Source organism: Scyliorhinus torazame, chromosome 10 (genome assembly GCF_047496885.1).
Source record: "Scyliorhinus torazame isolate Kashiwa2021f chromosome 10, sScyTor2.1, whole genome shotgun sequence".
Lineage (NCBI taxonomy): Eukaryota > Metazoa > Chordata > Chondrichthyes > Carcharhiniformes > Scyliorhinidae > Scyliorhinus > Scyliorhinus torazame.
In genome coordinates, this window is record NC_092716.1 from 40217622 (window position 1) to 40349384 (window position 131763).

Consider the following 131763-nt stretch of genomic DNA (forward strand, 5'->3'; position numbering starts at 1 on the left):
GTTGCCTGGTATGGAGGGAAAATCTTATGAGGAAAGGCTGATGGACTTGAGGTTGTTTTCGTTGGAGAGAAGAAGGTTAAGAGGAGACTTAATAGAGGCATACAAAATGATCAGGGGGTTGGATAGGGTGGACAGTGAGAGCCTTCTCCCGCGGATGGAAATGGCTGGCACGAGGGGACATAGCTTTAAACTGAGGGGTAATAGGTATAGGACAGAGGTCAGAGGTAGGTTCTTTACGCAAAGAGTAGTGAGGCCGTGGAATGCCCTACCTGCTACAGTAGTGAACTCGCCAACATTGAGGGCATTTAAAAGTTTATTGGATAAGCATATGGATGATAATGGCATAGTGTAGGTTAGATGGTTTTTGTTTCGGTGCAACATCGTGGGCCGAAGGGCCTGTACTGCGCTGTATCGTTCTATGTTCTATGTTCTATCTGCTCAGCAAAGGCATCGCCTCGAGCAGAACGACCAGTTATAACCCACGGGGAAACGGGCAGGTGGAGAGGGAGAACACGACCGTGCGGAAGGCTGTCCTTCTGGCCCTGCGGTCGAGAAATCTCCCAACCACCCGCTGGCAGGAGGTCCTACCCGATGCCCTACACTCCATTAGGTCACTCCTCTGCACGGCCACGAATGAGACCCTCCACGACCGATTGTTTCTCTTCCCCAGGAAGTCTACCTCCGGGGTCTCGCTTCCACCTTGGCTGATGGCTCCGGGACCTGTTCTTCTCCGGAGGCACGTGAGGAGCCATAAAACGGACCCCCTAGTTGAAAAGGTCCGACTGCTCCACGCCAACCCCAGTTACGCCTACGTGGAGTACTCCAGTTACGCCTACGTGGAGTACGCCTACGTGGAGTACTCATTGAGGCACGTTGCCTGGTTCTTCTTTGGCACCGGTATGATGGTAGTCTTTTTGAAGTAGGTGGGGACCTCGGAGCACAGTAGGGACAGGTTAAAGATGTCCGCGAACGATAATGCTGACTCACCACCTACCTTCCCTGCCAGTTCAAGCTCGAACTCCATCTGTCGCCTCTACCTTTTTGCTAACAACTCCACCGTCGGGGCCGTGGAGTATTGCCAGTCCACCTCCAGAATGGAGTCAACTAACCTCTGCCTTTTCGCCATTCTAACTTATCCCTGTGGGCCTTATAAGAAATGATCTCCCCCCTGACCACTGCTTTCAACACCTCCAAGAATGTGGAGGGTGAGGTCTCCCCATTCCTGTTAAAAGCCACTTAGTTCCCGATGACCAAAGCCACCTTCTCACAAAACTTCTTATCTGCGAGGAGTATTGTGTCCATCCTCCATGGTGGGGGCGCTGGGCTCGATCAGTCTGCATAACCACATAATGTGGGGTGTGATCTGATATTACAATCGCCGAGTACCCAGCCGCCACCACCTCTGGGAGTAATGATTTCCCCACAACAAAGAAATTTGTTCAGGAGTAAACCCAGTGCACATGCGAGAAGGTGAAAAACTCCCTCTTTCTTGGGTATTTAAACCTCCACGGATCCACCCCCTGCATCTGCTCCATGAACACTGCCAGTTGCTTCGCCATCCCCAAAGTTACAAAGCACTTGGGACTCGACCTATCCATCCTTGGGTCCAATACACAATTGAAAACTCCCTCCATAATCGATTGGTGCAAATCTAGCTCTGGAATATCTACCAACACCTTCTTGATAAAGTCTGCGTTGTCCCAATTCAGTGCATATATGTTCACTAAATCCACCAGAGCACCCACTAACATCTAACTCACTATCACGTATTGCCCCCCAGGTCCATCAAAATACTGGCTGCTGTAAAGGCCATCCTCCTTTTAATCAACAGCACCACCACCCCCTTCCTCACATTAAAATTCGAGTGGATCACCCACCCTACACATCCCTTCCTTAGCCTTGCCTGATCCCTAATCCTCAATTGCGTCTCCTGCAAAAAGGCTACATCCGCCTTCAAACTCTTCAAATGGGCAAACACCCTGGACATTTTAACCAGATTGTTTAACCTTCTCATGTTTCACATAACTATCCTAACTGGGGGGTTTTGCCCCCCCCCCTTCTGCTAGAATCAGCCATACCCCACCCATGAGGAAACCCTACCAGGCCCAAATCTACCCCGATTCCATGCCCGCCCGAAATGGCCACCATCACCAACTCATACAAACCCATAAACAAAGAAACCTTCATCAATAGACTGTACCACGCCCCCCCCCCCCCCCACCCACCCCCCCCCCCTCCCCAACCTCCTATCCTACCATCCTCCCCATCCCCACCCATCCCCCTTCTATCTTCAACTAACCAACCAACACAGCTCAAAAAAGCTAAAAAGCAAAAAAAAAGGGGGGGGGGAACCCCTTCCCACCCCGTCCCCATCCCATACAAAGAAAACCCAACCATCTAGGCGTGTTACCTTACCCCACAAACAAAACAGAAAACACAGCCCCCCCATACCAGGTAACCAGCCGCTGCCCTCTCTCCCACATCACTCCCGTTAACAACATACCTGATTGCAGGGTGATCCCCACTTGGGGAACAAGAACAGAACCAAACAAGAAAAAATTAAACACCCCCATTTCCCAATCCCTCATCCAAAAATCATTGTGCCCTGTGATTCCAACCGCTGCTCCACCCTGTTCCAAAGTCACGCAAATGGGTGCCACTGCCACCTCAATTGCTTTGGACAAGTTCCAACATCGCCTGTCTTTGTTTCTGGAATTCCCTTGGAAAGAACTCCACTAACTTCTCCATTGTTCATTGGGAGGGCATCAACGACACGGAGTGCTCCACCATTTTCTCTTCCACCCCGCCACAAGGGCCCTCTGAGTCTGATGCGGGGTCTTCTTCTGTCTCATGTAGTATCCTGTACACATCCCACACCGGAGGATAAACCAACAAACTTCAATTACTCCACCTCTCTTCCCAAAACTGCACCCGTAAACCGGGCAAAAAGGGCCAAAAACAAATCTCCAAGTGGGAGCCACCTTGTGTGCAACTGTTCACCTCATATCCGCCACCAAAGGTCAGTTGGTAGCATTTGTGAGAATAATATATCATCTCTTTTCCCATTTACTCTACATTTCATAATTGCAAGTAAAACTAAGAATTTAGTTGCACTTTCATAGACTGTTTGCACTCTACTACAAATCAATTATTAATTTGGCTCAGTTGGCTTACATTTCCATTCATTTAAAGGATAAGAAATTAAATGCCTTCCTGATAAGGAATTAAATGGAGACCTCTCTGGACATGAATACAATTTCCTTCTTGTCGGATACTTTAATGGGTCATTAAGGTACGGGAATGTGATTTCACTGTATTTGCTGCTCTGTCCAATGGCTGTTCCTCACGTATAGGTTTATGAGAACATAATGGTTGAGCATAGTCCTGCCCACACTTTCTACCAAAAGTACTATAGATAACAATCAAGAGCAGTAAGTGCCTTGTGATATGTGGGCAGGGTTCTCAATCTTGCAGGATTGCCCTGGAGTCATCAGTAATTAAAGATTAATATTCTACTCACTGCTGGGAGAAAAGTCATTGCATTACAAAAATGTATCTTACTCATTCTACTTCAAATACGTCTGTTTATTAGTTATAAAAATATTAAAGATGGGGTGAAAAAGGCTGTTGATTGGGTGTGGTTGTAGTCATATGATAAAACCTCCAGGAATATGTCCAACCAGAGTTGGTAACTATGGTTAAAGTGCTGAGAGACAGAAAGTAATATCAACAACTGGAGCAAAAAGAAAGGAAACGAGGAGAGGTTGACTTTTGTCTCTCCTATTCCAGTTAATTTAGTAAACTGGGAATGTGTTGGTCTATATTGCAGGTAACACATTTATTTTTGTATAATATGTAAACTATGAAGCAACATATTATCCACAGAGTATGTTTTGGACCTGCTTTCAGCACGAGTCGGTTTATGAATGTGTTTATATAATAATGATGGGCAAAAAGGCCTGACCATTGTTTACATGGGAGAATGCACAGTTGCTTAGAAAATTGGATATCATATACTAATCATACCAGTGTTTCACCGATTACTTGGGTATTTATTGAAGTGATCATCATTGGACATTTACAAGAATAAAAACAGGACATTCTGGAAAATCTTGGGTTAAGTAACTTTTGCGGAGAGATTAGGAAGTTATATTTCAGCTCTGGGCCTTTCAAATGCTGCATTGTCTGTCCAGTGCCAAGATAAAGCTCTCTCCTTGCGACTGGAGATGAACTTTAGAGTTCATGTAGTAATCTCCAACATAGCTAGAACTAGGAAAGATGTTCTGAGAGAGTTTGAGGAATTAGGGTCCAAATTAAAATGCAGAATCTTAAAACTAATAATCTCTGGATTGTTTCCCAAACCACGGTGTCATTGACATAGAGTCAACCAGATTAGAGAGTTAAACACATGGCTCAAAGAATGGCGTGATGTCGGAAGAAGGGCATTGATTCCATTGGCAGTGATCCCATTACTCATGAAGGAGGGAGCTGTTCCATTGAGATGATCTTGGGTATGGAAGGATTGTCTCATTAGGAGAGGTTGAATAGTTGAGCCTGTACTCATTGAAGTTTGGAAGAATGAGAGAGAGGTGACTTTATTGAGACATAGGATTCTCGTGGGGGTTGACAGGGTAGATGCTGCGAGGTTGTTTCCCACATGGGAGAGTCTAGGACCTGAGGGCATAATCTCAGAGTAATTTACGACAGAGATGAAGAAACACTTCTTCTCTTAGGGTAGTGAATATGTGGAATTCTTTACCACAAAGGGTTGAAGACGCTGGGTCATTAAGTATGTTAAAGGCTGAGATTGACAAATTTTGATCAGTAAGGGAATCAAGATTTATGGGGATAAAATGGGAACGTGTAGCTGCAGATTATCACATCAGATCAATCATGATCTCAATGAATGGCAGAGCAGACCCAATGGACCGAATGGCCTACTTCTGCTCCTACGTCTTATGGTCTCGTGATCGTCATTTAAATCAGGCTGGGACCAGTGTCCTGGGAAATTATATAACTGGGTCTGTGGATAGAGCTTTAAACCAAAAATGTCTGAGGAGCAGAGAAGAGGAGGGAGTTAGGCGAAGGCCGACTTCGAAATCTGCGGGAAAGGTCAAAGCAATAAATAAGTTTAGCAATTTGAATAAAGGCAAGCTGAGTGGGAGAAGAAGGCAAAGAGAGTTTAACAGTCATAGCACATTAGCAAATCAGAGCCATGCAAAGAACATTGGTTAAAAAAATAAAATTATAGGCCCTTTATATATTTTTTAAAATATAAATTTAGAGTACCCAATTCATTTTTTCCAATTAACGGGCAATTTAGCGTGTTCAATCCACCTACCTTGCACATCTTTGGGTTGTGGGGGCGAAACCCATGCAAACACGGGGAGAATGTGCAAACTCCACATGGACAGTGACCCAGAGTTGGGATCGAACCTGGAACCTCGGCGCCGTGAGGCTGCAGGGCTAACCCACTACACCACCCTGCTGCCCCTTGTGATTTTGAACATGTTTATCAACTCTCCTCTTAACCTTCTTCTCTCTTAGGAGAACAGTACCAACCTCCCCAATTTATCCTCATACCTGAAGTTTCTTATCTCTGGAACCTATACCTATCTTGTAAGCCATAACAGGGTTATTTAAAAAATAATTTAGAGAGGACGTGCTTTGTCAATTCTATAAAATATTTACATGTCGTGGACAGTGCCACACATTTGTCTGGGCACACACACACAAGTGCAGATGTCAGGATAGGCTTTAAGCATTTAAAATTTTAAAAATAAATTTAGAGTACCCAATTCTGTTTTTCCAATTAAGGGGCAATTTAGTGTGGCAAATTCACCTACCCTGTGTGGTGATATGCATCACTGTAAATATACAAGGGGTTAATGTAACTACACTGCGACTAAGTAAACTACAACTAGAGGGAGCACCAGAGACATCATGACATACAGACATACAGCTAATGAACACATAGAATAGGACACAACCAATTGGCAGTCAAGACACCCAGAGGTGACACTACCACAAGGGGGCAACCCTTATAAAAGGACAGGGCACACATGCTCTTTCTCTTTCCACAGGCGACACTCAGAGAGAAGGACAGGGGCAGATCAGAAGCATCACACCCACCGCATGGCTTAGAGCAGACTGGTTAGTTAGACTGAGTTACTATAGCAAGATTAGTAGGAGAGTCAAACTCAAGTAGGAGGATTGTTAACTGTTCAATAAATGTGTTAAACCTATCTCCAAGTCTGAACCTTCCTTTGTCAGAGCATACATCAAGGAAGCAGCTTATGCTACATGAAGAAGCATAACACAACATGGTACCAGTGAGTGCCTGTTGAATCTATATAATTCAACTCAGCAAGATCCGTGACTACCAGCAACAGCACCCAGGCAAGATGTTCGAGATTCCGGTTCCTCAGCAGCTCAGGTACCACGGCAAACTCAGTGCCAACTGGCGTGCATTCAATCAGAGATTTGAGATCTACATGATAGCATCTGACCTAGATGGCGGGGCCGATGCTGAGAAGATAAAGCTTCTACTCACCATTGTGGGTGAAAGTGCAACAGAAATCTTCAACTCCTTCAGGTACTCCAAAGGGCAAGACAAGAGAGACTTCCAGACAGTTCTGGACAAGTTTGAAAACTACAAGGCAAAGGTAGGCTTGCAGCAGAGGAAAACGGCAGTTTTGATTGGCAGCTACCTTGAGAAAGGAGCCGCACATGCGCAGTTCCCCAGAAGACGCGAACTGGCAAAACAGTGTTTTGCGCATGCGCGAGAAGCCACGCATGCGCAGTTGCGCAAAGAGCGCACAGTGACGGAAACGTGATCTGCGCATGCGTGATCCATTCCTACGCTCTACGTCAAAAGAGCCATGATGTCAGAGGCCCCGGACCACGCCCACTTAAAGGGGAAATGCCCGAAATAGTGAAAAAAAACATTTAAAGCCAGAAAACACAATTCTTTCACCTGGAACGACAGCACAATGCCTGAACTTCGACCAGTAGCTGAAAGTAACCTCCGCAGAACCCTGCAACAATCAGTTAGCACCGCCCTAAGAGATGATTTAGTCCTTGAAGACTACGACTCAGACATTGATTTCTTCCTTGGACACAGAGAGCACAATGACAGCTCCGACATAAAAAGTGATGATCTGGTCCTTGAGGACTACGACTCGGAAGATGATTTCATCATTGGACGTGGCGACCTCAGTACCAAATCCGAACCGCAATGAGATGTGTTGTACATTGAAGGAGCATAACACAACACCCTGATCATCTTTTTGGGTTGTGGTGGTGAAACCCACACAGACACCGAGAGAATGTGGAAACTCCAGTGACCCGGGCTTTACTGAACCCGTGATAAGCATTTTACAATCGATGAAAAAAAATGTAATACAGGGAGAGCAGACCTGAGACGATAAAAGAGTGCAAGAAAGAGGGGAGAAATGTTAAGCTCCAATGATACCTCCGGAATAAGAGCTAGACAGCAAGTCTTGACTTCTTCAACTCCAATTTTATTGTGTTCTACAATCACTTGTCCTCCAACTCCACAGTACCACCTGTATCCCCTTTTTATATATATATATATATATATATATATATATATATGCAGTCTATCAAACAGTAAATGTGATTGCTCAAACAATTAAAGCTCCAATCCCAAGCTAAGCAACATTAACTCTTTCCTAAAAGATAAAAGAGCACGAGACAGAGTGAGACTGAGAGTGGAGCCGGGAGGACAAAAGAGCATAAGAAAAAGCAAGCATGAGAGCGGAGCCGGTGAGACACAAGAGCGCAATAAAGTGAGACTGAGGGCAGAGTTAGGAGATAAAGGAATGTGAGAAAAAGCGAGACTGAGACCGTAGCCAGGAGGGTAAAAGAGCGCGAGAAAGAGCGAGACTGAGAGCAGAGCCAGGAGATAAAAGGGCACGATAAGGGGGTGAGACCGAGAGCGTAGACGATAAAAGAGTGCAAGAGCGAGAGTGAGAGCGGTGCCAGGAGATAAGAGTATGAGAAAGAGCGAGGCTGAGCGTAGATTGCTAGCTTGCAGTTTGAAGCTCCTAAAGTGACGTCAGGATTCAAATGCGACACGGGGCAAGCGGAAGCATCTGATTGGGTGAGTACAGTCTGGTAAGTATTTACAACTTTTATTGCTTATAGATGGCAAGGTCTATATTTTGTGTTCTATAGTGTGTAAGGGCTAAATTCTGTAGCAACAAGGATTAAGGAAGAACGGCCCTCGAGTAATTGATATTATATGATTGTAATTATCTTCCAAAAGGTTTAATTTAAAGGGATAGGTCATGGAGGGAGAGCTCAAAGCCATTGTGTGCTCCTCGTGCTCTATGTGGGAAGCAGGGAACATTTACAGTCTCCATGGCCAGCATGTATGCAGGAAGTGTCTCTAATTGCAGCTCCTGGAGGCCCGGGTTTCAGAGCTGGAGGGGTGGATGGGGATACTGTGGAGCATCCGTGAGGCAGAAGGTACCGTAGAGAGCACAAATAGAGAGGTGGTCACACCACAGGCTAAGACTGCACAGGCAGGAAGAGCATGGGTGACCACGAGGAACAGCAAAAGGACTCGGCAGACATTGCAGGAACCTCCTGTGGCCATTCCTCTGCAAAACAAATATACCACTTTGGATACTGTTGAGGGAAGAGAATGGCCTCTCAGGGGAATGCAACAACAACCAAATTTGTTGCACCACAGTTGGCTTTGCTGCACAGGGGAGGAGTAAAAAGTGTGGGATTGCAATAGTTGTAGGGGATTCAATTGTAAGGGGAATAGATAATCATTCCTGTGGCCACAAACCAGTCTCCAAGATAGTATGTTGCCCCCCTGGTTCTAGGGTCAGGGGTGTCTCAGAGTGCCTACAGGACATTCTGGAGAGCGATGGTGAACAGCCAGAGCTCGTGGTACACATTGGTACAAACGACATAGGCAAAAAGAGGGATGAGGCCCTAAAACCAGAATTTAGGTAGCGTAATTCTCCATCGGTGCAATCATGCCTGAGGATTTCCCGACGGTGTGGGGTGGCCACAATGGGAAACCGCATTAGCCAGCTGGTGGGGGGGGGGGGGGGGGGGGGGGGGAGGACCTGGACTGATGTCCTTGGGGAATATTTTCTAGTGTGGTTGGGGAGGGTTCAAACTAAAACGGCAAGGGGGGGGGGGCACCTATGCAAAGAGTCAGAGGAGGGAAAAACACGGAGAAGAACAAGACAAAAAGGAGAATAAGAAAATTGATAGATAGAGAAATCAAGGGCCAGAATCAAACAGGGCTTCAGTGAAAAATAATGGGAATGAGACAAAGAATGTAAAAAGACAAGCCTTATGGCTTTGTGCCTTAATGCGCAGAGCATTCGCAAAAAGTAGATGAATTAATTGAGCAAATAGATGTAAATGGGTATGATATAGTCAGGATTAAGGAGACATGGTTGCAGAGTGACCAGGGAAGGGAATTGAACATCCAAGGGTATTCCGTATTTAGGAAGGACAGACAAAAAGGAAGGGTGCATTGCTGGCTAAAGAGGAAATTAACCCAATAGTGAGGAAGGATATTAGCTCCGATGATGTGGAATCTGTATGGGTAAAGCTGAGAAACACCAAGGGGCAAACGTTAGTGTGGGGTTGTATATAGGCCTCCGAACTAGCATCATTTTCATCTGATATACCCTGCTATTTCTGCTCTGACTAGCATGTGGCGTCCTGCATTAAACAGGAAATTAGAGACACATGCAATAAAGGAACATCTGTAATTATGAGTGACTTTAATCTGAATATACTTTGGGCAAATAAAATTAGTAACAATACCGTAGAGGAGGAATTCCTGGAGTGTATACAGGATGGTTTTCTGCACTAATTTTTGAGGAACCAATTAGAGAACAGGACATCCTATACTGCTTAATAAGAAAGGAATAATTTAGTTCTGTGAGGCCCTTGGGGATGAGCGACCATGATATCACAGAATTCTTCAAGATGGAGAGTGACATAGTTGATTCTGAGAGTAGGGTCCTGAATCTAAATAAAGGAAACTACGATGGTGTGAGGCGTGGGTTAGCCACGATGCATTGGGGAATGTTACTTAAAGGGATGACGGTGGATAGGCAATGGAAAACATTGAAATGGTGACCTCGGGCAGCACGGTGGTGCAGTGGTTAGCACTGCAGTCTCATGGCTGTCTCAGTCCCAGGTTCAATGCCGGCTCTGGGTCACTGTCCGTGTGGAGTTTGCACATTCTCCCCGTGTTTACATGGGTTTTGCCCCCACAACACAAAGATGTGCAAGGTAGGTGGATCGGACATGCTAAATTGCCCCTTCATTGGAAAAAATGAATTGGGTACTCTAAATTTATTTTTTTTAATTAAAAAAAGGGTGAACTATAACAATTGTTCATTCTTGCCTGACACAAAAATAAAATGGGAAAGGTGACCAAACCATGGCTTACAAGGAAAATTAGAGATGCTATTAGATCCAAGGAAGAGGCATAAAAGTTTAGGGCGGGGGAGGGAGTCTTGAAAAGGACCTTTCAAAATGGCTCCCCAATCTGTGAGGAGATGGTCCTGCTGGTAAGTTCAGCTCCCCAGTGCTAGAAAAATGTAAAAATGTGGCCTCAACTGAGGAGAAATGCCCCAAGACCCCAAAAAATGGCTAAGTTCTGTTCAATAGTGGTCTCAATGTCGGCACTTTGGGGGGAGGGGTGACATAGCCCCCACGGTGAAACGTTCATTGATCTCCCTGTGGGACTTGTGGAATACGAGCTCCCCAGGTAGGGGACGGAAGCCTGCTACCTGGGGTTCATTATGAGCAAAGGTTAAAAGCAGGCCCAGATCAGGGCCTGGTGAGATAAGTCCTCTCAGCTAGGATTGCACTGGGAGTGAGACGCTGCATTGTGCAGAACATTGTAAATACTTGTAAATAAATCTATCTATGTTACCATCAGCCTACCAAGCTTCATTATAACTATCAATTTTTTTCAAAATTAATTATAAGAATAATTGCTTTGCCATCAATTGCAGTATAGAACAGCTTTCTGACCTCTTTATGCTCTTCGGGCTCCACATGGAGAGCGTGTTGGCTGTCCTTGGATGGTGCTGATCATGCAAGCATGTCCAACACTCTTTGCTTGTATGGTGCTGGGGGTGTTTCGCCGTGTCTGTCATGTCCGACATTCTTGCTGCACGATGATGAAAAATAATTGGCATTATTCATCAGAGTTAGAAGGCCATTTATACGACTTTTATTTTTAAAACATTCGTTCATGGGATGTGGGCATCGCTGGCTGGGCCAGCATTTATTGCCCATCCCAGAGGACAGTTAAGAGTCATCTACTTTGCCATGGATCTGGAATCACATGTAAGCCAGACCAGGTAAGGACAGCAGATTTTCTTCCCTACAGGACATTAGTGAACCAGATGGGTTTTTACAACAATCGACAATGGTTTTGTGGTCATCATTGGACCTCTTTCTGAGACTAGTGCAGCTATGTCTGATCAGAAATAGGTAATGGATTAAAACTGAGAGGGAGGCGGTAATGTGGTGGTATTGTTACTGGACTCGTGGTCCAGAGACCCAGTGTACTGCACTGGGGGCCCAAGTTCGAATTCCTCGTTCGAAATTAGGCCGGTGAATAGCGGGAGAGGATGAAAATGAGAACCGCGCCAGGTGCCAGTTTGCGATGCAACCAACCCCCGCTCCCCTCGGTGAAATTGGGATCTCGCTGTATCATGGCGAGAAACCAACTATCACCACTTAAGCCCTATTTCCATACAATTAATGGGAGCAACCCCATATCCAACGGCCTCCCGTCATTCATCTGCCTCCCCAGCAAGTGGTCACGCTGGCGCCGATTAGTACACCTTTTCAAAAACATGAACTTGGCAGAAGGGCTTCTGAGGGGAGCCGAGGAGATGAGTAGCCATCTTTGCTCACAGGCAAAGACCCTGGGGGCTCTGGGTTTGCCAGCCCAGTGCTCGGTAGGGGTTTGGGGACCCTCAGCTTGGGAAGGGGGACCCTTCGCAGGGATGGGCCACCATGGGAGGGTGGGGGAGAAGGCTCTGGGGGGCAACCATGCATGGCACCACCTGGATTGTGTGTACCCATTCCGGGGGCAACCCTTGTCGCTGCCCACCTGCCCCACCAACCACTCATAACCGCCACTGACTGCCGAAGCCTCTGGCTGTGCGGCTGAAGGCTATTGCTAATAGGGAATTGGCAATTGTAGTTAAGTGAGCACTTCACACAACCCAAGTGCATTTTCGAGGATAGGCTGGCCATGTAGCATGAGGGAGTCATCGCCCAGGGGATGGGACACAGCTCCGGTGAATATCCATGGCCGGAGAGTGGGTGAGTGCTATGGAGAGGGGGAAATGCCTGAAGAGATATGCCAAGGGTTTAGAGGTCGGCCCGCATGGCGTATGAAAGTGACAGAGGCATCATACTGGTCGTGCACAAGAATGTTTATTGTGTTTTATAATTCCTCGGTCTCCCGATGGTGCCCCCCCCCCCCTCCCCTCCCCACTCCCCCACCTCCACCCTCACCCCACTCCCTGTGCCCTCAGTGATCCTCAATGTGCTTTGCCTTGCTATCTGTACTGCTACGTCTAGGTGTGACCCCAGGATGCACACTAAAGGTGGAGGTAGCCAGCTGCTTACCTCATCCCTTGGCCTTTGATACCACAGACTGGCGTCGTCTGAGGGCTCAGGGGCCAGAGGACCCCGGCACACTTGCCGGAGGAAGCACATGCACAGCCGTTCTGCCCTGTTCCGGGTGTTGACTGGAGACGTGGCCTCATCAGAGAGATGGAACACGGGAAGCTAATGGTCACCGCCGCCACCCCATGGGATGGGTCCGGGTTGCCACCCAGGGCCCCCCCCCCCAGAGCCTTCCCCCCACCCTCCCATGGTGGCCCACCCTGCTGAGGGTCGGTGCCCATCGCACCCTGGCGTTCATCTTGGCACTGAGTGGCAACTGGTTCGAACCCCGGCTGCACCTGCATCATCTGGCACTGCCAGCCCTGGCGGCTCCCCATGGTCTGCACCAACACTCTCGGCGATGCTCCTCAGTGACTGGGACATGCTCTGCAGCACCTCGACAATGCCCACCTGTGACTGGGGCAAGGTTCGCAGCGCCTTGGCCATTCCCATCTGGGAGCAGGACATGTCCTGCAGCACCTCATCAAGGTCAGCCTGGCCTGCTGAGACCCTCAGCCATGGCCAACGCCGACTGCGCAACGCCTTGGGACACCTTCACTAATGGTGCCGATGTCGTGCACCATGCTTTCCACTGTGGTCGCCACCCTAGCAGTGTTGGCCTTGGTACCACGCATTGCCAGCGACATCTCCTGCGCCCGTAGCCTCTGGGATTCCTCCAATCGGCCATGGGCCTGCTGGTGTGTCACCGATGTCTCCCTCTGAATGTCCTGACCGCTCCCTATCGTCTGCATCAGCTCCGTGAATACCTCTTCCACAGGCTCAGCATCAGGCTGGGACCCAGCTGGGTCCTGGGATTCAGCAGACCTCCGACTGCTGTCTCGCCTGGGGTTCCTGCCTCCACTGTGTGGTACTCACCACATTGTGCTCCAGAAGCCTGACCACTATCATTTCCGACCGAGGGGCAGCGCGGTGGCGCAGTGGGTTAGCCTTGTTGCCTCACAGCGCCAGGTCCCAGGTTCGATCCCGGCTCTGGGTCACTGTCCGTGTGGAGTTTAAACATTCTCCCCGTGTTTGCGTGGGTATCGCCCCCACAACCCAAAGATGTGCAGGCTAGGTGGATTGGCCACATTAAATTGCCTCTTAATTGGAAAAAATTAATTGAGCACTCTAAATTTATATTAAAAAATAAAAAAATATTTCCTACTGAGGTGCATGTATCTGCTCGTGGCGGGTGCAGATGGCAGTTGTGACGCCTTGATCGTGTCCTCCTTGGAGCTCCCCTCCGAGGTGGTCTCATGGAGGCTAGAGAGGGTGCCACCCGGGATGGGCCAGTGCCACCGACTGGAGCATCTGCGGGAGAATGGTTATGTGGTCAGTGAAGGGATGGGTGAGTCAGTAAGGGAATAACAACTCCCGTTTGACAGGTCCTCCGGGTGGAGCCCGGTGGTTCCTCACCTCTGCGGCATCCACCAACCTCCCTGTCCACGGCCACCCCAATCACCTCCAGGGCCCGTTCCTCATGGGAGGTGAGGATTCTTAAGTCCGGCAATACACCGCCAGTCAGTACATCTCCCAGCGATTGTGGGAGGGCTTTTCATGAGGAGACACAAAGAGGGCATCGTTAACACACAGGTCGTTCACAGTGGTGGGAAGGGGGTTGTGAAGGAAGTGTTGGGGAGGTTGAAGGGAGAGAGGAGTGGAGGGGGGAGTTGGGGTCGCATGCAGGTTTGGGGGGGGGGGGAATGCTCGCCAGGGGGAGGAAAGGTCTTGCGGGTGGGGGTGGGGGTCGTTGTTGGTGTCTACTCAATTGTGCTGCCCGGTATAGGTCGATGACCTTTTTCTGGCACGGGAGGCCAGTCCTCCTGGTCACATACCCGGCACTGGCTGCCCTGTGACTGACCCTCCGGGACCCTTGGGGGAACAGGACATCTCTCCTGGCCTCCACTGTGTCTGGGAGCCTCCCCAGATATGTATCCCCAAATCTTGGGGCTGGTCTCCTGGGCGCCATTGTTGCGAGCTGGCTGGGGTTGGCTGAGCAAGTGCTGCTCGACCTAGTTAACGGGGGAGCTGGCGAGCGTGGTGCCGGCGAATTGGTTGGCGAGCCTTCATTTGCAGGCTCGTTAAGCGGACCAATTAACGTTGAAGAGCATTGCCGGCCTCACTCGGCTGAGCGCTGGGAAGCTTGCGGCAGTTTCCGCTCGCTACCACACTTAGAAATCCTTCAGGAGAATCGCGCCCAGTGACTTATTATCTACCTAATGCGATCCTGGACCAGACCCCAACAGTTGCTAGGATACCGGACAGAAACCCCAATGTCTTATTTAATTTGTAAGACAGTGAGCAAATGATACTTCGCGCCAGGAGTGATTTCACGCACAGTTAGGGATATCGTATATTAAAATAAACTTTACTACTAACACAGTATTACTAACTTTATCATAAGTACAACAGCTTTCCGTTCCCAGTTAAACAATGCTCAACAATACAATGAAACAATCCTAACTGCTACCTTTATCTCCACTCAAACAAAACCCATCTCAGGTCACCATCCACTTTTAAATACATTTAGCAGACTCAGGAATACTTGCTGTGAAGAGATAGCTTGGATACTCCACTTTGAGAAAGAGACCACCCCCTCCCCCAGGAAATAGCTGGCAGATTCTTGCCTGTTTGAAACTACTGTTTAATCTGACCGCCTTTTCAGAAACTGTTGTTCTAGATACAGACGGATCTTTAACTGAACTGTATTGCGACCACAGGTTCATGTCTGTTCACATCCCAATCTAAAGACTAAACTGGAAAAAACTAACACCTGCCTGCTTCAGCTCCTGGCTCCTCCCATTAACCACATCATCTCACTAAAACTAAATACAATGGGTGGGAAGCTGGTCCAGCAGCCACATGTTTCTTGGCCTTGCAGCGGAATTCTATTTTCCTGTGGACTGTCAATAGGATTTCCCATTCTAACCAACCCATGCTGCTGTGAAACCCACTGGCGGGGATGCGTTGCCGGCGAGAAAATTGAATCACAATGACCGGAGAATTCCGGCTAATGTCTCTAATTATTTACTCCCCAGGGAACTCTCTTAATATAAAGAAGTCTATTCACCCGTCTTCAGCAAACAATATCCATGAATTATGATCCAACTTTTACAATGCTTTAATTGCACCTGTCTCCAAAACGTCCAGCAACCCTTCAAACCAGGACTTGTAAAAATATGACTGCCCCAGGCCTTTAATCCTTAGTGCACCAATTACATATGATACAATATATCTGACATTTTTACATTCATGAAAACCAGCCAGGGTGCCGAACTCTGTGGGGGAAAAAATAAAGGTGCTGGTGTGGCTATCAACCAGGCTCGGGGTGCTGGCAAGACCATTGACCGGGGTCAGTGGGGGGGTCCTGACAAATCAGGGTGTAGTGGTGGCGCTGGCAAGACTATTGACCAGAAGTTCAGGGATTAAAGTGCATATTGTCGGTATGGTCAAGGAGATCCAAGAGTTACCCTAAAAACAAACCATGCCATTGCAACATTGTATGTATAAAATATTTCACTTACACTCTGCCTCTTCTTGGTGACCCTGTCAACGCAGTGCATGTTTCTCTATTGAAGTTCTGCACTGCTCCCAGATGCATCACACTGCTCCCTAATGCACAAGCATTTTTGTCAAATTCTCTTCCCTTGGCTTGGAAGCCCTTCTCACAAACCTCTTCACCCATACTCATTGTTCCAAACATTTTCCCACACTAAATCAGTGGACCCTCTCACTCCCACCAGGCTTGCCTGACACAACCCCTGGGCTTGCCAGGATCCTGTACTCCAAATCATCCCCCCCCCCCCCCCCCCCCTCTCTTAGGCGTGCCATGAGGACTCAGCTGGACCCTAGCCCTGCCACTGCCACCAACTCGGGTTTGCCACCAGAACCTTGGATCCACCCCCCACCCCCACCAAGTGCCGCCAACTCAGGCCTGCTACTGGACGTGACCCTCACTGGGCATGATCCAGATCAGCATATTTAAATAAACCGTAAATATCCGTTCACTGGATTCACCCGTGTGAAGTGCGGAAGGTAAAACACGTTGTTTGGAGCAAGTGGGTGGTCACGATGTGATTATCCAGATCAAGGGATACCCTGCGAGAAAGGCAATATTTTAAACACACCATTTAAAAATTAGCTTTTTTCTCACAGCAGTGGGTTTTCTGAATACAGATCCCCATGCACGTTCTCCCCGTGTCTGTGTGGGTTTCCTCCGGGTGCTCCGGTTTCCTCCCACAAGACGTACTGTTAGGTGAATTGGACATTCTGAATTCTCCCTGTGTGTACCCGAACAGGCACCAGTGTGGCGACTCGGGCTTCTCACAGTAACTTCATTGCAGTGTTAATGTAAGCCTACTTGTGACACTAAAGATTATTATTAACAGTAAAATGTGAAAATGAGTGAAGTCAGACCCGACACGTTAACTCTGTTTCTCTTTTCACAGATGTTGCCAGACCTGCTGAGTTTTTCCAGCATTTATTGACTGTAGGCAGAGTTTGTCAGCATCTGCAGTATTTCACATTGATGGACTGGGTGTTTTGGTCTGAGGTGCAGCACCAGGCCTGCTTCAGACCAGCACACGGACATTTCAAATTCTTACTGGCTTTCCGCTCAGTTTGTGGGTCTTTCCCGGCTTTAGTTGGAGTAAACAGCCGGTTAATGATGGAACAAAGAGGTCCCGCCCCCCGCCATGCAGCAGTGAATGGGCCAAGGCTCACACTCACTTGGTGCGGGGGAGTTATTTAGGTCCAAACGACGCGATAGTTTTTCCGAAGCTGCCTCCACACATGACCAACCGTCCGGGAATGTCCGGCCCGCGGTGGGTGGCGCAGACCAGGGTGTGTGCGCATGTGCCATGGAGACGCTCCAGAGCGCTTGCGCGCAGACTCGGGCGCAGCACGAGACCAGGTGCGGGGTGCGGGGATGGGCGGAGAGCCGGGGGGGTTGGGGTTGGGGTTGAGCGGGGGGGGGGGGGGGTTGGGGTTGGGGTTGAGCGGGGGGGGGGGGGGTTGGGGTTGAGCGGGGGGGGGGGGGTTGGGGTTGAGGGGGGGGGGTTGGGGTTGAGCGGGGGGGGGGGGGGGTTGGGGTTGAGGGGGGGGGGGTTGGGGTTGAGGGGGGGGGGTTGGGGTTGAGCGGGGGGGGGGGGGTTGGGGTTGAGGGGGGGGGGTTGGGGTTGAGGGGGGGGGTTGGGGTTGAGGGGGGGGGTTGGGGTTGAGGGGGGGGGTTGGGGTTGAGGGGGGGGGTTGGGGTTGAGGGGGGGGGTTGGGGTTGAGGGGGGGGGTTGGGGTTGAGGGGGGGGGTTGGGGTTGAGGGGGGGGGTTGGGGTTGAGGGGGGGGGGTTGGGGTTGAGGGGGGGGGTTGGGGTTGAGGGGGGGGGTTGGGGTTGAGCGGGGGGGTTGGGGTTGAGCGGGGGGGTTGGGGTTGAGCGGGGGGGGGGGGGGTTGGGGTTGAGCGGGGGGGGGGGTTGGGGTTGAGCGGGGGGGGTTGGGGTTGAGCGGGGGGGGGGTTGGGGTTGAGCGGGGGGGGGGGGTTGGGGTTGAGCGGGGGGGGGGGTTGGGGTTGAGCGGGGGGGGGGGTTGGGGTTGAGCGGGGGGGGGGTTGGGGTTGAGCGGGGGGGGGGTTGGGGTTGGGCGGGGGTTGGGGTTGAGCGGGGGGGGGGGGTTGGGGTTGGGCGGTTGGGGTTGGGCGGGGGGGGGGGGTTGGGGTTGAGCGGGGGGGGGGGTTGGGGTTGGGCGGGGGGGGGGGGTTGGGGTTGAGCGGGGGGGGTTGGGGTTGAGCGGGGGGGGGGGGTTGGGGTTGAGCGGGGGGGGGGGGTTGGGGTTGAGCGGGGGGGGGGGGTTGGGGTTGAGCGGGGAGGGGGGTTGGGGTTGAGCGGGGGGGGGTTGGGGTTGGGCGGGGGGGGGGGGTTGGGGTTGAGCGGGGGGGGGTTGGGGTTGAGCGGGGGGGGGGGTTGGGGTTGAGCGGGGGGGGGGGTTGGGGTTGAGCGGGGGGGGGGGGGTTGGGGTTGAGCGGGGGGGGGGGTTGGGGTTGAGCGGGGGGGGGTTGGGGTTGAGCGGGGGGGGGTTGGGGTTGAGCGGGGGGGGGTTGGGGTTGAGCGGGGGGGGGTTGGGGTTGAGCGGGGGGGGGGTTGGGGTTGAGCGGGGGGGGGGTTGGGGTTGAGCGGGGGGGGGGTTGGGGTTGAGCGGGGGGGGGGTTGGGGTTGAGCGGGGGGGGGGTTGGGGTTGAGCGGGGGGGGGTTGGGGTTGAGCGGGGGGGGTTGAGCGGGGGGGGGTTGGGGTTGAGCCCGGGGGGGTTGGGGTTGAGCCCGGGGGGGGGCGGGGTTGAGCGGGGGGGGGGGGGGGCGGGGTTGAGCGGGGGGGGCGGGGTTGGGGTTGAGCGGCGGGGGGCGGGGTTGGGGTTGAGCGGGGGGGGCGGGGTTGGGGTTGAGCGGGGGGGGGTGGGGTTGGGGTTGAGCGGGGGGGGTTGGGGTTGGGGGGGTTGGGGTTGGGGGGGTTGGGGTTGAGCGGGGGGGGTTGGGGTTGAGCGGGGGGGCGGGGTTGAGCGGGGGGGCGGGGTTGGGGTTGAGCGGGGGGGGGCGGGGGGTTGGGGGGCGGGGGGTTGGGGGGGGCAGGGGGTTGGGGTTGAGCGGGGGGGGGGCGGGGGGTTGGGGTTGAGCGGGGGGGGGCGGGGTTGGGGTTGAGCGGGGGGGCGGGGTTGGGGTTGAGCGGGGGGGGCGGGGTTGGGGTTGAGCGGGGGGGGGGGGGGGTTGGGGTTGAGCGGGGGGGGGGGGGGTTGGGGTTGAGCGGGGGGGGGGGGTTGGGGTTGAGCGGGGGGGGGGGTTGGGGTTGAGCGGGGGGGGGGTTGGGGTTGAGCGGGGGGGGGGGGTTGGGGTTGAGGGGGGGTTGGGGTTGGGCGGGGGTTGGGGTTGAGCGGGGGGGGGGGGTTGGGGTTGAGCGGGGGAGGGGGTTGGGGTTGAGCGGGGGGGGGGGTTGGGGTTGGGCGGGGGGGGTTGGGATTGGGCGGGGGGGGGGGTTGGGGTTGAGCGGGGGGGGGGGGTTGGGGTTGGGCGGGGGGGGGGTTGGGGTTGAGCGGGGGGGGGGGTTGGGGTTGAGCGGGGGGGGTTGGGGTTGAGCGGGGGGGGGGGGGGTTGGGGTTGAGCGGGGGGGGGGTTGGGGTTGAGCGGGGGGGGGGTTGGGGTTGAGCGGGGGGGGGGGTTGGGGTTGGGCGGGGGGGGGGGTTGGGGTTGAGCGGGGGGGGGTTGGGGTTGAGCGGGGGGGGGTTGGGGTTGAGCGGGGGGGGGGGGGGTTGGGGTTGAGCGGGGGGGGGGGTTGGGGTTGAGCGGGGGGGGGGGGTTGGGGTTGAGCGGGGGGGGGGGGTTGGGGTTGAGCGGGGGGGGGGGGGGGTTGGGGTTGAGCGGGGGGGGGTTGGGGTTGAGCGGGGGGGGGTTGGGGTTGAGCGGGGGGGGGGTTGGGGTTGAGCGGGGGGGGTTGAGCGGGGGGGGGTTGGGGTTGAGCCCGGGGGGGTTGGGGTTGAGCCGGGGGGGGGCGGGGTTGAGCGGGGGGGGGGCGGGGTTGAGCGGGGGGGGCGGGGTTGGGGTTGAGCGGCGGGGGGCGGGGTTGGGGTTGAGCGGGGGGGGCGGGGTTGGGGTTGAGCGGGGGGGTGGGGTTGGGGTTGAGCGGGGGGGGTTGGGGTTGGGGGGGTTGGGGTTGAGCGGGGGGGCGGGGTTGAGCGGGGGGGCGGGGTTGGGGTTGAGCGGGGGGGGGCGGGGGGTTGGGGGGCGGGGGGTTGGGGGGGGGCGATGGGTTGGGGGGCGGGGGGTTGGGGGGGGGCAGGGGGTTGGGGTTGAGCGGGGGGGGGCGGGGGGTTGGGGTTGAGCGGGGGGGGCGGGGTTGGGGTTGAGCGGGGGGGCGGGGTTGGGGTTGAGCGGGGGGGGCGGGGTTGGGGTTGAGCGGGGGGGGCGGGGTTGGGGTTGAGCGGGGGGGGGCGGGGTTGGGGTTGAGCGGGGGGGCGGGGTTGGGGTTGAGCCGGGGGGGCGGGGTTGGGGTTGAGCGGGGGGGGGGCGGGGTTGGGGTTGAGCGGGGGGCGGGGTTGGGGTTGAGCGGGGGGGGCGGGGTTGGGGTTGAGCGGGGGGGCGGGGTTGGGGTTGAGCGGGGGGGGCGGGGTTGGGGTTGAGCGGGGGGGCGGGGTTGAGCGGGGGGGCGGGGTTGGGGTTGAGCGGGGGGCGGGGTTGGGGTTGAGCGGGGGGGGCGGGGTTGAGCGGGGGGGCGGGGTTGAGCGGGGGGGCGGGGTTGAGCGGGGGGGCGGGGTTGGGGTTGAGCGGGGGGGCGGGGTTGGGGTTGAGCGGGGGGGGCGGGGTAGGGGTTGAGCGGGGGGGCGGGGTTGGGGTTGAGCGGGGGGGGCGGGGTTGGGGTTGAGCGGGGGGCGGGGTTGGGGTTGAGCGGGGGGGAGCGGGGTTGGGGTTGAGCGGGGGGGCGGGGTTGGGCGGAGGGGGGGCGGGGTTGGGCGGAGAGGGGGGGCGGGGTTGGGCGGAGAGGGGGGGTTGGGCGGAGAGGGGGGCGGGGTTGGGCGGAGAGGGGGGGCGGGGTTGGGCGGAGAGGGGGGCGGGGTTGGGCGGAGAGGGGGGCGGGGTTGGGCGGAGGGGGGGGGTTGGGCGGAGAGAGGGGGGGTTGGGCGGAGAGGGGGGCGGGGTTGGGCGGAGAGGGGGCGGGGTTGGGCGGAGAGGGGGGCGGGGTTGGGCGGAGAGGGGGCGGGGTTGGGCGGAGAGGGGGGCGGGGTTGGGCGGAGAGGGGGGGCGGGGTTGGGCGGAGAGGGGGGGCGTGGTTGGGCGGAGAGGGGGGCGGGGTTGGGCGGAGAGGGGGGCGGGGTTGGGCGGAGAGGGGGGCGGGGTTGGGCGGAGAGGGGGGCGGGGTTGGGCGGAGAGGGGGGCGGGGTTGGGCGGAGAGGGGGGCGGGGTTGGGCGGAGAGGGGGGGCGGGGTTGGGCGGAGAGGGGGGCGGGGTTGGGCGGAGAGGGGGGCGGGGTTGGGCGGAGAGGGGGGGCGGGGTTGGGCGGAGAGGGGGGCGGGGTTGGGCGGAGAGGGGGGCGGGGTTGGGCGGAGAGGGGGGGCGGGGTTGGGCGGAGAGGGGGGGGCGGGGTTGGGCGGAGAGGGGGGGCGGGGTTGGGCGGAGAGGGGGGGCGGGGTTGGGCGGAGAGGGGGGGGGCGGGGTTGGGCGGAGGGGCGGGGTTGGGTGGAGGGGGGGCGGGGTTGGGCGGAGAGGGGGGCGGGGTTGGGCGGAGGGGGGGCGGGGTTGGGCGGAGAGGGGGGGCGGGGTTGGGCGGAGAGGGGGGCGGGGTTGGGCGGAGAGGGGGGGCGGGGTTGGGCGGAGAGGGGGGCGGGGTTGGGCGGGGGGGCGGGGTTGGGTGGAGGGGGGGCGGGGTTGGGCGGAGAGGGGGGCGGGGTTGGGCGGAGAGGGGGGGCGGGGTTGGGCGGAGAGGGAGGGGCGGAGGGGGGGCGGGGTTGGGCGGAGAGGGGAGGGGCGGGGTTGGGCGGAGGGGGGGGCGGGGTTGGGCGGAGGGGGGGGCGGGGTTGGGCGGAGAGGGGGGGCGGGGGTTGGGCGGAGAGGGGGGGCGGGGTTGGGCGGAGAGTGGGGGGGGCGGGGTTGGGCGGAGAGTGGGGGGGGCGGGGTTGGGCGGAGAGTGGGGGGGGCGGGGTTGGGCGGAGGGTGGGGCAGAGGGGGGCGGGGTGGGGCAGAGAGGGGGGCGGGGTGGGGCAGAGAGGGGGGCGGGGTGGGGCAGAGAGGGGGGCGGGGTGGGGCAGAGAGGGGGCGGGGTGGGGCGGAGAGGGGGCCGGGGTTGGGCGGAGAGCGGGGGCGGGGTTGGGCGGGGGGCGGGGTTGGGCGGAGAGGGGGGCGGGGTTGGGCGGAGAGGGGGGCGGGGTAGAGCGGGGGGGCGGAGAGGGGGGCAGGGTTGGGCGGAGAGGGGGCGGGGTTGGGCGGAGAGGGGGCGGGGTTGGGCGGAGAGGGGGCGGGGTTGGGCGGAGAGCGGGGGCGGGGTTGGGCGGAGAGCGGGGGGGGCGGGGTTGGGCGGAGAGGGGGGTGGGGTTCGGCGGAGAGGGGGGGTTGGGCTGGGCGGGGGCGGGGTTGAGAGGAGAGCGGGGGTGGGGTTGGACGGAGAGCAGGGGGTTGGGCGGGGGGCGGGGTTGGGCGGAGAGCGGGGGACGGGGTTGGGCGGAGAGGGGGGGGCAGAGAGCGGCGGGGGGGTTGGGCGGAGAGCAGGGGGGCGGGGTTGGGCGGAGAGGGTGGCGGGGTTGGGCGGAGAGAGGGGGCGGGGTTGGGCGGAGAGAGGGGGCGGGGTTGGGCGGAGAGAGGTGCGGGGTTGGGCAGAAAGCGGGGGGCGGGGTTGGGCGGAGAGCGGGGGCGGGGATTGGTGGGGGCTGGGATGGGTGTGGGGCGGGGGGAAGGGTGTTGGGCTGGGGAAGGGGGGTGGGGGAAGGGGGGTGGGGGGAAGGGGGTGGGGTTGGGGTGGGGGGAAGGGGTTGGGGTGGGGGGAAGGGGGTGGGGTTGGGGTGGGGGGAAGGGGGTGGGGTTGGGGTGGGGGGAAGGGGGTGGGGTTGGGGTGGGGGGAAGGGGGTGGGGTTGGGGTGGGGGGAAGGGGGTGGGGTTGGGGTGGGGGGAAGGGGGTGGGGTTGGGGTGGGGGGAAGGGGTTGGGGTGGGGGGAAGGGGGTTGGGGTGGGGGGAAGGGGGTGGGGGGGAGGGTGGGGTGGGGGGAAGGTGGTGGGGTGGGGGGAAGGGGGTGGGGTTGGGGTGGAGGGAAGGGGGTGGGTTGGGGTGGAGGGAAGGGGGTGGGGTTGGGGTGGAGGGAAGGGGGTGGGGTTGGGGTGGAGGGAAGGGGGTGGGGTTGGGGTGGATGGAAGGGGGTGGGGTGAAGGGGGTTGGGGTGGGGGGAAGAATGTGGGGCTGGGGAAGGGGGTAGGGACGGGTGGAAGGGGGTTGGGTTGGAGGGAACGGGGTGGGGCTGGGGGTGGTGTGGGGGGTGGGGTGGGTGGAAGGGGGTGGGGTTGGGGTGGAGGGAACGGGCTGGGGAAGGGGGTGGGGGAAGGGGCTGGGGTGGGGGGAAGGGGGTTGGGGAAGGGGGTGGGGCTGGGGTGGGGGGAAGGGGCTGGGGTTGGGGTGGAGGGAACGGGCTGGGGCTGGGGTGGGGAGAAGGGGGTGGGGCTGGGGTGGGGGGAAGGGGGTGGGGGGAAGGGGGTGGGGAGTGGGGGAAGGGTGTGGGGCTGGGGTGGGGGGAAGGGGGTGGGGCGGAGGCAGGGGTGGGGGGAATGGTGTGGGGGGGGAAGGGTGTGGGGCGGGGTGGGGGTGGAAGGGTGTGGGGCAGGGGTGGGGGGAAGGGTGTGGGGCGGGGGTGGGGTGGGTCGGGGGGAAGGGTGTGGGGCGGGTGGGGATGGATGGGTTTGGGTGGGGGGGATGTGTTTGGGGTTGGGGGGTGGGGTGGGGCGGGGGGATGTGTGTGGGGCGGGGGGATGGGGGCGGGGAGGGTGAGGGGCGGGGATGGGTGCGGAAGGCAGGTGGGGGATGGGGGCATGTCAGGGGGATAGGATGGGGGCATGTAGGGGGTGGGGGATGGTTAGGTGGATGGGATGGGGGTGTGGGGAATGGGATGGGGGTGTGGGGGATGGGTGTGGGTGAGTGTGGTGGGGGGTTGGGTGGGGGGGAGGGAGTGTGGTGGGGGCAATGTGGTATGGGATAGGGGGTGGGGGATGGGTTAGGTGGATGGGATGGGGGTGTGGGGGATGGGTGTGGGTGGAGTGGGTGAGTGTGGTGGGGGGTTGGGTGGGGGGGGGAGTGTGGTGGGGGTTGGGTGGGGGCAATGTGGTATGGGATGGGGCGGTGGGGGATGGGAGGGCGGGGTGGGGGATAGGCTGGGTGGGTGGGGGAGTGGGGTGGGGTAGATGGGAGTGGATGGGGGAATGGGTGGGGGGGCGGGATGGGACGGTGGGGGATGGGACGGAGGGGGGTGGGGGATGAGACGGAGGGGGGTGGGACGGAGGGGGGTGGGGGATGAGACGGAGGGGGGTGGAGGGTGGGGGATGGGACGGAGGGGGGTGGGGGATGGGACGGAGGGGGGTGGGGGATGGGACCGAGGGGGGTGGGGGATGGGACCGAGGGGGGTGGGGGATGAGACCGAGGGGGGTGGGGGATGAGACCGAGGGGGGTGGGGGATGAGACGGAGGGGGGTGGGGGATGAGACGGAGGGGGGTGGGGGATGAGACGGAGGGGGGTGGGGGATGAGACGGAGGGGGATGGGACGGAGGGGGGTGGGGTTGGGGCGGGTGGGATTGGGACGTAGGGGGGTGGGGTTGGGACAGAGGGGTGTGGGGTTGGGACGGAGGGGGGTGGGGGATGAGACGGAGGGGGGTGGGATTGGGATGGAGGGGGATGGGGTTTGGACGGAGCGGGTTGGGACGGAGGGGGTGGGGTTGGGACGGAGCGGGGTGGGGGGTGGGACGGAGCGGGGTGGCGGTGGGATGGAACTGGGTGGGGGATGGGACTGAGTGGTGGGGGGTAGGGGTTGGGATGGTGAAGGATAGGGGTTGGGACGGTGGGGGACGGGGAGTCTGGCGGTCACACGCTGTGACGGGTCGAGGGGAGCAATATTAATGAACTTTAACCTAAATTCGGAATAGCATCTCCTCTGGGGTGAACAGGTCCCTGTGCATTGTTGGACTGGTAACTGGGTGGTGGGTTGTGATCCGGGGCAATGAGGCAGAGGAGTGTGTGGGATGGAGGAGAGGGAGATGGAGGGGTGTGTGGGCTTGTCCAGCTGCGGCCTCCACTTTAGATGTTGCTGTTCAATTAAGAATTGATTGCGTGGCATAATAAAAGAATTAACGAAAATTGACTTTTATTTTACTTCACTAGCGTAAATCTCAAAAATAAATGTTCCAGTTGTGGTAGTGTTCTAACAGGATAATTATTTTGAGTCTTCACACTGACTACTCCTGTTATTTGGGGATAAGTTATGCAGATCATATTCTGGCTTCATGCCATACCCATAGTGTTTGCACTGAACATACGCTCATGAGATGAAGGAATGAATCTGGGGAGCAAACCCACAATGTTATTCTGAGGCTGCGCCAAATGGCCTTGCTTGAATAAACCACTGTCTAGATAAGAAAACGCTTTTTATTTTGAATAAAATTTGACCTGAAGTAAACTTGCACAATGGTTCAGACCGATTGCTGTATGACTGACTTCATGTAAAAGTTCCGTACTGAAGAATTCTAATAGTCAAGACTGCAGTGTCTCCTCGCCATCAATTCCGCCCCTCTCTGGCAGCTGCCTGAGGCTAAAGCAGACAGTCTGGTGTTACATTGGATCCAAAGATGAGATTCCGACTACATATATGCGTACTCAAGACCATCTACTTCCACCTCAGCGACATCTAATGACTGCACCTGCCTCATCTCATCCCCTGCTGGGACCCTCGCCCATGGCTTTGCTATTTTTAGATTTAACTATTTCACCATTCTCTTGGCCAGAATTCCAACCTTGACTCCATAAATTCAAACTCATCCAAAACTGCTGCATGTATCCTACCACGCACCAAGTCCCATTCACTGATCAGCCCTATGTTGGGTCACCTACATTGGCTCCCAACCTGGCAATGTCTTAATTTTAAAGTCCCAACTTTGTTTCCAAATCCTTCCACAACCTCCCTATCTCTGTAACCCCTGCCCGCCTTGCAACCCTCCCAAGATCTCAGCATTCTTCTTGAACATCCACAATGTTATTCTTTCCACCATTGAGCTGCTTAGATCCTAAAGTTCTCCCCTGAGCCTTGTTGCATCTCTACCTTTCTCTTTAAGATGTACTGATAAAAATTGTGGAAATGTACAGAAGTGCAAGCAGGATATACAGTCTTGAGACTTTGGTGTTCTTCTGATCAGAAATTGAGTTTCAATCTCCACATCCACAATCAAGAACATACATTTCTATTCTCTACCTCAGCCCTGCTACCTTTGAAATACTTATCTGTCCTTTTGTTAACTTGGTTTGATTATTTTGGTGCTCTCATTCTCAGCTGCCCATTCTTTAATTCATAATTACATTCTGTCTTGTACTTTATTCCACTCACCCGCCATCCCTATCCTTGCTCACCTGTATTAGTTCCTTAAATTTTTAAAGTCCTCAACTTTATTCATGACCTTCTCCCACCCTGCCTTGGCCTTGTATCCCTTCTTCACCCAAAGTTTACTGACTGGCTCTTCGCCCACCATTGGTGCCAGCAACCTTGATCTTGCTCTCAAGTTCCCTCGCTACACCTTTCTACCTCTATTGGGGTATACATAAAAATTATAGCATGTAAACAGGCCTTTTGGCCCAATCAGCCTGTCTATTTACCTTGATTGTAAACAAATTGCTTTAATCGTATTTACAGCCCTCTTCCCATGTCGCTTAATTGCTTTTCCTTCATCCACCTATCTAACCTGATCTTGAATTTTCAGGGTTTTATTAATACCAGTACAATTCCACACACTCTCAATTTGTGTAAAGAAGAATCTCTTCCCTCCGTTCTAAATCTTTTCTATTTAATCATGCATATTTGGGTCTTCAGTCAAAGCCCCTCTACTACTGAATGAAGTTGACTTCTATCTGGAACCTTAATAAACTGACTGAAACCCTATCTTTTGGACTAGGTTTTCAGTTATCCCTTCTGATACTTCCTTTCTATAGAAGTATTGCAGTTCAGAGAGGTAGATTGGTTTATTACATGAATAACCCATGCACCCATACAGGAAAGAGAAAAGCTTCTTCACTTTACAAAGTATTATTTAGTCTAATCTATAGTGTACCTGTTTCCACGTGTAACACTATTTTTTTCCTGTTTCCCTTAAGGATTCCCACAATGTGGACAGCGGATGAAATTGCCAGTCTTTGCTATAAACATTATTCTACCAAGCTATCAAAGACAGGTCTGCTAGATCTTAGAAGAGAATGGACACTACTTGCAGCTGTGGTAAAAGTTGAGGAAAAGTCCTGCACAAAACCATGTTATAGTAGTGTGAGAAATGATGGTAAGAAAGCAGGAGATTTATTGTTGCCTATCATAGCATATGCGATTCTGACAAGCACATTTTAAACTTATGGTATTTTTGACTGGTCCAATAGACAAGCTGATAAACTAATAGAATAAGCTAATAATCTTTGAACTTTTGACAGAAAGTTGCTGATTTTAATGATGTCCCACTGCCATGCTCCACTTTCTTGACATTTACTAGGAAGACTGAAAAGGGGGAACAAAGCCACGATTTCCTAAATGCTCTGAATTCCAATCATCTCTTCCTTCACTGCAGGAAGAAGTCAATAATGTAACAGACTCAAGTTCAGCATCAGAATAAAGCTATTGTATTTGGAATCCCTACAACCTCTTCAGTTTCCCCGAATGCACTTAATACACTTGGCTAGAGGTTCAAATCAATTATCTTGCATTTGTTTCAAACAACATTGACGATTTGGGTCATAGAGCATGGAATACATTTTTACATTCGGAGAAAGTATAGAAAAGGAAATCCCATTTTATACCAACAGTCATTTTTTGATAAAATTCAGTAGTAGAGGCGGCAAAGTAGTTAGCTTTGCCGCCTCATAGCTCCAGGGACCCAGGTTCAAATCCGTCCTTGGGTGACTGTCGAGTTTGCCCGTTCTCCACGTGTCTGCATGGGTTTCCTCCGGGTGCTCCGGTTTCCTCCTACAGTCCAAAGATGTGCAGGTTAGGTGGCTGGCCATGCAAATTTGCCCCAAAGTGTCCAAAAGTGTAGGTGGGGTTACTGGGTTACAGGGATAGGGTGAAGGTGAGTAGGGTGCTCTTTCCAAGGTCCGGTGCAGATGTGAAGGGCCGAATGGCCTCCTTCTGCACTGTAGGGATTCTATGATAGAGTTAACAATGGGAGGAGTTTCAGCCTGATTATGTTGAGTGTTGGGGGCAGCAGGGTAGCACAATCGTTAGCACAGTTGCTTCACAGCTCCAGGGTCCCAGGTTCGATTCCCGGCTTGGGTCACTGTCTGTGTCGTGTCTACACGTTCTCCCCGTGTCCGTGTGCTCCCGTTTCCTCCCACAGTCCAAAGATGTGCAGGTTAGGTGGATTGGCCATGCTAAATTACCCTTTGTGTCCAAAAAGGTTGGGTGGGGTTACTGGGTTACGGGGAGGTGTGGGCTTGGGTAGGGTGCTCTTTCCAAGGGCTGGTGCAGACTCGATGGGCCGAATGGCCTCCTTCTGCACTGTCAATTCTATAAAAAACGAGTGTTAAGATTAAGATTAGAGGCATAAAAATGCTTTCCACGCTTTTCTTATGTGCCTTAACCACAACCTTCGCACCCTGACTGTGCTAGGAAGACATGATTTAGTTTCTTGTAGTAGGCTGATTGACACAGCCACCTTATTTATCATTTTTGTGCTTCGGAACTGCAGCCATTCTTTTTTTAATTTAGAGTACCCAATTATTCTTTTCCAATTAAGGGGCAATTTAGCATGGCCAATCTACCTACACTGCACATCTTTGGGTTGTAAGGGTGAGACCCACACAGACACGGGGGGGGGGTAATGTGCAAACTCCACATGTACAGTGACCCAGGGCTGGGATCGAACCCAGGTCCTCGGCGCCTTGAGCAGCTGTGCTAACCACTGTGCCACCGTGCCGCTCGAGAACTGCAGCTACTCTAAACTAGGCTGGAATTGTCTGAATTAATTCCACTGGCAATAGTTTATTTAGATATTGCATGCCGCTGCTCCTTGCAGCCTGTCTGACAATTATCGAAAACCAATAGATAATGTTGATAATTTTGAGTAACTTAATAACTTGTTTGGTGTGAAGCGCATGAATTTCAGTACTGATACCCATAGCACTTCTAGTATGGTGAATTTCTTTAAAAGTACAGTTCTCTAAATGTACCACCTCATGCAGTACTGAACTATACCAACTAACAAAGATCAGCTTTCTTTACAAGTGTGTGGTGAGTTTGTTAATTCCAGCTGGATTGATCATAATATACCTCTGGGTTTGGGTGGGCTTAAACAGACAGGGTTCCTTGTTTCTCTTTGTTGTTTCTTATAAGTGTCCATGGTTGGGACATCAAGTGCGGACATTAGTGCCCCCATGACAAAAATAGAACATGGCGAGAGTTACTGTCTTCGATTTGTGCATGGAGAGTGACACTTTCATGAGCCTAAGTGAGGAAAGAATGTTTTGCAGGTGAGAGGGAAGAATACTAATGCCATGTTTAATTGCCTTGCAGCATTGACATTAGCATGTGTCATTCACAAAGTTAGCATAACATCACTTTGCATTGTATGATTGACATTATTGCTAATCTTTTTTGTTGAACACACATTTGAATGTTTGGAATATTGTCATAGGAGGTGTTATAAGATGGACCTGTGTTTCTTGCAGTAGCCCTGGAAGTTGTTGCAATGGGAACTGGATCAAAATGCATTGGACAGACAAAAATGAGCAAAGATGGTATGTATTAATGTTGGTGAATTGACAATATAATGGTACTCTCTGATTTTCAAGGAAATGGTTAGGAACAAAAGAAGATCGGGAGAAGAGAAGGCTACTTAGCCCGTTGAGCCTGCTCTGCCAATCAGTTAGATCAGGATTGACCTGTACCTCATCTCGGCCTTAGCTCCATATATGCCATGATACGATTTCCTAACAAAGGATATTTTTTAAAGCTCCAATGTCCCTGCATCTAGCGTTTTTCCAGAGATAGTTTCAGATTTCTGGTTGCTAATAAATGGGCTTTCTTTCAAATCTTTTTCTTGTGTAAAAGGCTTGACCACTCTTCCAAAAAGCAGACCAGATCTCTTAAGGACTGAAATTTGTGTTTCTGTCTGGAATACTTTGGTTAGCATAACCCAGGTCTAAACAATTAATTTTGGTAATGGTAAATTGCCAAGTGGATGCCCACCACATTTTTGTGCCTCCTCAGATAGCAAGAAACTATAGATGACTAAATAATTTTATGTGGGCTCTGTAGTGTTCTGAATTTTGTTTACAAATAGACTGAAGCTAGATACTCAAAACAATGAAAAAAGAGCAGCTCCCATTTTAAGTTTTAACCAGAAATCAAAAATAAGGGCGCGATTTAACTGCCGCGTCGCGCTTGAGTGAGAGTGTGACATGGCCATCAGATCGCGAGTTGCCAAAATCGTGAAATGCACCAGGTGCTGATTGGTTTGCGATCTAACCAGCCCGTCCCTGTAAGTGAGAAGCGAACCTCGCCACGTCATGCCAAGAAACCAATAATCACCAATTAAAGCCAACCTCCTTACCATTAACAAAGAACAAAGAAAAGTACAGCACAGGAACAGGCCCTTCGGCCCTCCAAGCCTGCGCTGACCATGCTGCCCGTCTAAACTAAAACCTTCTACACTTCCGGCGTCCGTACCCCTCTATTCCCATCCTATTCATGTATTTCTCAAGATGCCCCTTAAACGTCACTATCGTCCCTGCTTCCACCACCACCTCCGGCAGCGAGTTCCAGGCACCCACTACCCTCTGTGTAAAAAAGTACCTTGTATATCTCCTCTAAACCTTGCCCCTCGCACCTTAAATCTATGCCCCCTAGTAATTGACCCTTCTACCCTGGGAAAAAGCCTCTGACTATCCACTCTGTCTATGCCCCTCATAATTTTGTAAACCTCTGTCAGGTCGCCCCTCAGCCTCCTTCGTTCCAGTGAGAACAAACCAAGTTTATTCAACCGCTCCTCATAGCTAATGCCCTCCATACCAGGCAACATCCCGGTAAATCTCTTTTGCACCCTCTCTAAAGCCTCCACATCCTTCTGGTAGTGTGGCGACCAGAATTGAACACTATACTCCAAGTGTGGCCTAACTAAGGTTCTATACAGCTGCAACATGACTTGCCAATTTTTATACTCAATGCCCCGGCCAATGAAGGCAAGCATGCCGTATGCCTTCTTGACTACCTTCTCCACCTGTGTTGCCCCTTTAAGTGACCTGTGGACCTGTACACCAAGATCTCTCTGACTGTCAATACTCTTGAGGGTTCTACCATTCACTGTATATTCCCTACCTGCATTAGACCTTGCAAAATGCATTAATGGAAACAGACCCCTATCTAACGGCCTCCCCAGCAAGCAGTCACGTGGGCGCCGATGTGAAGCTGGCGGAATGGCTGCTGCGGGGATCCGAGGAGGTGAGTTGCCATCTTCGATGGGGTTGCTGCCCCGGTGCTTGGGAGTGGGTTGCCTCTGGGCTGGGGGAGGGGGGGATGTCTCATAATGGAGGCAACTCCAGCTCCTACCTAACTGCCCCAACGACCACCCATAACTCCCACTGACCGTGGCGGCCTCTGGGCACACAGCTGAAGGCTATTGCTAAAAGGAAATGGGCAATTGTAGAAAATTGAGCACTTCACAGCTGTGGATTCCAATGGAAAGGCGTGCCATGTCGTGGTTGGGCGTTATTGCCTCGCATTCCAATCAGACCGTGAGGCCTGGACACTTTACCTGAACACTGGAGGCCTCAACACCACAGACGCAGCAGCCAAAATCCAAACACCCAGCGACGGGGCCTCAGCCCTGGGGACATTCCTGCGACCAGAGGTTGGCCACGTGAGGATCATGCACTTGTGTGCATGCTTCTCTGGGGGTGTGCATGAAAGCTACATCCTGAGGCGGTCAGAAATCCCAGACTCTTTGAGGTCCACCCCAGGATGGCCACTTGGCTCTTGAGTGATTAGGACCTGGCTACTGACACTAGTATGGAGGCCGGTGACCAATGCGGAGACCTGGGGCGGGATTCTCCGATATCGGCGCGATGTCCGCCGACCGGCGCCAAAAACGGCACGAATCAGTCCGGCATTGCGCCGCCCCAAAGATGCGGAAGTCTCCGCATCTTGAGCGGCCGAGCCCTCACCTTGAGGGGCTAGGCCCGTGCCGGACTGATTTCCGCCCCGCCAGCTGGCGCGAAACTGACTTTACCGGGCGGCGCATGCGCCGGAGCGTCAGCGGGCGCTGACGGCATCCCCGCGCATGCGCTGTGGAGGCGGTCTCTTCCGCCTCCGCCATGGTGCAGCCCATGGCGAAGGCGGAAGGAAAAGAGTGCCCCCACGGCACAGGCCCGCCCGCGGATTGGTGGGCCCCGATCGCGGGCCAGGCCACCTTGGGGGCACCCCCCCGGTGCCAGATCGCCCCGCGCCCCCCCCCCCCCAGGACCCCGGAGCCCACCCGCGCTGCCGTGTCCCGCCGTCCCAAAGGTGGTTCTATCCACGTCGGCTGGCGTGGGTTGACAGCAGCGGGACTTCGGCCCATCGCGGACCAGAGGATCGCCGGGGGATTCCTGCCGACCGGCGCGGCGCGATTCCGGCCCCCGGCGATTCTCCGACCCGGTGGGGGATCGGAGAATCGCGCCCCTGATATAACAAAGCCCATGTGGGCACCCGGGCTGTTATTGAGCGTTGCACCAGACTGCTCAAAATGCGGTTCCGATGCCTCAACAGTTCTGGTGGTGCCCTGCAATACATCCCCCAGAGGGTTGCCCATTTTGTGGTGGTCTGCTGTGCCCTCACAAATCTGGCCCAGCAGCAGGGCGACGTGGTGGAGGGGGAGGAACACGCGGCCATCTCCGAGGAGGCGCCGGACCAGGAGGGGTTGGAGGATGAGCCCAGGAAGGACCCGCAGGACAAGCCGGAGGTTGGAGGTAGTGGCTGGGCCCAGAATGCCCAGAGGGCCAAGGAGGCCCTCATCCTCGCTCGCTTTTTATAGGCTGCGTCTTTGTCTGTCTTCTCACCCCCTCCCCTTCTAACCAACGCACCCATTCATAGGTGCCCATCACAGGTGGAGGCAGCCTGCTGCTTTCAGCGTTCCGTGGCCTTTGATGCCCCTGGTGGGCGACGTTTGGGGGCCCTGGGACTGAAGGGCCCCCGCCCAACTTGCCAGCGGTACGTGCTTCGCTGTGCCACCCTGTCCTGGAGGCTGACTCTGAAACGCGCCATTGTTAGGAGAGGGAAGAACTGGGAGCTGGTGCCCTCTGTTGCCACCCATAGGGTGGCTCCAGGTTGGTACCCAGTTCCTCCTCCTGGTCTGTACCCGTAGGGCTCTTGAAGACACCTCAGGACAGAGGGGCTGCTGGATTGAGCTCCGGATGCCCCTGCGTCATCTGGCTCTGCCAACCCTGGCCGATCTCCGCTGTTTACACCATGATGCTGATGGCCTCGCCGATGCTCCTCAGACATGCTCTGAAGCACCTGGCAAGGCCCACTTGAGACCAGGACATGTCCCCCAGTGACTGGGACATGCTCTGGAGCTCCTTGGCAATGCCCACCTGAGGCTTGGACATGTCCGCAGCCCCTCAGGTCACCTGGGACTGGGACACGTCCCCCAGTAACCGGGACACGTCCCCCAGTAACCGGGACATGCTCTGGAATGCCATGGCAATGCTCACCTGAGACTGGAACATGCTCCGCAGCTCCTCAGGTCCACCTGGGACTGGGACATGTCCCCCAGTGACCGGGACATGCTCTGGAGTGCCATGGCAATGCTTACGTGAGACTGGAACATGCTCTGTAGCTCCTTAGGTCCACCTGGGACTGGGACACATTCCCCAGTGACTGGGATATGCTGCTGAGACCCTCAGCCGTGGCTGTCACTGACTGAGCCACGCCTTGGATACCTCCACTCATGCTGCCGTCATCGTGCACCAGGCTCTCCACTGCAGTCGCCAGCCTAGCAGTGTTGGCCTCGTTGCCATGCATTGCCAACGCCATCTGCTGCGCCCGTGGCCTTTGGGATTCCTCCAGTTGGCAATGGACCTTCTGGAATGTCGCTGACAGCCCCTGTGAATCTCACGTCCGCACCCTATCGTCTGCAGCAGCTCCGGGTAAACCTGGTCCAGAGGTTCAGCATCTAACTGGGACCCAGCTGGGCCCTGCGATCCAGTAGACCCCCATTTACTGTCTTCCCCCGGACATTCCTGTCTCCACCTGATGTGCATCAGCAACTGTGCCCATCATATTGTGCCCCAGAAGTCCACTACGTTCGCCCAGCAAGGTGTGTGTCTCTGCTCTGGTAGAAGGTGGGGATAATAGCTATGATGCGAATATGCTGGTCTCCTCGGAGATCCCCTCTAGGGTGTTCTCTTCATAGAAGTGCAGAAGGAGGCCATTCGGCCCACCGAGTCTGCACCGGCTCTTGGAAAGAGCACCCTACCCAAGGTCAACACCTCCATCCTATCCCCATAACCCAGTAACCCCACCCAACACTAAGGGCAATTTTGGACACTAAGGGCAATTTATCATGGCCAATCCACCTAACCTGCACATCTTTGGACTATGGGAGGAAACCCACGCACACACGGGGAGGATGTGCAGACTCCGCACAGACAGTGACCCAAGCCGGAATCGAACCTGGGACCCTGGAGCTGTGAAGCAATTGTGCTATCCACAATGCTACCGTGCTGCCCTCTTGGGAGGCAGAGGGGAGTGGGGGGACTATCCCAGATGGGCCGGTATCATCGGATGGAGATCCTGCTGGAGAACAATCATGTGGTCAGTGAGAGGGCCGGATCATTCAGCCTGGCATTAACAACTCGCGTGTGACAGGTCAACTGGGTGGGGGCCTGGTGGATCCTCACCTCTGCGCCCTACTCCAACCTCTACGTTGGTGACCGATCTGTTCTCGGACACCCCCGCGACCACCAGGGCCCATTCCTTGTAGGGGCTGAGGACTCCCCAATGTTTGTTGTGGGCCAATGGCAACTTCTCCTGTGGGGACTCAGAGGGTATTGTGAGCCACAGATTTCTTTAATTGCGCGGAAGGTGGGGGTGGGGGGGAGGGGGGGGGTGGTGTTGCGGTGCAGCGCAGGCGTAGACAGATGCCTGGGGTCAGTGGCCAACATAACTGTGGTAATACCAGGTATTGCAGTACCTGAGAGGTGAATGACCATTGGCTAGACCGCAGGGTCTACCATTGGATAATGTACATAGCCCCGCCCTGAGAGGCGGGGTATAAGAACCGATGCCGTCCCAGCAGCCTTCACTTCTGTAACATCGCTGCTGGGTACAGTTCTATCTGATTAAAGCTGAATCGATACGACTCCTCGTCGTCTCAAGAGTATTGATTGTGCATCAATTTAATCAGATAAGTACTTTTGAAGGATGCACCTCCGCATCAAGCCGGCGTGCCTTCAGCTCAGCCCTCACGCAGAAAACTCCGCCGCGATTTTTAAGCATTGGCTGGCGTGTTTTCAGAGCTACCTCGATACGGCTGCCGACACCCCCACGGTAAGGCAGAAGATACACCTCCTAAGCTCGCGGGTCAGCCCAGCGATCCACCCCCTGATCGAAGGGGCGGTGAGCTATGATAAAGCCATGGAACTGCTGGAAGGACATTACATTCGTCCACTGAACCAGGTCGACGCCCGTCACCTGCTGGCAAAGAGACGGCAGAGCCCAGATGAGACACTCAAAGACATCTACCGGGCACTGATAGTGCTGGGCCAAAACTGCGGCTGCCCAGCGGTGACGGGGAACAAGCACACTGAACTTTTAATTCGAGACGCTTTCGTGGCAGGTCTGGTTTCCCCCGACATCCGCCGAAGGCTCCTCGAAATGGACACACTGGGCCTCACCGAGGCCCGGGCCCTGGCAGGGTCCATGGATGTGGTGTACAAGAACGCCCTTGCATACGCTCCCACGCGCACCGCGCCCCCGTGGGCTGCGTGGCACCCGCCGCGGCAGGCCCCCCAGACATACCCGCTTAACCCGCAGACTTACCCGCTAACTCCGCAGGCCTGCGCGGCAAGGCGCCCCGCTACCGCCGCCGGCCAACGCCGCTTCTTCTGCGGCCAGGCGAATCACCCGCGCGCACGCTGCCTGGCCCGCACCGTCACCTGCAAAGGGTGCGGTAAGAAAGGCCACTATGCCGCGGTCTGCCTAGCCCGCGCGGTGGCAGCAGTATCCAGCGAGTACCCACAGCCGTTTTTCCAGGCCCCTGCTGTTCAACCACAGCCGGTTTTCCGAGTCCCGACTGTCCGAGGCCCACCGCACTACTTCTTCCCAGCCCCGCTGGCCCAACGCGCACCGCAGCCCTGGTCCCTCCAGGCAGCGTCGCAGCCGCGGCCATTTTGCCCGCCGGCAACCACGCTGGAGGAGTGCGGCGAGGGATTTTGTCCCTCGCCGGTCCAATCTTCGGAGTCCCCGACCCCGGACTCCATGTGCGATCCATGGCCGGTGCCATCTTGGATGGGGCCTCAAGCCCCCAGCACGGCTGGCTACGCGCTGCCCGACCAAAACTCCTTGCTGCAGCTGGCCTGCGCCACGCTGGAGCAGTGCGCGCCGCCATTTTGTTCCTCACCGCCGCCATTTTGTTCCTCACCGCCACCATTTTGTTCCTCACCGCCGCCATCTTCGGAGTCCCCGTCCCCGGACTCCATGTGCGATCCATGGCCGGCGCCATCTTGGATGGGGCCTCAAGCCCACAGCACGGCTGACTACGCGCTGCCCGACCTAAACTCATGGCTGCAGCTGGCCTCCGTTACTCTGGACCAGAGTCGGCCCCGAACGCTAGCGAAGGCCACCACTACGATCGCCATCAATGGCCACGTGACATCGTGCCTCATCGACTCCGGGAGCACGGAGAGCTTCGTCCACCCCGACACTGTAAGGCGCTGTTCTCTGGTCACCTATCCCATCCAACAAAGGATCTCCCTGGCCTCCGGGTCACACGCGGTGCAGATAAAAGGGTTCTGCCTCGCGAACCTCACCGTCCAAGGCAGGGAATTCCGCAATTTCCGCCTATACGTGGTGCCGCATCTCTGCGCAGCCACCCTTCTGGGACTGCATTTCCAGTGCCACCTACAAAGCCTGACCTTTAAATTTGGCTGCCCTATACCCCCCCTTACTGTTTGCGGCCTCGCGTCCCTTAAGGTCGACCCGCCTTCCCTGTTTGCGAACCTCACCCTGGATTGCAAACTCGTCGCCACCAGGAGCAGACGGTATAGCGCCCAGGACCGGACCTTCTTCAAGTCCGAGGTCCAAAGGCTGCTGAAGGAAGGGTTCATCGAAGCAAGCAACAGCCCCTGGAGGGCTCAAGTCGTGGTGGTAAAGACCGGGGAGAAACATAGGATGGTCATCGACTATAGCCAGACCATCAACCGGTTTACGCAACTGGACACGTACCCTCTCCCCCGTATTGCTGACCTGGTAAACAGGATTGCGCAATACAAGGTCTTCTCCACGGTGGATCTCAAGTCTGCCTACCACCAGCTACCCCTCCGTAATAGTGACCGCCAGTACACTGCCTTCAAAGCAGATGGGCGGCTCTACCACTTTTTAAGGGTTCCCTTCGGTATCACAAACGGGGTCTCGGTCTTCCAGCATGAGATGGACCGAATAGTTGACCGGTACAGCTTACACGCAACGTTCCCGTATCTTGACAACGTCACCATCTGCGGCCATGACCAGCAGGACCACGACACCAACCTCCGTAAATTTCTCCAGACCGCGCACCTCCTAAATCTGACCTACAATAAGGAGAAGTGCGTGTTTAGCACCGACCGTCTAGCCATCCTAGGCTACGTAGTGCGAAATGGAGTCATAGGCCCCGACCCTGAACGCATGCGCCCCCTCATGGAGTTCCCCCTCCCTCACTGCCCCAAGGCCCTAAAGTGCTGCCTAGGCTTCTTTAGCTACTATGCACAATGGGTCCCTAATTACGCCGACAAGGCTCGACCCCTGATCCAATCCACAACCTTCCCCCTGTCGACGGAGGCCCGCCAGGTCTTCTGCCGCATCAAAGCGGACATCGCAAAAGCCACGATGCGCGCCATCGACGAGTCCCTCCCCTTCCAGGTCGAGAGCGATGCGTCCGACGTAGCTCTGGCCGCCACCCTCAACCAAGCGGGCAGGCCCGTGGCTTTCTTCTCCCGGACCCTACACGCTTCAGAAATTCGCCATTCCTCGGCCGAAAAGGAGGCCCAGGCCATAGTAGAAGCTGTGCGGCACTGGAGGCATTACCTGGCCGGCAGGAGATTCACTCTCCTCACGGACCAATGGTCGGTTGCTTTCATGTTCGATAATGCGCAGCGGGGCAAGATAAAAAACGACAAGACCTTGCGGTGGAGGATCGAACTCTCCACCTTCAATTAAGAGATCTTGTACCGTCCCGGGAAGCTGAACGAGCCTCCTGATGCCCTGTCCCGCGGCACTTGTGCCACTGCACAAGTAGACCGCTTCCGAGCCCTTCACGAGGACCTCTGCCACCCGGGAGTCACCCGGTTCTTCCATTTCGTTAAGTCCTTACTCCTGCCTTACTCCATCGAGGTGGTCAGGACAGTCACCAGGGACTGCCGAATCTGCGCGGAGTGCAAACCGCACTTCTACCGACCAGAGAGGGCGCATCTGATAAAGGCTTCCCGTCCCTTTGAACGCCTCAGCATGGACTTCAAAGGCCCCTCCACCGACTGCAACACTTACTTCCTGAACGTGATTGACGAGTACTCCCGGTTCCCATTCGCCATCCCCTGCCCAGACATGACCACAACCGCCGTCATCAAGGCCCTCCAAAGTATTTTTACACTGTTCAGTTTCCCCGCATACATTCACAGTGATAGGGGGTCCTCCTTTATGAGCGACGAGCTGCGCCAGTTCCTGCTTAGCAAAGGCATCGCCTCGAGCAGGACGACCAGCTACAACCCCCGGGGTAACGGGCAGGTAGAAAGGGTGAATGGAACGGTCTGGAAGACCGTCCTGCTGGCCCTTCGGTCCAGGAATCTCCCAGTCTCCTGCTGGCAAGAAGTCCTCCCAGTGGCCCTTCACTCCATTTGGTCCCTGCTATGTACTACCACGAACCAGACACCTCACGAACGTCTCCTTGTTTTCCCCAGGAAGTCCTCCTCTGGGACCTCGCTCCCAACCTGGCTAGCGACACCCAGACCGTCCTGCTGCGGAAACATGCGAGGGCGCACATAAGTCTGACCCGTTGGTCGAGAGGGTCCACCTACTTACTGCATGCCTACCCCCAGTACGCCTACGTAGCGTTCCCCGACGGACGCCAAGATAAGGTCTCCCTTCGGGACCTGCTGCCCGCCGGAGCCCCACGCGCGCCCGTGCCGCTGCCCCCCCCCCTCCGCAGCACCTGACCGGAGGGTCAGTACTGCCGCCGGAACCCCGACCCAGCGCCGAACAGGCACCGACGCCCCCTACAGGCGCCCCCGCCCATTTTTCGCCCCTACAGCGCCACCTAGGGGTGACAAAACTGCCTGGGAGGAAGACACCACGTTTCCGGAGTCACAACCGCCGGGGCCCTCACCAGGATCGCCGCCGAAACTTTAGACGCTCCAGTAGGATGACCAGGCCACCCGATCGTCTGATTGCAGCACCATGAAAAAATAAACAACACAAGAACTTTCTCCGTTACCCTCGACTGCATGGTACCTGCAATACCTGGTCCTACCATGCAAAGGCGACAGTACCACTGGCCATCACCCCGCTGGCTCCTTTTTTAACAGGGGGTGAATGTGGTAATACCAGGTATTGCAGTACCTGAGAGGTGAATGACCATTGGCTAGACCGCAGGGTCTACCATTGGGTAATGTACATAGCCCCGCCCTGAGAGGCGGGGTATAAGAACCAATGCCGTCCCAGCAGCCTTCACTTCTGTAACATCGCTGCTGGGTACAGTTCTATCTGATTTAAGCTGAATCGATATGACTCCTCGTCGTCTCAAGAGTATTGATTGTGCATCAATAACCTTGCGGCCCGGTGGAGGGCGTTGATCTTCTTACAGTTCTGGGTGATGGTCCTCCTGGTGGCGCTCCGAGCTGACTGCCGTTGCCACTTTCTCCCAGGCGATACTGGTTGCATTGTGGCTGACCTTCTGAGCCCCTGGGGGGGGGGATCTTACATTCATATAATGCCTTTAATGTAATGGAAGATCTAAATCTACTTCACAGGAGCATTATAAATCAAAATAGGACATCAAGCCACATAAGGAGAATTAGGTCAGATGGTCGAAAGCTTGGTTAATGAGGTAGGTATTAAAGAGTTTCTTACAGAAGAAAAGCAAAGTGCAGAGGTATAGGGAAAGTATTCCAGAGGTAGGGGGCTGGGCAACTGAAGGCACGGCCATCAATGGTGAAAACAAGGATGAGAATTTTAAAATCAAAACGTTACTTGACTGGGAGCCAATGTGGACCAGCGAGCACAGGGGTAATAGAGGAATCCCAGGACTCATTTATCTTTACTATCGTTGGGCCATAAAACTACAGTATTCTTTTGCAAAGTTCATCTCAACTACACCAATGGAAGGAAGCGTTGAACAACACCCAAACATTGAGAAGACATTCCAAAGTGTTTTAATGTAAGAGAGAATGGACCATACAGTAGTGGGTGAATTAGATGTGCTCAGATACATCGTCAAAATTGTAAATTTTGGTATCCTTTTAAAGGTGGGGAGAAAAGGAACGAGAATATAGAGCTTTACATCAGGGATTCTTGAAGATTTACCACCAAGTGAGAAATGCTAGTAGTAGGAAGATTAGGGGACATTGTAAAATTAGGATGGAGTTATTGGAGAAAAAGTGAATTTGATGCAACAAGTGGAGAACCATGGCACATAGTGGAAATTGGACATCGCAAAGGAGTGGGAGATTTCACATTGAGTTTGTCCACCATTGTGAAACGCAAGACGAACATCTTGAACAGTTTGACAATCAGGCATTTTCTCCACCCTCATTTAACAGATGAATACAACAAATATTTAGATTTATTAAGAAGATTTTGAATTCAACTCTCTGGGGTACAGGAAGTCAGTGGAAGTTTGCCAGCAAAGGAGTGATGGATGAAGTGAAACTTAGTGCAATACAGAATTTGGGCTTGGACGTTTGAGCAAAGTCCTTGGGGAAAAGCTACTTTTCTACATTTTTATGGGATTTCAGGATGCCAAACAAATACTGGCAGAGCATGTTAATCAATCTATCTGCAAGCCAAGACCTAAAAATGTACACACTGGAATCAAAACAGACTGTAATTTCCTTGAGGGATTTATCTATTAAAGATAAATTACTTTTTCTTGCTTGCCATGCCAAGTATCCAACTACAGCAAAATCACATCAAGTCAAACCCGAATGTCACTAAATTCCAGTTATGTTGATTCCGTCAACCATTCTCATCAGGAGGATAGCAAATTGAATAGGATGGTGTCTTTAATAAGCCTAAATTCCACATTGCTAACTCTGGATTAGCTGAACTTGGCTTTTAACTGCACTGAGCAATCAGAGCGGAGTTAGATGATACAAAGACCCTAAATTATGTAGCACTGGGCAAGCTGTCATTTGACATTGCGATCTCCCTGTGAAAGGATGTGCCTAAACCTGTGAGAAGGTTAAAAATGCTATCACTGAGAGAAAGGTGAGGTTGATACAGCAAGTGGAAAAACGTGGCGCGCAGTTAAAAGCGGAAGTTGCAACAGAATGGGAAATTTCACCACTGAGTTTGTCCACCATTATGAAACACAAGGTGAACATCTTGAAAGAGTTTGACAAACACACATTTTCTCCAGCATGGAAGAGGATGAGAATGTGGCCTATCCTGACTTTTAAGCTCTGCAAAGCAGAAAACACTTCAATCTCTGGTCCAGCCCTGCAGGAAAGGGGTATTGCTCTGGCAAAGAGGTTGGGCCGCACGGATTTCACCTGAGTGATGGATGGCTAGACCAATTTGAGACCAGGCATGGCATTGTCTTCTGCGTGGTGAGAGTACGATGGTTACCAAGAGACACTTTTAACGTGGATTCAGCTGAACTATCTTCTGACAGACCACTCTTTGATGCTTGAAGGTGAAACATGTAATGGTGGAAAGCGGAGCAAGGAACGGTCACTGCTATGGTCTGAGCTTACATGAATGGCAGCAAAAAGCTACCACTTCTTGTGATAGGAAAATCCAAGAAGCCACATTGCTTTGTGAATGTCAAGACATTACCTAGACAGCGTGAGGCTAACAATATCTGGATGATCTTCAGCATTTTTGATGCATTTTTTGTCTTTGGCTCCCAACACCATGGCTAAGCTCTGAATGCCCAGCCGGTTTCCCTAGCCGTGCTGCAAAGGCAGTCAAGATGCTCTGGAATTTCACACTGCAGCACGAAAACACCAAAAACATGTTTGGGTGTATTGGAGACATGGCAGACTGTATCATGGAGGCCCAAAAACGGCACACCAAGCAGAAAAAGATTATGGAGTTTTCTGGAGCTAACTCCGAGCGGCATGGTGGCACAGCGGTTAGCACTGCTGCCTCACAGCACCAGGGACCTGAGTTCAATTCTGGCATGGGTGACTGTCTGTGTGGAGTTGACACGTTCTCCCCACGTCTGCATTGGTTTCCTCCGGCTGCTTCGGTTTCCTCCCACGGTCCAAAGATGCACAGGCTAGGTGAATTGGCCATGCTAAATTGCCCCTTAGTGTCCAAAGATGTGCAGGTTAGGTGGGGTTATGGGGATGGAGCAGAGGTGTAGGATTAGGTTGGGTTCTCTTTCAGAGGGTCGGTGTAGACTTGATAGGCAAACAGGCCTCCTGCACTGTAAGGATTCTATGCAGCTCTCAGCCTTTTGCAATGTCAGCTCATTGTATGGTGCGAACAAATTTTTTAAGACTTTCTCACACATTTACTACTTTATTGTCTTTTCATGCGGCATCTGAATCTTGTTTTTTTACATATACTGTGTAAATACATCGGGTTACAAAGAACTACATTCATTTGGGAATGCAGCCTCCTTGCCTATTACGATGCTCCGCTTAACAGTAATTTGGCCTGGGATTCGACTCATCAAGAATTGTACTGTAGTTTACATAAGTATTTGTGAGAGGCTCCTACACCAACTGCAGTGCTACTGAGTATAAGAACTGTATCAATTATACTTCCTTATCCCTTCCCACAAAAGAGCCCAGGACAGCTGCAATAGCCCAGAGCAGTCTTGCTACTTGGAATGACAAGATGTTGGCGGAGGCAAAAAGTAGCAAAACCCATAAATGGAGAAGGACTGGCACTGGAACAATGAAGAATGGGAGGCCATGGAGTGAGCGGCCTGTCATGTTCTGAAATTGTAATGGAACGGAGAGCAGAAGGCATAGCTGGACAGGTTACAGAAGTAGTTGGTATCTAATGGATATGGCATTTAGATCTCATTGCAAGTGCCAAGCACATTTCTAACTTCCAACCAATCAGAACCAACCAATGAACTCTGACCAATTGGCTCGGACTTGATGGTAACATGTCCGAAGGTTAATCACAAAATTCAAAGCTGATGTTTTTAAAAACATTTAGAATACCCAATTCTTGTTTTTCCAATTCAGGGGCAATTTAGTGTGGCCAATTCACCTAACCCGAACATCTTTTTGGGTAGGTGGGGGTGAGACCCACGCAGACACGGGGAAAATGTGCAAACTCCACACGGACAGTGACCCGGGGCCGGGATTGAACACGGGTCCTCAGTGCCCTGAGGCAGCAGTGCTAACCACTGCACTGCCGTGCTGCCCCGCTGATGTTTTTGAACATAAATTGATTTGTGCTGCATTGTTCCCCCATATATGTTTCATATTTTCTAAACCTATTTTCCAGGTAATGTAGTTAATGACAGCCACGCTGAGGTGACTGCTCGACGTGGGTTCCTGAGGTGAGAATTCTAGCAACAGAATGTCCACAAAGTAAACAAAATTTGTACTGAGTTCTTTGTAAGTTATTCTGCCTACAGTTTTATTAAACTATAAAATTGAACAGACCTGTTACATGGGAAAGATCTAGAGGAAATACCTTGTATAAAAAATAAAATTACCTTTGTTTTTAAAAATGCTGAATCATCACCTAAATGGATGCCTATGCGAATACGTTGTGTCCTAACCGGTAATCCACTCTGCTGGAAGACATTTCAAGTGGATCTGGCGAATACAAAAATCAGGTGGCACAGTGGTTAACGCTGCTGTCTCACAGCGCCAGATACTCGGGTTTGATTCTGGCCTGGGGTGACTGTGGAGTTTGCACATTCTCCCTATGTCTGCTTGGGTTTCCTCCGGGTGCTACGGTTTCCTCCCACAGTTGAAAGTTGTGTAGGTTAGGTAGATTGGCCATGCTAAATTTACGCTTGGTGTCAAAAGATGTGCAGGTTGGGTGGATTGGCCATGATCAATGTGTGGGATTATGGGGATCGGGCGGGTGAGTGGGCCTAGGAAGAGTGCCTTTTCGGAGGGTTGGTGTAGACCCAATGGGCCGAATGGCCTCCTTCTGCACTGTTGGGATTCTATGGAACATTACCCCCCTCAGACAAATTGAAATTAGGAGCAAGAGGGCCACTTGGCCCCTTGAGCCTGCTCCGCCATTCAATAAGATCATGGCTAATGTAAATTTAACCTTAACTGCCTCTCCCGATAACCTAACACCCCTTTGCTTATCAAGAGTATTATTACTTCTGTCTTAAAGACAAATAAAGACTCTGCTTCAGCCACCTTTTGAGGAAGAAAATTCCAATGTCTCAACCCTCTTGGGGGAACCGTTTTCCTAAGGAACCATTTTCCTAATCACTGTCTTAAATGGGCTACCCCTTATTTTAAAACAGTGGGCCCTAGTTCTCGATTGCCCCACAAGAGGAAACAACCTCTCCACATCCACCCTGCCAAAACCCATCAGGATGTTAAATATTTCAATCATGTAGGTCTTAGTCTTCTAAACTCCAGCGGATACAAGACTAGCCTGTCTAGCCTTTACTCATAACACAGCTCATCCATTCCAGTTAATAATCTGGCAAACCTTCTCTGAACTGCTTCCAATGCATTTACATCTTTCCTTAAATAAGGAGATCACTTTTGTACACAGTACTCGAGATGTAATCTCATCAGTGCCTTGTATAACTGAAGCGTAACCTCCCTACTCTTGTATTCACTTCCCCTTGCAATAAGAAGTAACATTCTATTAGCTTTGCCAATTACTTGCTGCATGTGCATACCAACCTTTTGTGATTTCTGCAGCTGGATACCCAGATCCCTCTGTATCTCAGAGCTCTGTAATCTCTCACCATTTAGGTAATATACATATTTTTTATTTGTCCTGTCAAAATGGACAACCTCGTACTTTCCAACGCTACACTCCCATTTGTCAGATCTGTGCCCATTCACCTAACCTATCTATATCCTTTTGTAGCCTCCTCTTTAGAGCTTACTTTGCTCCTATCTGTGTCATCAGCAAATTTAGCAAACATACCATTGATCCCTTCATTCAAATCATTTATATAAATTTAAAGAGTTGAGGCCCCAACACTGCTCCCTGTGGTACACCACTCATTGCATCTTTCCAACCAGAAAATGGCCCATTTAAGCCTACTCTGTTTCCTGTTCGCTAGCCAATCTTCTATCCATACCAATATGGCCCATTTAAGCCTACTCTGTATCCTGTTAGCTAGCCAATCTTCTATCCATACCAATATGCTACCCACTACACCATGAACTTTTATTTTCCGCAATAACCTTTGATGCGGTACCTTATCAAACACCTTCTGAAAATCTAAATACACACATCCACTGGTTCCCCTTTATCCACAGGAGTTGATACTTCTTTAATAACCTTCAATAAATCAGTAACATGGATTCCCTTTCACAAAACCATATTGACTCCATCTGATTACCTTGAACATTACATTTAGTAGCTTCTAACTATTTTCCTGTGACAGATATTAAGCTAACTGACCTAGCGTTTCCTGCTTTCTGTTTCGCTCCCTTCTTGAATAAAGTTACATTAGTTATTTTCCAATCTAATGGAACCTCCCCGAATCATAGTGAATTTTGGAAAATTAAAACCAATGCATTAACCATCTCACTAGCCACTTTTTTAAGATCCTAGGATGAAATACATCCGGACGTGGGCCCTTTGTCAGCCCACAATTGTTCCAACAATTTGCTAAGTACCACTTCCCTGGTGATTTTAATTTTCTTCCACACTTCCAATTCCTGATTTACAGCCATTTCTGGGATGTTACTTCCATCCTCTATAGCGAAGATCAGCACAAAATAACTCTTCAATTCATCTGCCATCTCCTTATTTTCCATGATTAATACACCAGACTCACTTTCAACAGGGCCACCATTTAAAAAAATATCTGTAGAAACTCGTACTCTTTGTCTTTATATTTCTTTTTTTTAAATCTTTTTATTGGCATTTCTCATATTTATAAACAGTTGTGTATATACACATCACATTTGTCACGCCCACGATAATTTCCTTTATTATACAGAGAGGTTTATTTTGTCCTTCGTTTAACTGACCCTATGTGCATTTTGTTGCCCTCTGGATTGGTCTATGGTTCCTCCCCCCCTTCCCTTCGGCTGGGCTTTTCTTTTATTTTCCGGACAGAATGGAAATAAAAAGGGGGGGGGGGTACCTCTTGTGGTTTCCCCACCTTCCTTTTTCCACATTGGAATGTATCCACTCTGTGTATTCTGAAATAGCCTCTTAAATTTCTGCCACTGTATCTGTATTGACCTATCCCTTAACCTAAATTGCCAGTTCATTTTTGCTAGCTTTGCTTTCATGTCCTCGTAATTGCCCTTATTTGAGTTTATTGGTCTCAGACCCACTCTTCTACCTTCTTAAACTGAATGCAAAATTCAATTATGATCATTGCTATTGAGGGGCACCATCACGGAGGTAATTAATTAATCTTATATTATTACACATTACCAGGTCTCATATAGCCTGCTCCCTGGTTGGCTCCAGAACGTGCTGGATTAAGAGGTTACCCCAAAAACGTTCTGTGAATTTGTCATCTACGCTACTTTTGCCCATCGGATCATTCCAGTCTATAAACTTTCTGGCAAGCTCCCATTATTTCTTCTTTGATACCTCATCCTACCGTGTGATTACTGTTTGGGGGCCTGCACGCTACAATTTCAATTGACTCCTTTATCATTCCTCCACTCTACCAAAGATGTTTCCATATCCTGGTTTCCTGAGCTTCGGTCATCACTCTTTATTTGGCAAATGTTGTCTTTAATTAACAGAACCACGCTTATACCTTTTCCTAACTATGAATCCTTCCTAAAAGTCACATACCCTTCAATATTCAGATCCAAACCTATGCCAGCCTGCAGCAATGTCTCTGTAATGGCCATTGGGTCACACTTACTACTTTTGTTTAGAATGCTACAGGCATTCAGATCCAGAGCTTTACATTTTGTCTTTTATTATTTTTGTAACCTTTAGCCTTATCTATTGATTCACTGTTAGATCTGTACTCTCTATCCCTTCCTGTTATGGTCTGTTTAGCATTTTTCAAATTAATACCTTCTTCCGATAAGGACCCAGGTTCAATTCCAGCCTCGGGTGACTGTCTGAATGGAGGTTCCATTTTCTCCCCGTGTCTGCATGGGTTTCCATGGGTGCTCCTGTTTCCTCACACAGTCCAAAGATGTGCAGGTTAGGTCAATTGGCCATGCTAAATTCTGTCCCAAAGGTTAGGTGGGTTACAGGGATAGGGTGGAGTAGTGGGCATAAATAGGATGCTCTCTCAGACTCGATGGGCCAAATGTCCTCCTTCTGCACTAACATTTTATGATTCCAGTATAGTTCAGGTGTAGACTGTCCCAACAGTACATTCTTGACTTCCCACTACTGGTGCCTGTGGCCCACAAACCAGAACCCATTTCTCCCTCACTAGTTTTTGAGCCACGTATTCATCGCTTCAATTTTTGGTAGCCTGTGCCAATTTGCACGGAGTTCAGGTAATAATCCAGGGATTATAATCTTTGAGGTTCTGCTTTTTACTTCCGTGCCTAGCTTCTCATACTCTCTATGCAGAAACTCTTTCCTGGCTCTACCTATATCATTGGTACCTATATGGATCACGACAGCTGAACCCCTATTCTAAAGGCCCCCTGGAACAAAGTGTCTAATCTCCCACCTTGATGTGTTGCAGTGTCTGCAGCTCAATGACTCTGAGCTGAAGTTCCTCTAGCTGCAGACATTTACTGCAGATGTATTTGTCTGGATCACACAGAAGTTCACGAGTTCCTACCCATACTTCAGCCACCGCACATTACCTGCCCTGCCAGCTTGATAGTGTTTAATTCATCAGTGAATTTGATGATTAAACTTTAATTAATGTCTCTAGTCTTGTCTGTGCTTTTATTATTATTTCAATAAACATTCTACTTACCCCGATTGCAATTCCCTGGTTAGGATAAATAAGAAATATTTACCAGCCAACCTAATAAACGTTACGACAATTAGTAAACCGTACTACTATTAATAAATCATTACAATTACTAAAATTACCCCAGCTTTTAAAAATAAATTAGAAACATACTTCACCAACCAAACAACTACTTGTGTTTTTCTCTGATGCAACGCTTTTCTTCCTATTGGGTTGGTCGGCTCTGGAGCCATGGATTGGATAGTGTTTAGGTGCTGTTGTCTGCCTCTGCATCCTCCTCTCTCCTTCTGTTCAAGTAAAAGAATACTACATTCACCTACTATTTGAAAACATTGGTATTAGCCACATACTCGTACCAGATGGATAAGAGTAAGCAAAAGTGAATTTATTTGTTATTATGTTATTTGCTATTGTGCATTTCTGTTTCTTTCCTGAATTGCAGGTATTTATATTATCAACTGAAAGAGGCATTTAAAGAGAAAAATAGCATCCTGGCTGCAAGCAGACACAATGGAAAATGCAATCTGAAGCCAGACATTTCCTTTGTGTTTTTTATGAGTCACACTCCATGTGAGTAAATCTAATTAATCTGACACTTTGTGATTATTTAATTCTTAAGCAGTCTCGAGGGGGGGGGGGGGGGGGGGCGGAAATGGATATTTGAAACGGGTGTTCTATTCTACATAAACATGCAACTCACTTAACTATGTTCTGGTTGCAGACTGATCCCACTTGTGCTGTGATTCACAGTCATCCAGCTTGGTGTGGCCACTAGATCTGCTTTGTTATTGAGTATGTAGTTTTACAGCAGTTGAGGTAGAAAACTCTGTTATTCCATTCAGTTTTATCCCATAAAAGCTGTTACCTGTTAACAGATCATTGGGACACTTGGAAGTTTTCTAAAGCTAAATGCAGTAGCCTACCTTGGTTCAAGCAGAATATTAGCGGATATCAGGAAAATAAAGGGGATGAAGCTTATGGAAGCATTCTGATAGGTCTAGGAATCAGATCCTTGAATCACAACTAGAATATCATGTGTTTATCTCCCAATCTTACAAATAATTACTGTGTGATTTTGCTAATTCTTCATAAGACAGTTAGTTACGAGGGTCACACGCAATAAAATGCTCAACTATCAGACATTGCACAAGAAATTGCACTTTTCTTGTAGGTCAGGGTATGTCACCTTGTGGTGCTCTACTTTGCCCCTGTTAGTCTTGTAGTAAGACATATAGGTGGTCTTGTGTGATTGAGCATAATCTAACAGGTATAGAAATAGCTGAAACACCGTTTCATGATTACCATAATGAAGCAATTATTGTATCATAGCTCAGTTGGCTGGAAAGCTAGTTTGTGATGCAGAGCAGGTTCAATTCCTATACCAGCTGAGGTGTGGTGATCCTCAGGTTAAATCACCACCAGTCAGCTCCCCCTGTCAAAGGGGAAAGCAGCCTATGGTCATCTGGGACTATGTTTACTGATCTGTAGTTCCACATTTATCTGTTCCTCCTTTCTCTGGGGTTATGTTTGCTAACTTCCAATGCTTGGAAACTGTGCTAGGATCTAAGGAATTCTGAAAAATCAAAACCAAATGCACCACCATCTCTGCAGCTGCCTTTGTTTAAACCCAAGGTTGCAGGTTGTCAGGTCAAAGGGTTTTGTTGCCACTTAGTTCCATTAATTTCTCTAGAAATAATTCTCTTACTTGCATTGATTTAAGTTCCTCATTCGCAGTAGACCCCTGCTTCCCCATTATTTTTGGAATGTATTTTGTGTCTCCTACCTTGAAGTAATACAAATCATTTATTTAATGCGTGTACCATTTCCTTACTCTCATCGTAATTTTATCTGACTTTGCCTATAATGGCCCTGTAATTGCCTGGAATTTACTTTCACTAATCTCCTATTTACATACCTATAGAAATGTTTATAATCTATTTTTGTGCCTCTTGCTAAATTACACGCATATTCTCTTTTCTCCTTCCTTTTGAATTTCTTGGTCCTGTACTGTTGAATTCTAAAATCCTCCCAGTCTCAGACTTGGATATTTGAGTCAAATTATAAGCCTCTTCCTTTGATTTAATACTATCTTGCAACTCCTCTTGTTTGTTAATCACCTTAAAGGAATGTATATATTGCAAATTGCATCTAGTGATTTAGGCATGTGTTAGCCAGCCCAACGTTTTGTTTTGCAGTAATTCTATCAGATTTGTTTTGAGGTTTCTGAGCTTTGAGTATTTATTCCTGTAAGGTTATAAAGATAATTTTGTCAATTAAAAGCTTTTAAGTGATTTGAATAGAAACCTTTGTGTTGCTTTTGCAGGTGGTGATGCTTCCATTATCCCAAAAGCAGAACATGAGATCACACCTTGTCCAAAAATGACAGCAAAGGAAACTGGTGAATTGAGAGAAAAATCTGTTCAAGATAATAAAAGCGCTGAAGTTGGACCGTCGTCAAATAATGAAGAGTACCCACAGGACAGAAAACGGAAGTGTGTTAAAAGTCCCACACAGCTTTCTGTAAAAAGAGTAAAAAGTGTTCATGAAAGTGGAGACTGTGTGTCTGGGTGTAGAAGTGTTTCTGAAGGAAAACCTTGTCATCCATCTGCAGAAGGAAGTCTTGGTGTCAGGATCAATAATAATCACATTTGTGCAACAGAAACAATACATCTTAGTAGCCATGATACTGCTGCACCTCATATCGCGGGTGCACTGAATGCAGATGAAAGCAAGCAGATGCAAATCAAAGTTTCAGACATACACCGAACTGGGGCTAAATGTGTACCAGGTGGCCTTCAAGATCCCCATAAGCCTGGAGTTAATTACCACTGTGTGGAATCATTGAGGGTGAAGCCGGGAAGAGGTGACAGAACATTATCGATGTCCTGTAGTGATAAACTTGCTCGTTGGAACATCCTTGGCTGTCAAGGAGCACTTCTCATGCATTTCTTTGAAGAGCCTGTGTATTTCTCTTCTATTGTAGTGGGACAGTGTCCATATAACGAGGAGGCCATGAAAAGAGCTATACTGGACAGGTAACAATAATTTACTTTTGTAAAGAACACAAAGTTTTCTGGCCTTTCTGAAGAAGTGATAATACAGTCTACTCCAAATAATTAGAAATCTGTTAATTGAACTGATCTAATAATTCAATTTCATTATTGGACAATTCAATTTTTTATCTGGAATAAAGTACGTGAATTCATTGTACATACAGCATTTAGTTCCAAAGTCCAATGTGACAAATTGTATTATTTTTGCCGGGCTGGCATGTTGAATATATCTCGCTCTGATCCTGTTGGCTAAATTCAATCCACTTTTCATTTTACAAATCTCAGTGGAGCCTGTGACAGGCTTGGCTGTCATCCCATAAGTAGGATTGCATCATGGCTAAACAGGAAATACAATTTGTCATTAAAATCTGAAAAGTAAAGGTTACTATTGAGACTTGGTAACTTGTGGGTCTGGGAGACTACTTTTCCCCTTGCTGTGTCTTATTTCAAATCTAAACCAAATAGATGGGATGAAAGTCTTTTTTATCTAAGTTTTGGTGAAGATCCAGAACTGAGCTGTTTTGGCCGTCTCAATTCTCTCCCAGTGGATATGAGTCAACAACACATAATGACCGTCAAATTTGATGCTTTTGAGTTTAATTTGGCAGCCTGAAAGAGGCCATGTGATTATTGGCAACAAAACTTTGTAGTGTTTTTTTTGTAGCCATGCTGTGTGTGCTCTTTTGAGTTTTATCCTCCGAGCCATAGCTATAGCAACATAAATGATGGCTTCTTTAGATCTGACCAATATTCTACTTCCACTGCACTGCAGCAGCTTTGCTTCCCATTTCATTGAAAGATACTGGTTAACTGTGCATCAAAATATTTAAAATAATTTTTTTTCCACTTCATTAACTGCTATTGGTATACTGTGTACATGAGATGCCAAGAAACTCAGGAAAATGTTGAACTGCCCCAAGTGATGAACAGTATTGTGCCCGGGTTGCAATGGAAATTTAGAGAGAATCCCATCCTTCCATGTCCAACCCTGGCAAATATGTGGAATAGTAAAACTGTCAGAAGAATAGGCCGTTTGCGAAGCGAATAGGACAGAAGTGACCATTAGAATGGCTTTACTGACTACCGGTGGCGCCCTCGAGGAAGCAGGTCGCAGGTCGGATCGCTCCCGCCCGCGATGGACAAACGGACCTTTTCCTTTTTAAAAAAAAAAAAAAAATATATTAGTTTTTTAACACAATTTTTCACCCTTACAAACAATACCCCCCCCCCCCCGTAACAAAATAGAAAGAAAACGCACATAGCAAGATATATACATGTTGAAACAATATGTTACATAGCTTTGAACACTGGCTCTCTCCCGTACGTGCCAGTTTCCCAAATCTTTCATGTGTTCTCTTGCTCAAACACCCCCTAGGCAAGCCCCCCTGCCCCCCTCCCCCCCTTTCACAGGACATCCCCCCCCCCCCCCCCCCCCGGTTGCTGCTGCTGCTGACCGACCTTCCTCTAACGCTCCGCGAGATAGTCTAGGAACGGTTGCCACCGCCTGTAGAACCCCTGCGCAGACCCTCTCAAGGCAAACTTTATCCTCTCCAGTTTAATGAACCCAGCCATGTCGTTTGTCCAGGCCTCCACGCTGGGGGGCTTCACCTCCTTCCACATTAGCAAGATCCTTCGCTGGGCTACTAGGGACGCAAAGGCCAGAATACCGGCCTCTTTCGCCTCCTGCACTCCCGGCTCGTCCACTACTCCAAATATTGCTATCCCCCAGCTTGGCTTGACCCAGACTTTCACCACCTGAGATATTGTTCCCGCCACTCCTCTCCAGAACCCTTCCAGTGCCGGTCATGACCAAAACATATGGACATGATTTGCCGGACTCCCTGAGCACCTCCCACATCTGTCCTCTACCCCAAAGAACCTACTCAACCTCGCCCCTGTCAAGTGCGCTTTGTGAACCACCTTAAATTGTATCAGGCTGAGCCTGGCACACGAGGGGGAGGAATTAACCCTACCTAGGGCATCAGCCCATAACCCCTCCTCAATCTCCTCCCCCAGCTCCTCCTCCCATTTACCCTTCAGCTCCTCTACCAATGCTTCCCCCTCTTCTTTCATCTCCTAGTATATTGCCGACACCTTGCCCTCCCCGACCCATACGCCCGAGATCACCCTGTCTTGAATTTCCTGTGTCGGGAGCAACGGGAATTCCCTCACCTGCCGCCTCACAAACGCCCTCACCTGCATGTATCTAAAAGCATTTCCCGGGGGTATCTCAAACTTCTCCTCTAGTGCCCCTAGGCTCGCAAACGTCCCATCAATGAACAGGTCCCCCATTCTTCTAATCCCCGCCCGATGCCAGCTCTGGAACCCCCCGTCCATCCTCCCCGGGACAAACCGGTGGTTACCCCTGATCGGGGACCACACCGAGGCTCCCATTGCACCCCTGTGCCGTCTCCACTGGCCCCAGATCTTTAGCGTTGCCGCCACCACCGGGCTTGTGGTATACTTTGCCGGCAAGAGCGGCAGCGGTGCCGTCACCAGCGCCCCTAGGCTCGTTCCTTTACAGGGCGCCATCTCCACCCTCTTCCATGCCGCCCCCTCTCCCTCCATCACCCACTTACGGATCATCGCCACATTTGCTGCCCAGTAGTAGCTCCCTAGGTTCGGCAGCGCCAACCCTCCTCGGTCCCTACTGTGTTCCAGAAACCCCCTCCTTACCCTCGGGGTCCTATTCGCCCACACAAACCCCATTATACTCCTACCTACTCTCTTATAAAAGGCCTTGGTGATCACGATGGGAAGACACTGAAACACAAAAAGAAACCTCGGAAGGACCACCATTTTGACCGACTGCACTCTACCCGCTAGCGAGAGCAGTAACATGTCCCATCTTTTGAAGTCCTCCTCCATCTGCTCCACCAGCCTCGTCAGATTCAGTTTATGTAGGGCCCCCCAACTCCTGGCTATCTGGATCCCCAGGTACCGAAAGCTCCCCTCCGCCCTCCTCAGCGGTTGATCGCCTATCCCCCTAGTCTAGGAGTCGTCTCATCCCCTCTTCCCCCGCTGGGGGCTGGGATCTGTACAGCTCCTCATAGAAGGCCTTGAATGCCTCGTTTATATTCATCGCACTCCGCACCGTGGCTCCCCTTCCATCCTTGACTCCCCCTATTTCCCTCGCTGCCATCCTCTTACGGAGCTGGTGTGCCAGCATCCGACTCGCCTTCTCCTCATACTCGTAGGTCGCCCCCTGTGCCTTCCTCCACTGTGCCTCTGCCTTCCCTGTGGTCAACAGATCAAACTCCGTCTGGAGACGTCGTCTTTCCCCAAGTAATCCCTCCTCAGGGGCCTCTGCGTATCTCCTGTCCACTCTTAAAATCTCCCCCACTAACCTCTCCCTTTCCATGCCCTCTATCTTCTCCCTATGAGCCCTAATGGAGATTAGCTCTCCCTCATCACCGCCTTCAGCGCCTCCCATACCACCCCCTCACGCACCTCCCCGTTGTCGTTGGCCTCCAAGTACCTTTCGATGCACCCCCTCACCTTCCCACACACCACCTCATCTGCCAGCAGTCCCACATCCAACCGCCACAGCGGGCGTTGGTCCTTCTCCTCTCCCAACTCCAGTTCCACCCAGTGCGGAGCGTGATCCGAAACGGCTATGGCCGAATACTCCGTTCCCTCCACTTTCGGGATCAGCGCCCTGCCCAGAACAAAAAAATCTATCCAGGAGTAGACTTTGTGCACGTGGGAGAAAAAAGAAAATTCCCTGGCCTGCAGCCTGGCAAACCTCCAGGGGTCCACTCCCCCCATCTGATCCATAAACCCCCTGAGCACCTTGGCCGCCGCCGGCCTCTTTCCAGTCCTCGATCTGGAGCGGTCCAGTGCTGGGTCCAACACCGTATAGAAATCCCCACCCATTATCAGGCCTCCTACCTCCAGGTCCGGAATGCGCCTCAACATGCGCTTCATGAATCCGGCATCATCCCAGTTCGGGGCATATACATTTACCAATACCACCCACGCCCCCTGCAAATTACCGCTCACCATCACATATCGCCCTCCGTTATCCACTGCGATATTCTTGGCCTCAAACGACACCCGCTTCCCCACCAATATTGCCACCCTTCTATTCTTCGCGTCCAGCCCCGAATAGAATACCTGTCCTACCCATCCCTTTCTTAACCTGACCTGGTCCGCCTCCTTCAAATGTGTCTCTTGGAGCATGACCACGTCTGCTTTCAGTCCCTTTAAGTGCGCGAACACTCGGGCCCTCTTCACCGGCCCATTCAGGCCCCTCACATTCCACGTTATCAGCCGGATTGGGGGGAGGCTCCCATCCCCCCACCCCACTCCGCCGACTAGCCATCTCCTATTCTAGGCCAGTCCCGTGTCCGCGCCGCTCTCACCCTCCAGTCCCCCAGCCGGGGGACCTCCGCCCCGACCACCTCTTCTGTGTCCCATTCCCCTTCGGCCAGTGCAGCAGCAACCCTTCCCCCCCCCCGCTAGACCCATGTCTAGCTTTTTTGCTCCCCCCATATCACTCCCGTAAGTCAGCTGACCCCGGCTTCCCACACCGTCCCATTGACCTCCCCGTGTGGGAATCTCCCAATCAGTATGCGTTCCTCCATTCCCCCTCCCGCCTTTCTTCCCTAGCGCGGTAAAAACCCGCGCTTTCCTAAGCCTACCCCGCCCCCTCTGGCGCAGCTCCTGTTGCGGCCTTGTCTCTCTCCTCCAGCCCATTTCCTGCGCGTGATTGACCCCCTATATACAACAAACATCAAACATCCCCCCCCACCCTCACAAACCCTCAGTTTGAGTCCAGCTTTTTGGTTTGAATAAAGGTCCACGCCTCTTCAGGCGTTTCGAAATAATGGTGCTGATCCTTGTATGTGACCCACAGTCGCGCTGGCTGCAGCATTCCAAATCTCACTCCTTTCCGGTGCAGCACCGCCTTGGCCCGGTTGAAACCCGCTCTCCTCTTTGCAACCTCCGTGCTCCAGTCCGGGTATATTCGTATCTCTGCATTGTCCCACCTGCCGCTCCGCTCCTTCTTGGCCCATTTCAAGACCCTCTCTCTGTCTGTGAAACGGTGAAACCTCACCACCATCGCCCTTGGCGGCTCGTTTGCCTTCGGCCTCCTCGCCAGCACCCGGTGTGCCCCATCCAGCTCCAGCGGCCTCGAAGGGGCCTCCGCGCCCCTCATCGCCTCGAGCATCGTGCTCGCATATGCCCCGGAATCGGCCCCTTCCACTCCTTCAGGGAGACCCAGGATCCGCAGGTTCTTTCTCCTCGACCTGTTCTCCAGGTCTTCGAATCTTCCCGCCCACCTCTTGTGCAGCGCCTCGTGCTCCTCCACTCTCACCGCCAGGCCCAAGAGCTCGTCCTCACTCTCACTGACTCTTTTCTGCACCTCCTGGATCTTCACCTCGTGGGCCTTCTGGGTCATCCGTAGTCCTTCAATCGCTGACAGCATAGGCGCCAGCATCTCCTTCCGCAGCCCCTCGAAGCAGCGCTTGATGAACTCCTGCAGCTCCGGCCCGCACTCTGCTTTGTCCCCAGCCGCCGCCATTTTGCTTTTCATCCCTCGCTTCTCCCACGGCTCCAATGCCGCTTTATTGGCCGTTTCACTTCTGGTCCGGTCCATAAAAGGTGAAGGGGGACCTCACTCTTCCCTTCCCCACGGGTTGTCTTCAAAAAAATTCCCGTTGGGGCTCCTCTAAAGAGCCCGAAAGTCCAAGATAGCGGGAGCTGCCGAATCGTGCGGCTTAACTCCGCATCGCCACAACCGGAAGTCAAAACGGACCTTTTCCAACGGACATTTTCGGAACCTGGCGACCTGAATCGGTGGAGGAGACAATAGGGAAGAGGCTTTTCCCCCCCCCCCCCCCGGGGTATAGACAGCTGGACCAGAAGTGGTTGAGTGGAGCGGCAAGGATCGAAGCGGGAGCAGCGGGGACCCCAGACCGGGCGGCGAAGCATGGCGGACGGCAGGGACCAGGGAGCGGAGGCTCACTGGCCAAGAGAGCAACAGATGGAGTTCTTCAGGAATTGCTTCGCCGAACTGAAGAGGGACACGCTGGACCCGATGAGAGCGGTAATGGACCGAATGGTCGAGACACAGGCGGTCCAAGCGAAGGCACTCTGGGAGGTCGAGGTGAAGCTCTCCAGCCAGGCGGACACGGTAACGGAGCTGGAGCACAAGGTGGAGGAGCTGAACTCCTGCCAGAGGTGGATGCAGGAGCAGCTTGAAGAGCTGGGGAACAGAGCCAGGAGGCAGAACTTGAGGATCGTTGGCCTCCCCGAGGGCTGCGAGGGATCGGATGCGGGTGCATACGTGATGGGTATACTCGCGCTGATGGGACCGAACGCCTTCCCTCGACCCCTGGAGTTGGATGGGGCGCATAGGAAGCCCAGGACGGGCGACCGACCGAGGGCCTTGGTGGTCCGCTTTCACCGGCTGGCTAACCAAGAACGTGTGCTGCGATGGGCCAAGGCGGAGAGGAGCAGCAGATGGGAGAACTGAGGTGCGTGTCTACCAGGACTTGGGAACGGAGCTGGCCAAGAGGCGTGCAGGATTCATCAAGGTAAAGGCAGCCCTCTACAAAAAGGAGGTTCGGTTCGGAATGCTGTATCCTGCGAAGCTTTGGGTTACGTTTGAGGAACTCCATCACTACTTCAGACACCAGAACAGGTTTGGACTTTCATTAAAGATAAGAAGCTGGACTTGAACTAATGGGCACTTAGTTTTTTCAGTGCTGTACAGTGGCGGCGGTCTGTTAACCTAACTTGCTCTGACTAGGAGTGGACTTTTATTAAAAGAAGAAGCTGGGGCGAGATTCTCCAACCCCCCGTCGGGTCGGAGAATCGCCTGGGGCTGGCGTGAATCCCATACCACCCCCTCACGCACCTCCCCGTTGTCGTTGGCCTCCAAGTACCTTTCGATGCACCCCCTCACCTTCCCACACACCACCTCATCTGCCAGCAGTCCCACATCCAACCGCCACAGCGGGCGTTGGTCCTTCTCCTCTCCCAACTCCAGTTCCACCCAGTGCGGAGCGTGATCCGAAACGGCTATGGCCGAATACTCCGTTCCCTCCACTTTCGGGATCAGCGCCCTGCCCAGAACAAAAAAATCTATCCAGGAGTAGACTTTGTGCACGTGGGAGAAAAAAGAAAATTCCCTGGCCTGCAGCCTGGCAAACCTCCAGGGGTCCACTCCCCCCATCTGATCCATAAACCCCCTGAGCACCTTGGCCGCCGCCGGCCTCTTTCCAGTCCTCGATCTGGAGCGGTCCAGTGCTGGGTCCAACACCGTATTGAAATCCCCACCCATTATCAGGCCTCCTACCTCCAGGTCCGGAATGCGCCTCAACATGCGCTTCATGAATCCGGCATCATCCCAGTTCGGGGCATATACATTTACCAATACCACCCACGCCCCCTGCAAATTACCACTCACCATCACATATCGCCCTCCGTTATCCACTACGATATTCTTGGCCTCAAACGACACCCGCTTCCCCACCAATATTGCCACCCTTCTATTCTTCGCGTCCAGCCCCGAATAGAATACCTGTCCTACCCATCCCTTTCTTAACCTGACCTGGTCCGCCTCCTTCAAATGTGTCTCTTGGAGCATGACCACGTCTGCTTTCAGTCCCTTTAAGTGCGCGAACACTCGGGCCCTCTTCACCGGCCCATTCAGGCCCCTCACATTCCACGTTATCAGCCGGATTGGGGGGAGGCTCCCATCCCCCCACCCCACTCCGCCGACTAGCCATCTCCTATTCTAGGCCAGTCCCGTGTCCGCGCCGCTCTCACCCTCCAGTCCCCCAGCCGGGGGACCTCCGCCCCGACCACCTCTTCTGTGTCCCATTCCCCTTCGGCCAGTGCAGCAGCAACCCTTCCCCCCCCCGCTAGACCCATGTCTAGCTTTTTTGCTCCCCCCATATCACTCCCGTAAGTCAGCTGACCCCGGCTTCCCACACCGTCCCATTGACCTCCCCGTGTGGGAATCTCCCAATCAGTATGCGTTCCTCCATTCCCCCTCCCGCCTTTCTTCCCTAGCGCGGTAAAAACCCGCGCTTTCCTAAGCCTACCCCGCCCCCTCTGGCGCAGCTCCTGTTGCGGCCTTGTCTCTCTCCTCCAGCCCATTTCCTGCGCGTGATTGACCCCCTATATACAACAAACATCAAACATCCCCCCCCACCCTCACAAACCCTCAGTTTGAGTCCAGCTTTTTGGTTTGAATAAAGGTCCACGCCTCTTCAGGCGTTTCGAAATAATGGTGCTGATCCTTGTATGTGACCCACAGTCGCGCTGGCTGCAGCATTCCAAATCTCACTCCTTTCCGGTGCAGCACCGCCTTGGCCCGGTTGAAACCCGCTCTCCTCTTTGCAACCTCCGTGCTCCAGTCCGGGTATATTCGTATCTCTGCATTGTCCCACCTGCCGCTCCGCTCCTTCTTGGCCCATTTCAAGACCCTCTCTCTGTCTGTGAAACGGTGAAACCTCACCACCATCGCCCTTGGCGGCTCGTTTGCCTTCGGCCTCCTCGCCAGCACCCGGTGTGCCCCATCCAGCTCCAGCGGCCTCGAAGGGGCCTCCGCGCCCCTCATCGCCTCGAGCATCGTGCTCGCATATGCCCCGGAATCGGCCCCTTCCACTCCTTCAGGGAGACCCAGGATCCGCAGGTTCTTTCTCCTCGACCTGTTCTCCAGGTCTTCGAATCTTCCCGCCCACCTCTTGTGCAGCGCCTCGTGCTCCTCCACTCTCACCGCCAGGCCCAAGAGCTCGTCCTCACTCTCACTGACTCTTTTCTGCACCTCCTGGATCTTCACCTCGTGGGCCTTCTGGGTCATCCGTAGTCCTTCAATCGCTGACAGCATAGGCGCCAGCATCTCCTTCCGCAGCCCCTCGAAGCAGCGCTTGATGAACTCCTGCAGCTCCGGCCCGCACTCTGCTTTGTCCCCAGCCGCCGCCATTTTGCTTTTCATCCCTCGCTTCTCCCACGGCTCCAATGCCGCTTTATTGGCCGTTTCACTTCTGGTCCGGTCCATAAAAGGTGAAGGGGGACCTCACTCTTCCCTTCCCCACGGGTTGTCTTCAAAAAAATTCCCGTTGGGGCTCCTCTAAAGAGCCCGAAAGTCCAAGATAGCGGGAGCTGCCGAATCGTGCGGCTTAACTCCGCATCGCCACAACCGGAAGTCAAAACGGACCTTTTCCAACGGACATTTTCGGAACCTGGCGACCTGAATCGGTGGAGGAGACAATAGGGAAGAGGCTTTCTCCCCCCCCCCCCCCCCCCCCCGGGGTATAGACAGCTGGACCAGAAGTGGTTGAGTGGAGCGGCAAGGATCGAAGCGGGAGCAGCGGGGACCCCAGACCGGGCGGCGAAGCATGGCGGACGGCAGGGACCAGGGAGCGGAGGCTCACTGGCCAAGAGAGCAACAGATGGAGTTCTTCAGGAATTGCTTCGCCGAACTGAAGAGGGACACGCTGGACCCGATGAGAGCGGTAATGGACCGAATGGTCGAGACACAGGCGGTCCAAGCGAAGGCACTCTGGGAGGTCGAGGTGAAGCTCTCCAGCCAGGCGGACACGGTAACGGAGCTGGAGCACAAGGTGGAGGAGCTGAACTCCTGCCAGAGGTGGATGCAGGAGCAGCTTGAAGAGCTGGGGAACAGAGCCAGGAGGCAGAACTTGAGGATCGTTGGCCTCCCCGAGGGCTGCGAGGGATCGGATGCGGGTGCATACGTGATGGGTATACTCGCGCTGATGGGACCGAACGCCTTCCCTCGACCCCTGGAGTTGGATGGGGCGCATAGGAAGCCTAGGACGGGCGACCGACCGAGGGCCTTGGTGGTCCGCTTTCACCGGCTGGCTAACCAAGAACGTGTGCTGCGATGGGCCAAGGCGGAGAGGAGCAGCAGATGGGAGAACTGAGGTGCGTGTCTACCAGGACTTGGGAACGGAGCTGGCCAAGAGGCGTGCAGGATTCATCAAGGTAAAGGCAGCCCTCTACAAAAAGGAGGTTCGGTTCGGAATGCTGTATCCTGCGAAGCTTTGGGTTACGTTTGAGGAACTCCATCACTACTTCAGACACCAGAACAGGTTTGGACTTTCATCAAAGATAAGAAGCTGGACTTGAACTAATGGGCACTTAGTTTTTTCAGTGCTGTACAGTGGCGGCGGTCTGTTAACCTAACTTGCTCTGACTAGGAGTGGACTTTTATTAAAAGAAGAAGCTGGGGCGAGATTCTCCAACCCCCCGTCGGGTCGGAGAATCGCCTGGGGCTGGCGTGAATTCCACCCCCGCCGGTTGCCAAAGTCTCCGGCACCGGAGATTCGGCGGGGGCGGGAATCGCGCCGCGCCGGTTGGCGGCCCCCCCGCGCGATTCTCCAGCCCGGATGGGCTGAAGCCCCGCCGCTAAAATGCCTGTCCCACCGGCATAGATTAAACCACCTACCTTACTGGCGGGACAAGGCGGCGCGGGCGGGCTCCGGGGTCCTGGGGGGGCGTGGGGTGATCTGGCCCCGGGGGGTGCCCCCACGGTGGCCTGGCCCGCGATCGGGGCCCACCGATCCGCAGGCGGGCCTGTGCCATGGGGGCACTCTTTTCCTTCCGCCTCCGCCACGGTCTCCACCATGGCGGAGGCGGAAGAGACTCCCTCCACTGCGCATGCGCGGGAATGCCTTCAGCGGCCGCTGATGCTCCCGCGCATGCGCCGCCCGGAGATGTAATTTCCGCGCCAGCTGGCGGGGCACCAATGGCCTTTTCCGCCAGCTGACGGGGCGGAAATTCGTCCAGCGCCGACCTAGCCCCTTAAGGTTGGGGCTCGGCCCCCAAAGATGCGGAGCATCCCGCACCTTTGGGGCGGCGCGATGCCCGACTTATTTGCGCCGTTTTGGGCGCCAGTCGGCGGACATCGCGCCGTTTCCGGAGAATTTCGCCCCTGGACTTGAACTGAAGGACTCTGGGCTCTCAGAGCTTTTGTGTGGCGGCGGTTTGTTAAATTATCCTGTACTGTAATGTTTTATCCAAGATTGTTTTCAGCCTGGACAGAGAGCGGGGGCTGGAGGGCGCACTGCTTAGGGTGTTTTAGGGAGATTGCAACGGGGGGGGGGGCCTGCACTTGGTATCTTTTGGCGGGAGATCGGGGCCTCTGATGGGGGGATGGGCTAGGGGCTGGTTAAGGGACTTGAAATGGCATGGGGAGATACAATCAGGTTAATGGGTCCTTGGTGTGTGGGGGGAGGCCCGAGCACTCGGGTGGGAGACAGTCAGGCGCCAAGTGCAGGGGTCAACGTAGCTAGCGTAGGTCAGGGGGCACCAGGGAGAGTAGGAGGAGGGGCGGGCTAGGGCCAAGCGCAGGGCTGACCTGGCAGGTCAGGCCTCGGGGGAGGGGGGGCAGGGGATGTCGGGGGGTTGGGGGGGGGGGGGGGACAGCTGAGAAGTAGAGCAGAGGAGACTTAAGTGGGCAAGGGGGGGTGACCAGGGATCCCCCCGGGGGAGAAAGTCGCTTGCAGACTCTCAGGGAACAGCGCAGGAAACCAACAGCAGCCGCACCCGAGGGGGGGAGGGTTAGAGCCACTTTAGTTTAGTTGAACACGTGTGGTATGGGCAGACAGAGCTTATAGGGGAAGTGCCTTACTAACATGTTTATTCTTTCCCACTGTTCGTTTTCACTATGTTAAGGCTCTTTGCATAGGGCCTTTTTTCTCTCTCTGTAAATGTTACAAATTTGTTTTAAATTAAAAAATTTTTAAAAAAAGAATGGCTTTACTTTGTGATGGCTTCTCGCCAATATTAGTTGGTACAAACATTAATCAGGATAAGATTTGGGGGATTGGAATTAATGCTTGCAGCACTTCAAAGGAGAAACATGTAATCAAAATATAAACAAAAGGGAAGAACTATGTGGGTAAAGTTGTGATAGTAATTTAACTTCACTTTCCACTTGAATTAGTTGACACAGATACCTCAGCACTGTGGTGACACAGACTTCTGGTTTCTACCATTGTTTGATATTAATTTGGTTTCATGATTTACTTAGATATGCAATAATGTCATTAGTGAAAGTATTGTTTTCAAGCTTTCCATCTTCTATAATTCATTGCACATTACTGAATTCTGTGGTTGAACTATCTACATCAACTGTTTTATAGCAATTGCAATGACTGACCATTGGCAACAGAAACACTTAAATTGTTTAGAGACGAAAAGGGGAAAGACAGTGAAGGCAGATTTGTAACAAATTGAAATGTATTGAGTTGTATTGTTTTCACACAGATGCACAAATGCTTCACTTTTACAAAATTGGTCGCAGTATTGTTAAAGTGCAGAACCTTTTGTGATAATTTATTTTAATCTTTATTGGTAAAATCGTGTATAGGTGAAATGTCTCTATAAGATTAAAAATTAAAAAGATAGATGCAACTCACACATTGGGCGGGATTCTCCACTCCTGCGCCAAAGTGGCCGCGCCGTCGTGAACGCCGTCGAGGTTCACGACGGCGCAGAACGATCCCGACCGATTCAGGCACTGACAATGGGCTAGGATCGGGGCCGCGTCATCTACACGCGCCAGGCCTTGTCACCGGCGTAAAGGCGGCGCCGCATAGATGACGCGGCCGGCGCCGCATAACTGGCGTCATCCGCGCATGCGTGGTTGCCGTCCTCTCTAAGTCCGCCCCGCAAGAAGATGGCGGATGGATCTTGCGGGGCCGCGGAAGGAAGGAGGTCCTCCTTCAGAGAGGACAGCCCGACGATCGGTGGGCTCCGATCGCGGGCCATGCCACATTTAAGGTACCCCCCGGTGCAGGATCCCCCCCCGCAGGCCGCCCCCCCAGCGTTCACGCACCGTTCACGACGGCAGCGACCAGGTGTGGACGGCGCCGGGGGAAGACACCGTTTTGGCCTGGCCGCTCGGCCCATCGGGCCTGAGAATAGCGGGGGTGCCGGAGAATTGCCATTCTGGGTGTCTCCGGCGATTCTGCAGCCCGCGGCACTCGACGGGGCCGTTCCCGCCGCGTGGGAGAATTGCGGGAGGGCGTCGGACCAGCGTCCCGGGAAATTTTGGCGGCCCAGACGATTCTCCCAACCGGCGCGGGAGTGGAGAATCTCGCCCATTGTTCTTCAAAAATGAAGAGGAATTAAATAACCCCACATCTTCTTTGTGAATTATGTAAACCTTTGTATGTATTCAAGTTTTAAAAAAAACTAGGAATCAGATACACTCTATACAGTGAAGTAAACTGTTACAAGTTAAAAAAAATAACTGAAGGAGTGGTGTAATGCTGGAGGTTCAGTCTTTTAGATTAGGCATTAAACTAAGGACTCATCTGCCCTCTTACAGTAAAATACTATTGAAAGAGTAAGGAGGCAATGGCCAACATTTACCTTTCAATCAACATTGTGCAAGGGTAGCACGGTAGCACTGTGCTTCACAGCTCCTGGGTCCCGGGTTCGATTCCCGCTTGGGTCACTGTCTGTGCGGAGTCTGCACGTTCTCCCCGTGTCTTGCGTGGGTTTCCCACATCCGGGTGCTCCGGTTTCCTCCCGCAAGTCCTAAAAAACGTGCTGTTAGGCAATTTGGACATTCTGAATTCTCCCTCCATGTACCTGAACAGATGCCGGAATGTGGCGACTAGGGGCTTTTCACAGTAACTTCATTGCAGTTAATGTAAGCCTACTTGTGCCAATAATGATTATTATAGAAAAATTTATCTCAGTGTTGTTTATGTAACATTGCTGAGTGCAAATTGGTTGCCACACTTCCCTTCATTATAACTGTGATGATTCAAAAATAATCAATTGGCTATGAAACGCTTTGGAATATCCTGAAATCATGATTGGAGCTGTATAAATGCAAATTTGTTCTTTGTTAGTGCAGAAGAGGGTGCCATTTCCCCTAATTCTATGATTCTTTCCCACTCAGTATGAATGACAGTCACTGGGAGAAAAATCTCCTGCTGTTTTTGTTTGCATAGCTTTCATGAATAATTTAGCTTATTAACTGCTGCTCTAGTGGTTTGCAAACTATTAAACATTCAAAAGCTGCAACATGGCCATATTATGTTTCATCAGCCTGCCAATCTATGGCTTAACTCTTGAAACCATGCTGGAAACTGGGAATCTCTGAACTGCTAGATCTGTCTTTAAATTTGCAAAATGACCCCAACTCTCCAAAATATGTTTATAATTTTAGAGCTTTAATCTTAACTATGCGTAGGTTAAGTTGTCATTCTGGTGTAATAAAGACTTGTTTATTGTTCAATAAAATGTAATTAAAGTACTTTACAGGAAATGCTGAGTTTCAGGTGCTCCATACATGGAAATAAAAGATGTTTGAGGATGTAACCTTCTGGATTCTGATAAAAGTAACACAGCAAGGTTTCTAAAGAAAACATTGAGTTATTGTTTGTTTTCCCCTTGTGTTCCAACAGATGTCGCCACATTACCTCACTCCCAAAAGAATTCAGAGTTCACGATGTAACGCTGCTACAGTCACAATTGGAGTTTGTACACGGTCGCCATTCACTTCAAAGCAGCAATGAGATAAACACAGAGACATTTGTACCATGTGCAGCAGGTAGAGGACAATTTCTATAAAAAATTTTTTTTTTTTTTTACAAATCCCAAACTAGGTATTTGAAAGTCTTTGAAACATTAACTTTTTAAAGACAGCAGCATTTTTGTGAAGACATTTGAAGTACGTAATTTATATATCTCTTGAACGCAATCGGCATGTTTCATAGGTCCATTCTTTGTGCTATATCAGTTGATTTCCACATGATGGCCCAAGTTATGCGAAAGCGGCGCAGGAACGGCACCAACTGGGTCTCGCCCCCACAACCCAAAGATGTGCAGGCTGGGTGGATTGGCCACGCTAAATTGCCCCTTAATTGGACAAAATTAATTGGGTACTCTAAATTTTTTAAAAAAGGAATGACAGGCGGGAGTAAGAAAGATAAAAGACAGAAAGTAAAACAAAAAAAAAAGTCAACTCAACTAACCACTGAAGTAATTAACCTCAAATCTTGCAAAATTACATTTTCAGAGCCAGAGAGATCGTTTTCAGTAATGATCACACATCACGACATTACAAATTCACTTGCTCTAAATTCACTCACACCAATATTTTCCACTGTCTTTGGTGGAAAACTAATGGACAAATACTCCAAATTCACGCCAATGCATGTCTCTAAATACCAATTACATTGGCAAGGACCGTTATAATGTAGCCTGTGGAGACACTAGTATCTCTGATAGAAACTTTCCAATTTCTGCATTTGAATACAGCTGCCACTTGCCAATAATTGCTGCCCTCTTTGCTTCATTTTAATGCCATTAGCCTCACTACTGCTGTTAATACAAAAGCCGTGCTATTCTCTTCAGAATATTCATTTCAGGAAAAACATATTTAGTATAACGTGTTTAATTGTTGTTCTGCTAATTTTGAATCAGCCTGTTAATTATGAAACAGAATGAAAACTTGACGTTATATAGCATGTTTCATGTCTTTATAATATCTAAATGCAATTCACAGCTATAATGAATTCCCAACTAAAGTGTAATCACTGGTGTAAAATAAGCAAACTGCTGTAATTAGGAGGGGAGGGAAGATAGGGCTGGGGGTTGGGGGAGCGGCACCTTCGGGAGGGTGGGGACTTGTATTACACATCAAACACACTTGTGCACAACCATTATGACACCTCTGTCACTTTCGTCCGCAATGTGGGCTGACCTCGATTTCTTGGCCCATCTCTCCAGGCATCTTCCCCTCACCATGGTACCCACCCACCTTCCGGGCATGGACATGTCCCCAGAACTGTGTCATATCCCCTGGGTGTTCGGATGTTGGGTGCTGCATGTGTGATGTTGCCTCCCGCAGTGTTCTGGCACAGTATCCATGCATCAAGGTGTGATTGGAATGCTAGGCAATGACTCTCACATACTACATGGCCCACGTACCCATGGGAATCCACTTGGGATGTGTGAAGTACTCACTTAACCATGATTGCCAACCCCCTATTAGCAATAACCATCAGCCGCACGGTCAGAGGCCTCAGCAGTCGGCGGGTGGTCATTGGGGCAGACAAGCAGGGACTAGGGTTGCCCACGGAACGGGTACACACGATCCATGCATTTGCATGGTTGTGCCGTGAGTGGTTTCCCCCCAGTGACTCCAATTTCCCCACCCTCCTATGGCAGCCCACCCCTGCGGTGGAGCGTTACGCTGGCATGGGTAGAGGCAGCAGGGATGGGTGGTGGGAATAGAGGCCCCCCGGTGCCAGGGCACGGTGCTCCGCCGTCACCTGGCACTGCTGGACCTGGAGGCCCGCTCTCGCCTCAGCCAGGTCTCAATGCTCGCAGCCATGGAGCACGGGGACTGTGATAGGTCCCTCCGTTACTGGCACAGGTCAGCCAGCGCCTGGCAAATACTCTTAACACCCACAACCATGGCTTGTTGTGATTGGGCCAAGCTCTGGGCCGCAGCAATGCCCATGTAGCCCAGGTACATGGCTGCCTGTGACATGGCTGCCCTGTCCTGCGCATCAGCCATCGACCACACACTGTGCCCCAGCCCTTGGTCGTCGTGACCCAGGGCATGACTCTCACACCCAAGGCCTCCACCACGAATGCCATCCGTGTAGCATTGGCCTGGGTGGCACGTATTGGCGGCAGCGCCTCCTGTTCCTGCAGGCAGTTTAACTCATTCAACTGCACCTGCAGGCACTGGATGATTGATGACATCCCCTCATGGAGTTCCTGGCTCCGCGCCCGCATTTCCAACATGGATGGGACCACCCTTTCCAGAAAGTCTAGACCTGTCTGGACTGCCCGCCGACCGTCTGCCCCCTCGGAGGTTCCTACCTCCACCTGATGCATCGCTTCATGTGTGTTGTGCAGCCCAGAAGCCTTTTCACTAAAGTGCCCAACTGAGGTGAGTGTCGCTGGGATGCTGGAGGGTGTCGGTGACAGCAGTGACGGGAAGTTGGTGTTGTTCCCGGACATATGCTTTGAGGTGTTGCGGGGTTGCGCCGGGGGCGAGTGACCCTGAAAAGTCCCGCCTCGTTGCCAGGTGAGTTGCCGGGTTTCGCCAGGGCGCAAGGGATACCAGCCGGTTCTGCCTCGTTGGGAGGTGACCTTGCAAGACACAAGACAAGGCGCTTCGTGAAATCGCGGGTAAATGTGTGGGGGTGAGGGTTGACTCACGTGCCATAGGGACATCGCAACACTTTGGGGACTCACTTGATTGTCCCATGCTGACCTCCGTCTATGTGACTGCCCACCCTGCCAACCAGGTCCATCGCCCTCTGCTCCGCAACATTGAGAGGCCGCAGGTCCGGCGGGACCCCTCCGGTCTTCTCCCGCTCCTGGCAGTTGAGGGCCGCCTTCTCCTGGGAGGGGGGCGGGGGGGACAAATAATGCACAGTGTGAGACACTCTGACATATGCAGCACAGGGGTCTGAAGCTGGTGGCCCATGTGTGCAGGGCACCGGCCATGGCGAACAATATGAATGTTGGCATGTGGTGCAGGGTGGGGTGCGCACCAACTGCCAGTGGGTGGTGTTCGGACGCCCTCTAGAAGGGAGGGATGGGTATAGTGAAATGTGGGATGGGGTTGGTGATTCACCCTGGCTGGGGGGCTGTGGGACGGGGTTGATGCCCGGGGCACGGAGCTGATGACTCACCCGGGCCGCCCTGAGGAGGTTGTGCACCTTTCTGCACTGCTATCCAGTCCTCGCAGTGGGGCTCACGGCCTCTGCCACCTCTGCCCAGAACTGATTGACGTTGGTGATATAGTTAATTGAGGAAAGGTGGAAGGAAGCTTGAGTGGAGCAGAAACAACAGTGTGAACAGGTGACCTGACCTGTGTTCAATATTCTATGTAGATCTATGTAGCTTTTGCTAACTGCATAAAATGTGTTTTATGTAGAACAGTTGCAGATTTATAAATAAATGTACAATTAAATTACTAATGGTTCTGAGCCTGGCGTTCTACTTGAAACCAATTAAATCTGCTGGATGATAGGTATAAAATTATAGTACAGCACAGGAGGAGGGGGTCTATATCGTCCTAGCGGGTGCTTTGTGCCAACCCCTAGTCATTCCAGCATGAAAACGTGACATGGTAACTAGAATGAGGAAGGTAGAGGTTTCTATTCATAGATAATTCCCATGAATCAAAAAAATTGAAGCTTTGATCATAACTTCTCATATTTTCCTTTTCCAAATGCAGCATCTTAATCTTGGTGTGTGATTGTTTTTTTGTTAAGGCAAGTCAACTCACTGTGCACAGTAAACTGCATCACTGATTCCAGATGATCTCAATAGATGGTAAATTATATGTATGCAATACACATAGTTAATGACTATCATTACCAAAGATATTGTGATGCTGTTATGCAGAAGTGATTGTTTTTAATCTCTTATAGCAATAAGTTGGTGTGCTGTTCCATTCCACCCACTGGATGTTTCTGTAAATGGCTTTAAACAAGGAGCAACAAAAAAGATCCTTGGAACCCCACAAGCCAGGTACAGAATTATGATTTTTAATTAGATGAAATATTGGTCTTTGTTATTAACTGAATCCCGGACTTTGGAACATGTTATATTTTAAACATAGTTTAAATAACATTTATAGTTTCTAGACAATTAAAGCATTTCAAATTAATAGTTTCATATTATGCAAGATATTCTGGATTGCTTGGTGTTTCCAACAATCTGGAGAATTAATAGGCTGGTAGAATGGGCAAATATGTATCAGGTGAAATTTAATGCAGACAACTGTGATGTGGTGCACTTTGGGAAGAATAACGTCAACAAATTGCATTTATCACTTTTAATGTGGAAAATGTCCCATTACTTCACAGTGGCGTAAGAAGACGGGGCAGCACGGTAGCATTGTGAATAGCACAATTGCTTCACAGCTCCAGGGTCCCAGGTTCGATTCTGGCTTGGGTCACTGCCTGTGCGGAGTCTGCACATCCTCCCCATGTGTGCGTGGGTTTCCTCCGGGTGCTCCGGTTTCCTCCCACAGTCCAAAGATGTGCAGGTTAGGTGGATTGGCCATGATAAATTGACCTTAGTGTCCAAAATTGCCCTTAGTGTTGGGTGGGGTTACTGGGTTATGGGGATAGGGTGGAGGTGTTGACCTTGGGTAGGGTGCTCTTTCCAAGAGCCGGTGCAGACTCGACGGGCCGAATGGCCTCCTTCTGCACCGTAAATTCTATGAAAGACGAATTTGGATGCTGAGTCAAGGAAGATCATGTTAGGAGGGGTGACAAAAAAGCTTGATCAAAGAGGTTGGATTTAAGGAGGGCCTTTTAGGGAGAGAACAAAGTGGATGAGATCCAGGGAGACGAATCGAAGGGCCCATGCTATGGGTCCGAAAGCTTCGCTGTGTCAAATAGGAGTTTGCAAACAGTGACAGTAGCTATGGAAGGTGGTGAAATAAGTGGCAACGGTGTAAAATTTGGAATAATACGGGAAGAAATAGATATTGGAACTTTAAAAGTTAGAGGAGAATAGAGACTTAAGAATTCAGATACACTGGGCGTGATTCTCCACTCCCACGCTGGTTGGGAGAATCGCCTGGGCCGCCAAAATTTCTGGGGACGCCGGTCCGACGCCTCGCGATTCTCCCAAGCGGCGGGAACGGCCCGGTCGAGTTTTGCAGGCCGGAGAATCGCCGGAGACACCGAAAATGGAGATTCTCCGGCACCCCCGCTATTCTGAGGCCCGGATGGGCCGAGCGGCCGGGCCAAAACGGCGGGTTCCCCCCCGGCGCTGTCCACACCTGGTCGCTGCAGTCGTGGGCGGTGCGTGAATGCTGGGGGGGGGGGGCGGCATGTGGGGGGGCGAGGGGGATCCTAGAATGTGGGGTGGCCCGCGATCGGTGCCCACCGATCGTCTAGCTGTCCTCTCTGAAGGAGGACCTCCTCCTTCCGCGGCCCCGCAAGATCTGTCCCCCATCTTCTTGCGGGGCGGACTTAGAGAGGACGGAAACCACGCATGCGCGGGTTGGCGCCGGCCAACCCGCGCATGCGCGGATGACGTCCGTTATGCGGCGCCGGCCGCGTCATCTATGCGGCGCCGCTTTTACGCGGGCGACAAGGCCTGGCGCGTGTAGATGACGCGGCCCCGATACTGGCCCATTGTCAGGGCCTGAATCGGTCGGGACCGGGGCCATTCCGCGCCGTTGTGAACCTCGACGGCGTTCACGACGGCGCGGCCACTTCGGCGTGGGAGTGGAGAATCCCGCCCACAATCTTCCACTGAGCCGAGGAAGTTTCTGAGTTGCAGCCAGATTACGGGGTAGTCAGACAATGTGAATGTGTCATGTTGCCTGCTCTTAGAATGACAGCATGTCTACATTCTCACCAACCCCTCAATCATTACCCATTTGGATGCAAGGTTACCAGCTTGGCCAAAAGTTCTTGGAAACTGTCAGTTTTGTGTGTTCTGCACCTGTGCCCTCTCAGGTCTGTGCTCCTACAGATTGCAGACTATGAGCTCTCCAGAGTCCTTGGCTGACCCACAGAGTTTCTCATAGGGGCACTAGATTAGGTAAGAGAGCAGTTAAGACCGGCACAGTGAGCTTACACCAGGGTAATAATTCATGTGTAAGTACTTGAGTAATTAAATAAAATTGCATTCTTATAAAAATTACATGTAAAGGAATCAGCAGGATGAAGTCGCTAAAGAGAAAATGACACTGTCAACCGGGTGATTCTTGCAATTTTCTTGTATTGGATGATTTTTCTGCTACATTCCCTGAATCTAGTGTTCTAATCTGCTGCTTCTGCTTGTTCACTTAGCGAAAGTAATTTAAATGTTTGCTCTAGTAAGTGTGACATTATTCACGTGCTTAATGAAATCTTAAACAGCAGACTGACAAAAGTTGCCTAAATCCTGTGGTAGCCAGTATGGAACCATAGACAAAGAAGCTCAAAGCTGCAATGACCTTGGCCACAAGAGTTGGTTTTAGACTTTGGTACTGGAATTGACAACTCTTGTCAAGTTTCCTAGAGAAACACAACTCTTTATTCTCACTCCTCATGGAACTGGTGATATATTGCACTCTGTTGGGAGGATGAGGACTTTTGCAAATGAATCTACTATTTGTCTTCCCTGCAGTTTAGTACGTTCCTCCCTGCCTCTCTGCTGAGGCTGAAATTGCCTCTAATCAAAAAAGAAAGGTGCATTGCAAGAAGCCCCTGAAGAATTCAGAATGTTATACTCCCACCACAAGCACATTAATATCAACTAAGTAGCAAAAACAGCATCCAGTACAAGCAAACTGGAATGCATGCCGTTGCAGCATTTTAACTGAGAACAAGGAAGGATCCCTTTAAATATCGCTGGAAATGACTGCTGCTTAACCTGTATGTCCCGTGCTTTCTGGATGGATTTAGGAACTGATATTAACAATTCAAGTAGAGATGATATGTCTCTACTATCAATAAATTTGGTGCTTTTAACAATTTAGTAAATTTGCTTCTTTATTTGCAGGTCTAGAATTTGCAAGGCTGAGCTTTTCAGGGAATTCAGAGAACTGCTTACTTTCCTTTCTGACAAAAAACGTCCAATATCCCTTCGGTAGGTGATAACTTTTAACAGACAGTATGGAAATAGTCATAAAACTGAATCAAATGTAGCTGTTGCCCAAGTAAATTTTGATTTGGACATATTCAGTAGAGGACTGTTTAACAAAAAGTTGTAGCCTTTATTCTTGTATTGCAACATTACACTGGGGAATAATCCCATTGGGAAAGCACTAGATGTGATAGAGATGGATTTAGGGTCAGGGACACAAGTCATTAAAAGCAAGGTGGCATGGTCAAAAAACTATTGTGGCATTAGAATGATAGCTGGAATGAAGAGACTAGTTATGATGAATGAATTAAGGCATTGTGATTGAAGTCTTGAAAATTGAAAGGAATCAACAGGGCAACAGGGAAATGATTCTTCTCTCGTGTGGGGAATCCAGAACAAAGGAACACAACTTTAGAATTTAATCTGAACCTGGTTAAAGTGAATCCAAGAAAAACTTTGCACATTTGTTATTCCACAACTTGGCAGAGAGCTTCATGTAATTTATTTATTTCAGACACAGTGAATAATTTGTCTGTTTTCATTTATGGTTGACGTTGTCACCACCCTCTGCAGTCCACACACAACAGGTTATCTAATATTGTCTTTGGGACTCTAGAACAAACATGAACCCAACATTCTTCAAACCAAAAGATGAGTTGTTCCGGTTTGCATTGTATGGTTTGGCTAACTGGACCCATAACAACTAGAAGTATGTGGCTGTTTTATGTTACCAGTAACTTTTTACTTTGAAAAAGGGTTACATAAAGATGCAAAATAATTTAGTCTCCACATACTCTTTTATAGCCTGAGGTAGTTGTATGTCCTATTTTGTACAAAGGCTTATTTTTAAAGGAAATTAATAAAGCCTGAAGAAAAGATAGATATTAACTGTTGGTTTGCTCCAAATACTTGAATTTGTTTCTGAAGTTGTGGCCTGGAAAGAAAGAACTTGCATGTATTATCGTGTACTCTCTTTTCCTCAGGCCATTCACAATGAACTGTTGTGAAGTATAGTCACTTTACATAGGCAGACCTAATAGACACCACACTCGGTTCAAACTATTTGTAAGCCATAGCCACTGACCTCTTCATGATCTTTTCTTTTATGAGATGTGGGCTTCACTGCTAAGGCTGGCATTTGTTGACCATCCCTAATTGCCCCTGTTGCTATCTTTTTGTTGGCTCTTAATTCGTAATTTGCTCTGCTTGTTTAACCTTTGCTCTAGAGTCGCCAGGTATCTTTATGATACCGCCACGAGGTTCAAGTTCAAGTAATGATCAATAACTCAACACACCAATTAGTAAGATTCAAATCAAAACACATTTATTATACACAGTAAATCACTACTCATGCATAAATTCTACTTTCTAGACTACTCCTATCACTAAAAGGCCTATACTTAGCTTCGGACTGGCCCATCAGGTCAGGGGAACAAATGGCCTTTCGTTCAGGTCCTGAGTCTGCAGGATTCAAAAGCTGGTATGGACTGGTAGCTCGGAGCGCCTATCTCGTAGCGAGCGTTGACTTGAGACTTACTTGGTTGGCGGCCGCTGGACAGTTCACTCTCAGGGGTTGCTTCGCGTTGCTGAGTGACCCTGTCAAGAAGGACGATTTGAACTTGGGGGCTTTACTTTATAGTCCCCAGGAGCTTCCCGCCCTTCGGGGCGGACCCCGTACCTGGTTCCAAGTGATTGGATTGCGTTCCGATCACTTGGATCGATTTCTCCAATACTGGAATTGTTCTCTGATCGCTGGGCAGTCCCTAAATGTCCGTTAGCCTTCCTTTGTCTTGGCTCCTGCTGGCGCCGAGGAGTCTGGCTTGGCTTTATTCACCTTAACTGTTGCAATTGTGCCTTGGAATTGCTCATTACTATGCAGATGGCTGCTGGTTTCAGTGCTGTCTGTTTTTTTGCAGGTTTCAATACACATGATTTCTGTACTTGCTAGCCTTTGCCTGTGTTGGCTGAATTTCCCTTCAGCCTTTGCGGTTCTCCATTTTAAGTCGGGAAGTGGCCAACCCAGGTGGCTACACTTGTTGGCCATCCCTAATTGCCCCTAAGAAGATGGTAGTAGTCACATTTTTGAACCACTGCAGTTTATCTGGTGCAGGTACACCCCAGTGTTGCTGGGAAAGGAGTTCCAGGATTTTGTTCCCATGGCAGTGAAGGAGCAGTGATGTTCAGGATGACGTGTGACTTTGAGGGAACTTGCAGCTCGTGGTGTTCCCAGTGTTTGCTGGCCTTGTCTTTCTAGGTGGTAAAGGTTGCAGATTTGGGAGGTGCTGTCTGAGCAACAGAGCCTCAGTGAATTCTCGCAGTGCATGTTGTATAACCTCTGCAACACTGCATTGGTGTTGGAGGGAGTACCGATCAAGCAGGCAGCTTTGTCCTGTATGGTGTTGAGATTTTCGAGTGTTGTTGGAGCCGTACTCATCCAGGGAAGTGGAGAGTTGGAAGCAAGCAATGTTGCAGAGTAGGAAGTAAGAAATTCTGGTGATGAATATAATGTATGAACCTCAGCTCTGGTTGAAAGGGACTCTCAAAGGTTGAAACTCACTTTCCTGACTTATGTCTTGTAGATGGTGGACAGGTTTTGGGAAGTCAAGGGATGGGTTACTTAGCTTAGAATTCCCAGCCTCTGATCTGCTGTTCTAACCACATTATTTATATGGCTAGTTTAGTTCAGATATTGATCAATGGTAACTCCCAGAATGTTGATCATGGGGGATTCACCAATGGTAATGCCATTGAATGACAAGAGGCGATTGTTAGACTCTCTTGTTGGAGACGGTCATTACCCAGCACTTGTGTGATGTGAATGTTACTTCCTACTTATGTTTCATGTTAAAGCTTAATTTTTCACTAACTTCTCAAGACATTTATTTATGGTTTGAGAGACAAAGCCATTCTTCCCCACCCCTCCCCAAAACTAGATTACTACAGTTTTACTGCTGCTTCACAAAGTAGCCTAGTTAATAACTGACCAGCCAGTATGGCCACTCACTGCTGTCTTCGTACTCAAACCTTTGATCCTAGCTTGCCTAGTGACCCTAAGCGGATATGACTTCACCATGTTGGAGTATTGATCAGTAAAATATGTTCCCTTTCCGCAATCATTGTACAGGGTAAAACTATCCTAGACTACCCTTTGCAATAATCACCTATCCTTCTGCATGCACGTTTCCACCTTCATAATCAAAGCCACATTTTGTTTGTCACAAAGATATGCAGGTTAGGTGGATTGGCCAAGCTAAATTGCCCCTTACTGACCAGAAATGTGTAGGTTGGGTTATGGGGATAGAGCCGGGGTGTGTGCCTAGGTAGAGTGCTCTTTCGGAGGGTCGGCGCAGACGGGATGAATCGAATTGCTTCCTTTCAACCTGTCTGGATTCTATGAAAACCAAACTTTATCAGATTGACCAATCAGCCAAATAAAGCTGTGAGATTTGGACAGTGTAACATACTCCATACCTTTTTATTCTGACTTCCTTTCCTAGCCCCTGGTTTAGGTTAACCCAGATGATAGCAATTTTGGTATTCCTTTCAACCAGAGCCGAGATTCATATGTTATACTCACCAGCAGAACCATTAGCGAATAAAGGGGTATAGCCTCCTGACATATCATAAGTCGGAATGTTACTGAAGAAATGCTTTTGATTTTTGAAGTTTAAAATATGACCTGGGCACATCAAGTTCTGAATTTACTTTGAAATAAGTTTTTAAAGGACTCAATGATTGGATCATCCACAAATAAACAAGTAATGAGTATTCCAAGCAATGCAATGGTAAATTAAATCATGTTCAGTAATATGTTTAGCCTTTCAAAACGTGAAGGCTTTATAGAAGTTAGGGGCAAGAATAGTGCTGTATTTATGATTGGCCACTTTCAGGTAAAAAAGCATTTATTTAATTTAGAAAAACAATGGTTTGAAAGTTTGAGGGAATGTGTATTGTGTATTATTGCAGCATAGAACTTGATTGACTTTGCATTTTGACCAGCTGAATATTTCCAGTGTTTTCTGTTTCTCTTTCGGATTTCAAGCATCGGCTGTATTTTCCCTTTTAAATGTTTTGCGGCTGTTTCACTTTGAAAAGATGAGTTGTTTGGTCACATGATACTGCCAGTGGGTTGGTCATCCTGATGGGCAATACCTTCTTAGGCAAAACCTTTAAAGATGTGGGCAGTGCTGTGGCAGGCAGGCGAGTGCAAGGGCACCTCAAGATAATGGTGCCCTCAGAAGATGCGTAAAGTTTTTAATATTATTTGTGGCCATACTTTCAAGGCCTTCATTATGATAAATAAAGGAAGCATCCCTGGATCTTTTGCCTGAGAACTGGAGGTCACCTTCAGGGAGCTGCCCAGCTTCGTCCGCAACGTGGAGCCCATCCACTGCCAATACGATCCCGCAGTTTCCTCTGACTAGCTCCAAGATACTTGCCACAAATTGGCTATTCGCCATTGCCAGGCTGGTAGTTGCTTTTTTGTTGCTCCCTTGTCTCCAGTGAGATTGCCCAGAGGAGGAAACGCGCCAAGTGGCCAAGCTTTTGTGCTATCCTGCACATTCTTTACCCCACACTGTCTGCCTCAGCAAGAGATTAACATTCACACCACACAAATGCCAGATAATGACCATCTCCAACAAAAGAGAATCCATCCAACTCCTCTTGACATTCAAGAGTATTATCATCACTGAATGCCCCACCACCAACACCATGGGGTTTACCATTGACCAGAAGCTTAACTGGACCAGCCATATACTGTAGCTGCAAGAGAAAGTCAGAGTACTTCATTGTGAGAGGAGAAGGAAATTAGATTGGAATTTATGGAACTGGTCTCCAAAAATCTATATTTTGCCCCTTCCCAGAACTTTGTACTCCTCCAACTCCGGACTCTTGAGCCTCTCCCACTTAGCCCACCTTGGAAGCCATAACTCAACTAATTAAAAGCAAATTACTGCAGATGCTGGAATTTGAAACCCCCCAAAAATGCTGGAAAATCTCAGCAGGTCTGGCAGCATCTGTGTTGCAAGTTGTTGACATTGTTGTAGCATAACATATTTGAAATTTAGTTAGTAGGTGACATTCAAATGTATTGCAACAGTAAGCAGTGACCTTACTCAGCATAACTAGCTGAGTAATACCTTAGATTAATACCTCAATCTATAACAAAATCACTAAGTAAACTGTAGGCACGAGGGGAAAGCTTATCTGTGCTGTGTTATGATATTGCGCACACAATTTTTATAAATTTTGCTGCATTTAATGCACAAATGAAATTTTCCCTTATTGTGCTTTTTCTTTGTGAATATATCCTGGCCAATATTTATCAGTCCATCAAAATCACTAATATGGGTTAGCTGGTCATCATCCCACCATTATTTGTGGGTGTTTGCTGTGTGCAACTTGGCTGTTGCATTTTCTACATGATAGCAATGACTCGTTCAAAAGTACTTAATTCACTGTAAAGAACTATAGGGAGCCCTGAGGTTATGAAAAGCACAATGTCCTTTATTGCCGCTGGGTCAAACTCCTGGAACTCCCTTACCAGTACTGTGGGTGTACCTAGACCACATGGATTTCAAGGATTCAAGAAGGCAACTCATGACCATCTTTTCAAAGACGATTAGTGATAGGGAATAATTGCTAGTCTAGCAGCGATGCCCACATCTTGTGAAAGAATAAACAATATAAATGCTAGCCTTATTTTTGGAGTTTAACAAAAACAAATTCAATTCAAATCCAGAACTTCACTTTATCTCTCGCGTTGCATTTTTTGATGTCTCCAATTTATTTAAGATAGATCAGATTGATTGATGTTTCAGTTCCATCGTGGGTGAATTCCCAGTTCCTAATTTCAAGTGGACCAGTGAGCACTTCACTGAAAGGCAGAAGACATCTGATTGGGATCCATGGAGCTAGTCTCCAGTTTACCCTCACACCAACGTGTTGGTGGAAAACTGAGAAAAACAGGAGAACTAGAAATTTAGAAGAAAAAGAATGAAGCCAGAAGGAAAAACCCAAGAGATCCCTCAATGTGTCTCAGATCATTATTTTTTTTTCTTGTATTTCATGTTTGAAGTAGTCACAGTTATTGGGCTTTTCCATTGGATGTTGTAAATCTTTCCCTTTCACATTCAAACAGATGACAATTTGAAACAAGAAGTATTGGGTTACAAAATAAAGAACACAAACCAACCAGCATCATAACCAGTTTCACCATTTTTAGCAGTCCTTATGCACTTCTAACATTAGCATTTTTTTCTCGAGAGGATTGCTCCCAATTGGAAACCAACAAAAGGATGAGTTTTTCTGTTTAAACTGAAAACAGAAGTCTTTAATTATAACACTGCATAATCACAACATGCAACAGCTATTTACAAAAAAGAAGCAAATTACTTGACAGTGAGAAGCTAGCATAATAGGTCTGTTTGTATCTGTGTAGCTGCAGATTACAAGTTGATGATGTACATAGTGTATCAGTTACCACAGCACAGAAACAGATATGTGGCACAACTATAAACTGCACAGATATAAAACTAAATTTAAAAAAGAAAAATTATAATTTAAAAAGTCGAGTCAACCATGAGGAGCAAAGAACAATACATACAGGAACAGGCCCTTCGGCCCTCCAAGCCTGCGCCGATCACGAGTCCCATCTAGACCAACCGCCTAAATCCTTCCATACCCCGTCTGTTTGTGTGCCTATCCAGATAAGTCTTAAAAGTCGTTAACGTATCTGCCTCAACCACCTCACTTGGCAGTGCATTCCAGGCCACCACCATCCTCTGTGTAAAAAAACTTCCCCTGCACATCTCCACTGAACCTATCCCCCCTCACCTTGAACTTGTGCCACCTTGTAATTGTTATTTCTGACCTGGGAAAAAGCCTCCAACTGTTCACCTATTCTGTACCCCTAATAATTTTATAAACTTCTATCAGGTCGCCCCTCAGCCTCTGTATCTCTAGGGAGAACAATCCCAGTTTATTCAATCTCTCCTCATAGCTAACACCCTCTATGCGAGGCAACATCCTGGTAAACCTTTTCTGTACTCACTCCAACTTCTAATATATATATTTTTTTTGTTTTTGGTGTATTTTAACTTTTTTGTTATTTTAAGTTATTCATCGCAATGGCTTTATCATTGTTGAAAATTCCTATTCTTTTCCTTTCTTAACAGAAATAATACGTTAAAAACCTACTGGAAATTCAAGGAAGCAGCAGCAAATTATCAGGAAGCATGGAATGAAATACAGAAGCAGGCATTTGTTACCTGGATTCGAACCCCAAGGGACTTTTTGCAATTTCAATAGAGAGCAAACATCAAAGTAATATAACAAAAGAAATTGAAGCCAGTTCTGTGTGAATGATTACCATGCATCACAGTAGATCCAAATTTGTTTTCTGGATTTGTAAAAAATTAACACTGTTAACTTGCATCAGATAAAATGTAAGTAACAATCATTTTTTTTTAAATTACTGGACTTTAATGTTGCTAAGCCTGGATTTCGATGACTGGCTGGGCAGACTTGGATAATAGCCAGAGTTATCCCATAAACTGATGCGATACAATCAGTAAACAAAGATAAAATAGGAACAGTTAAGTTTGATGGAGACTGGGAAAATATTGCCACTGTTTTTATCTCATTGTTTATCATTTTTTTTGCTATCAAATTCAAGAAGGTTTTACTCTAACATGCAAGAGCACTCCTCAATGAAGCACAAGGTCTGAAAGAAGATTTTATTAAACTCTCAAGAGATTTTTGATTTGTCTGTCATGTGCTTCAAATCCAGTTCCAAGTTCTATTAAAGAAGTATTGCTTGTAAGAAGAATGAAATAATATTAAAATGTATGCGGGGTATGTGATTCTAAGTACTTTGACACTAGCTGTTGTTGATAAATGATGTAAAAAAAGTTAAATAATTTAGAAAAGCTGTCACCACGGTTACCAAAGTAAAAACAGACTTGTATTTACATAAGGCCTCTTGGGCTAAATTTTGTCAAGACGGCAGAGGCAGTTTTGAAGGCGAGCAAACCAGCAAATTTGCACTGCAACATGGTATGCTGGCTGCCCAACATGTGGCCATTTTACCAGAGGTGACTTCTCTGAGTGTGCCCTTCTATCCAGTAGCTGTGGATAGGTAATTAAGGTAGTTAAGGAGGCAATTGTGTGAGGTGGTGAAATTGTACTGAGGTGCATAGGTTTACACACTGTATCAACACCTCATTCGAGCACATGAGGTGGCTGCACAGCCGAAAACCTTTGATTGAAGTGGGAGACATTTTAAATTTTGTATTAAAAGATTAGATCATGAGCTGATCAAATTACTGGCAGAGAATTTGCTTCCTGAGCATGCCAGACCACACTGCCACTGATGGCAGATTGTGGTGAGTTGTGCACACTCCTGGAGGTCAGTCTAATGCCAGGGAGAATTCCCTTTGCCAACAGCTGTCAAACTGACAGCAACCTTGTGTGGGATTCTCTCAGCCCAGGCCGGGCCGGAGAATCGCTGGGACGGGCGCAAATCACGCGACGACGGCCCGACGCCAGTCCGCCGATTCTCCGGAGAGCGGAGAATCGGCGCCGGTCGGGGTCCGCTCTGCGGGGGGGCCCCGGCGATTCTCGGCCCTGGATGGGCCGAGCGGCAGTACAAAAAAACTCGAGTCCTGCCGCCACCGTTCACACCTGATCTTACCCGACGGAACCTTGGCGTTAATGGATCCAGGGGTTGGAGGGGGGTCCGACCCCGGGGGGGGGGGGGGGCTTCCGCTGTGGCCTGGCCCGCGATCGGGTCCTATCGATCAGTGGGCCGGCCTCTCGGACTGGGGGTCTCTTTTGTTCCGCGCCGGCCCCTGTAGCCCTACGACATGTTGCGTCGGGGCCGGCGCGGAGAAGGGAGCCACCGCGCATGCGCAGCAATCGCACCGGTCCCACTGCGCATGTGCGCGCAGACCCGCGGTGCCCATCTGACGCCAGGATCGCAGCTGAAGCGGCGTGGGTCGCTCCAGTGCCCTGCTGGCCTCCTGTAGCGGTCAGAATCGCTGCTCCTGAGGCCATCTTGACACCGTCGAGAAACGCAATAGTATTTACGACGGCGTCAACACTTAGCCTCAGGATCAGAGAAGCCCTCCCCTTGTACTTTCTAGCTGCAGGCTCTTTTCATAGGAACATAGGAGCAAGAGTAGGCCATTCCACCCCTAGAGCCTGATCCGCCATTCAACTAGATCATGGCTAATCACCTAGCTCACATCATTTTCCTGCGCTATCCCCATATCCCTTGATCTCATTTGTATGTAGAAATCTTATTGATCTCTGACTTGAACATACTGAATGACTGAGCTTACACAGCCCTCTGGGGTAGAGAATTCTACAGATTTGTTATCCTCTGAGTGAAGGAATAGCTCCTCATCTCAGACCAGAATGGCTTGCCCCTTATTCTGAGACTGTGCCCCCACAGTCAGGGAAGCATCTTTTCTGCATCTACCCTGACTAGCCCATTTAAGAACTTTGTAATATTCAACTAGATCACCACTCATTCTTCTAAACTCTTCAATATACAAACCTAGCTAGTCTCCTTAATCTCTCCTCATATAACAGTCCTTCCAACCCAGGAATTTGTCTGGTGAACCTCTGTTGCACTCTCTCTATGGCAAGTATAGAATAAATAGAGCTGTATTGTCCACGTCTTTGGCTTTACCTCCAATATAATATATAATCAGACAGTCAATAGTTAAAAACAGAGAATATTTCACATGTACCTCCATTCATACATGTGTGCATATATAACATCCATCCATACCACTGTAGCCACCTGGGTTGGCCAATTCTCGACGTAAAATGGAGAACAGCACAGGCTGAAGGGAAATTCAGCCAACACAGGCAGAAACCAGCAGGTGCAAGTTTACTGTGTGTTAAACTCTGCAAAAGCCCAGACAGCATCGATATCAGCAACCATCTGCATAATAATGTAGCGGCCATCTACATACTAATGAGCGATCCCCGGGAACAGTCGAAACATTTGAGATAAACAAGGCCAAGCCAGACTCCTTGGCGCCAGCAGGAGTCAACACAAAAGCGGTTAACGGACACCTAAAGACCGCCCATCGATCAGGGAACCGCTCCAGTATTGGAGAAATCGAACCAAGCGATTGGAACGAAGTCCAATCACTTGAAACCAGGTACGGGGTCCGCCCTGAAGGGCAGGAAGCCCCTGGGGACTATAAAGTAAAGCCCCCAAGTTCAAATCGTCCTTCTTGACAGGGTCACTCAGCAACGCGAACCAACCCTTGACAGTGACCTGTCCAGCTGCCGCCAAAGAACGTAAGTCTCAAGTCAATGCTCGCTGCGAGATAGGCGCTCCTAGCTACCAGTCCATACCAGCTTTTGAATCCCGCAGTCTCAAGAACCCGAACAAAAGGCCATTTGTTCCCCTGACCTGGTGGGCCAGTCCAAAGCTAAGTATTGCCCTGTTAGTGATAGAAATAGCTTAGAAAGTAGAGTTTATGCATGAGTAGATTTGACTGTGTGTAAATAAATGTGCTTTGATTTGAATCTTACTAATTGGTGTACTGAGTTATTGATCATTACTTGAACTTGAACATCGTGGTGGTATCATAAAGATACCTGGCGACTCTAGAGCAAAGGTTATAAAACAGCCAATTGAACCAACCAAAAGTTAGCAACACCACACAAACAGAACATGTTGCGCTGTGCCATTAAAACACTTACTGCAGTTAAAATATATAAAAACAGGAGGTTAAATTTACATGAAGTTATTTAGTAAGCTTATGGCAGTGGGAACAAAAGACCTGAACAATTTTTTCCTGGCAATAGATACTCTAATGCGTAGGCTCGAAGGGAACCTTTCAAATTGATGATATAAAGAGTGAGAGGGATCACCAATGATTGCCTGAGCTTTCCTCTTAACTGTATTGTTAAATGAGTTATTGAGCTGTGTCTGCTGTCTACCAATGGCTTTACCTGCAGTGTTGGCAATCTGGCCAGTTTACCTTTGCATTTCACACTGGGTTACCACACCAGACTGTCATGTTTTTAAAATATTTTTATTGGTTTTGCATTTATGCATTATGTTATCGCACTATACTACAGAAAAATTTCAATAAATAAAGTGGGTATACAGGAAGGTAAACAATCAAAAGGAAACATAATTATACAACTGATGAATCAGTATACACTCAGGTATATCGAAAGTAATCTATGTGCAGGTGTGGGTGCCCTGTTTTTCTGCCCCCAATGGTCAGTTGCCGCAACCGCAATATTTTGGTTGTGTAACTGCTGCCTCCTGGCACTAGAACATACCGGGGATGGGGGTTGGCGTTTGGTGTCCACCTTGGCGCTGCCGTTGCGGTTGCAGTTGTGTGCGTCCCCACTGTTTGTCCCCTCTGGTTCCCTACTTGCCCTGTGTTTGTCCACCCCCCACAGACACACATACACGCACGCACACAAACGGCATGATTAGTTATCAATTTTGATGAAGAAGGCCTTGGGGATGAAGATCGGGAGGGATTTGAACAGGAAGAGGAACCTGGGCAGCACATTCATCTTGATCGTCTACACTCTCCTTGCCAGGGAGAGTGGGAGAGAGTCCCAGCTCTATAACTAGAGGTTTTATCTCTAGTGGGCATGCACATTTACAAGCACCACTGATGCCCGTTCCAGGACACAGCTTACCATGATATACCATTTCCCCCTGCGCCCCCCGCCAGAGTCCGTCACCGTCTTGCCACTGTGAATGTCGTCCTCTTATTAAACAGTGTGGCCACCCCCCTCTAGCCCTGGTCCCGTGTAGCACGCTTGTGTGTTTGTCCTACACAGTTTTTTCTTACTCTGTCGGTCCTTCTCCCTCAGCTGCGTCCCTTGGAGGAAGACCAGGACGGCCCCAATGTCTTGGTACACGCGAATTGTATGTGCCCCAACCAGTTTACCCAGCACCTGGGCCATGTACTCGGTCGGGTTCCTGCCCTCGGTGCCCTCCGGTAGCCCCACGATCTAGAGGTTCTGGCAGCACAACCTGTTCACTTGGTCCTTCACCTTTCCCTTGAGCGCTCCCTGGGCCACCACCAACCTTGCCATCTCTGCCTCCTCCAGTGAGACGATCCAGTCTCCTTGGTCGATGGCTGCCCTCTCGAACTCATGCACCGTCGCCTCCTGCACCTCCAGTTATCACTATGTCCTCTCCAGTGCCTTATTGAAGGGGACCAAGACGTCCGAGACCACCGACTTCACTGTTGCCATAATTCCCTTATATATGGCATCTCTGTGCTTTAAGAGCTCCTGTGTTATGAGCACCATCCATTGGCCTATTGGTGGGTACACCGGTGTTTGCAACGACAGTTCCATTCGCTCCGCTGTATCTTGCTCTCCCACGCTCCTCACATCCGCTGTCTCTTCTTTCTTGGCTCCTGCTGCTCTTATTCTCTCTCTGCCCCTTTTATTGATTCGAGGGCATATCTTCAGGTATGTGGTGGTTTTCGTGGGGGGGGGGGGGGGTTTGTGGGTTCAGAGGCCAATTTTCAGGTTAAAAGAACTTAACTTGGAGTTTCCACAAGAGTCTCCTACGATTGCTCAGCACATCCCTGCCATCAGAAGTCTGACCAGACTGTCATGTTGAATGTTAAAATACTCTGTCAGAATTATGTATATCTTCTCTAAAACATCTTGACTCACTCCAAACCCTTTCAGTTTTCTAATTAAAAGCAGACGCTGACAAGATTTTTTAAAGATATAGTCGGTATTCTCTGCGAAGCTTAGCTTCTGGCCTATATATGTTCCCAGATACTTCAAACACTCTACAATCTCTACTGGTTGATCATTAAGAAACAGAGGTTCACACATATGAAGGCCATTGCTATATAAACAGTATTTCTTTGGATTTATCTACATTGATCTGCAGAACACTCAATTGTCATCATTTGGATAGTCAGAGACTTTTTCCCAGGGTAGAGGGTTCAATTACTAGGGAGCATAGATTTAAGGTGCGAGGGGCAAGGTTTAGAGGAGAGGTACAAGGCAAGTTTTTTTACACAGAGGGTAGTGGGTGCCTGGAACTCGCTGCTGGAGGAGGTGGTGGAAGCAGGGACGATAGTGACATTTAAGGGGCATCTTGACAAATACATGAATAGGATGGGAATAGAGGGGTACGGACCCCGGAAGTGTAGAAGATTTTAGTTTAGACGGGTAGCATGGTCAGCGCAGGCTTGGAGGGCCAAAGGGCCTGTTCCTGTGCTGTACTTTTCTTTGTTCTTTATTTCTGAATGATAGTAACATGGGCAGCACAGTAGCATTGTGGATAGCACAATTGCTTCACAGCTCCAGGGTCCCAGGTTTGATTCACGGCTTGGGTCACTGTCTGTGCGGAGTCTGCACATTCTCCCCGTGTCTGCGTGGGTTTCCTCCCACAGTCCAAAGATGTGCAGGTTAGGTGGATTGGCCATGATAAATTGCCCTTAGTGTCCAAAATTGCCCTTAGTGTTGGGTGGGGTTACTGGGTTATGGGGATAGGGTGGAGGTGTGGAACTTGGGTAGGGTGCTCTTTCCAAGAGCCTGTACAGACTCGATGGGCCAAATGGCGGCCTCCTGCACTGTAAATTCTATGATAATGTTCAAAATAATTTCCTTCAGTTGTCATTTTATCTTCTAAAAATAATCCCATCAAAGCCATATTGTATGCTCACTTAAATAAATAAGTATTAGCCCCCTTGATTCTCATCTTGTTAGTGTATGTAGGAAATAACAGAGGCGACAGGATATAGCAGGCGACAGGGCAGCACGGTAGCATTGTGGATAGCACAATTGCTTCACAGCTCCAGGGTCCCAGGTTCGATTCCGGCTTGGGTCACTGTCTGTGCGGAGTCTGCACATCCTCCCCGTGTGTGTGTGGGTTTTCTCCGGGTGCTCCGGTTTCCTCCCACAGTCCAAAGATATGCAGGTTAGGTGGATTGGCCATGATAAATTGCCCTTAGTGTCCAAAATCGCCCTTAGTGTTGGGTGGGGTTACTGGGTTATGGGGATAGGGTGGAGGTGTTGACCTTGGGTAGGGTGCTCTTTCCAGGAGCCGGTGCAGACTCGATGGGCCGAATGGCCTCCTTCTGCACTGTAAATTCTATGTTATAATCTATGTTATAGCCCTGAGGAGCACCTGTGTTTAAGATAAGTAAATCAGGTAAAAAGCTATTCATAAAACATGGAGGGCAATTAGTAAGGAAATCCCTGACTCAATGGGTTAGGCCCCTACTCTTGTTTGAAGAAAATAACCTTTACAACAGGATGTGAATTTGCTTTGAATGCTGAATTAATATTAATAATGATGTGGAGATGCCGGCATTGGACTGGGGTGGGCACAATAAGAAATCTTGCAACACCAGGTTAAAGTCCAACAGGTTTGTTTGGAGTCACTGGCTTTCAGAGCACAGCTCCTTCATCAGGTGACTTATTAATAAGTAAGACATGCTAAAATATTTTGGCTGTTGGAAGTGATTAGTTATCAGGTTCACTAGAGAAAGGGTAGCAGCCTCAACAATGTGCTTTCAAAAGCAAATTGTAGGGGATCAAGATAATCTGAAGCAGACAAGGTGAGGTGGTTACTACCGACTCGCCATTTTGGCTACTCGCTTCTTAGGTACAGGCATGATGGTTGACGCTTTCCAAATATCTGGAACAGTACATACATCCAATAAAAATTAAAATAACTGAATACCCCTTCGCACATTTTTCAGTACTTTACCCCGTAGTCAATCAGGACCACGAGCTTTATGTGGTTTAATACGGGAAAGACATGATAGAAACATACATAGAAAATTGAAGGATGAGGCCATTCGGCCCTTCAAGCCTGCTCCACCATTCATTATGATCATGGCTGATCGCCAAGTTCAATACCCTGATCCCGCCTTCCCCCCATATCCCTTGATCCCTTTAGCCCCAAGAGCTATATCTAATTCCTTCGTGAAATTACACAACATTTTCACCTCAACTACTTTTTGTGGTAGTGAATTCCACAGATTCACCACTCTCTGGGTGAAGAGCTTTCTCCTCACCTCAGTCCTAAAAGGTTTGCCCCTTATCCTCAAACTAGTTCGGGACTACCCCACCGTCGGGAACATTTTTTCTGAATCTACCCTGTCTAATCTTGTTAGAATTTTATACGTTTCTGTGAGATTCCTTCTCACTCTTCTAAACTCCAATGAATATAATCCTAACCAATTTAGTCTCTCCTCATATGACAGTCCTGCCATCCCAGGAATCAGCCTGGTAAACCTTCATTGCACTCCCTCCATAACAAGAACATCCTTCCTCAGATAAGGGCACCACAACTACACACAATACTCCAGGTGTGACCTCACCAATGCCCTGTACAATTGCAGTAAAACATCCCTATTCCTATGCTCAAATCCTCTTGCTATGAAGGCCAACATACCATTTGCCTTCTTTACTGCCTGTGCGCTTACTTTCAGCGATTGATGCATGAGGGTACCAAGGTCTCGCTGAGTATCCACCTCTCTCAATGATGCAACCTCATTTTCTGATAAATGCACAGGTGAATATACAGGGATCCAATCACATACCTTGCTACATTCATTTCTAAAATCAACCACATCAAATCTTGCATAAAATTGATTAAGATCATTAAGAAAAGTAGGACAGTTCACAATTACATTCTGTTTTTCCCTTTGCCTACCCAAACCTGTGCATATTACTCCAGGTATGGTCTTAACCAAAGTTCTATTCAACTGAAGCAAGACATCATTACAACTGTGCGCAAATCCTCTTGCCATAAAGACCAACATACTATTGCCTTTCTAATTGCTCGCTGAACCTTGCATGTTAGCTTTCAGCAACTTATGAACAAGGACACCCAAGTCCCTTTGGACATCACAATCTCTTATCATTTAAGAAATGCTCTTCACCTCTGTTCCTCTTACCAAAGTGGATGACTCACACTTACCCACATTACATTCCAACTGGCATGTTCTTGCCCACTCGCTAACATTGAACATAGAACATACAGTGCAGAAGGAGGACATTCGGCCCATCAAGTCTGCACCGACCCACTTAAGCCCTCACTTCCACCCTATCCCCGTAACTCAATATGCATGCATCATCCTCAAACACATACATTCCCTCCCGGTTCTGTGTCATCCACAAACTTGAAAATATTACTTTTGGTCGACACATCCAAATCATTGAATTGGATTGTCAACAACTGAGGCCCAAGTACTAATCCTTGTGGTACCTACTATCTGATTATGCTCACTCTTCCCTGAAAGTTGTTTTACAAAAAGCTTCTTAATTAGTCCCTTCTTGTTGCATAATACTAGATCTAAAATAGCCTGTTCCCTAGTTTGTTCCTCAATCTACTGCCCTAGAAAATCATCTCATACACATTCCAGGAATTCACCCTCAACAGCATTAGTAATCATTAGATCAGGGTTTTTAAAAATGTGAGTCGCAGTGGGTGTCAGGAGGGTCGCGTTGGAGCGATCAGTCGCGCTGTTCCCTCGGTGGTCCTGATCGCAGGAGAAGAGCCCAATGGCTGCAACTGGATTTTATATTGAGAATGGCAGCCGCTGCCGCCCTTTATATGAGAACAAAATGAGGCTGCATGCAGTCTTCCAGCATAAACTGCAACAATGAACAGGTCACGTGCCCTGCACACACACTTGACATCAAGCATCCTGTATGTTCGTGCTTTTGGCGCTAAATTAAGATGAATTATTCTTGATGGCCCGGACACAAATAGGCAGAGTACCTCCTGGCCAGGATCTCACATCTGAATCTGCTGGAGAGAGCTGCACAGGAGAGTCTAGTGTTAGTTCTGTACAGAGCTCCAGGGCCTTTGGTTAACAGCCTACAAAGAATACATTTACCTTTGGAACAAAGCAGTATAAAGATGATTTCTTGTAGTATGGTTTTGCCAATTGTGCCAATGCAAGTAAAGATGCAAAGCCAATGTGTTTTATATGCAGGGAAGTACTGGCAAATGATTAGAGAAGTTTCAGATTTTGAGGTTGATTCTAAATGAAAAGACAACACCGTTGTATCTGACCCATGACAGCACATGAAAAACACAGCAAAGGTTCAGGAGTATCCAGTGCTGAGTAAAATGAGCATTTTGTTGCTGTGCGTATTGCCTTTTCTTCCTGTGAACCTGACTGGAGTGAGATCATGAGGACCAAACAGGCACCCCTTTTGAATTAAAGGTAAGCGAACGTGACTCTCTCTCTCTCTCCCTCCCTGTATTGCCTGCAGTCCAGGGTGAGTTAACCTTTAACCAGAAAATTCTCATTTTAGGATAAGTCATCTGTATTTTGAAAGCCTGCAAAGTTGCAGGGAGTTATCAAAGACATTCTTTCACCAAAGGCCCATCTGAAAAGACTTGCATATCTATTGTGACGAGTGCTCTGTCAGCTCAACAGTGTTGAGACCTTTTCAAACTTGATGTTTTTTATAAAATGCCCTTATTCTAACCTCTGCAGAAACCCTATTTGTTTTGTTCTTTGTTTATTTATGTTAAACTTCCTGATTACAAATTGTCCATTAACCAGTTTAGCAACTTTTAAGGAACTTTCATTTACTAAAAATCAATGATTATGTGTTTATTGAAAGAAGCCTGATTAAAGTCTCTTTTATACTTGGTATAGCTGTAGCAAAGGTAAATGATTAGCTATTTTGGTGAGTGAATTAAACATTTACGCTCTATTGTAACCTGTGGAGCAGTGGGCCTAGAATTAACTGTGCACTCCTCCCAGTCTCATAAGACTAATCAACACTACCCCACCTCCTTTTCCTTTGTCAATGGTGGTGGTGGGGATGAATGTACCCAAAGAAGGACCAGGAGAGGCAGAAGAGAAGATAACAGCAAGAGACAGGTTGCTGGCAAATTACTGCCTGAACAACAATGTATGTAAACTATTGGAGATACGTGTTTTGGCCATGTTAAGTTTGCAATGCAATATGAAAAACTGAACAAAATATATATTTTTTAAAAGCTTTGTTTTTCTCTTAGCTGAATTCCCTCTCAGGTTCCCATCCCACCAACAAAGCTGGTTTAAACTTTCTCCAAGTGCTCTCGTAAATCTCCGTGTGAGAATGTTAGTCCCGGTCCTGCTAAGGTGTAACTTATCCACTGTACAGGTCCCACCTGCCCCAGTCCCAATGCCCCAGAAATCTAAAGCCCATCTTCCAACACCATTTCTCTAGCCACATGCTCATTTGTTCAGTCCTCCTATTTCTATGCTTACTAGCACGTGGCACTATGAGCAATTCTGAAATTATTGCCTTTGAGACCCTGCTTTTCAATCTCTTTTCACAGCTTCTTTAAATCTACTTCAGGACCTCATCCCTCTTTCTTCTTGTGTTGCTGGTACCAACCTTGACCTCTGGATGTTCATCCTTCCCCAAAAGAATGTCCTGAGCCACTCAGTGAGATCCTTGATCCTGGCATCAGGGAGGCAACATACCATCCTGGAGTCACATCTACGGCCACTGTATCATCTGTCTGTTCCTCTGACTACCGAATCTCCCACTGCTGTTACTCTTCCACTCTTCTTCCCCTCCACCTGTGCAGCTGAGCCACCCACCCACTGAGCCTTGACCTTGACTTTGGCTACACTCCTCTAAGTTACCATTGTACTCATCAGTATCCAAAATGGAAAAACAGTAAGTGAGGTAGACTCATGGGACTCATACAAAGTGTGCCAGGTATTCCTAGACTGTCTAGTGGTCACCCATTCCCTCTCTGCCTGCATGCTACTAATCTGCAGTGTGACCAGCTCCTTATGTGCTATCCACGCAGGTCTCAGCTTTGCCGTTGCACGACAGTGACTCCAGCCATCGCTCAAGTTCGGAAACGCGGAGCTCAGGTTTTTGCAGTAGGTGGCACTTCCTGCATGTGTTCACCTCGGCCACGTGAACTGTTCACGACTCCTCACTTGCCACAGGATGCACATTCCATGTAGCTGAGCTGCCCTGCCATACCTTTGGACTATTTACTTAAACTGGAAATTAGAAAGTGGAATTACTCACCCTTATTCACCAATCAGCTCCTTTGCCTGTGTTTATGGGGACCTACGTTTTGTAAAGTTTTAATTTTTTTTCTATAATGCGGCTATAATAATAATAATCTTTATTGTCACAAGTAGGCATAGGTTAACACTACAATGAAGTTACTGTGAAAAGCACCTAGTCGCCACATTCCGGCTCCTGTTCAGGTACACAGGGAGAATTCAGAATGTCCAAATTATCTAACAGCACATCTTTTGGGACTTGTGGGAGGAAACCGGAGCACCCGGAGGAAACCCACACAGACACAGGGAGGGCGTGCAGACTCCACACAGATAGTGATCCAAGCCGGGAATCGAACCTGTGACTCTGGCGCTATGAAGCAACAGTGCTAACCACTGTGCTACCGCTACTTACACATTTTTCCTAAAAGTAGTGGATTAATCTAACAAATTGCACACAGACCTTTACAGTAGATACTAACCAATCAACATATGACTTTGCTATAATATCACTCCTTTTTCACTCTTCCTTCAAACCCGGCGCTCACTGATCCAAGCAGCTGAGTGGTGACTCGAGTGCCACTCTAGATGCTGCTGACTGTCTCCGGGTCCCCCTCTTGTCCACTCTAGATGCTGCTGACTGTCTCTGGGTCCCCCTCTTGTCCACTCTAGATGCTGCTGACTGACTGTCTCGGGGTTTCCCTCTTGTCCACTCTAGATTCTGCTGACTGTCTCGGGGTCCCCCTCTTGTCCACTCTAGATGCTGCTGACTGACTGTCTCGGGGCCCCCTCTTGTCCACTCTAGATGCTGCTCACTGACTGTCTCGGGGTCCCCCTCTTGTCCACTCTAGATGCTGCTGACTGACTGTCTCGGGGCCCCCTCTTGTCCACTCTAGATGCTGTTGACTGACTGTCTCGGGGCCCCCTCTTGTCCACTCTAGATGCTGCTGACTGACTGTCTCGGGGCCCCCTCTTGTCCACTCTAGATGCTGCTCACTGACTGTCTCGGGGGCCCCTCTTAGCCACACTAGATGCTGCTGACTGACAGTCTCGGGGGCCCCTCTTAGCCACACTAGATGCTGCTGACTGACTGTCTCGGGGCCCCCTCTTGTCCACTCTAGATGCTGCTGACTGACAGTCTCGGGGTTTCCCTCTTGCCCACTCTAGATTCTGCTGACTGACTGTCTCGGGGTTTCCCTCTTGTCCAATCTAGAGGCTGCTGACTGACTGTCTCGGGGTTTCCCTCTTGCCCAATCTAGATGCTGCTGACTGACTGTCTCGGGGTTTCCCTCTTGTCCAATCTAGATGTTGCTAACTGACTGTCTCGGGGTTTCCCTCTTGTCCAATCTAGATGCTGCTGACTGACTGTCTCGGGGTTTCCCTCTTGCCCAATCTAGATGCTGCTCACTGACTGTCTCGGGGTCCCCCTCTTGTCCACTCTAGATGCTGCTGACTGACTGTCTCGGGGCCCCCTCTTGTCCACTCTAGATGCTGCTGACTGACTGTCTCGGGGCCCCCTCTTGTCCACTCTAGATGCTGCTGACTGACTGTCTCGGGGCCCCCGCTTGTCCACTCTTGATGCTGCTCACTGACTGTCTCGGGGGCCCCTCTTAGCCACACTAGATGCCGCTGACTGACAGTCTCGGGGCCCCTCTTGTCCACTTTAGATGCTGCTGACTGACTATCTCGGGGGCCCCTCTTAGCCACACTAGATGCTGCTGACTGACAGTCTCGGGGTTTCCCTCTTGCCCACTCTAGATTCTGCTGACTGACTGTCTCGGGGTTTCCCTCTTGTCCAATCTAGAGGCTGCTGACTGACTGTCTCGGGGTTTCCCTCTTGTCCAATCTAGATGTTGCTGACTGACTGTCTCGGGGTTTCCCTCTTGTCCAATCTAGATGCTGCTGACTGACTGTCTCGGGGTTTCCCTCTTGCCCAATCTAGATGCTGCTCACTGACTGTCTCGGGGTCCCCCTCTTGTCCACTCTAGATGCTGCTCACTGACTGTCTCGGTGTTTCCCTCTTGTCCACTCTAGATGCTGCTGACTGACTGTCTCGGGGTCCCCCTCTTGCCCAATCTAGATGCTGCTGACTGACTGTCTCGGGGCCCCCCTCTTGCCCACTCTAGATGCTGCTGACTGACTGTCTCGGGGTCCCCCTCTTGCCCAATCTAGATGCTGCTGACTGACTGTCTCGGGGTTTCCCTGTTGTCCAATCTATATGCTGCTGACTGACTGTCTCGGGGGCCCCTCTTATCCAATCTAGATGTTGCTGACTGATTGTCTCGGGGTTTCCCTCTTGCCCAATCTAGATGTTGCTGACTCACTGTCTCGGGGTTTCCCTCTTGTCCAACCTCGATGCTGCTGACTGACTGTCTCGGGGTTTCCCTCTTGTCCACTCCTCTAGATGTTGCTGGCTGACTGTCTCGGGGTTTCCCTCTTGTCCAATCTAGATGCTGCTGACTGACTGTCTCGGGGTTTCCCTCTTGTCCACTCCTCTAGATGCTGCTGACTGACTGTCTCGGGGTTTCCCTCTTGTCCACTCCTCTAGATGTTGTTGACTGACTGTCTCGGAGTTTCCCTGTTGTCCAATCTAGATGCTGCTGACTGACGGACTCAGGGTTTCCCTTTTGTCCACTCCTCTAGATGTTGTTGACTGACTGTCTCGGGGTTTCCCTCTTGTCCAATCTAGATGCTGCTGACTGACTGTCTCGGGGTTTCCCTGTTGTCCAATCTATATGCTGCTGACTGACTGTCTCGGGGTTTCCCTGTTGTCCAATATATATGCTGCTGACTGACTGTCTCGGGGTTTCCCTCATGTCCACTCCTCTAGATGTTGTTGACTGACTGTCTCGGGGTTTCCCTCTTGTCCACTCCTCTAGATGTTGTTGACTGACTTCTCGGGGTTTCCCACTTGTCCAATCTAGATGTTGCTGGCTGACTGTCTCGGGGCCCCCCTCTTGCCCAATCTAGATGCTGCTGACTGACTGTCTCGGGGTTTTCCTGTTGTCCAATCTATATGCTGCTGACTGACTGTCTCGGGGGCCCTTCTTATCCAATCTAGATGTTGCTGACTGACTGTCTCGGGGCCCCCCTCTTGTCCACTCCTCTACATGTTGCTGACTGACTGTCTCGGAGTTTCCCTCTTGTCCACTCCTCTAGATGTTGATGACTGACTGTCTCGGGGTTTCCCTCTTGTCCAATCTAGATGCTGCTGACTGACTGTCTCGGGGTTTCCCTGTTGTCCACTCCTCTATATGCTGCTGACTGACTGTCTCGGGGTTTCCCTCTTGTCCACTCCTCTAGATGCTGCTGACTGACTGTCTCGGAGTTTCCCTCTTGTCCAATCTAGATGTTGTTGACTGACTGTCTCGGGGTTTCCCTGTTGTCCACTCCTCTAGATGTTGATGACTGACTGTCTCGGGGTTTCCCTGTTGTCCACTCCTCTAGATGTTGTTGACTGACTGTCTCGGGGTTTCCCTGTTGTCCAATCTAAATGCTGCTGACTGACTGTCTCGGGGTTTCCCTTTTGTCCACTCCTCTAGATGTTGTTGACTGACTTCTCGGGGTTTCCCTCTTGTCCAATCTAGATGTTGCTGGCTGACTGTCTCGGGGCCCCCCTCTTGCCCAATCTAGATGCTGCTGACTGACTGTCTCGGGGTTTCCCTGTTGTCCAATCTATATGCTGCTGACTGACTGTCTCGGGGGCCCCTCTTATCCAATCTAGATGTTGCTGACTGACTGTCTCGGGGCCCCCCTCTTGTCCACTCCTCTACATGTTGCTGACTGACTGTCTCGGGGTTTCCCTCTTGTCCACTCCTCTAGATGTTGTTGACTGACTGTCTCGGGGTTTCCCTCTTGTCCAATCTAGATGTTGAGGGCTGACTGTCTCGGGGTTTCCCTCTTGTCCAATCTAGATGCTGCTGACTGACTGTCCCGGGGTTTCCCTGTTGTCCAATCTAGATGCTGCTGACTGACTGTCTCGGGGTTTCCCTCTTGTCCACTCCTCTAGATGTTGATGACTGACTGTCTCGGGGTTTCCCTCTTGTCCACTCCTCTAGATGTTGTTGACTGACTGTCTCGGGGTTTCCCTCTTGTCCAATCTAGATGTTGCTGACTCACTGTCTCGGGATCCCCCTCTTGTCCAACTTAGATGCTGCTGACTGACTGTCTCAGGGTTTCTCTCTTGCCCAATCTAGATGTTGCTGACTGACTGTCTCGGGGTTTCCCTCTTGTCCAATCTGGATGCTGCTGACTGACTGTCTCGGGGTTTCCCTCTTGTCCACTCCTCTAGATGCTGCTGACTGACTGTCTCGGGGTTTCCCTGTTGTCCACTCCTCTAAATGTTGTTGACTGACTGTCTCGGGGTTTCCCTCTTGTCCAATCTAGATGTTGCTGACTGACTGTCTCGGGGTTTCCCTCTTGCCCACTCCTCTAGATGTTGCTGGCTGACTGTCTCGGGGTTTCCCTCTTGTCCAATCTAGATGCTGCTGACTGACTTTCTCGGGGTTTCCCTCTTGTCCACTCCTCTAGATGCTGCTGACTGACTGTCTCGGGGTTTCCCTCTTGTCCAATCTAGATGCTGCTGACTGACTGTCTCGGGGTTTCCCTCTTGTCCACTCCTCTAAATGTTGTTGACTGACTATCTCGGGGTTTCTCTGTTGTCCAATCTAGATGCTGCTGACTGACTGTCTCGGGGTACCCCTCTTGTCCTCTCCTCTAGATGCTGCTGACTGACTGTCTCGGGGTTTCCCTGTTGTTCACTCCTCTAGATGTTGTTGACTGACTGTCTCGGGGTTTCCCTCTTGTCCAATCTAGATGTTGCTGGCTGACTGTCTCGGGGTTTCCCTCTTGTCCAATCTAGATGCTGCTGACTGACTGTCTCGGGGCCCCCCTCTTGCCCAATCTAGATGCTGCTGACTGACTGTCTCGGGGTACCCCTCTTGTCCACTCCTCTAGATGTTGATGACTGACTGTCTCGGGGTTTCCCTCTTGTCCACTCCTCTAGATGTTGTTGACTGACTTCTCGGGGTTTCCCTCTTGTCCAATCTAGATGCTGCTGACTGACTGTCTCGGGGTACCCCTCTTGTCCACTCCTCTAGATGTTGATGACTGACTGTCTCGGGGTTTCCCTCTTGTCCACTCCTCTAGATGTTGTTGACTGACTTCTCGGGGTTTCCCTCTTGCCCAATCTAGATGCTGCTGACTGACTGTCTCGGGGTTTCCCTGTTGTCCAATCTATATGCTGCTGACTGACTGTCTCGGGGGCCCCTCTTCTCCAATCTAGATGTTGCTGACTGACTGTCTCGGGGTTTCCCTCTTGTCCACTCCTCTAGATGTTGTTGACTGACTGTCTCGGGGTTTCCCTCTTGTCCAACCTAGATGTTGCTGACTCACTGTCTCGGGATCCCCCTCTTGTCCAACTTAGATGCTGCTGACTGACTGTCTCAGGGTTTCTCTCTTGCCCAATCTAGATGTTGCTGACTGACTGTCTCGGGGTTTCCCTCTTGTCCAATCTGGATGCTGCTGACTGACTGTCTCGGGGTTTCCCTCTTGCCCAATCTAGATGCTGCTCACTGACTGTCTCGGGGTCCCCCTCTTGTCCACTCTAGATGCTGCTGACTGACTGTCTCGGGGCCCCCTCTTGTCCACTCTAGATGCTGCTGACTGACTGTCTCGGGGCCCCCTCTTGTCCACTCTAGATGCTGCTGACTGACTGTCTCGGGGCCCCCGCTTGTCCACTCTAGATGCTGCTCACTGACTGTCTCGGGGGCCCCTCTTAGCCACACTAGATGCCGCTGACTGACAGTCTCGGGGCCCCTCTTGTCCACTTTAGATGCTGCTGACTGACTGTCTCGGGGGCCCCTCTTAGCCACACTAGATGCTGCTGACTGACAGTCTCGGGGTTTCCCTCTTGCCCACTCTAGATTCTGCTGACTGACTGTCTCGGGGTTTCCCTCTTGTCCAATCTAGAGGCTGCTGACTGACTGTCTCGGGGTTTCCCTCTTGTCCAATCTAGGTGTTGCTGACTGACTGTCTCGGGGTTTCCCTCTTGTCCAATCTAGATGCTGCTGACTGACTGTCTCAGGGTTTCCCTCTTGCCCAATCTAGATGCTGCTCACTGACTGTCTCGGGGTCCCCCTCTTGTCCACTCTAGATGCTGCTCACTGACTGTCTCGGTGTTTCCCTCTTGTCCACTCTAGATGCTGCTGACTGACTGTCTCGGGGTCCCCCTCTTGCCCAATCTAGATGCTGCTGACTGACTGTCTCGGGGCCCCCCTCTTGCCCACTCTAGATGCTGCTGACTGACTGTCTCGGGGTCCCCCTCTTGCCCAATCTAGATGCTGCTGACTGACTGTCTCGGGGTTTCCCTGTTGTCCAATCTATATGCTGCTGACTGACTGTCTCGGGGGCCCCTCTTATCCAATCTAGATGTTGCTGACTGATTGTCTCGGGGTTTCCCTCTTGCCCAATCTAGATGTTGCTGACTCACTGTCTCGGGGTTTCCCTCTTGTCCAACCTCGATGCTGCTGACTGACTGTCTCGGGGTTTCCCTCTTGTCCACTCCTCTAGATGTTGCTGGCTGACTGTCTCGGGGTTTCCCTCTTGTCCAATCTAGATGCTGCTGACTGACTGTCTCGGGGTTTCCCTCTTGTCCACTCCTCTAGATGCTGCTGACTGACTGTCTCGGGGTTTCCCTCTTGTCCACTCCTCTAGATGTTGTTGACTGACTGTCTCGGAGTTTCCCTGTTGTCCAATCTAGATGCTGCTGACTGACTGTCTCAGGGTTTCCCTTTTGTCCACTCCTCTAGATGTTGTTGACTGACTGTCTCGGGGTTTCCCTCTTGTCCAATCTAGATGCTGCTGACTGACTGTCTCGGGGTTTCCCTGTTGTCCAATCTATATGCTGCTGACTGACTGCCTCGGGGTTTCCCTCATGTCCACTCCTCTAGATGTTGTTGACTGACTGTCTCGGGGTTTCCCTCTTGTCCACTCCTCTAGATGTTGTTGACTGACTTCTCGGGGTTTCCCACTTGTCCAATCTAGATGTTGCTGGCTGACTGTCTCGGGGCCCCCCTCTTGCCCAATCTAGATGCTGCTGACTGACTGTCTCGGGGTTTTCCTGTTGTCCAATCTATATGCTGCTGACTGACTGTCTCGGGGGCCCTTCTTATCCAATCTAGATGTTGCTGACTGACTGTCTCGGGGCCCCCCTCTTGTCCACTCCTCTACATGTTGCTGACTGACTGTCTCGGAGTTTCCCTCTTGTCCACTCCTCTAGATGTTGATGACTGACTGTCTCGGGGTTTCCCTCTTGTCCAATCTAGATGCTGCTGACTGACTGTCTCGGGGTTTCCCTGTTGTCCACTCCTCTATATGCTGCTGACTGACTGTCTCGGGGTTTCCCTCTTGTCCACTCCTCTAGATGCTGCTGACTGACTGTCTCGGAGTTTCCCTCTTGTCCAATCTAGATGTTGTTGACTGACTGTCTCGGGGTTTCCCTGTTGTCCACTCCTCTAGATGTTGATGACTGACTGTCTCGGGGTTTCCCTGTTGTCCACTCCTCTAGATGTTGTTGACTGACTGTCTCGGGGTTTCCCTGTTGTCCAATCTAAATGCTGCTGACTGACTGTCTCGGGGTTTCCCTTTTGTCCACTCCTCTAGATGTTGTTGACTGACTTCTCGGGGTTTCCCTCTTGTCCAATCTAGATGTTGCTGGCTGACTGTCTCGGGGCCCCCCTCTTGCCCAATCTAGATGCTGCTGACTGACTGTCTCGGGGTTTCCCTGTTGTCCAATCTATATGCTGCTGACTGACTGTCTCGGGGGCCCCTCTTATCCAATCTAGATGTTGCTGACTGACTGTCTCGGGGCCCCCCTCTTGTCCACTCCTCTACATGTTGCTGACTGACTGTCTCGGGGTTTCCCTCTTGTCCACTCCTCTAGATGTTGTTGACTGACTGTCTCGGGGTTTCCCTCTTGTCCAATCTAGATGTTGAGGGCTGACTGTCTCGGGGTTTCCCTCTTGTCCAATCTAGATGCTGCTGACTGACTGTCCCGGGGTTTCCCTGTTGTCCAATCTAGATGCTGCTGACTGACTGTCTCGGGGTTTCCCTCTTGTCCACTCCTCTAGATGTTGATGACTGACTGTCTCGGGGTTTCCCTCTTGTCCACTCCTCTAGATGTTGTTGACTGACTGTCTCGGGGTTTCCCTCTTGTCCAATCTAGATGTTGCTGACTCACTGTCTCGGGATCCCCCTCTTGTCCAACTTAGATGCTGCTGACTGACTGTCTCAGGGTTTCTCTCTTGCCCAATCTAGATGTTGCTGACTGACTGTCTCGGGGTTTCCCTCTTGTCCAATCTGGATGCTGCTGACTGACTGTCTCGGGGTTTCCCTCTTGTCCACTCCTCTAGATGCTGCTGACTGACTGTCTCGGGGTTTCCCTGTTGTCCACTCCTCTAGATGTTGTTGACTGACTGTCTCGGGGTTTCCCTCTTGTCCAATCTAGATGTTGCTGACTGACTGTCTCGGGGTTTCCCTCTTGCCCACTCCTCTAGATGTTGCTGGCTGACTGTCTCGGGGTTTCCCTCTTGTCCAATCTAGATGCTGCTGACTGACTTTCTCGGGGTTTCCCTCTTGTCCACTCCTCTAGATGCTGCTGACTGACTGTCTCGGGGTTTCCCTCTTGTCCAGTCTAGATGCTGCTGACTGACTGTCTCGGGATTTCCCTCTTGTCCACTCCTCTAAATGTTGTTGACTGACTGTCTCGGGGTTTCCCTCTTGTCCACTCCTCTAGATGCTGCTGACTGACTGTCTCGGAGTTTCCCTCTTGTCCAATCTAGATGTTGTTGACTGACTGTCTCGGGGTTTCCCTGTTGTCCACTCCTCTAGATGTTGATGACTGACTGTCTCGGGGTTTCCCTGTTGTCCACTCCTCTAGATGTTGTTGACTGACTGTCTCGGGGTTTCTCTGTTGTCCAATCTAGATGCTGCTGACTGACTGTCTCGGGGTACCCCTCTTGTCCTCTCCTCTAGATGCTGCTGACTGACTGTCTCGGGGTTTCCCTGTTGTTCACTCCTCTAGATGTTGTTGACTGACTGTCTCGGGGTTTCCCTCTTGTCCAATCTAGATGTTGCTGGCTGACTGTCTCGGGGTTTCCCTCTTGTCCAATCTAGATGCTGCTGACTGACTGTCTCGGGGCCCCCCTCTTGCCCAATCTAGATGCTGCTGACTGACTGTCTCGGGGTACCCCTCTTGTCCACTCCTCTAGATGTTGATGACTGACTGTCTCGGGGTTTCCCTCTTGTCCACTCCTCTAGATGTTGTTGACTGACTTCTCGGGGTTTCCCTCTTGTCCAATCTAGATGTTGCTGGCTGACTGTCTCGGGGCCCCCCTCTTGCCCAATCTAGATGCTGCTGACTGACTGTCTCGGGGTTTCCCTGTTGTCCAATCTATATGCTGCTGACTGACTGTCTCGGGGGCCCCTCTTCTCCAATCTAGATGTTGCTGACTGACTGTCTCGGGGTTTCCCTCTTGTCCACTCCTCTAGATGTTGTTGACTGACTGTCTCGGGGTTTCCCTCTTGTCCAACCTAGATGTTGCTGACTCACTGTCTCGGGATCCCCCTCTTGTCCAACTTAGATGCTGCTGACTGACTGTCTCAGGGTTTCTCTCTTGCCCAATCTAGATGTTGCTGACTGACTGTCTCGGGGTTTCCCTCTTGTCCAATCTGGATGCTGGTGACTGACTGTCTCGGGGTTTCCCTCTTGTCCACTCCTCTAGATGCTGCTGACTGACTGTCTCGGGGTTTCCCTGTTGTCCAATCTAGATGTTGCTGACTGACTGTCTCGGGGTTTCCCTCTTGTCCAATCTAGATGCTGCTGACTGACTTTCTCGGGGTTTCCCTCTTGTCCACTCCTCTAGATGCTGCTGACTGACTGTCTCGGGGTTTCCCTCTTGTCCAGTCTAGATGCTGCTGACTGACTGTCTCGGGATTTCCCTCTTGTCCACTCCTCTAAATGTTGTTGACTGACTATCTCGGGGTTTCCCTGTTGTCCAATCTAGATGCTGCTGACTGACTGTCTCGGGATTTCCCTCTTGTCCACTCCTCTAAATGTTGTTGACTGACTGTCTCGGGGTTTCCCTCTTGTCCACTCCTCTAGATGCTGCTGACTGACTGTCTCGGGGTTTCCCTCTTGTCCAGTCTAGATGCTGCTGACTGACTGTCTCGGGATTTCCCTCTTGTCCACTCCTCTAAATGTTGTTGACTGACTGTCTCGGGGTTTCCCTCTTGTCCACTCCTCTAGATGCTGCTGACTGACTGTCTCGGAGTTTCCCTCTTGTCCAATCTAGATGTTGTTGACTGACTGTCTCGGGGTTTCCCTGTTGTCCACTCCTCTAGATGTTGATGACTGACTGTCTCGGGGTTTCCCTGTTGTCCACTCCTCTAGATGTTGTTGACTGACTGTCTCGGGGTTTCTCTGTTGTCCAATCTAGATGCTGCTGACTGACTGTCTCGGGGTACCCCTCTTGTCCTCTCCTCTAGATGCTGCTGACTGACTGTCTCGGGGTTTCCCTGTTGTTCACTCCTCTAGATGTTGTTGACTGACTGTCTCGGGGTTTCCCTCTTGTCCAATCTAGATGTTGCTGGCTGACTGTCTCGGGGTTTCCCTCTTGTCCAATCTAGATGCTGCTGACTGACTGTCTCGGGGCCCCCCTCTTGCCCAATCTAGATGCTGCTGACTGACTGTCTCGGGGTACCCCTCTTGTCCACTCCTCTAGATGTTGATGACTGACTGTCTCGGGGTTTCCCTCTTGTCCACTCCTCTAGATGTTGTTGACTGACTTCTCGGGGTTTCCCTCTTGTCCAATCTAGATGTTGCTGGCTGACTGTCTCGGGGCCCCCCTCTTGCCCAATCTAGATGCTGCTGACTGACTGTCTCGGGGTTTCCCTGTTGTCCAATCTATATGCTGCTGACTGACTGTCTCGGGGGCCCCTCTTCTCCAATCTAGATGTTGCTGACTGACTGTCTCGGGGTTTCCCTCTTGTCCACTCCTCTAGATGTTGTTGACTGACTGTCTCGGGGTTTCCCTCTTGTCCAACCTAGATGTTGCTGACTCACTGTCTCGGGATCCCCCTCTTGTCCAACTTAGATGCTGCTGACTGACTGTCTCAGGGTTTCTCTCTTGCCCAATCTAGATGTTGCTGACTGACTGTCTCGGGGTTTCCCTCTTGTCCAATCTGGATGCTGCTGACTGACTGTCTCGGGGTTTCCCTCTTGTCCACTCCTCTAGATGCTGCTGACTGACTGTCTCGGGGTTTCCCTGTTGTCCAATCTAGATGTTGCTGACTGACTGTCTCGGGGTTTCCCTCTTGTCCAATCTAGATGCTGCTGACTGACTTTCTCGGGGTTTCCCTCTTGTCCACTCCTCTAGATGCTGCTGACTGACTGTCTCGGGGTTTCCCTCTTGTCCAGTCTAGATGCTGCTGACTGACTGTCTCGGGATTTCCCTCTTGTCCACTCCTCTAAATGTTGTTGACTGACTATCTCGGGGTTTCCCTGTTGTCCAATCTAGATGCTGCTGACTGACTGTCTCGGGATTTCCCTCTTGTCCACTCCTCTAAATGTTGTTGACTGACTGTCTCGGGGTTTCCCTCTTGTCCAATCTAGATGCTGCTGACTGACTGTCTCGGGGTTTCCCTGTTGTCCAATCTAGATTCTGCTGACTGACTGTCTCGGGGTACCCCTCTTGTCCACTCCTCTAGATGCTGCTGACTGACTGTCTCGGGGTTTCCGTCTTGTCCACTCCTCTAGATGTTGTTGACTGACTGTCTCGGTGTTTCCCTCTTGCCCAATCTAGATTCTGCTGACTGACTGTCTCGGGGTACCCCTCTTGTCCACTCCTCTAGATGCTGCTGACTGACTGTCTCGGGGCCCCCCTCTTGCCCAATCTAGATGCTGCTGACTGACTGACTCGGGGTACCCCTCTTGTCCACTCCTCTAGATGCTGCTGACTGACTGTCTCGGGGCCCCCCTCTTGCCCAATCTAGATGCTGCTGACTGACTGTCTCGGAGTTTCCCTCTTGTCCACTCCTCTAGATGCTGCTGACTGACTATCTCGGGGTTTCCCTCTTGTCCACTCCTCTAGATGTTGTTGACTGACTGTCTCAGGGTTTCCCTCTTGTCCAATCTAGATGCTGCTGACTGACTGTCTCGGGGCCCGCCTCTTGTCCACTCCTGTAGATGTTGTTGACTGACTGTCTCAGAGTTTCCCTCTTGTCCAATCTAGATGCTGCTGACTGACTGCCTCGGGTTACCCCTCTTGCCCACTCTTCGAGATGTTGTTGACTGACTGTCTCGGTGTTTCCCTCATGTCCACTACTCTAGATGCTGATGACTGACTGTTTCGGGGCCCTCTACTTGCCCACTCCTCGAGATGCTGATGACGGCCTGTTTCAGGGCCCCTGTCCTGCCCATTTCTCCAATGTTGCCCTATGTGGGATCAAGCGATTGGTAGCCAAGCCTTATTTCTCAAATGACATTGCTGTTTTTGTGAGGTCAGACACAGGGGACCATTGGATTTGCCTCAACGGCAGGATTTCCTCAGATACAAGGCATGATTGACTGCACACATGTTCCTGTTGACGTTCCGTTGTCTCAGCCCAAATCAGTCAACAGGAAGGGAAACATTCAGCTGGTGTGCAACCATCATAATCACTTCCTTCAGGTTTGTGTACAGTTTTAAGGCAGCTGTAGATTCATTCATTCTGATGCAGACATGAGTGCTGCAGCTATTCTTCCACCACAACGGCTATGTGGATGGCGTCTGGCAGCCATGGGTGACCTGGTGACGAGATGGCTGCATACCACAGTTCAAAACTCCACAACTGAGGCACACATAAAATATAACTGCCGCCATCTCAGCAAGAGCAACCATTGAACCAGACATTAAGCTCCCCGGGATGAAGTTCAGATGCCTTGACAGGCGGTCTTCACAGTGGAAGACACCTGTGGCATACCAGAACTTCAAGAGAGTCAGGGGGCAGAGGTGAGTGTAGTGGCCATCACTAAGGGGAAGGTGCTGGGGAAACTGAAAGGTCTGAAGGTGGTTAAATCACCTGGACCGGATGGACTACACCCCAGTGTTCTAAAGGAGATAGCTGAGGTGATTGTGGAGGCAATGATGGTGATCTTTCAGGAATTACAGGGAGGGTTCCAGGGGACTGGGAAATGGCCAATGTAACACTTCTGTTTAAGAAGGGAGGGAGTCGGAAGATGGGAAATTATAGGCTGATTAGCCTGACTTTGGTTGTTGGTAAGATTTAATGAAGGGTGAGATTGCAAAGAACATGGAAGTGCACGGTAAAATAGGTCTGAGTCAGCATGGCTTCCTCAAGGAACGACATGCCTGACAAATCTGTTACAATTCTTTGAGGAGGTAGTGAGGAAGTTAGACAAAGGAGAACCACTGGACGTGATCTATTTGGATTTCCAGAAGCCCTTTGGCGATGTGCCGTACAGGAGGCTGCAAAATAAGATAAGAGTCCATGATGTTAGGGGTAAGGTACTGGCATGGATAGAGGATTGGCTGACTGGCAGAAGGCAGAGAGTGAGGATAAAGGGGTCTTTTTCAGGATGGCAGACGGTAACTAGTGGTGTTCCTCAGGGGTCACTGTTGGGACCACAACTATTCACAATATACATTAACGATCTGGAAGAAGGAACTGAGGGCATTGTTGCTAAGTTTGCAAATGGTACAAAAATATGTAGAGGGACAGATAGTGTTGAGGAAGCAGAGAGGCCGCAGGAGAACTTGGACAGGCTAGGAGAGTGGACAAAAAAAGTGGCAGATGGAATACAGTGTGGAAAAGTGTGAGGTTATGTATGCACTTTGGTAGGAAGAATAGAGGCATAGATTATTTTCTAAATGGGAAAAAGCTTCAGAAATCAGTAGCACAAAGGGATTAAGGAGTCCTGGTTCAGGATTCTCTTAAGATTAAAATGCAGGTTCAGTTGGTAGTTAGGAAGGCAAATGCAATGTTAGCATTCATGTTGAGAGGGCTAGAATATTAGGGTTGGGATGGACTTCTGAGTCTGTATAATGCTCTGGTCAGACCCCATTTGGAGTACTGTGAGCAGTTTTGGCCCTGGTATCTAAGGAAGGATGTGCTGGCCTTGGTTCTTTGCAATCTCACCCTTCATAAGTGGGCAGCACGGTAGCATAGTGGTTAGCACAGTTGCTTCACAGCACCAGGGTCCCAGGTTCGATTCCCGGCTGGGTCGCTGTCTGTGCGGAGTCTGCACGTTTTCCCCATGTCTGTGTGGGTTTCCTCCGGGTGCTCCGGTTTCCTCCCGAAAGACGTGATGTTAGATCATTTGGACATATGAGGAACAGTTGAGGACTCTGGGTCTGTACTCAATGGGGCTTAGAAGCATATGTGGGATCGAATTGAAACTTACAGAATACTGAGAGGCCGAGATAGAGTGGACGTGGAGAGGATGTTTCCACTAGTAGGAAAAACTAGAACCTAAGGGCGCAGCCTCAGACTGAAGGGATAATTAATTAAAACAGAGATAAGGAGAATTTTCTTCAGCCAGAAGATGGTGAATCTGTGGAATTCATTGCCGCAGAAGGCTCTGGAGACTAAGTCACTGAGTGTCTTTAAGACAGAGATAGATACGTTCTTGAGTGATAAGGTGATCAGCGGTTATGGGGAGAAGGCATGAAAATGGGGATGAGAAACATATCAGCCATGATTGAATGGTGGAGCAGACTCGATGGGCCGAGTGGCCTAATTCTGCTCCTATTTCTTATGATCTTATGGTCTTGACATATTGGGTGCCACCTTACAAAGGTTTCCTGCATTGTTGCAGTCTTCTGCATTCCAGGACATGGTCATTCAGGAAGGAATGGAACTGGAGTTGGTTTATGGGAAATAGTGCTTTGGCTTATCTGAGTATGAGGATCAGCTGGAGGCACTTCAGCACAACCTAAAGGTCAGATTCTTGCAGAGACATACTGACCAGGCTGGCAGAGAAGCAAGGGATGTCATGATTCAGGCATGCCTCTGAACATGGCAGAGCCTCCAGTAAGACTATCTAAATTGGACAGTAATGTAAAATATTCCAGCCCCTCTATAGAGTGCATCACTCATGACGCAGAGTATCTTCTGTAAGACCACATAACCACACATCCCTTTCAGACCTCACGCACAGGCAGGACATACTGACCATGCTTCATGGAAACTCTTGACCGATGTTCACGCATCTTCCATTGCTGCTCCACTAGTATATTGCCACAACCAGGAAGGCATGGCTGGAGCTGTCCTCCAATGGAGACTCCTGATTGCAGTCTCTGTCTCCTTCATCCTCTCCTGCCCACCTGTGCCGTGTGGACCACCATTTGCACCCCCCCCCCCCTCCCTCCCTCCAGCCCCCACCGCCGATCTAAAGTCACATGAGGCCCCACTGAGGTGTGTGATAACATGATTTATTCCTGTGGTGGTAGCTCCTCAGAGTACAAGGCATCCACATTCAGCTGCTGTCGATCCTGCAGCATTGGTCTGTGTAAGAAAATATTAGTTACACGACCTCCTTTATCTAGGTTGGTGCTGCAGCACACATCCTTCAACACATCAAGTGACACTCTCGGGAAATGACCACGGCGTTAGAGGCTGTTCTGAAGTGTGGAGAATTTAATAAACTTTCCAGCTCTGTACCGCACACCAATCTCGCCATCGCTGTCTGCCGGCACTGAATCCACTCTTCCAATCTCAAGGGCCGCCTCCTCCACAAAGCTCTATTTATCAGGTTGGCCATTCTACCCCTGAGCGATACTTTCCTCATATGATTTGTCCTCATTAATACAGCACTGTGAGAATATTAAGAGGTCAATGGTACTAAACCTTTCTATTTGCCCAACCTGATCCAATATCCGAAGTGATATTTTGTCATTGTGTTTCTGAGTGCTGATATTACCCACATGCCACTATAACACCACTTTGGTCACTTCACACAATTGAGTATTGGTAATGGGCAATATTGGGATAACTATTCACTGGCTGTATTGAGACCCTCTTGCTCAGAGCTGTGCCGTCACTGTAGATATCCAGGTCTGACAGCTTGGTTTTGCTTCATGCTCACCTTGCCAGTATACACAACGTTACTGAAAAGGTCCCAGCACTGGACCCAGGTCCTACTCGCCAGGATGTGATTGCTGCCCGCTCTGGCGATCTCAAGCCATGTCTTCTTAGGAAACAATGTGGCGCCAGGCTCACACTGCCTCGTTCATCACCTCCGATGAGGCGTCGGAGAACCTTGGAATGATCCTGCCATGGCTGACTGCCATGTCCCTTATTTGGTTTAGTAACCCTTCAACACAACTTCTCCCTGCCTGAATCATATTTAGTACTCGTCCTTTAAAAGGGACCTGTCACTTCCAGCTTCCACCTGCCATCATTCGTGGGATAGGTAATGTGGAATATCTGGAAACACTCTCGACATTAGAATGCTGCCAAAATCGGCAAAATGTAGCCCTTCATTCATATTCCAAATTCAATTTCCTGTGGTACATTGCAATTTGGTCCAATTTGCTATTGTTCTTATTGTTATTACAAGAATTGTACATTGATAATGTGCATGGGGTTATGAATTTACAAATACCCCTTGGCATCTCAGCAAATTGAGCATTTAATAATAATTAAATCTGTCTCCTCAAAATCTATTGCTAACAACTCATATTTTTGAAGCTACAATGACGGTAACCTTGATGCAAAATAAAGTTGTCTGGTATCAGACCCTCGGGTATTAGTGATGCCAGTCGGGTTTGCAAGGGCGGGTGGGAGTGATGGTATATTTTCTTAGAGGCTTGTCTATGTCATCCGGTAAAATTGGAAGTCTAACGTTAACTCATTCATTTACAAGGAATTAAAACTGGGCCCTTCATCATCTCTAGCTCAGTGATGATTTGCCCCTCACATCTGCAGCCTCTCTAAGATAACACAAAACTAACTTAAATTCATTCACATTGTTTTCAAATAATTTGGGAAAGCTTAGAAACACAGAATTTGTTTTTCATTAATGGAATCTAACCTTTCTAGTTGTGTGTCAATTCAAGAACTCTAATATAATGGACAGGGTTTCAGTCGCCCAGAGTCCGATTGGCTCACCGATGCCACCTCACTGACAGGTATTTTACTGATGACAGGACTGGAAGTGGACAGCGTGCCCACTCGATGGTCATCACAAGGAGCCCCGGAAAGGTAAGTCCAAGACGTTTATTTCTGGTACAAAGTAAAGCCACACAGCGGCGGGGAGCAACTCGTCTCAGCCGGGACCATCCGAAGATGTTGGTTCCCTTCTGGGCCTTTTATCGGGTGAAATTGACAAGCCCCGCTGTTGGGCCTCCGCTCCTCAGGGGAGGAGCTCGTATTCCACAAGCCTCATGGGGATATCAATCGGGTCATCTCCGTGAGTCTCATGGGGGTCAGAGCATCCTTCCCCCCAAAGTCTGTCAGTCCCTCTGTCGTAGAGGGTGGAGGAGGCCTCCTTCTCCACTTTGCCCGCAGTTGCGCCTCCGGCTGTTGCGGGGGACGTGTAAACCTGTCGGGGACTGTCGTTTCCGCGTTGATCATCGGTGACCGTTCCCTGACTATGAGCGCTTGAGGCTCCACCTTGGAACTGGAGTCCTCCACCTCGCGCATCTCCGTGTCTGTGCCCCTAGGGGTTGTTGCCCACTGGCCCACTTGGGTGTCGGGTAGGGGTGTGCAAGACCGGTTCATCTGGCGGGGCCGGTCTTGGTGTTGGCTCCCTGCTGCAGACTTGGTCCACATGCTTTCACACCATCTGCTCCCATGTTTTTACCGTAGACGATACTGGTCCAATCCGTTCCACCACGGTCCCCTGTATCCACTAGGCAACGTCTCCAAATTTCCTGACATATACCCTGTACCCCATTCAAAAATGCCTGTTCTGCGTCCGTCTATTGGGGTACTGCCGCTGGAGATCTTTTAAAAAATAAATTTAGAGTACCCAATTCATTTTCCAATTAAGGGGCAATTTAGCGTGGCCAATCCACCTACCCTGCACATCTTTAGGTTGTGGGAGCGAAACCCACGCAAACACGGGGAAAATGTGCAAACTCCACACGGACAGTGACCCAGAGCCAGGATCAAACCTGGGACCTCGGCGCCGTGAGGCAGCAGCGCTAACCACTGCGCCATCGTGCTGCCCCTGTCTCTGGAGATCGTGTCTCCATTCTACTTTCCCGCTAATAACAGGGAACAGCAGGCTAAGGTGGGTTCTCAGTCTCCGGCCCATCAGCGGAGACTGATGCCACCCTGGTGTGGTACGGTAGATGATCAAGAAACGTGCCAATCTCAACTCCACGGATCCCTCTTGAACGTCTGCACAGTTTGTTCTGCCAGACCATTTGAGGAAGGGTGAGATGGGGCAGTCCGAATGTGCTCCATTCCATTTGACTTTGTGAAGTGCACAAAGTCCTCGCGAGTAAAGGGGGTACCATTGTCCGTGAACAATACCCTCGGGATGCCATGGGTACTAAATGAGAGATGCAAGTTCTCGATGGTAACCTTCAAAATGGTGGATGGCATTCGATGGACATCTAACCATTTGGACTGGGTGTCCACTCTCAGCAAGAACATCGAGCCTTGAAGGTTTGCGTGTAGATGTAGCCAAGATCGGCCCGGCCTTTCCTATAGGTGGAGAGGTGCGACTGGTGGCAGATTCTGACGTTTCTGACACGTGGCGCATCGCTGGACCAACCGCTCGGTGTCGCCATCCAAGCCTGGCCACCATATGGAGCTCCTGGCGAGCATTTTCATCTTCAACACCCCCAGGTATCCATTGTTTATGGCCTGAAGGATAGACTTCCTGTTCTGACTCGGAATCAGAATGCGAGCTTCCCACAAAAGGGTGCCATCTTCCATGCTGAGCTCTTACTGCTTGGCCTCAAAATCCCACAGCTCCACAGGAAGTTTCCCTCACTGACCCCTGTGGAAGACGATATGGCATAGCTTCATCAAGACTGGGTCCTTCTGCGTCTAGCCACAAAGTGCAGCTGTGACCAGCAAGGTTGATCCGACTGCATCAGTCACTGGTGGAGATAGGGGACGTGTTGTCAATGGGAGCTGGCTCAAAGTGTCTACGTGTGTGATCTGCGTGCCTGGGCGATACGCGAACACGTACCCGTACGCCGCCAACAATAAGGCCCAATGTTGTATCTGGGCAGTTGCTATCGGCGGAATCGCCCTGTTCTCTTTAAACAACCTGAGCAATGGTTTGTGGTCCATTACGATTGTAAAATGTCGCCCATAAACGTATTAGTGGAATTTATTCACCAGGAAAATGACGTCCAGCCCTTTCTCGATCTGAGTGTGATTGCGCTCCGCATCGGCCATCCGCATCCTTGATGCATAGGCTATTGGCCTCTCCGTTCTGTCGTCCACACGGTGGGATAACACCCCCCCAATTCCGCAGGGGGGAGGCATTACAAGTGACCAATAGAGGCCTCAAAGGGTTCTAATGGGTCAGCAGGTTTGATGATGACAGTTGCTGCTTCACCTTGGTGAACGCATCCTTGTGGCGGCCTCCATGCCCAGTCCTGCTGCTTTTCCTATAGCGCATGCAGTGGTGTTAGGTTGGTCTGTTCTTAGGGGGCGCCGCTCGCCTGAGTGGGGGTCTTCCAATGCTATTTGCCTCCATCTTGAATGTGCCCTGGTGCTCCTGGACTCCCTTCTCCGCGCTCTCCCATGAGAGGGATATCCCTATGGCCCTTTTCAGGTCCAAAGATGGTTCAGTCAGGAATTTCTGCTGGGTCGCCATGTTATTTACTCCAAACGCAAGGAGGTCCCTCAGCATCTCCGGTAGAGATGGCCCGTAATTGCAGTGCTCAGCCAGTTTACGTAAGCGCACCAGAAACTCAGTAAAGACTCTCCCGGGGTTCTCTCGGCCATATTGTACTGGTATCTTTGGACAATAGCCGATGGTTTGGGGTCATAGTGGTCCGAGTGCCACAAATTCATCAAACCTCTTTTAGTCTGGAGCCACAGAGTCGGTTAGGCTCTTTATGACGCTAGGGGCCCCACAGGCTGTCAGGAGTATCACCTTCTAGTGATTGTTCCCAATAATGGCGTTTGCCCTGAAAAAGTAAGGTATTGGCTCAGTGTAATGGGCCAAGTCTTCGACACTCGCACCAAAAGCGTTGTGCCTCCCAAAGAGTGGCACTTTTAAATCAGTGCTAGCCTTGCTCCTCTGAGAGATGCAGCTGTGGTTTGGATATCCATCAGCACCACCTGTACGTCCGTTTCGTCCTTGTCGCCAATTTGGTAGGAGGAGTCTGGAAAAGTTAAGTCCAAGAAGTTTATTTCTGGAAACAGTAAAGCTGCACAGCGGCAGAGAGTACAGCCCGTCCCAGCCAGGACCTTCAGAAGATATCAGTTCCCTTCTGGGCCTGCTTTTATCTGGTGAAATTGACGAGCCTCGCTGTTAGGCCCCCGCCACTCAGGGGTGGAGCTCGTATTCCACAAGCCCCACACGGAGATTTATTGGGTTGTTCCCAAGGGTTTCATGGCGGTTGCGACGTGCTCCAAGGGGGTGGCAGCCAATTTTCATAATTAAGGCCATAACAGGGCCATTTTTCAGTAGCGGTTGACATTTTGTTGAGAGCGTGGCAACCGTGACCCACTACTACATAAGGAGGCTGCCAACTAAATAAGACCATAAGATATAGGAGCAGAATTAAGCCATTCGGCCCATCGAATCTGCTCCGCCATTTGATTTTGGCTGATATGTTTCTCATCCTCCTGCCTTCTGATCCCCCATAGCCCCTGATCCCCTGAGCAATCAAGAATCTATCTATCTCTGTCTTAAAGACACTCAATGATTTGACCTCCACAATCTTCTGCGGCAAAGAGTTCGACAGATTCACCACCCACTGGCTGAAGGAATTTCTCCTCATCTCAGTTTTAAAGGATCATCCATTCAGTCTGAGGCTGGGCCCTCAGGTTCTAGTTTCTCCTACCAGTGGAAACATCTTCTCAACGACCACGCTATCTAGGTCTCTCAGCATTCTGTAAGTTTCAAGTCGATCCCCCCTCATCCTTCTAATCTCCATCGAGTACAGACTCGGAGTCCTCAACCGCTCCTCATATGACAAGTCCTTCATTCCCGGGATCATTCTTGTGAACCTCCTCTGGAACTTCTCCAAGGCCAGCACATCCTTCCTTATATACCAGGCCCAGAACTGCTCGCAATATTCCAAATGGCCAGAGCATTATACAGCCTCAGAGGTACATCCCTGCTCTTGCATTCTAGACACCACAAAATGAAGGCCAACATTGCATTTGCCTTCCTAACTACGAAATGAACTTGCAAGTTAACCTTAAGAGATTTCTGAACTACAACTCCTAAGTCCCTTTGTGCTTCAGATTTCTGAAGCCTTTCCACAATTAGAAAATAGCCTATGCCACCATTCTTCCAATCGAAGTACATAACCTCACACTTTTCCACATTGTATTCCATCTGCCACTTCTTTGCCCACTCTTCTAGCCTTTTCAAGTCCTTCTGCAGCCTCTCTGCTTCCTCAACACTACCTGCCCCATTACATATCTTTGTATTATCTGCAAACTTAGCAACAATGCCCTCAGTTCCTTCTTCTAGATCGTTAACGTATATTGTGAATAGTTGTGGTTCCAACACTGACCCCTGCGGAACACCACTAGTCACCAGTTGCCATCCGTTATCTCCACTCTCTGCCTTCTGCCAGTCAGCCAATTCTCTATCCATACCAGTACCTTGCCCCTAACATCATGGACTCTTATCTTATTTTGCTGCCCCCTGTACGTCAACTTGTCAAAGGCCTTCTGGAAAACCAAATAGATCACCTCCACTGGATCTCCTTTGTCTAACTTCCTCGTTACCTCCTCAAAGAATTCTAACAGATTTGGCAACCATGGCGTCTCCTTGATGAAGCTGTGATGACTCAGCCCTGTTTTACCATGCACTTCCATGTACTCCGCAATCTCATCCTTAATAATGGACTCTAAAATCATACCAACAACCAGTCACGTTAACCAGCCTATAATTTCTTGTCTCCTGCCTCCCTCCCTTCTTAAACAGCAGTGTTACATTCACCCTGCCTCCAGTGATTCCTGAAAGATCACCACCAGTGCCTCCACAATCTCCTCAGCTATTCCCTTTAGAGCCCTGGGGTATAGTCCATCTGGTCTGGGTAATTTATCCACCTTCAGACCTTTCAGCTTCCCCAGCACCTTCCTCTTAGTGATGGCCACTACACTCACCTCTGCCCCCTGACATTATTGAAGACTGTGAAGACTGATACAAAGTACCTATTCCTTTCCTCTGCCTATTACTAGTATTTGTCCCTATTACTACTTCTCCAGCTTCATTTTCTTGCGGTCCAATGTCATTCTTGCCTCTCACTTACCTTATATATAGCGAAAAGAACTCTTGCAATCTTCTTTTATATTATTAGCTAACTTACACTCATATTTCATCTTCTTCCCTTATTGCTGTTTTAGTTGTCCTCTGCTTACTTTTAAAGGCTTCCCAATCCTCAGGCTTCCAACTAATCCTTGCCACATTGTATACTTTTTCTTTTTCTTTTATGCTGTCCTTGACTTCCCCCATTAGCCATGGTTGCCTCGTCCTCCCCATAGCATATTTCCTCTTCCTTGAGATGCATTTCTGTTGTGCCTCCCGAATAACCCCCCAAATCTCCTGTCATTGCTGTTCCACCATCTTCCCTGCTAGGCTTCCCTCCCAATCAATTCTGGCCAGCTCCTCCCTCATGTCTTTGTAGTTACCTTCATTGAATTGTAATACCATTACATCTGATTCCAGCTACTCTCTCTCAAACTGCAGGATGAATTCTATCATATTGTGGTCACTACTCCCTCAGGGTTCCTTCACCTTGAAGTTCCCTCATTTTCCTCATCAAGTCTGCCTCATTTCACATAACCAAATCCAGAATTGGCAGTTTCCTAGTGGGCTCTACCACAAGCTGCTCAAAAAAAATAATCTCGTAGACATTCCACAAATTCCTTTTCTTAGGATCCACTACCAACCTGATTTTCCCAGTCCACCTGTATATTGAAGTTCCCCATGATTATTGTAATATTGCCTTTCTTATATGTTTTTTCTATCTCCTGATTTATTTTCTGCCCCACATCCTGACTACTGCTAGGAGGCCTGTACATAACTCCCAGCAGGGTCTTTTTACCTTTGCGATTCCTCAACTCTACCCACAGAGAGTCTCTGCCTTCTGATCCTATGTCACTCCTTGCTATCGATTTAACTTAATTCCTTACTAACAATGCAACCCTGCCCCCTCTGCCTGTCCTTTCGATAGGACACATATCCTTGGATATTTAGATCCTAGCCCTGATCCTCTTGCAGCCACGTCTCTGTGATGCCCACATCGTGCCCACCAATTTTAATATGCGCTACAAGCTCATTTACCTTGTTTTGTATACTGCGCACATTTAGGTACAACACCCCCAGTCCTGCGTTGACTTACCTCCTTCTCATAATTGTCCCCTTATCTGCTCTGCCTGAAGTTAGATCTCTGCCGTTTTCAATACTCTGCTCTACTACTTGTTCTGGAAACTTTCCGAACATCTCCTGAGCCCTCCCCCTCCTTTATAATCCTATCTACAGTCCTAGTTGCTATATGCTATAAATAGAGGTGATCTACCTGTGGCCTTGTATGCTGAGGAATTTCAAGTGCTCATCTAAATTAGGAGGCTGCCTGTGGTGAGTCGCTGAGCAGGTCCTGCTGCTGTCAAGCGCAGGTTTAGGACTTGCTTTTAACCCCAAAGTTAGGAACCCTCCCCCCTCCCCCCCACCCTTATAAAATTCAACCCAATAAGCCGTGCAGGAAGTATATGATAACATGTTTTAAATGTAAGATATAAATAACAAATAAGCTTGAGAACTGCAGAGTTCCAATGAGATCCCGACTGATATGATAATCCTCAACCCCATGTTCCTGCCTTATCCCCATAATCCTTGATTCCCTTACTGATCTGTCATCTCAGCTTTGAACACAATGCTTTTTCTTATTTATTTTCTTTGGAATCTGCACCCTATACACTGCTCTTGAATGAGAAGCCAAGCCAAAGCTCTGAAATGGTTGCTGAGATTGCAGGTGGCCTGTAAATGATTTTGTGCTGTAGTGCGGTGCCTTGTCTTGTGCCCTTCCTGACTTAAATTGGTGATTTGGCTTTTAGGTCATTAACAGGTGTAAAATTGCATCGGATCATTCTTGTGGCACAGAGCTTTGGACTTGACATACTGTACCACATTAATCATTCCATTATTCCTCCATGGGTCACCACCTTAGCGAAGAGGCTTATGCATTCCAATGATTCCATGAGTGATGCAGTCAGGAACTCCTTGTTCTCGGTAGGACCAGACATGGGGGCAAGGTCAGGCGGAAGTGCCAGGCAAAGTGAGGTTCAAAAGCTCCTCAGCAACAGAAGAGGAGAAGGAAGACTGTACGTCTCACCCGTTGCGAAGATGGAAGGAGGCTGCAATGGCATCAGCAAAATATGACCACCAACCCATCAAGGGGGTGTGGACAATGACCGTGCCCCCAAGGTCCCCATGTGAAACAAAGTCACACACAGGCTTCTTCCAGGTGCCAAACCCGGTGGCAATAATGATTGGCAACAGGGATAGGACTGTGATTCTGGGAGTATCTAATCAAGAATCTGCACACACAGATGCATGAAGATCATTGGACAACTGTGTTGGTTTAGAGGTGATTACGGGCAGCAGTATCTGTGACTGAACAGTCCCCTTCATCACATTACACCCAATACAACAATCAAAATGTATAAATATGGCTCATAGGGCGTGGAGGCCTAAACCAAAGGCGAATGAGCCGTCAAGAGCATTCAACCCTGGAACACCTATGTCAGACTCTTATTTATTGACTACAGCTCAGCCTTTAACACCATTATTCCTATGAAACTCATCTCCAAACTCCGCGGCCTGGGCCTGGGCTCCTCCTTCTGTGACTGGATTCTGAACTTCCTAACCCACAGACCACAATCCGTAAGGGTAGGCAAAAACACCTCCTCCACGATCATCCTCAACACCGGTGCCCCAGAAGGCTGAGCCCTCAGCCCCCTACTATACTCCTTATACACCTGTGACTGTGTGGCCAAATTCCCCTCCAACTTGATTTTCAAATTTGCAGAAGACACCACCGTAGTGGGTCAGATCTCAAACAATAGGAGGGCACGGTAGCACAATATTTGCTTCACAGCTCCAGGGTCCCAGGTTCGATTCCCAGCTTGGGTCACTTTCTCCCCGTGTCTGCGTGGGTTTTCTCCGGGTGCTCCTGTTTCCTCCCACAGTCCAAAGATGTGCTGGTTAGGTGGATTGGCCATGATAAATTGCACTTAGTGTCCAAAAAAGGTTGGGATGGGTTGGGTGGGGTTACTGGGATAGGGTGGAGGTGTGGGCTTAGGTAGGGTGCTCTTTCCCAGGGCCAGTGCAGACTCGATAGACTGAATGGCCTCCTTCTGCACTGTAAATCCTATGAAGGACGAGACAGAGTACAGGAATGAGATAGAGAATCTGGTGAACTGGTGTGGCTACAATAATCTCTCTCTCAATGTCAACAAAACGAAGAAGATTATCAACGACTTCAGGAAGCGTAGTGGAGAACATGCCCCTGTCTACATCAATGGGAACAAAGTAGAAAGGGTCAAAAGCTTCAAGCTTTTAGGTGTCCAGATCACCAACAACCTGTCCTGGTCCCCCCATGCCGACACTATAGTTAAGAAAGCCCATCAACGACTCTACTTTCTCAGAAGACTAAGGAAATTTGGCCTGCCAGCTATGACTCTCATAAACTTTTACAGATGCACCATAGAAAGCATTCTTTCTGGTTGTATCACAGCTTGGTATGAATCCTGCTCTGCCCAAGACCGCAGGAAACTACAAAAGGTTGTGAATGTAGCCCAGTCCATCACGCAAACTAACCTCCCATCCACTGACTCTGTCTACAATTCCCGCTACTTCAGAAAGGCAGCCGGCATAATTAAGGACCCCATGCACCCGGACATACTCTCTTCCACCTTCTTCCGTCAGGAAAAAGATACAAAGGTTTGAGGTCACGTACCAACCGACTCAAGAACAGCTTCTTCCCTACTGCCATCAGACTTTTGAATGGACCTCTCTCGTATTAAGTTGGTCTTTTCTCTACACCCAGCTATGACTGTAGCATTACATTCTGTAGACTCTCCTTCTTTCCCTATGTACAATATGCGTTGTCTGTATAGCATGCAAGAGACAATACTTTTCCGCGGTCTGGGGCTACGTGCGCACGGTTTTCCGTCAGTCCGTGTCTGGCACCGAGTCCGGGAGGCGTTCTGCCGCCCGCGCTTGGCGTTTGCACAGCCCGATCCCAGGGCCGTAGATCAAACCCATTCGAGGTCATAGTACCGGCCAGCAAGGTCCGCTGGGCGGCCGCCGAGCTCTCGAACAAGCGTCCTGAGGGGCCCCTCCGGCGTGGGGTGGGAGGGAGAGGGGTGCGCACTCGTGTGAGGGGGTGGGGGCAGTGTTAGTCCTGTGGGACAGCTGCTCTGTCTGATAGGGGCAGTGTTCACCTTGTGGGCAGCAGTTACCGCTGCTCTGACTGATAGGGGCAGTGTTCACCTTGTGGGCAGCAGTTACCGCTGCTCTGACTGATAGGGGCAGTGTTCACCTTGTGGGCAGCAGTTACCGCTGCTCTGTCTGAGGGGTTGACGCTCGCGTGGGGGCGGTCCTCGGGTGGGGGGGTCGTTCTTCCTCCAGCCAGTGGCTGACCCGTGTCTTGTCCTCCCTCTCTGCAGAAAAAAAAAGAAAAAGAAAAAAAAAAAGAGACAATACTTTTCATACACGTGGCAATAATAAATCAAATGAAAAGTTTATTTGTTTGGTAGGTACCGCGTGAAGGAGAAGGTCCTGGGTTGGGCGAAGCGGAAGCGGGAGGTGCAGTGCGCTGGAGCTGCTATTCATATTTACCAGGACTTAACTGTGGAGTTGGTGAGGAGGCGAGCGGTCTTTGGCCGAGTGAAGACGGCACTGTATAACAGTGGTGTGCGGTTCGGCATAGTGTACCCAGCTAAGTTGAGGGTGACCTACAACTCCTAAGCATTTTATTTTGAGACGGTGGAAGCGGCGGAGGCTTTGTGAAGGCAGAAGGACTGGGGCAGAAGTGAGAAATGGGACTGAGGCTTGGTCGTGGACTGAGGGTAGGGGGGTGGAGGAGTGTATGGAGCTCTATTTTTCACTGCATGTTGTTATATGTGCTAAATGAGTTGAAGTTGCCTGTTTGGACAAGGTAGGAGTCGGGATTTTCATTTACAATGATGGCTCTTTGGGGTTTGTCTGTTCATACTCGGGTTGTGTGCTGATGGGGATTCCTTGGTTTTCCTGGCAGGGGGGAGGGGATTGAACAGGGGTGGGGCCAGGGCAGGAGCCTCCCAGTGAACTAGAGTGTGGTGGGGGGAGGGGCTGTGGCCAGTGGAGCCTGGTAGAACCGGTTTTGATGTGCCTAGGAGGTATGAAAAGTGGGGGGAGGGGACTGATACTGGGTGAGGTGTTTTCGAGAGGATTCTGGGGCGGGGCTTGATGGTAACAATGGGACGGGAGGACCAAACAATGTGGGCAGGGCCAGGACTTATGATGATGGTGGATAGGAGGGGCGGGGAAGAGGGGGTGTGGGGGTGGGTGAGAGACCTCCGGTTAGAATAGTTCTGGTGAGTGTGAAAGGTTTGTTGGAGGGAGGTTTTCAGCGTCACCTCGAGGGTAATGTTCATGAACTTGGAACCAGGGCCCCTAGAAGCCTTTTTCGGGGTGCTGGACCGGCTCAGGTGGCAGGTGGGTGTGGGGGCAGATGCTGTTAGGCTTTGCCTCACTGATTGCCCGGAGGCGGGTCCTGTTGGGGTGGAGGTCAGCTTCTTCATCCTGTGGCACGGCGGCGGGGGGACCTACTTGAATTTCTTTGACTCTCGGGAAGGTGAAGTCTCAGCTGAAGTGGACGAAGGAAGGGTTTCGCAATTCACGGGGACTGTTCATAATGCACTTTCGAGGATTGGTTGCGATTGAACATGGGGGGGGTGGGGAAAAGAGGGTTGGCGGTATTGTAGTCTTTGATTACGCTGTTTACGGATTGATTGTTAATTGGTATTTTGTACCTGGAATGTACAGGTGGATGTTTTGATCTGTATATAGAGCGGGGTGCGGTTTGTGTATGGCTGTTATTGTATTTGTTTTTTGTTTTTTGTTTGGTTGTTTATTGATGAAAATGTTGAAAATGAGAAGAATAAAAAGATTTTTTAAAAATGTATAAATACTCACTATAAAATATGTTTCTCAGGAGATTCCTTTGGTGTACATTCTTGAATTTTTTTTTTATGATGCAGGGAAATGCAACAGTGACATTTTTACATAATCTAAGCAGCCAAAAGCTAAAACACCCAGAGTGATAATATAGAAACTTTGTGGTGAGTCACGGGGCAACAAAATGCACATTTATAACTTCTCGCATTGGGATTCATGTTTTCCAAACATAACTTTAGGAAATTAATATTGTTATTCCACAACTTTCAAACTGATTGTAGAGTTTCTGCGTAACAGACACCATAATATCTACAGGATTTTGTAAATGCATCTTTTGTTGATAGATATTGTAGTGAAATCTGGTATGATTTATTGGTTCTGAAAAGAAGCTTCGGGACAGTAAGTGTACTGTTCTTTGTGTCCGTTATTACTGGCGCAGAAAAATTATTAGAATTTAGATATTATTTTTCAGTAAATTATAAATAGCTTTATTGAGCTTGAGGGCTGAGACCGGTGTTTCGGGATCACATTCCACTCTACCCTTCACCCACTTCTCCTAGTTTTTTAAAATGACTACACTCTAGTCTCTGAGGATATTCAGAGACATTGGGCATGATTTAGTGGTCTCGTTGCGCTCGGGCGAGAGCACAACGAGGCCGGTAAATAGTGGGAGAGGAGAAAAACGATAACCGTGCCAGGCGCCAAAACCGCTTGCGATGCAACTAGCCTGCTCCCGTAGGCAGAATTGGGATGCGGCCAGGGGAGCAGGGTGTGGCGCCAGAGAGCAGGGGCACCCGCTGTGGCCAGGGTGGAAGACACCACTGTTGGTCTGTCTCACACCCTCTCCCAATTCCTTACAGACTTTGACATAAACCAAGCCCAACAAGATGGCCTAGCAGCACATGTTTTGGGGTTGTGCAAAAAGGTTTCTGGGCGGGAGTGTTTGCCATCTTATCCAGGATAGTGGATGAGGAGGTGGACCCGGATGCTTTGGTGGCGATATTTGGGGTTTCAGAGAAGCCGGAGCTCATGGAGAGGAGGAAGGCCGATATCGTGGCCTTCACCTCTCTGATTACACGACAGCGAATTTTACTGGAGTGACGGTCAGCAACACCACCGGGGGTAGTGGCTTGGTTGGGTGACCTGTACGACTTCCTGAGGTTGGAGAAGATAAAGCATGAATTAAGGGGTTCTGCAAAGGGGTTTGTACAGACCGTATAGTTGATTGCTGGGAAGTATGTTTCCCGGGGTATTTATGTGGTAATAAAATACATTAAAAAAAAGATGCGCAGGCTGCAGAATTCTCCACCATCACCAGGGTGCCTCAGGTCCAGGGGCTAATAGATGGCGCGCATGTTGCCTTGCGTGCACCGGGCCATTAGGGAGTGCCGTACGTCACCACAAAGGGGTTCCACTCCCTGAACATCCAGCTCGTGTACGATCACCGCATGAAGATTATGCACATGCGTGCACAATTCCCAGGGAGTGTGCACGACAGCTACATCCTGGGGCAGTCGGACATCCCCGGCCTCTTCGATGATCACCCTAGGATGGCTGGCTGGCTCTTGGGGGAGCAGGTGTACCTGCTGAGGACCTGGCCAATGACGCCAGTATGGAGGCCGGTGACCAATGTGGAGACCATTACAACGAGGCCCATGCAGCCACCCGGCTGGCACTGAACGGTGCATCGGACCTACTCAAATTGCGATTCCGCTGCCTCAACTGCTCTGGTGAAACCCCCAGTGGGTTGCCTGCTTTGTGGTGGTCTGCTGTGTCCTCCACAACCTGGTACAGCAATGGGGTGACGTGCTGGAGGTGGAGGAGGAAAAACATATGGCCACCTCCGAGGAGGAGGAGGAGAAGGTGGCGCTGGACCAGGAGGGGTTGGAGGACAATCCTGGGGAGGCACCAGAGGACCAGCCGGATGCTGGCGGACAGGCGGCCAGCGAGGATCCAGCAAGCTGGTGGTGATGATAACCTGCAGAGAACTGAGCACTGGTGCTCCTCAATCTATGCCACAATCTTACCCTGCCTGTCTGCTGGGTGCTCTCTCTCCCCCATCACCTGCACATAGTGTGCCAGGTGGGCCGCAGGGGGTCCAGACCCCATGACTGGCAGATGGGGCAGGGGCTTGGTGGTCGGCCCGCAGTGTGGAAGGAAGTGCCAGAGGTGTCATATTGGTTGTGGTGCACACATATCTCACATAAGTGCCCACCACTGCCCCACTCTCCTGATAGTGCCCCATTCTCCTTATCACCCCTTTACCCTCCCCCTCCCCCAATGCACACTTACCCCCCTTACACCCTACCTCCCTCCTCCCCCAGTGCCCTCCCAGTGATTCTCGACATGTTTAGCCTTCTGTACCGCTGCGTCTAGGTGTTTCCCCAGGAATCAGAGGTGGAGGCAGCCAGTTGCTTACCACGTCCTGTGGCTTTCAATGCTCCAGGCGGGCGTCTCCTGGGGCCGGAAAGCCCTGGCGCATTGCTGGCGGCACATGAACAGCCGTGCCGCACTGTATTGGGCACTGACTGTGAGATGCAGCATCGTCAGAGCCCGGGGGAGCTGGTGGCCACTGTTACCACTCCATAGGATGGGTCCGGGTTGGCACTCATCGCCCCCTCTTCCCGGTCGGTGCCCATAGGGCCCTGGAGTTCACCTCAGGACAGAGGGGCAGCTGGTTTGAGTCCCAGCTGCCCCTGCATCATCTGACTCTGCCCTGGTGGCCCCCCAATGTCTGCAACATGGTGTCGACACCCTCAACAATGCTCCTCAGTGATTAGGACATTCTCTGTAGACCCTCAGCAATGCCCACCTGCAACTGGGACAAGCTCCGCAGCATCTCGCCTATTCCCATCTGAGACCGGTGCAGTGATCTGCATATCTGTTTGTATATAAAGAGTTAATATACAGAAGTAACAGTTAAGTAATCATTAGATGGCAGCACTAGAGATGGATATAAAAGACAGACTGAAGCCGAATTCCCGCCTCTTCATGTCTGTGGTGTCATGTGAGAGTACCTTTAAGAAATGGAGCTGCTCATGTTACTGGAGTGATGTCAGAGTGTGGGTAGAGCTGAGCTCTACTTCTGCTTTTTAGTTTCAGTTTGAGAAAAGCTTAGGTGTGACTGTGTTTTTCAGGGAGTTGCATCTGAAGTCTGCCATCCAAAGACTATCTTAATCATTTGGTGAATTCAGAATTATAAATGATTTCAGTATTGAATGTAAACCTGATGTGCTTCTGTTTGAAGGTTTGTTAAGTCTTTTGGATGTTAAAAGAACAGCCTACAGATTACTTAGTGTTGTATTCTTTGGGGGGTGTATTTGAATTAACGATTGCTAAGATATTCATTATTTGTTTTTAAAAAGGTTAAATTGAGTTCATAGAATAAACATTGTTTTGTTTTAAAAAATACTCGTCCATTTCTGCTGTACGATACCTGTGGAGTGAGCCGTGTGCTCCCCATACCACAATCTATTAAAAGTTGTGTGTCAGGTGAACTCCATGATACACTTTGGGGTTCTCTAAACCCTGGCTCATGACAGTAGTGACTGTGACCAGAGGTAGAGAGAGATAGCTCAGAGTGCAGGTGTTCATCATAGTTAATATATATTTAATCTTGTTAATTTAATCTCTAGTTTAGTTGTTGAAGAGAGAACGAGCTCGCAGTTTATTTGTTAACGTTACTCAGAAATGATTTGCTTTAATTGGAGACTTTGAGTGTTAATGAACATTGAGTACAGGATCATATTGGAAAGAAGCAAATGAGTAACATATATTACACAAAATAATATAACAACTGGGATGCAGCACTCAGCAAGGTCGGTCTGGTACTGGGTCACATCCCCCAGCGAGTTGGGCAGTCTACTGAGTCCCTCAGCCATGGCCGTCACCGACTGCGCCACGCCTTGGACACTGCCACTCATGGTGCTGATGTCGTGCACCAGGCTCTCCACTTCACCTTAGCAGTGTTGGCCTCAGTGCCACGCATTGCCAGTGTCATATCCTGCACACGTAGCCTCTGAGACTCCTCTAATCGGCTATGGACCTACTGAAGGGTCACTGACATTCCCCCTCTGAATAGGATGGTTGCACACGAATGCCTGCATCAGCTCTGGATAAAGATGTTCCAGAGGCTCAGCATCTGACTGGGACCCAGCTGCTTCTTGGGATCCAGCAGACCTCCGACTGCTGTTTCGCCTGGGCATTCCTGCCTCCACCTGAGGTGCATCAGCAGCTGTGTTTCCCAGATTGTTCCCCAGAAGCCTGACCACGACCGTTGACCACCGAGGTGCGTGTCTCTGCGCTGATGGAGGGTGGGGATGACAGCTGTGACACATCTATGGTGTCATCCTTGGAGCTCTCCTCCGAGGTGTTCTCATGGGAGGCTGAGGGGGTGACCACCGTGGATGGCTGGCACCGTCGGCTGGAGGTCATGCAGGAGGGTGGACATGTGGTCAGTGGGAGGGAAGGGACAGTCTGTATGGCATTAAAAACTCATGTTTGACAGTCCAGCCGGAGGGGGCCTGGTGGATCTTCTTCTGCGACGTGTGCCAACCTCCATGTTGGTGATCGCTCTGACCTCGGCCAGTCCTGTAATGTCCAGGGTCCGTTCCTCGAAGGTGGTGAGGATTCTGATGTCTGGCACCCCGCTGCCCATCTTAGTCATCTACCGAAGGTCTGTGGAGACACAGAGAGGGCATTATTAGCCTCACGCATGCTTCACCGCAGCAGGGGAAGGTTTGGGGTTGGGGGCTTGGGGTGGGAGCATGTGGTTCGTGTGGAGAAGGCAGGTTTAGGTGAGGTTGGGTAGGGGGCAGCGTGGGCAGCATGGGTGGGCCAGGGTATGGCACAGTGCTGGCCTGGGGCGGTGCCCGGCCAATTCCCGTGGGGGGGGGGGCGGTCTGGTGACAACTCACCCCTGTGGCCCAGTGTTGGTCGTTGACCATGCAGCACTGGGTGCCAGTCCTCCTGGTGACGCTGCCCGAGCTGATGGCCGTTGCCACTTCCTCCCAGGCAGCACTGGCTCCCCTATGGCTTATGCTCTGGGACCCTCGAGGAAACAGGTCACCCATCCTTGCCTTGACTGCCTCTAGGAGCCTCCCGAAGTCTGCAACCCAGAATGGTGGGGCCGGTGGTCTCGGTGCCATGGCTGCGAGCTGTGTGCAAAAGCATTTAACGTGCTGCTCTACCTTGTTAGCAGGGGGCTGGCGAGTGCGGTCCTAGCGAATCGGCTGGAAAGCCTTGGTTTGTGGCGTGAAGCCCGTGGGGCCTCCTTAAGTGGACCAATTAACGTTGGATTGTGGTGTCAGCTGACACCGTGACGCTCTCAGAAGTTCCCACTCACTACCACACTTCGAAACATTTTCATTGAATCGTGCCATTAACTCGAAAGTACTTCTCAATAAGCTGGTCCTGGTCTCATCATCGTTTCCCAACAAAATATTTAATTTAGAAAGGATGCATTGACACGTCCTCTTGTGTGCAGGAGTAAAGATAAAGACGCCATAGTCCCGGATGACCATATTCTGCTTTCCCCTTTGAGGGAGAGAGGTGACTGGTGGTGATTTAACCTGAGGGTCACCGCACCTCATGCAAGGGGTGGGGTTTTCATTAATATTCTTAGCTGATACAGGAGGAGTACAGACAATGTAAATTGCAAGCATTGCGTCTGGAATGTCTAATTTGCCTTCTTTATAGCAGGCAAACTGGAGGAAGGGAGTGCTATTTTCAAGTATTACTTAATAACTTAGAGATAGTTGCCAATGACTTGAGGCACTGTAACAACAGCCCTTACGAAATCAGAAAGTGAACAGCATTAAAATAAAAATTTAAACAATACAAACAATGTAAAGCGCTCACACCCCTCAAACCTGAGACAATTCATTGTGCTAATGCACATTTCAATCAATGCACAGCTCTCAGAGTTTGGGCAGTGCTAATATTGGCGATGACATATGTGGTGGTAACAATTGTGCTAATGCTAACTCACAGTTGGCCACAGAAGTACATAACTTTATTTTTGAATGTTTTTATTAAGGTTTTCTTTTTATACAAAGTGAAGATGAACGTGAACACAGGCAGCAACAATATACTTTGGAGGGCGGCATGGTGGTGCAGTGATTAGCACTGCTGCCTCATTGCACCGAGGACCCGGCATCGATCCCAGACCCGGGTCACTGTCTGTGGGGAAGTTGCACATTCTCCCCGAGTCTGCATGAGTCTCACCTCCACAACCCATCGATGTGTAGGGTAGGTGGACTGGCCACACTAAATTGCCCCTTAATTGGAAAAGTTAAAATTATTGGCTACTCTAAATTTATTTAAAAAAAGAAATTCTATACATAGGTTACCATTCACTATATAGGTGAGGTACAATTTATGTTTCTCAGCTGGTCCCTATTTTTGGCTAGATCCCCTGCCCCAGACGCCCCCCTTTTCTCCTGATCCCCCTCCCCTTCTTGTTGTCTGGCGTGCTGTCTTTGTTTGTTCTTCCAATCTGGGCTGTTGGGGTGGCATGGGCGGCACGGTAGCACTGTTGCTTCACAGCGCCAGGGTCCCGGGGTTGATCCCCGGCTTGGGTCACTGTCTGTGCGGAGTCTGCATGTTCTCCCCGTGGCTACATGGGTTTCCTCCGGGCGCTCCGGTTTCCTCCCACGAGTCCCGAAAGAGGTGCTTGTTAGGTGAATTGGACATTCTAAATTCTCCCTCTGTGTACCCGAACAGGCGCGGAATGTGCCGACTATGGGCTTTTCACAGTAATTTAATTACAGTGTTAATGTAAGCTTACTTGTGACAATAAAAGATTATTGTTATTATTATAGTGCAGCCTATATTGTTACATGTTAGGTATGGTTGGGTTCTGCGCCTCTTTGTTTCCTCCCGCCTTCCCCCTGGTTCCCCCCCCACTTTCTTTCCTTTTGTGTCCATGGCTCTTCTGTGGCTCCCTCCTCCCTCTGGTTTATTGGCTGTTGGATACAAACAGGTTTAGAATCAAGAATCATAGAATTTACAGTGCAGAAGGAGGCCATTTGGCCCATCAAGTCTGCACCAGCACTTTGAAAGAGCACCCTACCCAAGACCACACCTCCACCCTATCCCCATAACCCAGTAACCCCACCCAACACAAAGGGCAATTTTGGACACTAAGGGCAATTTAGCATGGCCAATCCACCTAACCTGCACATCTTTGGATTGTGGGAGGAAACCGGAGCACCCGGGGGAAGCCCACGCACACACGGGGAGAACGTGCAGACACCGCACAGACAGAGACCCAAGCCGGGAATCGAACCTGGGACCCTGGAGCTGTGAAGCAATTGTGCTAACCACCATGCTACCGTGCTGTCCAGATGGGTAAATGGCTCCCATGTTTTGTGGAAGCCCTCTCCCGACATCCAGATGGTCAATATGATTTTCTCCATTTGGAGAAGTTTGGTAGGTTGGACAGCCAGTCTGCAGCTTTGGGTGGTGCTGCTGATCGCCAGCGGACCAGGATTCCCCGGCGAGCGATTATGGAGGCACAGTCAAGGGCGTCGGCCCTCCTCCTCATAAAGAGTTCTGGCTGTTCTGCTACCCTGAAGGCTGCCACTCTCTCGGGCACGGCTCCACCCTCATCCCCATCACCTTGGACATCATCTCGAAGAAGGCTGTCCAGAACTCAACAGGTCTGGGGCATGACCAGAACATCTGGGCGTGGTTGGCCGGGCCTCCTTGGCACCGTTCACATTTGTCCTCCACCTCCGGGAAGAACCTACTCATTCGGGTTCTAGTTAAGTGGGCTCTGTGTACCACTTTCAGCTGCATTAGGCTTAGCCTCGCGCAAGTGGACGTGGAGTTGACCCGGTGCAGTGCTTTGTTCCAGAGTCCCCACCCTACTTCAAACCCTAGGTCCTCCTCCCATTTTTCCCTTGTCTCGTCCAATGAGAAGCATGTCCTTTCCAGTAGTCGCCCATTAGGTCCCCGCAGTTTCCTCTCCCTAGGATGTCTGCGTCCAGTAGGTCCTCGAATAACGATTGATGTGGTGGCCGTGGATATCTCTTTGTTTCCCTACGTAAGAATTAATTTGTTTCCCCTGGTCAGTTGGAACTTCTCTATCAGTTCCTCTAGTTATGTCAGTCTGTTGTTTGTGTAGAAGTCCCTAACTGTCAATGTCCCCCCCCATGTCCTGTTTCCACCTTTTGACGGTAGCATCCATTTTGGCTGGCGCGAACCTGTGGTTGTTGCAGACGTGGGCCTTAGACATCTCGGTTAGACCGAAGTGCTGTCGCAGTTGAGTCCACGACGAGAGTGTGGCTTTCACCACTGGGCTCTTTGAGTGCCTGGTCGTGGGGATCGGAGCATTGCCGTGGCCAGGGCCCGGAGGTAGGTCCCCGTGAAAGAGTTCTCTTCCATTCTTACCCATTCGGCCTCTGGCTCCTTTAACCATTCCTTTACTCCTTCCGCTGTTGCTGTCCAGTGATAATATTGCAAGTTTGTGAGGGCTAGGTCCCCCCCATGCTTCTTGTTCTTTGCAGGACCTTTTTAGGGATTCTTTGATTGATTTATTGATTGATTTAATTTATTGTCACATGTACCGAAGTACAGTGAAAAGTATTTTTCTGCGGCCGAGGGAACGTACACAGTACATACATAGTAGACACAAGAATAATCAACAGAGAACATTGGCAAATGGTACATTGACAAAACTGTGATTGGTTACAGTGCGGAACAAGGGGCCAAACAAAGCAAATACATGAGCAAGAGCAGCATAGGGCGTCGTGAATAGTGTTCTTACAGGGATCAGATCAGTCCGAGGGGGAATCGTTGAGGAGTCTTGTAGCTGTGGGGAAGAAGCTGTTCCTATGTCTGGATGTGTGAGTCTTCAGACTTCTGTACCTTCTGCCTGATGGAAGGGTCTGGGAGAAGGCAATGACTGGGTGGGAGGGGTCTCTGATAATGCTCCACACCCCCACCCTCCACAGACACAAAACGCCATGATCAATCTTTCCACTGAATTGAAGAAGGCCTTGGGGATATATATCGATATTTAATTAATAGTAATCTTTATTGTCACAAGTAGGCTTACATTAACACTGCAATGTTCACTGAAAAGACCCTAGTCGTCACATTCTGGCACCTGTTCGGGTACATAGAGGAGAATTCAGAATGTCCAAATGATCTAACATCACGTCTTTCGGGACTTGTGGGAGGAAACCGGAGCACCCGGAGGAAACCCACGCAGACACGGGGAGAACGTGCAGACTCCACACAGACAGTGACCCAAGCCGGAAATTGAACCTGGGACCCTGGCGCTGTGAAGCAACAGTGCTAACCACTGTGCTATCGTGCTTCCCATTCCCGGATTCATCGGGAAGATCTCACTTTTTAAAAATACATTTAGAGTACCCAATTCATTTTTTCCAATTAAGGGGCAATATAGTGTGGCCAATTCACCTATCCTGCACGTCTTTGGATTGTGGGGGCGAAACCCATGCAAACACGGGGAGAATGTGCAAACTCCACACGGACAGCGAACCAGAGCTGGGATTGAACCTGGGACCTCAGCGCCGTGAGGCAGCAATGCTAACCACTGCACCACCGTGCTGTCCGGAAGATCTCACTTTTGCTCAGGTAGAGTTTGTAGCCCATGAAGGTTTAAACTCTTTCAAGAGCGCCTGCAACACAGACATTCACCATGTGCTGAGTGCATCACCTGGTTAGGACTAGGCAAGGGTCAACAGTTAAAGCTGGTATTGCATTTACCCACAGTTCAAGTATGTTAATATAGTTAACCTTATAATAAAATAGAGTTGCACCACTTAGAGTGTTGGTGACCTGTTTGTGATCCAGAACACCCAACACATCACTTTATACCAAAGGCCTTTATTCGGAAGATGGACATGATCATTTCGGACTTTGTATGGGTGGGGAAGGAGCCGAAGGTGGGGAGGATCCTGCTACAGAGGCAGAGGCAGCAGGGGGCATTGGCGTTGCTGAACTTGCTTCATTATTATCGGGCGGCGAATATGGACAAGGTGCTGCGGTGGTGGAAAGGACAAAGGGTAGAGTGGGTTAGGATGGAGGAGTCTCGTTTGAGGAATTGTAAGGAATCTAGTTTGAGGGCTATGGCGACGACAGCGTTGTCAATGGCTCCGAGTATGTATTCAGGGAGCCCAGTGGTGTAATCCACGGTGAAGATATGGAATCAGTTGAGGAGGCATTTTAGGGTGGAAGGGATGTCGGTGTTGATGCCGCTGTGCGAGAATCATGGGTTTGAGCCGACGGATGGGTGGGGGGGGGGGGGGGGGGGGGTATGGATAGTGTATACAGGAGGTGGAAGGAAGTGGGGCTGGTCAAGGTGAGGGATTTGTATTTGGAGGAAGGGTTCGCCAGTCTGTAGGAGATAAGGGAGAGGATAGAGCTGCCAAGGGGTAGTGAGTTCAGGTATCTGCAGGTCAGGGACTTTGCGCAAAACATCTGGAGGGGGTTCCCTAGGTTGCCGGGATACATCCTGCTGGAGCGACTGCTGCTCCCGATGTGGAAGGGGAGGGAAGATGGGGATATATTCAAGTGGCTGGGGGAGCAGGGAGGCGAGCGTGTGGTGAAGATCAAGGAGAAATGGGAAGCGGAGTTGGAAGGGGAGATCAATTGGGAAGCATGGAGTGAGGCACTGCGTAGGGTAAACGGGACCTCCTCATGTGCAAGGATGAGCCTGATACATTTTAAGGTGGTGCACAGGGTGCATATGACTCGGGTGAGAATGAGTGGGTTCTTTCAATGGGTAGCAGATGAGTGTGAGAGGTGTGGGTGGGGGCGAAAAATTGGGAAGATTCTGGGCAGGAGCGTTTGCGGTCTTAGCCAGGATAGTGGAGGAGGAGGTGGACCCGGACCGTTTGGCG

The 131763-nt window shown here is 50.5% G+C and overlaps 1 protein-coding gene across 6 annotated transcripts; it reads left to right on the forward strand.

Moving 5' to 3' along the window:
• The first annotated feature begins 17496 nt into the window (after positions 1 to 17496).
• Positions 17497 to 81470, forward strand: adat1 (adenosine deaminase tRNA specific 1). 6 transcript variants are annotated; one of them, XM_072517967.1, is made up of 11 exons: positions 17497 to 17614; positions 27559 to 27737; positions 30112 to 30180; positions 44300 to 44354; positions 49318 to 49445; positions 51199 to 51738; positions 51859 to 51910; positions 66334 to 66479; positions 70330 to 70429; positions 73409 to 73495; positions 80671 to 81470. In XM_072517967.1, exons 1-11 carry the CDS (start codon positions 17562 to 17564, stop codon positions 80801 to 80803), a joined length of 1542 nt encoding a protein of 513 aa, XP_072374068.1. In that variant the 5' UTR covers positions 17497 to 17561; the 3' UTR covers positions 80804 to 81470. The 6 variants fall into 6 exon arrangements, with proteins under 6 accessions (XP_072374068.1, XP_072374067.1, XP_072374065.1 ...); XM_072517964.1 differs by having other exon boundaries at positions 17498 to 17614; positions 51199 to 51910; XM_072517965.1 differs by having other exon boundaries at positions 17498 to 17614; positions 30115 to 30180; positions 51199 to 51910.
• Positions 81471 to 131763: the final 50293 nt, after the last annotated feature.

Excerpts from the sequence above, each read along its gene's own strand:
- adat1 (XM_072517964.1), top strand. The coding sequence starts at position 17,562 with ATGGAGACGCTCCAGAGCGCTTGCGCGCAGACTCGGGCGCAGCACGAG. Across the intron at positions 49,446-51,198 it reads TTTTATGAGTCACACTCCAT|GTGGTGATGCTTCCATTATC; the intron begins GTGAGTAAATCT and ends TTGCTTTTGCAG. Across the intron at positions 66,480-70,329 it reads ATTTGTACCATGTGCAGCAG|CAATAAGTTGGTGTGCTGTT; the intron begins GTAGAGGACAAT and ends AATCTCTTATAG.